The 144,179-nt window shown below is 42.8% G+C and overlaps 3 protein-coding genes across 10 annotated transcripts; all 3 read left to right on the plus strand.

Moving 5' to 3' along the window:
- Window positions 1-12,212: 12,212 nt before the first annotated feature.
- Window positions 12,213-37,268, plus strand: LOC308328502 (pleckstrin homology domain-containing family A member 1-like). Of its 5 annotated transcripts, XM_080782360.1 has the most exons (14): window positions 12,213-12,337; window positions 17,686-17,948; window positions 18,986-19,042; window positions 19,153-19,198; window positions 25,905-26,002; window positions 27,103-27,234; window positions 28,425-28,565; window positions 28,947-29,015; window positions 29,994-30,058; window positions 30,243-30,306; window positions 30,481-30,570; window positions 33,038-33,111; window positions 34,103-34,177; window positions 35,103-35,490. In XM_080782360.1, exons 2-14 carry the CDS (start codon window positions 17,808-17,810, stop codon window positions 35,335-35,337), a joined length of 1,287 nt encoding a protein of 428 aa, XP_080638486.1. In that variant the 5' UTR covers window positions 12,213-12,337; window positions 17,686-17,807; the 3' UTR covers window positions 35,338-35,490. The 5 variants fall into 5 exon arrangements, with proteins under 5 accessions (XP_080638486.1, XP_080638489.1, XP_080638490.1 ...); XM_080782363.1 differs by lacking the exon at window positions 34,103-34,177; XM_080782364.1 differs by lacking the exon at window positions 33,038-33,111 and having other exon boundaries at window positions 35,103-35,212.
- Window positions 37,269-42,338: 5,070 nt separating this feature from the next.
- On the plus strand, window positions 42,339-74,161 carry LOC308328113 (serine protease HTRA1A-like). The gene is made up of 9 exons (XM_080781824.1): window positions 42,339-43,005; window positions 52,085-52,184; window positions 53,495-53,699; window positions 69,151-69,345; window positions 69,429-69,461; window positions 69,590-69,704; window positions 71,015-71,072; window positions 71,526-71,621; window positions 73,463-74,161. Exons 1-9 carry the CDS (start codon window positions 42,543-42,545, stop codon window positions 73,629-73,631), a joined length of 1,434 nt encoding a protein of 477 aa, XP_080637950.1. The 5' UTR covers window positions 42,339-42,542; the 3' UTR covers window positions 73,632-74,161.
- A 3,375-nt stretch (window positions 74,162-77,536) lies between these two features.
- wapla (WAPL cohesin release factor a) lies at window positions 77,537-102,094 on the plus strand. Of its 4 annotated transcripts, none has more exons than XM_080782184.1 (20): window positions 77,537-77,673; window positions 78,899-79,267; window positions 80,793-81,576; window positions 82,048-82,358; window positions 83,489-83,610; window positions 84,687-84,782; window positions 85,438-85,599; window positions 86,306-86,442; window positions 89,275-89,386; window positions 90,095-90,325; window positions 91,050-91,161; window positions 91,965-92,062; window positions 92,242-92,318; window positions 93,079-93,257; window positions 94,501-94,616; window positions 94,762-94,989; window positions 95,373-95,607; window positions 95,785-95,873; window positions 98,082-98,177; window positions 98,993-102,094. In XM_080782184.1, the coding sequence occupies exons 2-20, from the start codon at window positions 78,925-78,927 to the stop codon at window positions 99,056-99,058; spliced, it is 3,594 nt and encodes a 1,197-aa protein (XP_080638310.1). In that variant the 5' UTR covers window positions 77,537-77,673; window positions 78,899-78,924; the 3' UTR covers window positions 99,059-102,094. The 4 variants fall into 4 exon arrangements, with proteins under 4 accessions (XP_080638310.1, XP_080638313.1, XP_080638311.1 ...); XM_080782187.1 differs by having other exon boundaries at window positions 83,489-83,592; XM_080782185.1 differs by lacking the exon at window positions 77,537-77,673 and adding an exon at window positions 78,225-78,337.
- Window positions 102,095-144,179: the final 42,085 nt, after the last annotated feature.

Genomic DNA, 144,179 nt, shown 5'->3' on the forward strand with positions numbered 1-144,179 from the left:
ATCAATAGGCTTTGGCCTCAATTCAGGAGATTTGAATAAAATATGATTTTACCGCCACAACACGACATTTGTTGTAATGCATGCATGGCGTTTGCTACAGATAGTAATCCAGAATCAATATTCAGAAAGACTTCTTCTAATGTCTACTTAAACTTCCCATAGGGAATGCTGACAGTACAACTGTATCCTGATGGTAAAACCTGATACATCCATTATCCATCCATCCATATTAAGTACATTACCTGTATATAGAGTATACATACATTTCCATGTCTATACATACATCACTGCCAAAACGGTTACTTTTCAGGAAATGGGAAAAAGGTGAACTTCCAATGCAGTTATTATTTCAGGGTGTTGTTAATACTTTTCATAGGTTAAATATAAAAGCCACAACAGACATAACCACTTTCAACCTGGAATTTAGGCATGTTGTTACATGTGAACATTTTCAAACATTTTGGCTACAGTTTCACGCAAAGTATAGTATAGTATTATGATCTACTTAACAGCGACGATATGCATTTTCCCATCTGCTGTCCATCCATCTGTGTGGTATCATCCCTAAGGTGACTATATGTAGTCATGTATTACTTTGATGATGTAGGACTCGGAGCTGTCATTTCTCGTACTGTTACTATGCTCGCCTGAAACCCGATCTCCTGTTGTTTGTTGTCTTCTATTTGGTAGGCTACTGCCATTATAAGCAGCAATCACCGCTAAAATGTTGCAAGTATGAATCAATAGCTGACATCCTGCCAGCCAGCCAGGGAGAGACAGCAGACAGATGAAGTAAAGCCAGGTTAAGGGAGTATAATCTGGGCCAGTAGCAGAACAGAGCAGCAACCTTAGGTTGCACACTTCACAAGGATAAACAGTGTGTGTGTGTGTGTGTGTGTGTGTGTGTGTGTGTGTGTGTGTGTGTGTGTGTGTGTGTGTGTGTGTGTGTGTGTGACACTATTATGACCTTATATAGTGACCTTATATAGTGTTAAGTTAACACACACACACACACACACACACACACACACACACACACACACACACACACACGCGTTAACTTAACACTATATAAGGTCATAATAGTGCAGACAAAACAAATCATCTATCCCTCTGCTGCAACAGCCTACAGCTAGTCTATCCGTCCTGTTTTGTCAGATATGCCACACTGCAATCAGTCATATTATTACTGCTGTGGAGATTCAACATGGGCATTGATTTTAAAGCATACTGCAAGCGCCATTGGTTTTTATGATGATGATGATTATGATGATAGCTATACTTTGGCACCCATCCAGCCGTTTCCCTCTGGTAAATGTTTGTACTGTTCGTGATCGCTGCTCAAAGGTTCAAAGGTTCTTTTTGGTGCATTTAAGTTGACACATTTATGCTGTCTTTGAGTTAACAGCACTCGATACAAGTCACTGGTAACCGTTTTCTTTTGGTCGAACATATGCAAGCAGGACATATACATTTAACACAGTCAAAACAAGATTGACCAGATGATAATCCAATTATATGTTTCCTATATCTGTAGACTGTTAAAACATGAAGATATTTGCCTCACTGACTAACTATGTATGTACAATACCTGGCATGTAGTATGGAACTATGGATATTTACACAGTTGCTACATACACCTGTCAAACCGTAAACGTGATGCTCTATCAGGTGAAAGTTTCATCGCAAAAGGAAATGTATTTGGAATTGTCAGCGCGTTTTGTTTGATTTAAAGGAGGACAACTGAACGAGAGTGGAAATGCTTTAGAGACACTTTTCACAGTAGCCATGTTGACCCCCCCCCCCATCATTACACCATGTATCTTTCCTCTCATGCACTCTAACTAGAGGCAATCACCTTTGTGTCAGTATTATAACAAACCTGTCCCATGTAAACAGATATTCTTGTGCACAATTATGAATCACTTTGGTTGAATAATCATATGCAAATATGGACATCCACTGTGACATTCCATTGCCTCTGCCCTGCTCAAACACGCATGGCCAGTTGGCCACACACACACACACACACACACACACGCACACACACACACACACACACACACACACACACACACACACACACACACACACACACACACACGTACGTATTCACATATGCATACAAACTGACAGATGCTGCTTTGACTTGTAAACGTTTCTCTCAAGAATATGCATTTGTGCAGACCACAACACACACACACACACACACACACACACACACACACACACACACACACACACACACACACACACACTTCCCAGAGGTCAAGGGAAATAGTTAATTTCTGTAAAGCCAAATTGTTAGACTAAAACACTAAATAACTGTAAAATGTATGCTTAATTATGCATGAAAGTCAATGGCTTCCAAGCATCCATCCATCCATCCATCCAGCCAATTTCAATTTATCTTGTATTCTAAAACCCGATTCAAAACAACCTGTGTGTGTGTGTGTGTGTGTGTGTGTGTGTGTGTGTGTGTGTGTGTGTGTGTGTGTGTGTGTGTGTGTGTGTGTGTGTGTGTGTGTGTGTGTGTGTGTGTGTGTGTGTGTGTGTGTGTGAGTGTGTGATACATGTATTACTGAGGAAGATCCCATTATATTTGTCACTGTCTAGATAAATGTTGGAGCATCAAACTAAAGTTGCAGGTTGTCTTTATTATTATATTTGTATTATTATTATGGACTGTATATTATGTTGATTGATTGGATTCCAATCAATTGGCATACATAATACAGTCCAGAATAATAATAATAATAATAATAATGTATTTTCTCTTAGTCATTCCCCGGATGCTCATGTGCCTTAATGTAGCCTAACTGTGGGCAGATTTACAAAACCCATAAATGCCTTCAAGTTAAGTAGGCTCGTCGCCGCCGCTCCATAACCACTGCAAGTATATCTTTAAAAACAATTGTGATCAGCTAAACCAGAACTTGTATTATACTGCATGAAAACGGTGATATTAAAGGCTTCATTAACCGTTATCTAGACAGTTACGACTACTACTACTACTACTACTACTAAGTACTTAAGTACTGTATAATATAGACAGTACTATATCAAATGTGTGCAATATTTTTGTTTCTTTTGTTGTTATGAAACTACAGTAGATGAAAACTAGACAAACCAGATCCAGGCTGTAATTTTACAACCAGAGATTAATTATCTTGATAAATAAAAACTCATTCAAATGATCTGTACCAACCAAATACAAGCTTGGCAAAAGAACATGCATAATAAGCTGTTAATTTGCAATGGTTAAAGGCGATGTGACACACAAAATGCAAGCAGGACTTTCATATTATAGTATTTAAAGCACGGTTTCATTTTCAGATTGGCCTTGACACAATTTTACTCAGTTTACAATTTAGGCTCCTATCCAATGCGATTTACAATGTATGAGGAGACAGACTAAGCGGCATGTACCCTATTCTGATTGATAGCACAGTAAAGATGTGTATGCTTTCAATGTCTAGCTACTGTAACCACAGCACAACACAGAGCCAGTTAGATAGATGCACATACAGTACGGGTAGCTACTGCACCCACAAGGAAAGAGGGAAGCAAGTGTAAATATTGTCTCTGTCACGTCTGTGTTGTAGCTTCTGATAACATAGAACCACAAATACTGACTGCGACAGAGAGAGAGAGAGAGAGAGAGAGAGACAGAGAGATCGAGAGATCGAGAGAAAGAGAGAAAGAGAGAGAACATGTTATGAAGGAGACACTCACCAGCATGTTCCATGGCTGGACCCAGAGAAAACTGTCAGCAATGTGAGCTGATCCGTCCCTTTTCCCGACACTCTCCCTCCCTCCCCACCTTCTCACTGTCTCGTCACTCTCCCTCTCTCTTGCTCATTTCCCTCCCTCTTGTACAGTCTCTCCTCATCGTCGTCTCCCTCCCTCCCTCTGTTTCACACCATCCCTCTCATCTCACCCCATCTCACCATCTATACACACTTATCCCCTGTGCAACCATCTTTCCATTAAAAGTTAATATTTGTTTCCACCTCTCTATCTCTCTCTCTCTCTCTCTCTCTCTCTCTCTCTCTCCCCCTCTTGGCTCTCATTTGCCCCTCCTGCTCCTAACTTCTCTGTTCGTGACGTAGGTGGGTCAATCATCTGCCTCACAGGGACCAACTAGGCAGAGGAGAGAAGAGATATACGTAGATGGGGAGTCAGAGTGAAGGAGGGAGAGATGGATAGCGACAAAGAGGGAAAGTAAGGGCAGCAGCATGGGGTCATAACATGTCAACAACTTGTTGTCAACGTCGTCGTCGTCGTCGTCAACGTCAACAACGTCAACGTCGTCGTCGTCAACGTCAACAATGTGTAAAAATGGCAGCTATATTGATAGCAACATGTGAACATACACATACAGTACACGTACACAGATACTCACAGATAGGCAGCCAGTCAGACAGACACATCAACTGACAACACACACACAGAGACAGGTTTTGCAGCTCTCTCATTCTTTCTCTCTATTTTAGAGTAGACACAACAAATCACACCAACATGTCTCTCTGTTCCTGAGATTTGACTGGCTTGATCTTTGACCTTTTCAACCCAACTTCTTTGGGGCAGCCTACTGATCATTCTCACCAAGTTATTTAGTTCACATTCAATTTCACAGTCAGATACACAAACAGATACAGATAAGTGATTACAATACCCTGTCATGCTTCATGCTTTGCTATGTCTGCAGAGAAATAACAATCACAGATCCCTCAAGTGGTCGGAGGAGGAGCCATCCATACAAAGTGAGTCATCTATATGCTAGACAAGGCTTCATAAGTATAGCAACATTGTGCAGTGCACAATGAGTCAGAATCTGTGCTCAATGTTCTATCCGCTGTTTAGCATTAACAGACACATGGACTGTCTCTCACAAATGTAAACGAGCACAATCGCATGCACATACGTGCATGCTCACACACACACACACACACACACACACACACACACACACACACACACACACACACACACACACACACACACCTTTATACGTCCCTTTAATGCCTTTATATATTCTTACCTCATTTAACACCTAATTTGTGACACGCTGTATAGCAATAATGAGTAGAGCAGTGTCAGGTCACAGCTCAAAGGCCGTAACAAAGGGGGGTTGTTCACAATGTAGCGAATATAGCAAAAGAGAGCTTTTTAAGGCAACGTTAAAGCAAGTAAACTGTATACCGAGCAGAATGACCACACAGACTATTGCCTATTATATCTATTGACAAGTATTATTCCATTTAAATGCTACAGTAGTTCCTCTACCTCCTTCTCCCTCTAAAGGAGTTGTTAATGTTGACTCCTTAATTATAACAAGCCAGGACACCTTTCAACACTTCAACATTGCTATGTTTTATGTGTTGCAGATGGTTAGCAGGCAGAACTGGTCTGGTCAACATTATCTCTCATCCTCTTGAGGCTAAAATAGCAGGGGGAAACGTTTGTGTTGTATATGTACACAAACGGTATACGGTATGTACAGTAACTCTCTCTCTCTCTCTCTCTCTCTCTCTCTCTCTCTCTCTCTCTCTCTTTCTCTCATATGTGGATATGATAAGGGACTCCTTCCCTCTTTCAGCCACTGTCTCTCAGATCAAAGTCCAAATTCAATTTCCATCAGAAGCATCCAACCTAAACACCATTGCGGATGCAATTGTGCGAGCACTATTATTAGAAACTGTGCGACATAATGACATGGGAAAACATCCTGTCTGTATGTTGCTGAGGTGTTCACATAGAAGTAAAGGCTTATATATTAACTGCAGAGTTACTTTGACACTGGGAGGGAGGAGGGGCAGGTGTGTGGGATGGAATTAATTGGCCACAAAAGAGCCACAAAATAGATTTATTTTGTCATAATCAGATTTGTGTTTATGTGCCGAACTTGTCATGACCAACCACCATTTTAACACACTTTTCACGTTGATTCCATTTCTTTGATATAAAAGCTTTTTTCTCCCATTGGCTGGCACGTCACAAGTGCTGTGCACCTTAAACAATAATAATCAAAACCTATAATCATTGTTAGTTAACATCTACTATATGTTCTAAGATTTTTGTACAGGATCTCCTCACTGGTCAGTAAGAAGAATACATCGAGGACTCTAGTAGGAGCAGTCATTGCATTAATACCACTAGACCTTTATGTGCCCGTCGGCCACCGGCCTACTTGAGAACGATGCAACTTGGGAACCTAATAATACCCGTTGTCAACTTGTCATAGCACCCGTTTTAACTGTCTGTCTGTGTCCCACATGGAGATCTCTGTATCGGCCTGTGTGTGAAGAGGGCAAACTGATTGACTGTGAAAAGTGAACTGGTTAAGTAATCAATTGTCAGGTGTGGGGTTGCCATGGCAATCAATTGGCTGAGGCAGAGGCTGGAAATTGCAAAGGTGAGGGGACTTGGTCTCATTAGGCCCACTGGCAGAGCCTGACCAGAGCCTTTTGTAGTGATTCTGGACAACCGTGGGTCCGACCGACTTGATACTGGGCACTGCACTCCCTGCGGGGGTATGGAACGAATGTGGGGCGGTGGGGCTAACGGTTCTCGAGTTACGTGCATTACAACCGTACACACGCACGCACACACACGCATGCATACAGAGATGTGGCGCATTTATAGTTAGATTCTTCACATTCTTAAACATAATTTGCTTTTGACTTTGCTTCTGTTCCATTGCAAACACTGTCACTTACTGTATATTGGCTATGCAGCACAAACGTTAAGCAGCGCTCTGCCAATAAGTTAAGTCAAGGAGTCGGGTTGGCCAATCATCTGTGCGTGCGTGTGTGTGCGCTTCTTGGTTATTCCATTCATCTAAAAAGCAATGGATAGACTCATTATCAGAATATAATCGATAGTTGCAGCTGCTGCTCTACTTTAATTTGCCTCCTCGCCCACTGTTGTTCATTCCCATGGCCTTCTTCTCTCAACGTGTCTTCTCATGTCTTTTCTCCATTTGTTTCTTTTTCCATCCTGTCCTCTCTTCTCATTCGTTCTCTCCTTCTCCTCCTCCTCTTCTTGCCTCTCTCCTCTGCCTATGTAATTACATGACTAATATAGCAGTTGTTGTCAGGAGGACAACAACGGAGCATAGCTATGGACATTGAAGAGTCAAGACCATGAACCTACACATTATCCCAAACACACATTGCACAAGCTGAACTGAACCTGAAGTTCAGTAACTGTTGTTAGAAACTGTTGAACTGTTGAACTTGAATCAGTAGGCCTACATGAATTTGAATATCTGGGACTATGGGAATTATAATTAACCCATGATTCTCTTTTAAAATCAAAGTAAAAGTTGTGAATATGGTGACAAATCCAATTTGGCTATTACGTTTTATTAGTATGACCACACACACGCAGCAATATTGTCTATGAAAGTCATGATTGTCTCTCATATTACATTCTTTTTGAGCAACCTACAATATCGATACATAACCAGCCCTGAAGGTTCAAGGTTGTGCTTTAATGTTACATATTGTGTACAGGTACATACTGTACCGTACATATTGTGTGTGTACCAGAGAACAGGCTTGACCCCACTGTCAAGCGTCATCAAGCTCACAAGATGGATGTGGATTGGTCACGTGTGCAGAATGGACCCAAGTGCCATCCCAAGGGTAGCTATGAGATGGACACCTCCAGGGAAGAGAAAAAGAGGCAGGCCCAAAGAGACCTGGAGAAGATCTGTGGAGAAAGAGATGAAAGAACTCGGATGGACCTGGGGCCAAGTGCAGCACTGGGCAGTAGACAGACAGCATTGGCGTTCATTGGTGAAGACCTTATGTGCTATCCAGCACGAAGAGGATTACGTAAGTAAGTAAACATATTGAGTGTAGTGTCATTGGCTGTTTGCAGGCTGTATCATGTGATGTATGCGGTGATTGATGATTTGATATGCTTCTACAAACCTGTGAAATGTGCCTTTTAATGTTAATTAATTGTTTATTTTAATCTTTTAATGACTTTAGATATAGCCTACGATTCTTATGGAAACGGACCTGAGTTTCAACTGTACTTGGATTTATTTAGTTTTGAGTCTACACCAAATCTCTTTGCAAAAAATAGCCAATCTACAAGTTCATAACGTGTCGAGAATATCTGTCCACAGAGAAACGCCATTATTAGACCCTGGTTTGTGTTTACTGTAGTGTAGCCTATTGCCTATCTACCTGAATTGTCGGTGTATGCAATTCATTGAATTCAGCCATGGTCTCAGCTTTTCTGAGATAATTTGTAACTTTTTAAGTTTAATACTATAGACTAGTACTCTCTCAAAGTAAAAAACAAACACTGATTTTACTATGTGTAAATTGCAGCACCCAGCTGGATGCTCTTGCTACTGTAATAGAAGACCTCAGTGGTGCCGACAGCTTGTGCTTCATGTGAGTTGTGACTAAATCAGATCCCTAGCATTTTAGACAATTAGGATTCCAATCTCATGTCCTATCTCTTAATTACATACCATTATGGAACTGCAGTGTACAGCAAAGGCCTGAGCATTCATTTAACCCTGAGTGTACTTGTTTAAAAGATTCCTAGCTAAATTAACACAACTGGATGGTGTGTGTGTGTGTGTGTGTGTGTGTGTGTGTGTGTGTGTGTGTGTGTGTGTGTGTGTGTGTGTGTGTGTGTGTGTGTGTGTGTGTGTGTGTGTGCGCGCGTGCACACACACACACACACACACACACACACACACACACACACACACACACACACACACACACACACACACTTGTGTGCATGTGTGCCAAGTGCAGGGTCTTTATATTATAATTATGGTCTGCTAGCTCCCCCTGGTGCTTTATTTATGAAATTATGTTTGCTGTTGACGACTAACTGAATTGAGCACACTGGGTTTTTTGTGTGTATTGGCACAGCGGATTGTATTTAATAAATACCCTTTGTTTAGCGTTTTTCAATTTAATTTTTTTCACAGAATCAAAGGGTTTATGGCCATGACTCACCAGGCTCCTGGATGGATTGATTCTAGGCTTAAAATTATTGATATAAATATTTTTGCTAATCTCTATGGGAAAAATGAATGGCCGATTATTCAGTGAGTCCAGAAAACCACGTACAGGAGCAGGAGCCCCTGTACGCATGTATGTACGCATCCTGAATGCATGTATATAGACAATATTTTAGGCCAATAAAAAAATATTATTTACCAAATTTCCCACTTTAAACAAAAGAAGCCTGTCGGCTGCCGGACTATATCACTGTTAGGTGAAAAGCCTGGCTGGTGACTCCATGCGTATCTGAGGCCTGCTGTCAGCAGGGCACAGGTCAATGACAGGGACTGCAGTGCAGTACATGATATTTTGATGACTAAATTGGGTAGAAAATTGCTAAAGAAATTTCAAATATAAAAACACAGGTCTTTGATTTTAAGCGCTCGCTAAAACCGACCATTCAGGGCTGGTGAAATACTGTAATGACTAGGACCAGCAACATGATATGCTATCCAACTTAAAATCTAGAGTAAACCACTACACTGCCATTTCCCGTCATTACAATATGAACACAGAGAGATTGCTGTTGCAATTAAAGATAAACATAGAGCTGGGAACCGCTCAGACAATTAAGAGTGGGAAGTTTGGGAACACTTTTCATTTTTGCATATTGCTATGAGACATATGTCAGCATGTGGACTTATGGAAGAACAGATAGATTCTATCAGTAAGACTTTGACGTGATTCTGACAGTGGTGTTGAGGGGATACACAGCAGGGTGAGAGAGACAATTGAATTGACAAAAGCACTGGGAGAGAAAAGGGTCCAGGGGATCTTAGTATAATCTGATTGACAGGAGGAATTGACTTTAAAGAAACACGTTTTTGTTTCTGAACAAATCATTTTTCTAATATTCTAGCCCACAAAATAAATCAGGACTGATGCGGTCCGAAAATTGAAGCATTGTCCTTGGGCTAGAATATTAGAAAAATGAACCAATATTTGATATTTGTTCAGAAAAGAACATCAAAAAACAGAAAAAAAGTGTTTCTTTAAAGTCAATTCCGATCGCCTGACCGAAAAGCTGGTTATGGTGGTTTCAATCACTAAGATGTACAGTAGCCAGTAGCCTAGTTCAGGTTTTAGGTATAGGTACAGTGATGGTGTGACATTGCTGAAGGAAGTGACACCCACTCTGTGGTTTACACAGTATATATGTCCTAGTTTTCTCAGCAGCAAATAAACCATAAACCTTTATGTATTAGATGAAATATAATAGGCAATAGCTTACCTGACTGTGCACGTCGGAGTCTGCAGAGGATTCTGGAGCGGAAACCAGATGAGTCACTGTGGGATCGAACCCTTGGATGTGGCCACACCAGAGGGAAATGCCTCAATTCAGGATAACTATCCACCTCCTCCTCATCCATCGCGGCTTTTGTCTGTAGATACTGTACTACAGTATGTGTGTCGTGACTCGTTATGAGGAGGTGGAACTGTGGTAAAAAGTTGAACAGAAGTCACTCACTGCACCTCCCCTTTTTACTTCCGTTGGTCTCTAGATAGAATTTTGTTGTGGGTTGATGCATTTGTTGTGATATAAACAGATGTGTGCCACACAGTGGGGCTACTGGTCTGTGCAAGGAACAAATTCATACTATCTATGATGTTGAAATGTAACTGTAGACCTTTTAAAGATTTCATCTCACATTATTTTGATCATGGATAAAGTATCTATTGAATTTCTGTTTCATGTAGCCTGGACATTTTGCACCTACATGAGTAGGGCTACTGCCTACAGATTTGTGAGAGGCCTCAGTCTAAACAACAAACAAATAACCACCGATAGGGGGCACCACAGATGCTACAAATGTCACTGTTTGTTGCAGAAATGTGATGACAATTTGACATTCCCACAGATTTGCCTGGCTGTACTTGCACATACTGCTGGTATGGTCAGCCACTTTTCAGCTGTGTAGCCTATGTCTCATGATCCTAAATGTGTCAGTTTCATGTTCAAATTGACATGTGTAGCCAACTAGCCATAATAACAATGACATTACGGAGCATAGTTACTCCCTCTTGTGAAGGACTTGCAAAGGAATGTTGGGCAGGGAACACTTACAACACTTTCATTTGAAATTGCAATGTTATTTCAAATTGCAAACATATTTCACTCAAGGAATTAACAATCAGACTATGTGTAGAGACATTTGAATAATAGAAATCAAAGAATAGAAAGACGGACAGGGAGGTAAACAATCAATAGTCATGTATGAGAGAGACAGGGGTACATATTGATGATGCATGATGATGATGATCACATGACAGTGATGACACACTAGCTACTCAGATGGCAGTAGGGTACATATTGTACCCAACCATTTTAAATACTGTAGATGGGCAAAAACTCTGCATGCCAATCTCTCTCTCTCTTTCTCTCAATTCACTTCACTTCATTTTAATTAAATTCAAAGGGGCTTTACTGGCGTGAGAAACAAATATGATTGACAAAGCAAAAGTGGAACAAAACAGTCAAAACGAAATACTAGCAGCAGGCCAGGCAGCAGTTATTCAGAGAGAGGGGGGTGAGACAGACAGAGACGGGTGGCAGAGGGAGAGTGGTGAGGATGAGAGAGAGAATGAGAGAATGTAACACAGCTCTGTTCTGTTTACATCTTTATTTTATTCTTGTTTATATTCAATAATATGTATTTCAGGGCTTGACATTAACATTTTGAGGCACTTATCCTTCGGACAAGTACATTTCCCATTCACTTGTCCGGGCACAAAAGTCACTTGTCCAGACCACGAGCACACAAATATATTTTAATTCAACTAACTGTAAATTGGTGGTATACATGTTTGAATATTAGATGAATAATTAATAGCCCTAGATTAGAATGTCTATGATCCTTTCATGTATTCCAAACACAGCCATCCAGACTGACCTCGTCGGCATTTAAACTTGTAGCACTGCATGTGCACCCACCCAATAATGAATTAGGAGCACCTGGCCACTGTGGCAAGATTTATTACTTGTCCTAGACAAGCGGACAAGCCTAATGTCAAGCCCTGTATTTGTACATGCATTGTTTTATCTTGATTGTTTTGTTCCACTTTTGCTTTGTATACAAACCACAAACGTATGTTTTATGCTCATGCCAATAAAGCTCCTTTGAATTGAAAATCGAGATAGAGAGAGAGGCACTGGCACTGTGTCTGCCACCACTGGCACTCACTCACAGTCTCACACTCAGATAATATATAGTGGATCAGGAGTGGAGATGGGCTGAGGCACAGGGAGACTCAGCAACACAAACCAAACCATCGATCGAGAAGACAACGGGGTAAGTTGGTTGGAAACGCATACATAAATGATCTCGTTCTGTTTGAGGCATTAGGATACATTCAATGGTCAAAATAACAACTCACTTTGTCAACGATCGACGAGCTAGTAGATAGCTTTGGTTTGTAGCTAGGACAAAACTTGTCTACCAGGCAGATGCAGGCAGGTTAGCTTAATGCTAACCAGGTGGCCATGTTTGTAACGTTCACTACAGTGCAACAAGCACAACGTTAGACATTAGATATATTCAGAATTTCTGACTGACAAGTCCATTGTTATTGAGCTTTCATTTCTTTGGTTGGAACATTAAGTAGAGCTGGTAAACGTGGAGTGCAGGCTATAGCGTAAGCTAGGTGTTTAAGCTAAAGCTAACCCTGGTACAGTACCAATTTAGTCCGATGAACGACCAAATGGTTCTGTACGATGGCTGAAGTAAAGCTATTTGATGCTGCTAACAGTGTTGTGTTGTCTGTGTGTGTGTCTCGTTTGATAATCTTTCGTGTTGCCCTGATATTAACGTTACTAACTACGGTAGTCTACTGGAAAATACTAACGTTAGCCAAGTTATCCAGTGGGTCATTTGGAAGTTTGAATTTATAACGTTATAAATAGTATTAGTGTCGACTTTGGGAGCAAATTGTCGTGTCTTAATTCGTAGGGATTTCTTAATGTGTAATAAACCTACTGTACCATGGTGCTGCCTTACAAGACAGTATCAGGCCTCATTGTGAAACGTGACTGTCACTGTACTACACACTGCAGAACACCCCTAAACCTACAGGCCTGGCTGGTTTGCACATCTATGAGCCAGAAATTGTCCAGAAGGGTCTTGAACTGACAGACCTGAAGAAGTCCTGCCTGCTCTCCAGGCTGGAGTTGATCCTTTCTGGTCTGGGCAGATATGCGGCTGTTTGAATTAATTATTGAGCTCACAGAATCAGACTAAAAAAAACTCTGAAAGTATACGAATAGTTCAATTTCTTTACATTTGTACATTTTCAGTTATGACGTTAACACTGAGAATTTTCCTGTGCCAGGTTGAGGTATAACCTAGTGCCTTTCTTATTTGTCACAAATCTGTTTATGTGTAATGTGGTAGCTTTGGCATGACATAGATGTGCATTGATAAATAAGTTAAACAGACTTTAAGTCAGAGGTTAGCTTAGTCAGATTTGGTCGCTAGAAGAACAAATGTGTTTGTGTTGGTTGAGGGAGTGAAGGAGAGAGATTCCATGCCAGGAGCAGCATGACGGGGCTTGTCACTATGAGGGCCTCCCTCACAGTAAACTCGCTTACCTAGGGGCGCCTGCCTGGTGACGTCACGTTGTCTGTTTGGTAATGTAGGCATAAGTGGTCAGAAGGTGCACGCACATCCCAGGCTAATTCAACAGGTGCTCGAACAAAAGGAACAAACTGCAAAAGAAAGAATAAGTCTGCACACCGTTTTGAAAGCTCCCAAAAAACGTTTGTTTACCAAGGCGGGAAAAAAACGCAACGTTTTGGCCTCCCAATAGACCTGACGAAGGCCACAGAGGCCGAAACGTTGTGTGTTTTTTCTCCCCCGTCTTGGTAAATAACGTTTTTGGGGAGCTTTCAAAGCGGTGTGCAGACTTATTCTTTCTTTTGCGTAATGTAGGCACGGAGGAAGGAATATGGTGGAGATGAATAAAGTAGACACAATGTGGACTTTCGTGTTGGCTATTTCAAAACTTAGATACTAGTAACCAGTAATGTAAATACATACTCAATGTAATGGGTCCCAGCTCTCCAGGGACATTTTATGAGTCGTACTTCAACAATGTTGGAGTACAGTACTGTACTGATACAGTAATTTAGTGAGTCACAGGATGTAGGCTATTTTGCATCACTGCGATGGATACCTACTGTATGTATGCGTATATCTTTTCTACGTCCGAGCAAAGCCCCGCCTGCCTCTGATTGGCCAACCGACACTGCCGGCCTTACCAGAGTTTCCTCCAAGGTGGAAGATACATGCTGGATAGTCTGCCGCGAGGTTACTCCGTGGTGGGAAATGAATACATTTTAAAAAAGTATGAGAATGACAGATTGGCACGCGCAACAGTAACTTTTATTTTTGTGGAAGAGGCAAACTAATATTGTTTATTCCGTTGGCCTGTTTTATTTGTATACATTTGTAAACTTGAAACATTATTGTACTGTAAAAAGGTCTCTTTTCCCTTGATCTCTATCTTTTTTAGTGTAATAGTATTGGTTTACTATAATAAAATTAGATTGATATACGATAATCAACAGTTCAACACTAACACTTTAATTTAGAACACAGCCAAATCAAATCATAGTACATACGTGTTCAATCAATTATTCAATCAAAGCAAACGGCACAAACGATGTTAGTTTGCCTCTTCTACAAAAATTAAAGTTACAAGTTACTGTCGTGTGTTGCCATTCTCTTGTACTTGTACTGGTGTATTATTTCCCACCACAGAGTAGCCTTGCATCTCGGAGGACAGGCAAGATGGGCAGTGTCGGTAGGCCAATCAGAGGCAGGCGGGGCCTTACTATGTCTATGCTCGGACGTAGAATAGATATATGTAAATGTATACCTTTATTGATCCTGAAGGATAATCAGGTGTCGTACAAGTAGTGAGCTAAGAATAATTAGGTTCTTCTTTACTTCGCTAGCCATCTACAACTTTCTGTTGTAGATTATCTTGTAGATGATTTGTACTCTCTTCCTGCTTTCACACTATTTTGTCCCTCCCTCGCTTGGCTCCAGTGTGGAAAGTTAACGCCAGTATAAACCAGCCAAATACTTCTGGCTGGTAAGCTAACACTGCCATCACTTTTTCAAGGGGCTGCTGACACCAACCATCATTTGGAAGTTTGGCTGCCTGGTTAATAATGAGTGTAACTAGATAAATTGAAATTGTAGTCCAGACAGTAAAATTGCCATATTCATGTGTGGTGGTGGTGGTAGCAGATGAAGCTGGATATGAGTGAAATCTGTGTATCCCATTGCCAAGCCAAAACCCGGCTGAGAGACACGTGCAGGGAGCAGGTAATGCATGGAGCGAGCACTCATTTTGCTTCATGTGATACCCTATTCTGTCCCGTGTCCACCACAGCTTGCCAAATTGGATGGCGCGTTTGGCGATGCATGAGGGCGAGGCTATCGGCTGCTCAGCGTGGGCACTCGATTGACTAATGGCTCGCTCAGATTTGCTCACTCGTTTGTTCTCAAGTGAATTAAAAAGTCATGCATTTGTTGTAAATCTTGCACATACCAGGATGTTGAGTGAACCAAAAGAATGTGGCTTGGGCGCTTGGCAATGACATATATGTGAGTGGAATGGACTTTAATCTAAGGAAGCAAATCTAATACTAGTACAGTGTCAGTATTTTATCTGTTTACAGAGGTCACATTGGCAGACAGACACAGGTCCATAAATGAAGAAACATGAGCATCCATCCACTGTGGTGTTGTCCTGCTCTCCCACACCACCACCCCTTTTGTACTGTTTATGACCTGCTCTGCTCTGTGTGACCAAAGGGTCGTTGTGTGATGGTGGACAAAGCTTTCCTTCAATCTGGAAAGAGTGAGAGTTTCTGGAGCTGTGTTTGAGTTAGGAATAGGAAGACAGCTCCTAGTCAGTGAGCGCTACATGCCCTCTTCTGACCTTCTCTTCAGCCTGACCTTTAACCTGCTGCAGTGCTCTCACAGTCTGTCCAACTGTCTTCTGCTGCTCACGTAGCATTGGAACATCAGGCTGTTCATTCCATTCCCTCTCTTCTGCACATACACAATCTTGTCTGTCATGGAATAGCTGCAATAGCATCTGCTAAATCAAAGGGTTTGAGTAGACATTTGTTGGGCGCAGGACTTGATGCGACATGTCATTGCGTTAGCCTGTCTATTATTTTTACACAAGACTGTGGCGAAAAGATGTCTATAAAATAAATTGGCCTTACTACATTGAAACCCTGCACAATAATATTCTCAGTGTTATTTCATCCATAGTGAGAGTGTAGTACAATTGGATGATTGGTCCATGCATTTTTAGTTACATTTTTGTACACTCAAGCATTTCATTAACAGGATTTTTACTGTCTAGGCTTCAGTGTAGCTCTAGGGTCTAGGCATCTAGATTTGGTTGTTCATCAGCAAAGGAACACCATATAAGGATTAAGGAACTCTGGTACAAAATGACCAAATGCTACCAAGCCACCTCTCAGACTCGCATAATTGTTTGTTTAGCGGACTGGTCACAAAGTCAACTTTGATACTGTTGCTGCTTCTTTGAATACCCGACCCGTGTGCATATAAATGTGTATGTGCTCATTTGTATCTCATATTATGGGACGACTTGGGAAGATACAGGCCTACAGTGACTCTCTCAGGCCTGAGTCGATCCACAACAAGCAGGCCTTTTGTCCCGGCTTTGCCCCCTTCCCTCCCACACAAGGCTGATAATGTCCTGGAGAAAAAGAGAGTCTTTATCTTTCTTTTTCCGAAGTGTAATTTTTTTTAGACTGACTTCAAAATGACAACCGCTGAAACAGGGCTGATGTAACAGTATGCTCACAACAATGTTGCTACTCCCACCCACGCTGGTTTCACATTGAGAGAGATTCTCACACACAACCTATACACACACACATTAATCATTTACTATTATATGGATTTCCAGTGAGTAACTGCTCTGTAAGGTGTGTGTATTGTCGCTTCTCAGCAGGTTAAATATTGCCCAGTCCCTGCCAGCCATCTCCTCTGCGCATGTTTTCGCTTCGTGTGAAACACGGCTCAGCTTGTGTGTGTGTGTGTATATATGTGTGTGTGTGTGTGTGTGTGTGTGTGTGTGTGTGTGTATATATATATATATATATATATATATATATATATATATATATTCATTTAAAAACAATCTCTCTCTTTCTAGGCCACGCTCAAGTTGCTCTCAGCTGTGGAGGAGGGAGGGGGATGGTGGGGGCTGGCCAGAGGCTCGCCAAATAGGATGAGAGTGAGCGGAAAGAGGGAGGAGATAGCAGACAGAACGGTGTAAGAGAGAGGAGAACAAAAAAGGGAGGGAGGGTAGAGGCGATGTTGGAGAGAGGGGGAGAAGACAGAAGAGCTGCAGACAGAGTAGGCGATATAAAGGGCTAAAGGCGGGGTTGTGGTTTGTGTCACATGATCGCCTGCCAAGCCGTGCTGTGGTGAGCTCCAGGTGGCAAGAGAGACCGGAGAGGGGTAGAGAAAGAGGGTGGGAGGAAGCTGGCAGAGCTCGCCACAACGAACACTGAAACTCCTCATTTCCTCGCGCTCTCCTCACACCCACACCCCTCTCCACTTTCTTCTCTCTTTCCCTCCAGGATTTTGTCCCGATCCCTGCTGCCGTCCACTTCCCCATCGCCATCACCACTGCTCCCACCCCCCTCACCCGGATCCTCTCCAGTCCCGGCCCCAGCGGGCCAGGGAATGTCCCGGTGTCGAGATGCCTTACGTGGATCGGCAGAACCGCATCTGTGGCTTCCTGGACATCGAGGAGAATGAGAGCAGTGGCAAGTTCCTGCGGCGCTACTTCATCCTGGACACTCAGCAGGGCAGCCTTGTCTGGTTCATGGACAACCCACAGGTAAGACAGCAGCATGGCTGGTGTTAGCTTAGCCCGTAGCAATCTGCACAGAGTCTCTGCAGGGTAACAGCAGGGGCTAATGGGTAGCTTAGTTGTTAAAAAGTGATCTTGGCTGGAAACCCGCAGGTAATTACACACTGGCTGATGTTTGCTTACTTGCCAGTGACCTGAGTGGGCACTACACAGGTAACGACAGAGGGCTAAAGTTAGCTTAGCGGTCTGGTGTCTTGGCTGTCTGCAATCGGTAAAGCGTAGCCTCATGCATGCTGGCCCACGGAGGGAGAAAAGTCAAGTAACCAGCAATAATTTGTTTGAAATTTGACAGCAGACAACGCAGGTACAGAAATGGGACTCTGGCGAGCATGTTCTAGTTAATAGCAGTTATTTGATAAAGTGAGCTGCCTCATTGACAATCAGGATAGTAAGCGCTTCTGGTAAAGTTAAATACTTTGATCCAAAGCGTTCTGGGTAGTTTACAAACCTATGCACATATCTAGTCAGTTACACAAGTTTGCTCTGAGACTGTGATGTGAGGATGCAGCACTCACTCACTCACTCTCACACTCTCACACACACACACACACACACACACACACACACACAATTCAATCAACTGCCTTGCTCCTTTGTTTGAATATGTATAGCACATTATTCAGAGTAAAGATGTCTTATTTGTCAGTGTTCTGCTACAGTACATGACTTGTTCATAAATCATGTAGGACAGGCGATATATTGAATAATTCAGTCCTGTTCTTTTTATAGCTCTACAAAAAAATCTGAAAATTTAATGACATTGAATTTAGATCTAGTTCCGAGCTATGGAAAGACTCATTCAGTCGCATTTATGTGAGTATATACACATACACATACAGTATGTACATAGCCACAAAATGCTATTCAGCGTTTCCTTTGCCCTTCCACCACACAATTCAAGTGTTTCATTCCAGAGAAAAAACTCTTAATGCCAAATTGTGATTCCTTTTAAAATTTCAATGGGCATGCAATAGTTTGGTTTAATAGTCTTTTCGTGCCCATAGAACCTGCCTGTCGGAACGGACTGCGTCGGCTCCCTTAAGCTCACCTACATCTCAAAGGTAAGCCCTGCTCCTGCAGCTTTTGGAAGGCGATGTTTGTAAACATGACATTCGTGGTGTTTAAGTATTCTATGGCTGATGAGCACACGTCTCCTCCCGTTTCCTTGTAGGTCAGCGATGCCACGAAGCAGAGGCCTAAGGCAGAGTTCTGCTTCGGTAAGAACACACACAATTAATGTTCAAAAACACGGAGCATGTCAGTGTGTCACTGTAGCCTTTGGGAGGAATGCACACTGTCCTTGTCTCACCCCTCAATTTCAGCCTAGAGTGACATTCCACACATTTTCACCGCTCCGTCGATCAGGTAGCCAGCTGTTTAGGTAACACTGACTTTATGGGTGGTTGTCAATAATGGTTAAGCTTTTTATTTATTTAAAACACAGTTAAAAATGCATCCAGAATGTCATGATAAACAGACCCGGGACCCAAGTGTCCATGATAAAACATAGATCCAAGTTGTCTGAACAAGGAAGGGAATGTAACTTGAAGTGTCTGCAAACGGATGGCTCTGTGACCTCACAAGGCCAGCTGCTGTGCAAGGTTTAGGGGCCAGTGGTAGATTATTATTTCTTTGTTCAAACGTAAATTTTCACAATCAACGATTCGTTTGTTAGTTTCTTTCTCTTTCTTTTTCCCCATATTAAATATAGGTTTGAATATAGACTATTGGTTGACAGCCCTGTACAACACCCATGCACAACTAAGTAATGTATAACTCCGGCTTAAAGTCATTCATACCGTGACCTCCAGCCCTGTGTTGTGTGCCTGTGCAGTCTCGACAAATGGAACGGAGAATGTTGCATAAACAAGAGCCATCAACCCATAGCATTGGGAGGTTATTGAGGCACAAACCTTCACCCCCCCTGTTATTGTTTACCAGCAACCAGTGCGTGTGCGCGCTGCCCTGACTATGTGTGAATTTGTGTGGGCTCGCATGTTGAGATTTCCACAGGATGCAGACATCCTAATCGGAACCCAATTCAGAAAAGTAGGAGAGGATATTTTTAAACCTTGGCTTGCGTGCCACATGTTAAACTGATCGCTACAACCTCCCTGCAGTGACTTAGAAGGAATGGTACTGGTCATTTTCAGGGAAAGTATTATGGGACGTCATCTGACCGAAATGAAACTCTCTGAATGGCAGGTTGTGAATCATGAATGTGTGCGGACATGTTTGCCAGCCAGCATGCAGATATGTGCATAATGTTTCCAAGACAAACCAAGTCATGTGTTTTTGTGATTCACCTGTGCCTGACGCAACTGCACACATAGTTTGTGTTCACCAGTGTTGGACACTTGAGTACTAGCCTCGATACCCAGGCTTTCATTTTGTCTGTGCGAAGGCGAGAGGAGTGGCCAGGGCTGACGGACAGATCGGTGAGATCCAATCAGGGCGTGCGCAAATCTCAGCCGCGACCCACCCCTATAGACCAGAAACTTAACACGTTAGCTCATGCTACTTGAGTACTGACTGAGTACATTATTTTATACTTAAGTATGAGTATTATTTTGCAAGCATGTGACTTTAATTGCATTTCTAGGAAGGGACATAAACTTACAAGAATATATTGTGAACTAGATTAAGTGCCCCTTGGGAGACAGGTCTCCACCAGGGCAGGTCAGGTTGTGGCCTCCTGGTGGAGGTATGGTATGGCCAATGTGAAAAGGGTGCCATTTGTTCTTACGCCTTTGATGGCAATTGGATGATTTGAGGCATTTTGTTCCAAAAATGTGTTTTTCAAAAACTGTTGGTTGTGCTATAACAGGCCAATGTGAAAAGGGTGGGATATATTCCTCAGCTTAGTAGGAAAGTGTGTGTGAAAGATTTCACGTAAATTGCACGCTGCGTTCATGCTTTTTGTTCAAAATGGGCCAATCCTGCAAACTTTGAAAGACAATGTTAGCCAATAGACCTTGCGGTAAGTCCCAACCCCTACTATCAACAATCCTCCACTGAGGACCGTGTTATGTCGGCGTTTTTCCGAAGAGGAATAGAAGTATTCATATCAACAACATCCATACTATAATAACGCCATGGTGAAACGTTGCTGTTAGGCGTCCTGCAACAGTGCTTCATAGGTACCAAGAACGTTCAGGGCATTTTCTTTTTATTCCTTTTCCCGTGGGTGACATGCACATGTCAATGTTTACAATATGGAGGTGGAGGAGGCAGCAGCAGCGGTGGCGTCACTCGCTCACCCTCCCTGCTACTAAATCATACTATTAATGATGCCGGAGATTTTCTTAGTTTTAAGGGTAACTGTTGTATAATTGCAATATTACACTCGGTGTGGTTTAACGTGATTATGGCCACTTCAGTGATGCTTGCGGAACTCGACTACGTCTCGTTCCTGACGGCATCACTGTCGTGCCAATAATCCCGTTAAACCACACCCTCTCGTGTAATATTGCAATTATACAACAGTTACCCTTAAAACAAAAAAAAAAAACATATTTTTTTAATGACGGATGTAGTCACTACGACCACAAATATCCCAATAAACTAGCTATAGCCTAGCCACTGAGTTTGCTGCGCTCTTGGAAAACAGAGCAGCTGAATTCTTTGTTTTGATTAGGTGTGGAGTGGTGCTCATTTGAACCACGACTGTTTCAACCAATCAGATTGCCTCCTCGAAACGACTTGTTGTATAATAGCTGGTAACGGACACACGGATGGACGGTGTGCAAAACATACTCTCTCCCCATGCCTTCGGCCTGGTGATCTTCAAGCTCACACCATGGCGCGCTGTGAGCTTGTAGATCGGCTAATTTCAAATTATTTTATATTTTAAAATGTTATAAGTCTTTTCAATACAGCAATTCATTGATTGTCTTGTCCACTTTTGATGTTTACAGAATGTAGAGGCATTGTAAGACATGTTTTTGTAATATGTCCCTTTTTTAACTTTAATTTAACAAAGTACATCATTACATTTGCAATACATCATGTTTCTAATCCTCCACCGCACTTCAGCGAATCACCTGGAGTTACTTTTACTCTGTACAGTTTACCCCCCCCCCCCCCAGTATTATACGTGTGAGGTGAGCCTAACTTTTATAGTCTTAGTAGGCTAACGGGTACATTCTCCTTATTGGTCCTCTCTGAATGAGATGGAGAGAACGAGGAGGGCATGAGAGAGTGAGGCTTTGCATGTGTCCCAAGAGCTGGTGCAGACAGAGTTGCATGCACGCACACACTCTGAGGGAACTAGAAAGAATTATCTCCATTGTGTCACAAAGTTTGAGCTATTTGCAGCTCGTTTCACCCTGACTTACCAGTCAAGCTTTAATGTAATTTATCTTCGTGCAGTGGAGGAGAGAGACAGAGAGGGACTTTGGGGTTTGGACGATGGGTCAAGAGAGGGGGATGGATGAAAGGATGTAGACTAGAGAGAGGAGGAGAGGCATAAGCGATGCTTTCAGTGCCTAAATCACTGATTCATAGCTAATCGGGGGTTGACCCAAAAACTTCTTTGTGATTGATAATGGTGTGTGTCGGGGTTTGTGCGAGGGGGAGAGAGAGAGCATGTGTGCACTGTGCACAGGCCAACTTTCACAACTGGTATGTAATAGTGCCCTGGAAAGACAGGCTATGTGCTATTATCCTTAATCACTTAAGCCCTATTTTATATTATTAAAAAAACTTGGCCTGTATTGACATTACCAAAACAGGCACGCCAGGCTGAAAGTGGTTAAACGGTCTTTGCCCTTATGGTGTTAATGGGTGAGTGTCGTAAGCTGCGGGCTGATATTGCCTCCAGCTAGGTCATCCAGTGTAAGTGAGGGCAGTATTAGTGCAGGGAGAGAGTTTGCTCCCAGGCTTCTCTCTCACTTTCCAGTTCCACTTGTCCATGGTTAATGGAGCCGTGATCTCAATACGCCCCATCCTATTAGCTACACCAGGCGGATGGTCAGACAGCCCGCGTATGCAGTAGTAGTCGGCCAACTCTGAAATCTGCAGCGCACAGAGCACATGGGCAACAAGCGCTCATCACTCGAGTTTGGTTCCGTTTATCAGAAAAGATGAACTGACGGTGGTGCAGTCGCTAGCGCAGTCACCTCACAGCTAGAAGGTCCCGGGTTCAATTCCCACCAGGGACGCTGTATGTCATAATACATAGGTGGGGTTGGCGAAAGGGACTTTCTGTGTGGAGTTTGCATATTCTTATGAGAGGAGATGACGTTTGCACACCGGTCTTGATCTCCAAACCTTTTATTAACACATTCTGTACAAAACACGTCTGGAAACGTCATAAGGATCAGAAACGAGTAATACCTTAGACGTCTGTGGACGTCCTAGCGACGTCCAAACGACGCGGGGCGAGATAATAATAATCAGAATTATTCCTATTTTTTTTTTTGGCATTTCGCTTTTCGCTTGCCGTATGCTAACGCTCTGTGCAAGTATTAGCTTGTCATTGACTCCCATGTTAGCGCGGCGGAAAGAATGACTCGTATCTCCTCATCCAGGGCGCTCTCCGTGGTGATGAATGGATCGATATGCTGGCGCTGCATTTCTGCTCCTCATCCGTCTCTCCCGCAAAATATGAACGCTTTTTGGAGTTTATATAAATATATTAAGATGATCGGGGATTATGAGCTCACTTTGTCAAGTCAACTTTTTTAAGAAAGTATTTCCGGTTCTTGGCTTTCAGAGTAAATGCGATCAGACTACTCTGGCACTATAGCGGCCTTTATTTTGATGCACGTTGGCGTACTCAATGTGTTAAATTGAAGAAAAACAACGTTCCAACCCATTCGGGTCTTCGTCAGGTGTTTGCATATTCTCCCTGTGTCCCCTAGGGTTGAAATAACGTGTTCCTTTCACACACTACATCCTACCGGGGAAACCTCTCCCCTGTCAGGTGATAAGAAGCGGCCTGCTCACTCCTCATGCATTGAAGGAAGCATGAGCTCAGTTTGGGGCTCTGCCTAGGTTGTCAGAGGCAACAGCTTAGGCAACTGGTACCGGGTGAAAAATGGGATAAAAAAAATAGGAAAGAGGAAAAAAGAAAACTCCTCCAGAGAATTGGGTCCTTTGTTATCACCACTACATCTCCACTAAATTGTTGTATTGTTGGAAACATGGCAAATCTAGGTGCAAAAATGCTAGGTATGGGACATTATATTCACTAGTCCTTACCCGTTCTGAATATATGAACAGCAAATCATGTTCAGTGTGCGATGTAATAGATCACATTACTGATGGGGGGGGAATTGTTTACAGATGGTCTTGGGAAGTTGTGTTGGGCACAAAAGTATAGGCTAATTAAATGCTGTAGTACAATCATAAGTACACCATTGATGTGTGATGTAAATATGGTGGTGATATTCTGCCTATAAATGGAAGTTATTGAATATTTTCAAGTTCGGTGTTGCACTTTGTAGACGGTCCCTAACCGCTCACCGTCTGCTGCCCATGGGGATATAAGCTATTAAACGGTGAACGCGGAGGTTGGTTTTTTGGGCTTCAAAGCAAGTTGTAGTTTGTTCTTTATATAATCAGGATAAGAATTTGATGTTTTGTGTGATTTAGGAACGTGTCGTTGTCATTGCATCTGTCTGTATGTATTTTGTCATTGTGGTGTTCCGACGGCACGGGATCTGTCTTCCCCAAAGTCTCCATTTGGCCACCCCGAGACCCCGACAGATAAGCATTCCGTTGTGATCGTGCTGTTCAGTGTGTCACGCAGCCACGCTGCGTGCACGCAGGGCTGTAACCTGTCGTCAGTGTCCAGGCTTTCAGCGTGCATGTAGCCCATGTGTATGGCACGGCGAAGGAGGTGGTTGAGGAGGGGGCGGACAGTGTGGTCTCGAAACAGTGTGTGTGTGTGTTCACGTTAACATGCCTCCGTCCAACTGTCGGAGCTTTCAGGTGCCTGTGCCACGCAACCCGGCCGCGATGCTTCCCCAAAGAAGAAGTTATGTCGACTGACGCAAGAGTAGCTGTACTATGGGTCCGAGTTGTTTTCCTCGTGTGGGTCTGATACATAGGTCTGATGCCTGCCTGGGGGTGGTGTGAAAAAGGGGAAGTGCGTTGGAGAATGCAAGGGGAATGTTGCGCCGGAAACTGTGTCCCAGTATTAATCTGTGTCCGTCCAAACATGCATTTCACTGGTGACACTGGTGACACGTGATTTGCGGGGAGTGATGGGTGCGGTTGGATTATTTCATATAAATGGGTATATGTAATATGCATATGAATATGAATACAAAGTAGTGGTTGAGGTGTGGACAGGCTAGCTGTTGTTGTTGTTCATGGTGAGATGTGTGCAAACGGTGTGGTTTAGTAGGAGAAGAAGGCCAAAGGATGCAACACACACACACACACACACACACACACACGCGGCGCCAGATTGTATAGGGCACTCTTTGTTGTGTTGCGGCGGTAGCTAGAGGAAGCATGCCAGTGGGATAACGGTGAGAACGGTGGCCTGTGATGCAGGTGTCGCTAAGGGGCGGAGGTGTGTGAGGGTGCGAGGTTAATTCACTAATAAATTCATTATTAATCATTAATGTGTCAAATCGAAAAAAGGGCTTCGTTAAGACCTCCATATTCATATGGTCAATGCCTGTGGGAGTGATTGGTGTAGGCAATGAGGAGATACGGCGGTGTTTCTGACACACACACAGACATTGTTAGAATTATAGTATGATGATGATGATGATGTCAAAATGTAATAATCTTCTTATATTGACTGAACCATTGCTGACAAGTGTAAATGGATACAGGAAAGTAAATGGATACAGGAGTGAATATGTAGATAAAATGCTGCTGTTCTACATTACGGCACTTGTATTTTCTTTTTTTCTTCCACTGGTGATGACGCTCACTCTTATTGTTTGTGCTCATGTCATGCAGTCATCAATGCAGGGATGAGGAAGTTCTTCCTGCAAGCCAACGACCAGCAGGACCTGGTAGACTGGGTCAACGCACTCAACAAAGCAACCAAGATCACTGTGAGAGAGAGACGAACACACACACGCACACACACACACACACACACACACACACACACACACACACACACACACACACACACACACACACACACACACACGGGTATCCGGAAAACTTGCCAGTTTACCAACTCGTCGCGATTTAGTGCATTTTAGTTTTTACTTCACCTTAATTTAAATTGCATTGAATTGAGAGAGAGGGGGGATAGTTGTTTAGAGTTAACACTAGAGAAAGTAGGAATGCTAAAAGTTTCAATTAGTAAACAATTCCTGAAATGGTAGGCCTACTTATCATTGGTATTCACATACTCGCCTTTTTATCATCATCTAGCTGACCATTTCATTGCACAAAATAATTTGATCACTTTGGAAATGAACTATAACATCTGTGAGTTTGACATACTGATGAAGACAGCATGTTAGCATAACGATTAAGACATTGATGAAGAATTTTCGCCGTGGCGACTTGGTAAACTGTGGAGTTCTCCAGTATTACTCTCACACACACACACAATACGCACAGCACACCTAATGCATACAAAAGCATGCACACAGAAATGCACAGCGCACATAAACACATGCATGCATACAGACTTGTACACAGAAGCATGCACTACAAAGTACAAATGCATGCAGAATAACATGACTCATCTTAACACTCTCATCCACACAAAACACTTTCCTTTTGTTCTCTTGTGGTTTGAGCTTAGGTTGAATGCTTTTGGAGCAGCCATTATTTAATTTCTATTATACACAAATAAGTGAGTGGACCGTTGAGCCATCAGATAGTGAGTCAGAGCATGACTAACAGGATGCCTTGTATTGTTGTTGAATGTTGCCCCGGTTTGCGGGAAAGAGGAGTATTTCCACTGTGCTCTATGCGTCCTACCACGCAGGCCTCTCAGGAAATGGCTACCAGAGAGGGTTGTGAAATGAACAGGCCCGTCAAGTTCAGTCCGTACAGCGACAGAATGGTGTGAATGTGAACCCAGTTGAGACACACTGAATGTCTCATTTCTGCGTCATACCTGTGCTATGACGGGAAACCTTGTAAGGGCCTGAATATTTGGTTGAATTGCTGTGTGTGTTCTTCCCCACAGGTCCCAAAGACATGTGACAGCCAGCAGAATGCAGAGAACCAGAAAGCCTCGCTGGATGTCGCAGGGCCCAAGAAACAGGTCTCCTACAAGACGGAGATCATAGGAGGTGTCCCAATCATTACTCAAACGCAGGTAAATGGAATACATTTCTGCACATACTGCCATACATGCCTAACCTGACGCTGCCAGATCCAAGAAGCTTGCTACACAAATTTGTTTCACAGCTTATATACATGCCATCAACCAGTCAACAAAATGAACTATAGGATACATGTACACTAGTAGAGATTAAACCATGAATCGATTGACAAAATAAATAATTAAACATTTCAAAATATACATGCTTGACTCGGTTCCATATCATAATTTATCAAGAGCATTTACCATAATTTTTGTACTACACCAATGTAGACAAATAGAAGAGCTCTGATCGATCAGCCAACGGATAAACCGATCTTTTATATCATTTAAGTAGTCAATCAGATTATATAGTCGCTTTGCATCTTTGTGACAGGCCTAAACATTCTCCCCTTCCTCCCCATACACGGAGGAACTGTTTTGTCGTGGGGTTTGACATAATAGTTTTGGAATATTCAAATTCTCCCTGTACTCACAAGATCGGTATAGGCCGATCCTGAGGAAAGATACCCGTGATCGGGATCTGTCCCAAAAAACCTGATCTGAGCAAAAATACCTACCGGTATCTTTTAATTGACAAAATCTGTCTGGGCGCCGTCCAACCGACTGTGACTGTCGTGTGTCTCCCAGGTGACCCAGGGGTAAGCAGTGCCATGTGTTAATTTGGTCAGACCAACGGTTTCTGATAACCAAAAGAACTTGTATATGTGTCTGATTGTCTTGATTGTCTGATTGGACCTATGGAGACTGCACCATCTCTCTGTGTTTGGTCCGGGGGATGTCATCAGTTGTTTTTTTGTCAAATATGTTTTTATTGAACAGATAAATTATTACAAACATTATGATATGAAATACTTTTTTTATGAAACAAAATGAAAGAAAAGATAAAGACAAAAAAGATAAAGAAATCCCTTAACCCTCCCACCCATACTGCTCAGTGACATTGCATACTATGATGTCATCAGTTTGTGATGACATCAGAATTTCCATATTTAGTTGGGATGTATAGTGGGTAACATAATGGGTACTCTGACAGCAAAGTACATTTAGAAATGGGTATTGCATAAAAGTGCGGGGCATAATTCCTGAGTAGGCTGAGGTGCCCGGACCACGCTACCGTAGCCTTCCGGGCCGATTTTGTACAAACTTGATGTTTGCGTCTAACTGCACAACTCCCCCTCCAGCATGAAGGGGGCGACGGTGCAGAGGGGACAGAGCGCGAGGCCCTGCGCCGCTCCCACAGCCAGCTGCCCTACTTCCTGGGAAGACCGTCTCAGGAGCAGACAGTCATCAAATCTGGCTACTGCGTCAAGCAGGGAGCGGTGGTGAGTTCTGTTCAGGATCATTCATAAGACATAATACCGCATTTTTACCTTGTTCTGGAAACAAGCTATGGTCATACTACTACTGTACTCGGGTGGCTATGCTTGGCCAACACCATGAAATTAGGCCCCTGGCTCTGTTGGGGAAAGCCCCTGTGGGCTGGCCAAAGAAAGAAATCCAGTAGAAATGAATTAGACAGGGGGATTTGCTGGTGTCCTCCTCATTACGAAATACTCAGCAAGAGAAAATTGTACCACATTTTTAGAAACCTTCAATCATGCTAAGTCAATTAAGATACATTTTGCTTACAACAAATCCAATGTCTATTTTCATCTTTGCCAGCCAAAATTGTCAATACTAACATTTTGTTTCTGTCTCCCCAGATGAGGAACTGGAAGAGGCGATATTTCCTGCTGGAAGAAAATGCAATGAGTTATTTCAAATCAGATCTGGTAATTCACTTTTGTCATGATTTTGGGAGGACTTCAATACAACAGCGTGCAATGGTGGCAACAAGTGGCTTTGATTCCGCCCGCACAGCCTTAAGCCAGGAGAAACAGCACAAACACACACTCTCCCAAGTCCCAACATGTTACAGCCCTACACCATGGAATTTGGAACCTCCACTTCTTATGTCCTAGCTTGTCCTCACACACACACACACACACACACACACACACACACACACACACACACACACACACACACACACACACACACACACACACACACACACACAGTCACAGTCACACACACACACACACACACACACACACACACACACACACACACACACACACACACACACACAACAGCTAGCTGCTCTACTCCTGTCTGCATTTGGGCCAGTCCTTATTCGACACCATCTGCCTGGTTATCAGCAAGGCCATCAACTTTCGACTCTGTAGTGTCTCTCTAGCTGTGCTACTGGCTAGAAGTTCTAATTACCAGATGAGTAGTTACTAGTTAAAGTTATCTTGTGAGCCCTAATTAAGCAGGACCACTGTACTGTGATGTGTACCTTAAGTCAATAAATTGTTGTCAATGATGTTGCTGCCTATTTATGAGGGGCACTAGCCCCTCCTATGGCCAGCTTTGTGGGTCTGTGTGAACACAAACATTGGCTTGTGATTGGCTGATCACCTCATAGCGATTTGATTGGCTGAGAAAGTAAAAGTGAGGGCAGAAAAGTGATTGGCTGGGATGACTTGTGATTATTTGATTGGCTGAGCACGGAATTAAAATGTTTCAGTTGCGAAATATGCCAGACTCCCGTTTCTCATATTAGTTTTCCTTTCCTTTCCTTTTTTGCATTCTCACATGTACAGCATTATTGATAAAAGCACATTGTTCATGCAGTCAGTTTCTTCATGGACTCTTTAAATATGCACTGCGATGCTATTATTTGTGTTTTCTCTTTTTGTCTTCAGGAGAAGGAACCGCTGCGAATGATCCCACTCAAGGAAGTGCACAAAGTCCAGGAGTGCAAACAGAGGTGTTCTAACAAGTCCCAGCATTCACCTGATCTTACAAGAAAGAGAAAAAAAAACTCTCCACAAAGATTTACTGTCTGAAGAAATGTAGCCTTTGTCTTTTCTTGTTAAAGTGTAGCTCAGGTGTATTTTCTGACATGGTTGTAATGGGATTTTGTTTTTGTTTCCCCCCCTCGGTTGTTGTAGTGACATCATGATGAGGGACAACCTGTTTGAAGTGGTCACCACGTCAAGGACCTTCTATATACAGGTAGAATGTCCATTCTGAAGGCAACATGCATGTTGTTAGGCATCACAGTGCTGGGAAAACTCTATATTGTTTATACTCCCTTCTTTTCCTTAATGCTCTCTCTCTCTTTTCTTTTTGTCCCTTCTCACTCACTCAACACCCACCCAAACTATCTCTTTGTCCCATGTGGTTCAGGCGGACAGTCCAGAGGAGATGCACAGCTGGATCAAAGCTGTGTCGGGGGCTATCGTGGCCCAGCGGGGCCCTGGCAGGTCTGCTGCTACGGTATGTGTCTGGCACTTCACTACACTACAATACCCATGTCCACTAGAAGCATAACAGACTACAATACCCATGTCCACTAGAAGCATAACAGACTTGGACTCGACTCACGAAGTCTTGAGACTGATTCAGGAGCCTGGACTAATTCCTTACTTGACTTGGACTCACACATGCGTGCATAAGGGGAGACTTGTATCACCTCACCAACAATGGCCAAAACATTGTTGCCTGTAAAATGACAGTGTTTTGGCAATAAAAACTAAACGGCAGAGCAGAGCTGTGTGCAGACTTCCTATCTTTTTACACTGATACTCGCTGCATGACCTCGGGTGCAATGACTTGAAATGACCTTATTCTCGAACACAATTGTGGACCAAATTAGTCAGTCCAAATAAGGGTACCAGTTATGTATAGGTGATGCTGTATGAATTGGGTGTTGGTCCCTTGCCATTTTGGGTATTCAGCATAATCAGCAAGACAGAGTGAGTCCGATAATGATGTGAAATATTTGACTGGAAGAAGAGGGTTTTTTTTAGACTGGCTATAAATCTCCAAAAAGGAAGTGGTGTCATTGTTGCCTTGCATGACAGGCACGGTTATATTTATTGGCAGCAAGAATAAGTCATTCATTATAATCTGTTAACTACATGAAAATGGCAAATATACGGACTCCCAACCATTCACAACATGTTGTGAGCTTGTAGATGGCAAAGATATTCGTGTAGAGGGGGAAAAGGGAGACGACCAAGACAAGTATAGACCCTTGAGGTAACCATGGTCGAAGAGGTTAATCAATTTTGTTCTTACAAGCATCCTATGGTACAACATGCACAAGGATATGTCTAAAATCTACTATCTACTATCCAGTCCATGTAGTAATTTATTTTTATAGTACAGACTTATAAGGTGTTAAACAGGCATTTAAGCAACCAAGCAATTTCAAATATTAAAGAAAATAAAAAGAAACTGCACTGACCAGTGCTTTATAGAACTGCACAACTCCTGCACCACTAGCTCACTTTTAAGTCAATACATTACACACTTTTTGAGACCAATTCATTGCCAAGATAGCTTTTTTTCATCTGGATATTTGTTAAATTCTGACGATCGGGTTTGGGTTAGACAGAACATGTGTTTTTCACTTTTTTTTAATTAAATCTTATTCATAATCGAAAGTAAACCCAAGACTGACCTACTATATGTGTTGGTCCACTTCTATCAAGTCTTTTTACGAATGGGTGAAGTTTGAGTAGAATGAAATGAAATTAAGTAATGAAATGTCACTGGCTTAAATGGCCTGTCATTTTGTGTCTGCCCCGCTTCCTATGGGAGTCGACCCCGATTTGCTTGTTTAAATCTGTTTGATCAGTGCGTCTAGTTGCTGTCTCCTCAAATTATTTTGTCAATTATTTCTCCCCTTCAATAGTACCAATTGGTATTGTATAAAATATGGTATATCAACAGAAGAATATTGCATTGTTTGGGCAACTGCTGCCAGCATGGTTCGCTCAGTGTTATTGAAGGGGAGAAATAATCAACCAAAATAACGTTTCTGAACTTTTTGTGAGGAGTTAATTCATAAAACATCAATCATGTACAGTATGTTATACAATATACGTATGTCAATGGCAGTCATTGTACATGGCAACAGACAAAAGGTGGCTCCATTTGTGGTATGTTTAGTCCAGATCAAAAGGATGTTCTAGCAAGCACAACTCTGTTGCAAACTCACATAAAAAAATGACTGTTTCAAATGCAGATAAAAAAATAACTTTAGAAATAATCATGAGATTATCCTATTTGTGACTCAAATCTGGGATTTTAGACGTCACACGTTGTTTGTGGATTTGTTTTAAAACTTGAACCGTGTGACTTCAACAACCCGCGTCTGCACTCCATGATCGGGGGTCTAACTAGGGGAGCAACTGCATGCTCGGGTTCCCTCTCCTCCATCCTCCCCCCCCCCCCCCCCCCCCCCTTCTTTTTGGTACCAACTCTCTTCTGTTGTCTCGGTTTCTAGCCTCAGGAAACGGCTTGTGGTCGTTTCTCCGTCTGTGCTGCGATAAGTTGGTGCAGCCCAAACTACTACTGCCTTATGTCCTAACCTTCCCAGGTTCCTAATGTTCAGAGCCACTCAACCTGCATACACACACAGGAAGCTAAGCATTCATGTAGAATGCAGGGCACAGGTAAAGCCAGATACACAGTATTGACTGCAGAGGGTATGTTGTCCTCCATGGTTAGGTAGTAACCTGTACCTACTTTACTGCTCTGTGTTTCTTTACCTTGGACTCTTTTTTATTTTTTCTCACTCCCACCCCCCCCCCCCCCCCCCCCCAACTATTTTCTCATCCCTTTCCCTCTCAGTCTTATTCTTTTTTTTATCTTTCCTTCCTTTCTTCTGTCATTCTCTTCCCTGTGGGCGGACGGCCCCTCTGCTCTAATCCAGCTTTGCACTGTGTTGTTGCAGATGCGGCAGACCAGACGGCTGTCGAACCCCTGTATACAGAGGTATACGTCCCGAATCGGGGAGTGCAGCAGCACGTACGTCCTAAAGCCCCACCCCCAACCTTGCCCTTTATAAAAAACTAAAAAGCTCGCCCTTTATTATTATTATTATTATTTTATTTATACTTTGTTTCCACTCACTTGGCTGGCCGTTTATATTTAATTTTTTTGTTAAGTTTTGTTTTGTTTTAGACAGCACAGGGAGAGTGGGTTGGATCGCTTTATCCCTTCCCAGTCCCAACACTCCTTTCCTAAGAAAAGAAACCCTCTATACGGCTGCAAAGAACCCAACAATCCCTTCCTTCACCCCTCTCTCCTCTCCTCGCTGCTCCTCTTGCCCACTGTTCTCTTTCTCCTTTTCGCTACAGCTCTTTTTAATTCCACACTTTTCTACACTTCTGGATATGAAGTGCAGTTCCTGCTCCATTCCATGCTGCGCCCTCACAGCCAGCTCTGGGCCAGGTTACGCTTTTAATATCACCGTTAAGCATAATTTCATATACCAGTGAGGTGCGTTTGATTCGACTTCTCCCTCACATGCCAAAAGGAGCATGGCGAAGGGAAATTAAGCGCACCTCGAGCCTCTCTAATGCATGAAAGCGTTTCGACGCACATTATTGCCCGTGCACTGATGTGAGTTGCTGAACAGAGCTTTCTAACGGTCATGTAACCACTGGAAGGACCTTCTGCAGTCATTGGCTCCAACCGGCTCCTCATAGCTTATTTCACCTCAGCCCTCTTTCCATTACTGAGAAGACAGTTCTACATATGAGCCTGTAATATGATCACGCACGCACACACAGGCGTGCACGGTATGCAAGTGGCAAACATGCGCACAACGGGCAGACACTGCACTGGCTACTTGGACATCCCCGGCCGTGGAAATCTGTTGCACACACCCCCCTCCTCCCTCTCCCTATTTCCAGTTCTCACTTTCTGTATCACTTGGTGTTTGTGTCTTTCACTCTCTCTATCTTTCTTTGTTTCTTATTCCTCCTTCACGGCCCTGTTCTTTCCATCTCTGCAGTTTGCTGCAGCTGTGTACCTGTCTTAGATGTGTGACATCCTGCTTGTCTCTCCTCCTCCCTCCTGTCCGCTGCCTGTATGTCGACTCTTCTCTCACCCCTCTCTCACTCACTCACACACACACTCACACACTCACACTCACACTCACACTCACACACACACACACACACACATCGAAACAATAACCCTGCTCCGCTCCTCTACCCTTCTCCTTTACTAAAAACACTAAAACTGCAATGCAGAAATGGTGAAGTTTTAACGGTCTTGAAATACTGACTTAACTAATACTGTAACCACATCTGGGGGGTTCAAACATGTCAATCCTGTTGAGCACAGTGCCATTCTTCCACGCATTTGGAAGAACCCTTACTAGCACACACTTACCTGTTACATGTTTTGCAGCAAACTTGATGCCTTGTTGTCCTCACTCATCTCTCTCAAACTGCTCAGTGGCTAATCCCTTTTTTCCCCTTTTATTTAATTTTATGCATTTCCGATCTCTGCTGCCCCCCCCACCCCCCATCTCATCTTGTCTTTCAGAGAGTGAAATCTGACAGTGACAAGCTGTGAAAAAACAAGGCCTGCAAACAACTGACCACCGCTTCCTAAGACACTTCTCTCTTCTTCTGCTATCCTCTGCCACTACCAAGCTATAATCTACTTCCTGCTGCTGTTAATACTATTACTACTTTGCTACTTCTACTACTGCTACTATTACTACTACTACTACTACAACTACCACCACCAGTCTATCGTGGCTCCTTTCTTCAGCATCTACTACTGAAACTACCTACTACTTTGAAAACTCAACTCTACTACAGCTGCGTCAGGCTCCACACTGCAGCTCTGGTGCTAAACTGAGTCTGTAACTATCTCTCGCTCTTTGAAAAAAATAAACAAAACCTGCTCGTCTAACAGATCATGTATTTTTATTTTGTCTCACCGTTTGTCTAATATCTCCCTTTTCTCTTTTTCCATCCCTCTCACTCCCTCCACCTCAGGAACACGGTGGCCGCTCCTCCCCTTCCACATTTTACCGCAGCCCAGCGGGGCCCCCCGCCCCTCGCTCGCCCATATCTGCCGTGCCACCCGGTTACCCAGAGCGGGGGCCTGCTCTCGCGGGCAGCACATGCCCGCAGCCTGGCGTGGGACAGCGAGCACTTCATGAGCCTGCTGCCACGGCCCAGTCACAACCCAGCGCGCCTGTCTCTGCAGGAGACGCGCCTGGCGAAGTGAGCTGCGAGCCGCCGTTGTTCACCGCCGCCCCCGTCACAGCCACCGACTTGGAGTCACCATGGCGCCGGCGCAGCAGCTATGAGCCTTGTGCTCTGCAAACGACCCTGAACCTGGAGGATGCCGACCTGCCGGTGAGCCAGGTCTGACCAGCAGTTTGTAGTTCCCTCGCCTTCCTCACGTAATTTCTACTTAAAAATTGTTTAAAAATACTCTCTGGCCTGGCCTGGACTGGCATGGCGCAGGTAGAACCTTACGTAGACCACAAGGAAAAACACTATGTGTTAGGAAAGCACTGGCACTGGATTTCAAGCCAAAGCTGATGGCGGACCGAGTGTACGACTAGACTAGAACACTAATCCGAGATGTTCTCTCTGCAAGATCCCGTTAGTGTGAGCCAAACAGCGGGGGCCGGCATTGAACTTAACTGGTTGTGTGCGCCAAAGACAACCTGCTATTCACCCAGCCCCTCTCCACCTGCCTGCCCTTGTATTAAAATGTATTTTATTTATTTACCCATAGTCAACGTTGTCCGAGAAGGGGGAAAATGTAATGACACGTTAGTTTGCTTGTGGCTATTAAAATGCAATGAGAGAACTTTATTTTAACCTGCATAACCAGCTGGCTTAAGTGCACAAAGATTTGCTCGACAATATTTGTGGGGCCCGGTATTTCTACGAACCATTTTGTGCCAAGTAAATAAGGGAGCTTTTAAAGGGTGCAAGCTACTTCCTATTCCTAATGACTGAAAAGAGTACTTGAATCCAAGACTCTATGTTCACCGCTTCTCTAATCGCTGTACTAATATCCAAATCTGTGCGGTGCTTTCATACGCTCAGTCATTTTAATTGTAGTACTCTGGACTTGGTGTGATGCATTTTAGGCAAATTTCCAAAATCCCAAATCTAGTCTAAGACTAAATCTGTTTCATGTCTTGTATTTCAAAGTCACCGCTAGGTCATGGTTTGCGTTTTAGAACCGACTTTATGTGAAACTGTCTCTGTGACCATATATGCAGCCACAATGACTTGGTGTACAGAGTGTTATTCCATTGTCACTGACATACACATTGAGGAACGGTACCACTGACTTCGTCAGCTTTTTTACTTTAATTAATTTAATGTCGCCTTATGTGTACTTTAATCGGGTAAAATTCAACAATTCTTAGTAAACTGTGCAGATGCCTTGTGCTATATATATATATATATATATATATATATATATACTGTATATATATAATCATAATGTGCATTCATTTAAGTAGCAGTTCTAGTATAGAATCAATTCACACTTAAAAAAAAAAAAACAGCCACATATGAATACATATACACACAATGGAACCCGATCCAACAGCCATGCATTGACAAGAAACCGGCGTGACATTTGCCTGTGCATACACTTTACATCTTAATTATTCAGCCGACTGGACGCGTACATTACCTTCAATCCACACCATTCTCTAATAGAAGCTTGGCAAATAGGCACACATGAAGTCCTCAAACAACTTAAATGTTTTAAATGGTTATGGGTTTAACTTAAAAACAAAGATTAGCTCAGATACTTGTCCCTTGCATGATACAATTTTAACAATGTCCAGGGATTGGCTTTCTGTTGCAAGAGTGTGTGTGTTGTAGATATATTATGTTGGTGTGCTCTTAGATGTTTCCTGGCATTGTTCTTTACCTGTGTTGCCAAATTAAGGTTACCCCAATAGTAGGCTACTGCTAAATGGACTTAATTTAAAAAATAAATCCTAACCGTAGTCCTGCTAAGTAATAATAACTAGCCATTAATAAAGTGCCTGCTTCATGTCAGCCCCGTACCACACAAAAAGCCAAGCTATTTCACCCTTTTTCTGTCTTGTGTAATTGGTTTGAATTGTCTTTATTTATTATGTGGATGACTTGGAAAATAATAAACACATTGTGAATGTGCTTAGGGGTTTTACTGATGAGTTTTTAATCTCTCCGGAGCACAAGAAAAATAGAATAGAAATTGGACTCACTAGTCCTTAACGTTCGAATATATGAACACAATTATGTACAGTGCGAGTAGTTAATTAGATTGAATAGCTTGTATTGATGTACTGTATGAATTTTGAGCCGACTGATGTAATTCTTTTGCAATTAATTTTCGTAATTATTTTTTCTACCAGGCCGAAGGCATGGGGAGAGAGTATGTTTTGCACTCCGTCCGTCCGTGTGAGTCCGTCCGTCCGTTACCAGCTAATCTCCGGCACCGTTAACCCGGTCGATGCCAAATTTTGCACACACTCCCTGGATGGCAACGATGAACCTCTGCCCAAAGTTTTCCAGAACGGCCTGTTATAGCGCCACCAGGAGGTCGACTTTTACTCCTCCAGATTCTGTCAAAAAATCCCGCAAATCGTTACACCATCTCTGTCACACTAATATTTTAAATTCCATCCTAATTGGCTAACATTGGCCTTCAAAGTTTGCAGGATTGGCCCGTTTTGAACAAAAAGCCTGAAATCATGAACGCAGCGTGCAATTTATGTGTATCCACCCTTTTCACATTGGCCTTTTATAGTGACACCAACAGGTAGATTTTTGCAAAACACATTTGCCTCAATGTGTTTTGCCTCAAATCATCCAAGGAATAAGAATAAATGGCACCCTTTTCAGATTGGCCTATTATAGCGCCACCAGGAGGCCAGGCCCTGACCTGCCCTGGTGGAGACCTATCTAGTTTATGAACCTCTCCAAGTTTAGTAAATATAGCTTTTACGATCTCCAAGTAAAATAATACTTTAATTGGGAGTCTTCGGTCTTCCCATTAAAGTGAATGGAGAAATGTAATAACTAGTGTAATAATACATTGAGATGACCTGCATAATGGAAATTCATATCAACTGGGCAAGCCAGTGATGAGCGGAGGCGTGGGTGACATTGTCTTAATTATATGTAAAATGTAAGATAGAATTCAAGGAGTTGGCCTACAGTCTATTTGCTCTAGCACTCAGCAAAGCTTACACTGCCCTCTTGTGGGAAGAATTGGGATATTTATATTTAGATAGCATTTTTATTTCAACAGATGCGAATCGGGTGCAGGCAAGGCATGGGCATATTGCCTTTCACCAATACATCAATTATTTATAAACTAAACGTTGACATGCACAAACATCCAACGGACAAATAATTGAGGACCATGTAATCAAACGCAAAAGGACAAACAATTGCCTAGACATTGCCTAGACATTTGGTTTGTATTGAATTGGTGGTTTGCTGCAAAAAGCTGACACTGATTTGGTGCAGAAAATAGAAACTGAAAAAATATACTGCCTTTGGTGGGAAAATCTGTTTTTTGTCATTTCTGGAAAGTTTGCTTTTAGAAGAGGTGGACATGAAAGTAATTAAAGGGTCAACATTGACTTTGCGTGCATGCGTCTGTTTGCAACATGTAGCCTCAGATGCTGTGATATTCCTCATAGATGCCTCAGATGTTTGGTGTACAGATCACTGTAGCCTCATGCTGATCATTTAGTTTATTTGAAAAGTCTCAACACATGTTAAAACAATTTGATATAAATAAATTATATGGATAAATTCCAGTTTATCTCCCATTGTGGTCCTCATACGCACACCATTTAAATACATCTTATAACATATGATATATATTTGTTATCCTTATAACTCTGCTCGTATTTTGGAACCTTGGCCAATAGCCAAGGCCTTGTTAAATGCTTGAATGTTTGTTGTATATTGGAAGTCACCTTGACTGACACTTCCAGCCTATTCTTCCATTGGGTAGCCCCAATGTACACGAATCCCTGGGGTCCCTGTTTGACCCTTAAATTTGAGAAGAGACACATCTGCAACACTGGCTCTCTGGTGTAGCCTACGTGTATTGAGTGACCAGTTTATAATAACTTTTTATTTATTTTCCATTTTCCAAATCTTGTGGACCATGGTCAGTCTTGCCAAGTTGACCCTGTGTCTTGCCACGGGAAGCCAATTTAGGGCCCGAAGCGGGATGTGATAAATTGATGCTGTGATCTTCTCTAGGCTACAGAACAGGCTCTCTCAGATGCTGCGATAGAGGCTGTAGTGTACACTAACAATACAGATCATATGATGTATAACCTCATTTTATGCTGTGATATAGGCCTATAGTCGGCCGACACTCCGACAGAGCACTGTAGTCTCATAGAGGCTCTATGGGCACTGTTTAGGTTTGTAAAATTACAGTTTGGTCTGGATTCATTCAAAGCATAACGATTTTAGTCTGTTGGACTGGGGAACTCGCTCACTCTCAGATAACTCGTGAGTCGTGCCTACTGTATATCTTCCCAGAGTTCTATTGGGGTTAGGGTGGTTGGGGCTGGGGTGGTAGCTCCCTGGGAACATAGACCCCCATACAATATGCAGACTTTCTCTTAGATCACAGAGACCTCAGTCTTGTCCGTCCATGGTTTGGTCTCGGTTTGAGAGTGGGTGTTCCTTATGAGATGAGGTCCTTTTAATCTTTATTTTCCCATCGTTCTTTGACTATACTGTTTACTGTGCCCTCAGACAGACTCCTGCCTTGGGCACCGTCTGTACTCGTGTGGCGTCTCATTCAAATTGCATGGCGCGCGCACACGCAGACTCCCCAGCGTCGCCTATGTGCACCACACACCCCAGGAGGCCTGCTCTTCATCCCCTTAAATTCCCTCCTCCATTTCCCGACGCTGTGCAGGAGCAGAGGAACTTGAGAAGAAGTGGTCTCTTCCATCGAGTCACCTCATTAAAACTAAGAGCCATTAAAAAGACCCCCGAGTCCATAATAAGCGAACACATTGTGTTGTATTAGGTCTAGCTCTTTATGACAGCGATGCTTTGGCCCTCTGTTTACTGGACTCTTTACGACCCACCACAGACATCTTAAGTCTTAACAGCGATGTTTTGTTTTCTCCCTATACGTAGGCTACTACTTGCCAGTGGTGGAAAGTAACTAAGTACATTTACATTTACTTTAAGTACAATTTTGAGGTATTTTTATTGTACTTGAGTATTTCTCATTTCCAATACTTTTAGTTCTACTCCACTAAATCTCCGTGGCAAATATTGTACTTTTACTCCACTACATTATTTGAAAACTTGAGTTACTATAGTTACTTTGTAGATTTGGATTATTAGCTATTACAAAACATGTATACATTAACCACTTCAGCCCTATACACATTTCAGTCATTTGAAAATAGCCGATCTACAAGCTCACAATGTGTTGCATATTTAAACATTTGAAAACTACTTGAAATGGGACATTCTGCATAATGACTGATTATAGGCTACTTTCTACTTTTGGTACATTTTTATACCAATACTTTTAAACATTTTAATAGATTAACTATAGCTCGTAGCTCTCGAGAAAACAAGTTTGTTTTAGAGTATTATATTCATCTCATCTGTGTTCAAACAAATGTTTCTGATTACTTCTATTAATAGGCCTATTACACCTAAGTTTGGACACAGATGTTTCCAGGTTTTTTAATGACTTTTGAGAGCATTCGAGGAATGCAATGTTTCAATTTACAGTTTACATACAGTAATCCTCTCTCTGTCCTGCTTTAGGCATGATGCCAAAATAGTGCAGGGTGTAATGCATATAGTTTTAGTTTATAAAACATTTGGGCGGGGTGTCTCCATATCCCCCGTGTGTGTTTTATGATTTTGCCTAATTAAGTGCCTGGTAACAATTACATTGTGCATTTAAGAGGTGTAGGCCTGGCAAAGAAAACGCTTTAAAATAACTGGAAATAGATAATAGCTCTTTTTCCTAACCAGATAGTTTACTTAAGTAAACTATATAGCCTATCAGAATCGTACGTGTTGGATTTTCAGCCTGAGAAATGAGGAACTCTCCAGGATTGTCAAAATGTGGAAAATGTTAACAAAGCAACCTTTTTAGGGGTCCAAATAATACACCCCTGCACACATAGGTTCCATCCTGGAGGCTAATCTTTCCGGTGATAAAATGGCCACCAACATAATCAAAAAAGTCAACCAAAGAACAAGATTCCTTTACAGGATCTCCTCACTGGTCAACAAAAACACCTTGAAGACCTTAACAGGAGCCCTCGTACAAGGTTTCTTTGACTATGCATGCACCTCCTGGTACCACAGCACCTCAAAGGCCCTTAAAACTATGCTCCAGACTTCCCAAAACAAACTGGTCAGGCTCCTACTTGGCCTCACCCCTGCCCACTTTGACAGGCTGGAATGGCTTATGGTCGACGACAGAGTACAGTATCTTGCAATGGGTCTGGTCCACAAGATTTGATACACCACCAAGATACCCATGTACCTGTCTAGATACTTACTATGTACCTGTCTAAGATTCCTTAATGTTAACGAAGTCCACACCCACAACACCAGAGTGCAACGAACCATGTACAACCCAGATTCTGCACAAACAAGGGACTAAATTATTTTCGCTCCTATGCCACCAAAATGTGGAACGCCCTACCAACAGTCATTAAGACATCTCAAAGGGCACCTATGGAGGCTGCAATTTGAAACTGTCCCCCGTAAAATCTGAATCCCCCCACCGCCCACCCCTTTTTCCCCTCACTGTATATGTTTCTTTTCCCTTTTTACCTCCTTTATGATGAATTCCTGTTCTATTCTTTGACTATATAGAAGTGTATTTGTAAATGTTTTGATGAATTGAACAAGGTGGACCCTCTTGTAAACAAGTGTAATGCTTAATTGGGTCGTCCACTCACAGTTAACAGTCTTTGTATTGAGTTTGTGCTTGAAATGTATAGCCTACTGTAATTCTGCAAACTGTTAAATATTTCAATCAATCAATCAATCAATCAATGACGTAACCGGTGACCGCCTAGAAAGTGTGCCGATGGGTCACCGTCATCTCATGTGTGCAGACTGCACAGTCTGCACTACTAGTAGTACTTGACGACTATATGTGCTACTAGACTGGAGGGAGGCTTTTATAATTGCAGAGCCAGCGAAAAAAAAAGAAGAAAAGGAAAAAAAGAAAAACGCCACAGTCGCGTCATGGTGCGCAGTGGCCAGCTGAGCTGAAGCGACTGATTTACTCCCCAAACTACTGAGCTCTCAGCCTCTCACTCACATACCCATAACACTGCAGCCTATAGGCCTAAAGAAGGACTGGGACATTTTGTATAATTTGTTTTATTTTATTTCCCTTTTAGGAACTTAATGTACGTATATTAAACTTGAACGATGTTTTGGTCACTGTTGTGCGTAACCGCCGCCCTCGCGTCCATCGTGCCAGCAGACGCGCAGATTGCCAACAGGTATTCTATCGGATGTCCTGCGCGATGTGACAAGTCCATGTGTCCCCGGCTGCCCACGGACTGCCCGGCGGGACAGGGGCCGGACGCATGCAGTTGCTGCACAGTGTGCGCGGCAGGAGAGGGCGAGACGTGCGGCGCAAGTGGGAAGCCTGGAGACCCGCTATGCGGAGAGGAACTGGAGTGCTCCGTCTCGGGTGGCGTGGGATACTCCATTTCGGTCAGGAGGAGAAGCAAGAGCGGGGTCTGCGTGTGTAAAGCCACCGATCCCGTCTGCGGCAGCGATGGAGTGTCATACCGCAACATCTGCGAGCTCAAGAGAGTCAGCAGCCGGGCGCAGAAACTCCAGCAGCCACCTGTTCTATTCATTCAGCGAGGAGCTTGTGGAAAAGGTAAAAAATATTACTTTTACACAATAAACTTATGTTAGTTTAAGTCTTCAGACTGATAGTGTATCCTACAAATAGAAACAAAGTGTCCATTTTGGTTCCATCTGTACACTTAAAAAGCTACAAATTGATTTTAACACGAATTAATTAACTTTGTAGAATCCTTCACTGGAAAATTAAGCGAGTTCAAAACGTAACTTGTTGTTGGATTCAATTTCTCTCGTGCACGTTCCTTCCACAAATGTCCCTTTGGGATTTACGTCCTTACCGGGTGTCTAGTGAAGGGGCTTAAGGACACAGATGTCATACAGCTGCATCCACTGATACAAACCCCCATGTGTCTTAGAAAACAAAGAACACTATTGAAATGTGTTGTTTCCTTCTCGTGTTATTCGTGCATGACAATTATGCAAAACCAGAAAGCAATTTCAACGTTGCTTGGTTAAACAAAGTTATGAACTCAACTTTGGTTTTGGAGCTTGATGTAGCCTCAGCCCACTCTATAATTCATTGTATGACGGAGTCGAGACATTCGTCTGCGAAGTATATAGGCTACATTGGGAATTTACAGATTAGTTCTGCTGCATGGTATGTTTAGTCCACATCCACAGCAATGCAGTCACGTGGCTATAGTGGCAATCCTCTTAATTGCTTAAAAATGCAATCTAAAATCTACTTCAGTGGTTTGGTATAGGCCAATCTAATGGCCACAACATTCATTAAGTTTTGAAATGTATACCACATAAAACCTATCCATAATAAAGTTTACTTGAGTTGGCACTTGGCTCTACATGGCCTGCTCTTCCCCCCTCTACACCAAATATCTCTACATGGCCTGCTCTTCCCCCCTCTACACCAAATATCTCTACCTGGCCTGCTCTTCCCCCCTCTACACCAAATATCTCTACATGGCCTGCTCTTTCCCCCTCTACACCAAATATCTCTACATGGCCTGCTCTTCCCCCCTCAAATATCTTTGCCAAAAATAGACCGTTCAAACACACATATGAGCTTGTAGATTGCTATTTTTGGTGAATGTTTCCCCAGAATAGGGATGTCAAATGAAAACAATGTTACCACAATCAGTGGAGCTTAACAATAAACAGACCATCATTCCATTTCAGATATGCTTTGTGTATGAAATAGTACAGCCCAGTCAAGAATGCATGCTGTGTACTATATCAGTGAGTCATTTGTCATCACTAATGCTGTATGCTTGTATAGTATGACTTAGAAAGTACACAGGAGATATTCTGGAATGGAAAACCGTGAAATTGAAGTTCACCATCGGCACATGGTGGAATATAGATGGCTTCATCCTGCATCTGTTGTTTGTGTGTGTTGTTGTTTGTGAGTGCATTGTTGTACATGTGCACAAGCACACCTTTGCGTGTAATACCGTGTATTATGCAAATGTATGTGTTATGTTTATGTCCATATTGTGTGTTTTAATATTGCAAAAGTGGGATTTACTTTAAAACCTCCCTGAAGGAACTTATAGAAACTAACTGATGGAGTGAGGTATCTCTCCCCCCCCCCTCCTCCTCTCTCTCTCGCTCTCTCTCTTTGCTTATTCTTGCTTTGTGGACCGGAGGGGACCGCATCACTCATGATTCACAGCCGACAGCCATGTGAGGGAATACCTGGCTGCTGTTCAAACACACACACACACACACACACACACACACACACACACACACACACACACACACACACACACACACACATACTAGCACAGTATAAAATACAGGAACAGCAGGAGCCAGTTGATAAACCCCAACGTTAGTATAGTAGTAAGTAGCCTTGCCGAGCCATGGGGCCCATAGGGCCTATCTCCTGCCTCTGTAGTGTGAGGCAGCTTGATGTACAAGTACACCCCCTGGACATGACGCTAGTATGTTGCAGGGACTTACTCCCAATCCAACCCTTGATGCTGAGTGTCAAGCAGGGAGGCACTGTCTCTCATTTTTAGAGTCTTTGGTATGACCCGGCCGGGGATCGAACCCCGATCTCCCAGTCTCAGGGCAGACACTCTAACCACAAGTCCACTGACCTGGTTCACAATGTTGGTATAACCCACATTTATTCTGTGACGTTTCCCATATTATGTTGTAGAGAAATAATCTTCCAAAGATGAAGGAATGACAAAGTTCTTCAGGGTGAAGTATTGAGAATCTATTAAGAAGATTCAGCAGAGAAACAATATACAGAGAGTGAGGAACAGGTCTCCTTCCTCAACACCATTCTCAGACAGTCCTTATGGTCTTGTTTTAACAGAGATGCTCTACTGAATGTCCATATACGGATCTGCGCTAAACATAAGGGCGACACACAAATAAGTATACCTTTGCTGACAGCGTGGAGGAGTCAAGTCAGCTGTTAGATTGACAGCTGCATGAATTAGACTGAGCACATTGGTGAGCAAAGAGACTTAATGGAAGGAAGACAAATACACAATAATGCATATATTTGACACTGTAGTTGGCATTCTAATTGTGTGTAATGACGCATTGCCAAAATCTATCTTTGTCTCCACTGTGGAACAACAGAGGCCATCTTCTCATTTGTTAGTCATTGCAATAGGTCAGCTCATGCCTAAATAGCTAACTGTGTGAGCACCTGAGATATAACAACACTGCAACAGTGAGGTGAGCAATCTTCTGCCTGCTATTGTTTTTCGGCAAGAATCGTCATCAGTGCCAACGATTGTCCAGGGTCATCGAACCGTTATTCAATTCAAGGTATGATTCAGCTAATAGAGTCTGCCATAGTCTAGTACAGGGGTTCTCAACGTTTTTGGCTGGGGACCCCAGAAAATGATTTGGCCCCCCCTCCCCACCACCAATACAAATTGACCGCTACAATAACCCCTGGTCTAGTACGTGTCAGTAAACTGGCGGTCTCTCTACTTTGGATTGGTCATTCAAGTGTGTATGTCTTGAAGACTCTTGATGAGTTGAGTTCATAGGACCACAATACAATGGAAACAAGCCCCTGTAGGGCTATTTGTGCTATCCTTTTAGCATAGCTTGTTAAATGGTACCTGCCGTATTGTTTGCAAAGTATTAATAAGTCTCAAATCCATTGGTTATTGATTTTGTTTTTGTTTGCTATTAATCCTCTCTTATAATTCTCAACGTATTGCTTGTAGATGCTATAGTCCTGGCGTAGTTGTTGTACCCCCCCCCCCCGGTTATAATTTAAAGACGTTATAATCCTGGTTTAGCTGTCAGCATCAGACAGGAGAACTGCAGCCAGAGTACATGAGGCCCCTCAGGGCCTCGCTCACAACTTGTGACCTGGGCCCGTGTTAAGAAAACACACGCCGTTCCACTTTGCATGATGTCATTCTGCATCTGGCCTGTGAAGTTGTTGAATACGCAAGTTGTTGGATTTGGAGAGGAAATGTGGGTCCGTTTCTGCTTCTGCCTTTGGGGTCATGTTCATGTTTTTCAAGAAACAAATTAATTTTGTATACAAAAGTGGCACGGTATGGCAGTAGAAATAAATTGAATAGAATCTCAAAGGAGGTTGATCTTTGGTAACAATTTAGGATGTTGAGCATTTAGGCATGTAATCCATGTACAGGAAGATCCAGCAGAATGCATGGATGGATGACATGGATCCCAGTCATACTGGATGACTGGGATTGGTCTTTATGGTTTTTATATTGGCAGGCTCTGCTCAGGCATGAATATGGGCCTTCTGTGACTCTACTTACAGACAGTATAGTGACTTTTAATACGCTGAGTATGCACATTCTTTCCCCTTGACTTGTCTTTACCACCATCAATATTAGATTTTTTTTGCATGGTTTCTGCTCCTATTTCTGCCTGTCATGTCTGTGTCCTGGTTTTCTTTCTTTCTTTTTTTCTTTCTTCTCTGTCTCTGTATATTCTCCAAATATTTCCCCTTGCAGCCCGATAATTTCCCATAATTCCCATGCTGTTTTCCATCCACCATTGCCTGCCCATCTCTTCCTTCAGCTTCACGCTAAAGTCACAGGCTCTATTGTGGACCCCTCCCCTCTTTATTCCCACCATGGCACAGGAGAGGCGTGTTTGCTTCTCTTCCGTTCCCTGATCACACTGATAAGCCAGAGGCAAAACCTGCGCTATACTTCCACTCCGCTCTAGCCTCTCTACCCTCACTCCCCCTTTTCCTCTGTTGACATTTCAGTTAAGCCATCACTCTCGCCAGCTCAAACACTGTGCCACAATGAAACCTAATGAACTTTGTGTTGATGGTTGGATTTGTAATAAAAGCCTTCTGTGGCGGGCAGGTGGGAACTGGTTGTGGACGGTGGAGGACTGGTCAGGGGGTAGGGAGAGACACAGGCACACATTAAACTGTCTTTTACATTTTATTAGACAATGAATGTGTGTATGGAATTCTGAATAGGGTCATAATTAATCTCCTGTTCCTGCCGTATACATTTTCCGACATTAACAGCTGGTGTTCATGAACACTGTTGCACTCATCACAGTCATCAGTTAGCGTTTATAGACGTCAAGTGGTAATTAAAGTAGAAAATATGATACGGTAGGGAACAGGAGATGAATTATGATCCTTTTGGTACATTATACGCTCGACACCGACACATGGTGGAGCCTTGCTCATTAAATTGTATTTGGGTAGTATTACCAGCAGTAACAAATGTCCAAACTACATTATGTTCCTATCGTCATGATGGCCGAATCATCAGCGGTGAGAATTTGAAAGTGGGTTCAAATCAGTGTGGGTAACAGCAGGTGATGAAGAATTACAGTTGAACAACTTCGATTGAGCTGCTAGTGACGTTGCTTTAAAGTACAGCCGTTGTTTCAATAGAGACCTACAGTATGTATTTGTCATGCCGAAAAGAGTGAGACAGGCATCATGTAGGCTAAATGGATCATGACCCTGTTCTATAGTGCCATGGGGCTCACACACATCTATGAAGTTGCTGAAGATCTATTACTTTGCGGCCGAGCCAACGTCAATGACCTATTGGCAGGGATTCCATAATAGCTTTCTCACGGCTCTGTGACCGTGAATACCCAGCTCCATCTCCAGCTTGAGAAACTGTAGTTTCCATGAAAGGGTCAGTTGGGGGCAAAGAGGGCTTACGAGAGCTTACACTTTATCCGTGTGGCACTCAGCTGGGGTTTAACCCCACTCTTAAACTACAATTCCTTGATTCTGTTTTCTGCTGACAATAGCGATATTTGTCAGGGTGCGATCGCCAATTAAGGCCCTCTACGACTGGCAGTAGAAAAAGCAAAGCTTCAATGAGCAGAAGTGAAGGAGGATCTCACTGGATAGACCGGTCTGGTTTCTCTGAAAGCAAGGGGTGGGGGGCTTCGAGGAGGGGTATTAAGGAAGAGTTGCTTCCGCCCATAAAACGGGCAGAAGCCCACAAAAGCTGAGGAGGAGACAGGCTATTGAGGCCGGGGTTGTGGGCAATGACACTTTCAGTGGAGGTCAGCATATGTAGACTGTGTGTGTGTGTGTGTGTGTGTGTGTGTGTGTGTGTGTGTGTGCGTGTGCGTGTGCGTGTGCGTGTGTGCTTGTGCGTGCGTGCGTGCGTGTATGTACTTCTACTCTCATAAGTTACAAATTGTCTTCACAAGGAAAGTAAAATGTCCTTTTTCAATGGTTCATTTTTACTGTTAGGAAAAAGTAGTAGAGTAAGAATTGGTTGAGCACAGGTTATCTCCCATCTCTAATACACTGCTGGAGTACAGATACAGGGAATATAGATCTTCTGGTGCTTCTCTGTGAAATAAAAAACTTTTGCCTTTGTTTTGAGTGGCAGTTTAAGAGCTTCTCTCTGCAGTCACTTTCCTATGGCTACCCCCCACCCCCTCCTTTCTCTGTCTCAATGCATGCCTTTCTCGGGTCACAGCACTCCTAACCAAGTTCATCTCAGTTTAACTGTCTCTTAAACTACCGTGTGTGCGCACGCATGTGTGCACACGCGTGTCTTTGCACCATCCTGTGTCCATCCTCTTGAAGTTTTTACTTTACTCAGTCAGAGTCCTGTATAGTAACCTACAGTATAGTTCACTGTATTTCAACAGACGGGCAGACATTTTAAAAGAGCTACCTGGTTCACCTTATCATACTGAGCCGCTTGTGACATGATGTCACCCTCCGTCAACCCATAACAGAAATAATTTAGTTGAAGCTGTACTTCATGAAAACCCTCTATCCACATTCCAGTGACACTCAGGATTTAACGGCTGAGGTCAAATTAGTCCGTTTTGATTCCACGACCTCGACCGTCAACCTTTTCCAGCCTCAGTCCAAGTTTCTCATTATGAGCGAATCTGTCACAGTCCATAAAGCCGCTGAATAAAATCCCGGCTGGTCCCTTTACCTTGTAGATTGAGTTGCTGAACTGGGTGACATCTGTTTTTTGTGGTTTCACAGAGGCGTCACCACTTGGCCCAAATCAGCAATCATTATTTTTTGCTCTGCTGTGATGGTAATGTGTGAGTGTGTGGAAACAAATGAACTGAGCGTGTGCACAAGTTGTGCGTGTGTGTTCAAGTGTGTTTGCATAATTCATACAATGTGTGTTTTTATGTGTGTACAACTGTGGCTAGAGGGGGTGTATGTGTGTGTGTGTGTGTGTGTGTGTGTGTGTGTGTGTGTGTGTGTGTGTGCTTGCATACTTGCATGTGTGCTTACTAGCTTGCATGTGTGTGCAAGCCAGGGTGTGCGTGTCTCTGTGCTTGCTTGCTCACGTGTGCATGTGTGTGTGTGACCAGAGCCGGCGCTCATCATAACACAGACAAGTGAAGGAGACAGTTGTTTGGAGGATGACCCATGCAGACGCTCCAGAAACAACAGCATCCCTGGACACTGGGCCCTGCTGCCAACCCTATCGCACTGACCAGGACCTCTGGAGCGTGAAGCTAGCCCAGGGGAAATGACTACACAGTTTCCATTGGATATATATATATATATATATATATATATATATATATATATATATATATACGGCTGTAGAGCAACGATGGAAATTGAAGATCCTTGCCCCACTCGGCTATGCAATACCCGTTGTACCCGTGTCAGAGTACCCGTTCCACCCATCTGTCTGTGTCCCTTTCATGCCCATTCATGGAGATTTCTGTATCTGTCCCTTTATTCCTATATATGGAGTACTGTGTCAGGCATGCCCGAATATGGAGTGTTGTGATGTCAGAACAGGCCAGCTCCATATATGGACCCTGGGCAGGGGCCCTGTGAGGGCCTGGCCAGAGGTTTTCTGTGGCGGTTCTGGACAACCGTGTGTCCGACCGTCTCGCCCCCGGGCACTGCAGTCCTTGTGGGGGTGTGGAATGTGTGTGTTAAATTTGAAGGCGGTGGGCTAACGGTTCTCAAGTTACGTGCATTACAGCCGTACACACGTACGTACAGACAGACAGACAGACGTACAGAGTGCATTCATAGATAGATATTATTACGCACGCATGCGCACACACACACACACACACACACACACACATGCACCTTTTTTGCAGGTGTGGCTGGCTATGTGACTATGAGTAGCAGTAGGGGCAAAAGTGGCGCTGTTGTGCCAGAAACAGAGAGAGAGAGATAGTGCTGCACTGTTGCCTAGTGCTATTTACAGAGAGAGAGAGAGAGAGAGAGAGAGGCAGGGGGAGAGGGGAGTTGCACCACTCAGTTCACAACTTCACACAGGTGTGATTTTTATTCTAACCAGAGCAGAATTAAAAAATACTTTGCATCTAAGTCTTTATGTCTTGCATCATTTATTTTTGGAGTGCAGCTGTTACCACTTGTGGGTGATTATTTTTCAGTTGGTTCTGCTTCTGTAGCTGAGCACCCACCGCTTAAGAAGCATTCAGAGGAAGCAAACCTGCTCTATATCTAGATCTAATTGTACTGGCTTGATATCATTTAAGTGCGATGTCCTTAGCTAGATATAGGCTGACAGACAGACAGACGGACAGATTTATTGACAGCTACACAAAATTCATCGTTCGAGACAGACTTGTCCCAGAGCACATGCAGAATACCAAGATCTTTCCCCCCTGCGGCATGAGAAATGTTTTGAGGATTCCATACTACTGTATAATTTAGTTCCATCCAGTACAGCAAGACAGCGCTCATTCCACGCTTGTGTTAGTTTAACTGTGCTCCAAGCGGAATGTCTCCTGTCCTTGTTCTTACCCCTTCACTGTAATCAATGATATCTTGAGGGCGCCTCTGACAAATGCTTCACAAATTTCAGGCGCGTGGGTGGGGTGGAGGGGTAATGGATGAAAATTGTCACTGGTTGAGACAAAATTGTCTGAGGCCCTTGACAAAATTAGGGTTTTATTGTGGAAAGACAAAGCATGCATGGACGGCGAGTTTTGGAAGTCCTAATTCATGGTTTGGGTTAAAGGGAGGGTTTTAGTGCTCACTTTGAGTGGGATTTAATTACCTGGTGAACCAGTCAATGTTTCCTGAATTACCCCGCTGCTGCGGATGGATACGATGGTGGGACAGGTCATCCAGTGATTCAGCCTGTTGCACGCACACACGCACACACGCACACACACAGACATGAACAGCATATGCCTTGAGATGGTTTGTGTTCACATTTGCAAGGCCAAAATTGAGTTGTGGACATAAGATCATTTTAGGAAATATACCCTGTGGCTGTTCCTCATACATTTAGGGTTATAATTTGGGTTATTGTCAAGGTTATAGGGTGAGGTTGTTATGAGTGTATATGCAAAGGTTAGGGTTTTGTGGAATGAACAGCCAGTGGGTGGTACCCAGGAATGAAAAGGTTAAAGAGTGCACTGAACTTTCAAGTTGCAAAAGAGTGTGTGTGTGTGTGTGTGTGTGTGTGTGTGTGTGTGTGTGTGTTCTTCTCCCTGTCCAGTTGTGAAAAAGACTAGTTTCATGGACAGAGTTTCTATTTTCACACTACTGTCTGTTACTGTTAGATCATGCACTATTCCACTGCTTTTTCAGTTTGTTTTTAGTCTTCCGTTCTGACATCCTGTGTGTGTGTGTGTGTGTGTGTGTGTGTGTGTGTGTGTGTGTGTGTGTGTGTGTGTGTGTGTTACCATTCCAGCCCAAGACAACCCAGACAGCCCGAGACACAAATACAACTTCATTGCAGACGTGGTGGAGAGAATTGGTCCTGCCGTGGTTCACATTGAACTCTACCGCAAGTAAGGTCATGCACCTGTGTCTGTCTGCAGTGCGTGTGTGTGTGTGTGTGTGTGTGTGTGTGTGTGTGTGTGTGTGTGTGTGTGTGTGTCGTTAAGAGACATACCAGAATTTATGACCGCACCTGCGTGCGTAACCAGACCACACTCGTCAGGAGAGCACCTTACTCTCTGCTTCCCTCTTTCAACACATCTTCTTCTTTCTCATTATCCGACCCTCTCTTATGCTCTTTCATCTGCAGCTTATTCGTACCACATGTTTTTCCTCTCCTTTGTCCTCTCCTCTCTGTCTATCAGCACGGTCTGTCTGTATGGTGTACACAGTAAAAGCCTCAGTGTCACTTTAACCCGGTGAAATTACAAAATGTCAACTAAATTGATGCATGAAGGTCATGTCCAAGCAAGACCTGGAAAGGCTTATACACACCGTTGTTTCCTGTAGACAGCTCCTGCTGCCAGATGATGACTTGGACATATATGACCAAATTACACCATTCCTAAAATTCCATTCCACTCATTCCTGAATGAGAAAAAGTGTTACCTGTCTACAAATATCCCGCTGTGGTTCCGGGTCCAACAACATATGTGAAATGCTTGCGCCATTTTATCACCCCTCTAGGACCCTTAGGACAACTGGAACTGGCTACATTTGAGTTACAATGGTTGCATTAACATTGAGGATTTTACTGTGTATTCCATTTTCATGTGGGGGTAATGCATACTATAGTATACTATATTATTATTACCATACATGTGCAGTAGTATCGTAGGAGGTATGGCATAGTTTCTAAATCTCAAAACATAGTCAGTTACATATGTTACAGATGACCTGACCTCTGGATGATGTTATTTGTTTGACCGTATATATTGTTTTTGAGTAATCCAATCCAAAGTACCGAAAGTAATCAAATGACATGATGTATTATGTTAATGATTACAAGTGCATGCATGTTAATTGGTAATCTGTTACCAATTAAAAACGTAATTTGCCAACCCTTTATATTGTAGTGCATTATCTATCTATATATTATACAATTCTTAACCCATTTTGAGCGGGAACCCCTTTTGGTGTTACATGCATTATGTTATAATTTAGCTATTGAAAAATAGCAGATCTACAAGCTCATAGGTCTACGAGCTTGTAGGTCTGCTATTTTTGAAAAATCGTAAAAATGCGGCGCAAATCTTTGAGTATATATTATTTCAAAGTGAATGTTTTTAATCCTCTCTGTTGATTGTTCGTCCTGCTCCCAGTGAATGTTTTTAATTCTTTCTCTCTGCTCCTCTCTGTTGATTGTTCGTCCTGCTCCCAGGATGGCGTACTCCAAGCGGGAGGTGGCCGTGGCCAGCGGCTCAGGCTTCATGGTGTCAGAGGACGGACAGATCGTGACCAACGCTCACGTGGTCGCCAACAAGCACCGCGTGAAGGTGGAGCTGAAGAGCGGCGCCATGTACGACGCCAAGATCAAAGATGTGGACGAGAAGTCGGACATCGCCCTCATCAAGATCGATGCTCCGGTCAGTCAGTCCCAGACTTTACACAGCAAAATCTCTGAGAGTTACAAATGTATAAATTAACAGTATAAAGGCCCTATCTTGCTTTATCTTTTATGCTTAAACCTTTTTGGCATTTTACTATTTTGATAAAATATTTCAAATAGCTGACCTATATACTCACAACGTGTCTATGGCTGCAGATCGTCAGTTTTCACTATTTTAACATGTTTTTCAAAATGACGCAGGTCCCAATAGAGCCCGAACAATAGCAGATTTTTTTGGTGGATCCTAGACTATACCGATTAATTATGTTTTGGTCGATATTTAAAGAAAATCAGATAGACTCATAGACCAGACTATTTTATTTAACCACTGAAGCCCTATTCAAAAATGTAAAAAAATAGTAGATTTACAAGCTTGCAGCATGTTGCGATGCAACACATTGTGAGCTTGTAGATCTTTGAACATTTTTTAAAACCTTTGATGTTCGCCTATAATGACATGTCCAAAATAGAAAGTGTCGTGACACGACGGCTGCATAATAGCCAATAACGATGACATGAACAAGTGAAATTATGGCCTATATATCGGCCAAACCGATATCCGTCTGGCTCCAGTCTCAAGCCATATGGTTGGAAAGCTGTCACCATTGCAATTATGTCTTGTGGGTGCTAAGTGGAGATGCCGCAAGCTGCTTTGCACAACAAAACATTAATGGAATAGCTACACGTGCCTAGGTGTGAAAGAGATCAACTCATGTATTAATTGGTTTTGAGTCAAACCAATATACAACTTCTTGTGGTTCTAATGACTGTAGGGAAAACGATTAGCAAAAAACTCAACTTGCAAGAATAAGATGAAAAGGTCCAGCATTAGCAGCTGTTTAAGAGAACATTTTGGAGCCAATTTTGGTATCTTGTATATCGTGGGTTGGTTTTTCATATTGATAAAGTGTGACGTCTGTTAGCGAAAAGCAGTTTCACAAAATGTGCAGTATATGTCCTCACTTTACAGTGAAAGCATTTTCGAGGTATAGGAAAATAACTACTGTACAGAATGGCAGTCCAACATTGGACCCACGTCGCTCTGGGCTTCTATAAATATTATGCTTCAATCGTTTCGAATGGAAACTGCATGGATTGTGAATACTTCAGGAGGCATTAATTGCAGGATAGAGGTGGATGGTGGTGGCTTCGAACACAGAGCCCTCTCGTGTCGGCGACTGCTCTAACTGATGCTGTGCCTACAAGCGTTGGCGAGAGTGACATTGAGAGTGGCTGAACACCCACGCCTCAGATTAACTTCTAACCACTGGCTGCTGCCGGGAACCAAGGAACAGCCATGTTGGGGTGGGCTCATTTCCTTCTCTGTCCTACTGTACTTTCTTCGCTTTCCCTCTGTTCTTTCTTCCTTCATTTTCCCTTCTCTCTTTTCGCTTCATTTCCTCTGGTTTTCGACCTCAAAAACCACAGAAACATATCACACATATGGTTGTGATATATGTCCCCACACTCTTTTGACTTTGACCAACTGGCACATTCTAAACATTTGGTTGAGAACCAATGCTATAGAAAGGTGTGAGTCTCAACACTAAAGTCAAAGGTGTCTTAATTCAGCTCTGCATGCTAGTGTATCAGAGCAAGAAGTACAAAACAAATATGTTAAGTTGCTGTTATGCAACTCTCCAATAAAATCTTTGTGAGTTATAGGCAAGAGTGTAGGCTACATGTGTTGGCATGAAAGGTGTCTGACAAATACACCCTGCCCTGCAGGCGTGATTCATCAGAGTGTCAGACCTCTGCCAGTGCCAGAAGGATCCAGCTGACCATGGTAAACAAAACAGTGTGTTTGGCTTTTGGAACCTTCCTGTTGACGCTCAGAGACACAACACAAGATCAGAGGACTGAAAATAGTAAATCACTTCTACGATGCTGCGCAGAAAACACGATTACTTATTAGTACCGACAGATGAATACTTGTACCCTGCTGAATTTAGAAGAACGTTTTCAAAGAGACAGATGTTGCTCGTTAATGGCAGAGAGGCAGGCTTGTTTTTGTGTTCACTGATGCAAAACTTCACTGATGTGAAACTTATCTCTGTCTGTCTGTCTGTCTGTCTGTCTGTCTGTCTGTCTGTCTGTCTGTCTGTCTGTCTGTCTATATTACCTGTCTGAATGTCAAAATGATTTGTGATTCTCACATCAGTGATCCCTTTCAAATGTTAACAAGTCAGTTAGCAGAATGAATGTAGTAGGCCTAGAAATAAAATGTGATATATGATTGTGCACGCATGCTCACTGTCATCTGTCTGGAGAACTGGGGGATGGTTACTTCTATCTAGTCATCTACAGATCTGTCTGTCTGTCTGTCTGTCTCTTTCTTTATTTCTGTGCCAGGGAGATAGTCATGAATCATAGCCAACCATCATGACAGTCATGTACGAAGGAATGCCTGGCTGTCGTTCAAAGCCAGGGGCTGTGGCGTAGGACTCGAAGCAGAGTCGCAGAGTGCATGGCAGGACTCGTTCTCATGGCTGAGCAACACAGCTGAATAGATTCTCTTGACAGTGACACGATGCTAGTTGAGGAGAAATCCTTTTTCTGTTTTTAGTTTTTCAGCTCTGTACAGTGTAAGCTATTCCCACACAGCATAAGTGCTGACAAGAGTATTGAGAGTAGCTCTGTATTTGTTGAGTACAGAACAACAAAGTTGGCGGAGCCATTGATGACTATTCATTTTGAGTCTTTCTTTCTTCCTTGTTTGCATCAAACACGCTGAGAACGGACGGCTCAACGGCAGTCTGTGACAGGCACCGTGGTACTGATAGGATAGTATCAAACACTGTGAGAATCATTTCTGTTGTGACAAATAACCCCCTCCTTTTATGACACAAAAGGGCAGATGATCTGTAACACTCCCATTGTAAAATGTTTGTTTGGGCAATAGTAGCATAAGTGTGATATTTACCTGATTTTCCACAATAATTACTTCTTATTCCTCTACTATATGAGGAAAGGTAGTGGATATAGTCATCCTGTCATTGACAGGTATTCTACTTTGGTGCACAATGCATTCAGCATCTGTAAGTACCTTACGTTGTAAGTACAAAAACCGCTAACACCACCACCACCAGGCGTTGGTGGTTTTGGTGGTTATGGTTTTGACGCAGGTCCAAAGGCTGTTTGAGATCCTAGTCATCGTGTCTATTAGGAACAGGCCCCTGGTTCCATGCCCCACCCCCTGAAGAGCTCCGTTCCCTTGGGAAGGGCCTCATGACTCAAATGGTACTGGCGCGTGTGTGTGTGTGTGTGTGTGTGTGTGTGTGTGTGTGTGTGTGTGTGTGTGTGTGTGTGTGTGTGTGTGTGTGTGTGTGTGTGTGTGTGTGTGTGTGTGTGTGTGTGTGTGTGTGTGTGTGTGTGTGTGTGTGTGTGTGTGTGTGTGTGTGTGTGTGTGTGTGTGTGTGTGTGACTGCGACTGCGACTGCGTGCGTGTGTGTGTGTGTTATTTTCACACTACTGTTACTGTTATATCATGCACTATTCCACTGCTTTTTCAGTTTGTTTTTAGTCTTCTGTTCTGACATCCTGTGTGTGTGTGCGTGTGTGAGAGAGAGAAGGCATCTATGTGTGTGACGTGAGAGAGAGATAGAGAGAGAGCAGACGTGTGTGTGTGCGTGCGTGCGTGCGTGCGTGCGTGCGTGCGTGCGTGCAAGTGCGATAATTGTTGGCTGGTGAGAATCAATGCATGTTAAATTAGAGGATGGCGTGAGAGAGAGAGATAATGAGAGGCCGACATGGATAGTGAAAGTTGCCATTTCTGATGTGAAGCAGGAGGGAAAATACAGTCATCAAAACCTGCAGCCCCAGGGCATCTGGTCTCTCTACTTAACACAAAACATTTAAGCTTTGAAACGTTTCCACTCTATACTGTAAAAACAGTTTCTATGAGTGAAGACTTACTGCACAGTAACATGATCCTCAGTGTTAATTTAACTGAGAGCATACACAAATGTAATCATTTGGTCACATGTTTTACGCTCTCAGAGTTAAAAAAGTATGACTCTCAGACTTACAAAAGCATGAGGCTTTTACTGTTTTAACGTTGATTCACTCTTAATAAGTCAAGTTCTCTCATTAAAAGAGAAAAGGTGGACCAAGAGGAGAAGGCACATCTAATACCACAGCTACACAGACCCTACCGGTCCATTTTTACACTCTCAGTTAAATTACTATTCTGTATCTTTTTGTGTACAAAAAAAAGGTCCAGTGACAAACCATCAACGAACAGCTCCTTAGAGAACAAAATGAGTGCTGAAATGAGAGATGATACCAAGGATGATTGTCGTTTTCCGGTTTAGAAATAACGGCACCATTACCATGTAGGAAATTGTTGTATTCCTGTTCCTCTGCGGGAAGAGTGACTATTTCAGCCTCGCCCTAAAGGACTTAGTTATGCATATCTGAGCTCTAACCTCTAAAGCTCAATTGGATTCAAAGGTCCGACTCCAACCAACCTTCACATGAGTGACAAACACAGACTCCAGACTGTATATTGTTACAGGCTTGTGGACCTGAGTTTGTTTTTCTTGTTAAGAGCACTGGGAGAAAGGTTTTCACATTTCACAAATACCGTAAGCCATTTTGTCAGTTTGTATGCCATAGGAATACCATATGCGAATTCATAAATTCCTCATCTGCCCTACCCACCCCCATTTCTCTCCCCTCTCTCCCTCCACGCCCTCCCCTTCTATTTGTCTCAAATTTGTCTCCATTCATGCCTCGTGGGGTACAGTACATTAGAAACTAGGTCACTACCGTCCGTTAGCGCGGCCAGCCAGCCAGCCAGCCAGGGGCCTGGGGATAATCAATAATCAATTGCATATGTTCACGACCGAGAACCTTGACATTTTACTTTTTTTCCTGTATATGCCCGGTTCCTCCTTTTTTCTCCTGTCTCTGGTCCTCCGTGTGTGAGAATGTGGAGTTTATTGGTGGCGGGCCCGGGACGTTTCCCTGGGCTGTGGTCTACCCCACCATGCCTCTGGGGAACACATTACTCCGTCTACAGCAGCTGGAACTTCAGAGGAGAAGGAAAGGGGAAAATGTGCTGCACTCTCCCAATCCCTGAGAGAGAGAGAGAGAGAGAGAGAGAGAGAGAGAGAGAGAGAGAGAGAGAGAGAGGAAGACAGAGTTGTGGGAGAAGAGGAGTTCAGAGAGAATGAGAAGTGAACGAGAGGGGTGAAAGCGGTGTGTGTGTGTGTGTGTGTGTGTGTGTGTGTGTGTGTGTGTGTGTGTGTGTGTGTGTGTGTGAGAGAGAGAGAGATAGATGTGGTCAAGGCCTGGAAAATGTCTCCATATGTCTAGAAAGCAGTCTAATAACTAATTTATTCTGTTGAAAATGGTTTATTTTCAGCAAGCGGTGTAAATTATGTAAATTATGCTGCCGTGAACTAATGAGCTAATAATTGCACAACTGTGATGTGGCAGTGATATGATAAAGACACAGCGGTAGGGCTCAGTGATATGATAAAGACACAGCGGTAGGGCTCAGTGATATGATAAAGACACAGCAGTAGGGCTCAGGTTTGAGAGCCTGATCATTTACACCGTTCTAGTCATAATGTACAGCTCAGCAACATTCACCTCAAGCCAGGGATTCAATCTGACTTGCCAGCACTCAGTGCATTGGGAGTGCTCGAACACATAACCATGGGCCTTACTAATATTCAAGACTGTATGGTCTTTCTTGATTGAATAATTGTAATGCCCATGGATATGTGTTGGACACCAGAACATGCCAAAAGGCAGTCTGGGCGAGTGAGTTAGAGTTAGATATTTCAGGTGTTGCCGGATAGAAATCACACTATGTGGTGCAGTATTCGTCAGTAGTTGAATGCATGGTTATACAATTATATTTGTCATGAAAAATTAGACTTAAAAAATGGTATTGCACTTGTTATTAAATATCTTGCGTCGACTTGGAAGCACTTATATCCACTTTAAAGCTCTCACATTGCCTTGGCAGCAATCACTTTGGATCGGAATGAGGTACTTTGAGTGTTCTTTTAAAGCCATTCCAGATCATTTCATTGCCTGTCACACAGTGCAGTAACCTTGGGTTAAGGCAGAGTGGAAACTCTGTTTACACTGCGGCTTAAAGAAATCATTATGCTGTATGTTTTTAAACCTATTTCATCACCCAAAGTAGCACATTAAGCCTCAAATACAGGTATGGCACTGTGCAAATATAACTTTAATCTATGAACCATTTATTTACTTAATGTCAGTTTGACTACTCCAGCAGTGTGGCAGTAAAATCTGAGCTTGTGTTTCCCATCTGTTACAATGAAACCGTTTATCCCTGCATTAGCCATTAGCTAACGTTAAGTCTCACTGCTGTCTGACAGACCAGTCCCTCTGGATATCTGGCCTCATGCTGGTTTGGCTAGGGCTATTATTGGACTCTGTATGTGTCTCTGTGCCTGCTGCATGCCCGAGAGTGTCCAGATCATGTGTTTTTGCATATTGGTTTATTTTTTTGGTTTATTAAAGGTATATTCAGTGATTTCACTTAATTCAAATATCACTTCTTGTTTTGTTTTGTAGTGATAATCCTCCCTACTATAGAGTGTGCTGACCATGTAAGGAGTTCCTCCCTGTCCCCAGTTAACCCCTGGGGGTCAAAAAACCTTAAGTTTAGTTTTTGGCTAGGTGGCCCAGCCTTCATCCAATCAGGATAGAGAGGGGCCTTCCACCAATCATGATCGAGCGCGGGCGGGCGGGCCTCGGTGTGTGTTCTGTTGGCCTGTCGCGTGTCCCCCCCACTGTAGTGTGTGCATGTGCACATCGTGTTACCGGGGTGGACCGGGGGGGGGGGGGTTCCAAGTCACCCAAATCACTGAATGCTCCTGAATGCTCAAATCTGTAGTCCCATAATGGGTAAAGGCAAGGGGTCATGAATACAGAATGACTATAAAACCATGAACAGGTATTCAGATGATTCAATTTACATATGTATGTTTTTGTGTTCACTAGAAGGACAGTGCGTGTGTGCTTGTATGCACTTATGTGTCTTGATGGGAATTGTTTTCGTGTGTGTTTGTTGTGTGGGGAGGACTACTGTAGGAACATGCATGGGGCATGTGTGTGTGTGAGCACGAGCTCACGTGTGAGAAGATGCAGCGGAAATGCTCCATTGCCGGTGGAAAGACGCTGCATGGCGTCCTTCAGAGACAGGCAGAAGGGAAACGAATCACATCCTCCTCCCTCTGCCCCATGCTCTCTCCATCAGCCCTCCATGTATGTAACTGAAATGATTCCCATGTCTGTGGATGCAGCGAGTTGGGAAGACAGCCAAAGAAAGCCTGCTGAGTGTCCCTCCTCCATCGGGTACTGCTAAGCATTGGTCCCTTTGGATCCACGTATGAAGATGTGTTCCAAGCTGGTTCAGCAGAAGGCAGCCCGGCGGCATTGGCGGTTCTCGTCCTCTTAACATGCCAAGAAAAGATGAATGCAAATTTATAAAGACACTGTAAGGTATATTCAGTGATTTCACTTAATTCAAATATTATTATTATTATTATTATTATATTACTACTATAGAGTGTGCTGACCATATAAGGAGTTCCTCCCTGTCCCCAGTTAACACCTGGGGTCAAAAAAACGTGGGTTTCGTTTCGTGGCCCAGCCATCATCCAATTAGGATAGAGAGGGGCCTTTCTCCAATCATGATCGAGTGGGGGCGGGCCTTGGTACACGTGCTGTTGGCCTGTTGCGTGTCCCCCCCACTGTAGAAGAGCGTGTGCACATTTTGTTACCCGGGCGGACCGGGGGGGGTTTTCCAAATCACCCAAAGCTCACTGAATGCTCCTTTTAACAAGAATATTTCACTGTTATTGTGAGATATTATTTATGCAAAAACTAGATCATAGTGTTTATGTACCACAAGGCTGATAAGAAGACCCCAGGGAGATTGTAGATGTTTATTGTGGTTTTGTAGCAAACAAATGTTTGTGTTTTGGTGTGGGAGGGAGGAGCAATTTCTGTCACAGAGCCCCACATACACTACAGATATGTTCCTGTATTTGAACAGTCCGAAGGGCTTCCGTAGAAGTTCTTTGTACCATTTTTGTGAAATGGAGTACACACCTGCAGGTAACCCCCCTTCCCCACTTAGATAAAGCATGTAGGTGGGTGCAACAAATACTGTACAGACTGAGACTACAGAGTGTAAAAATAGATTTCAAGTGAACACAGCAAGGATTTTGCTGTTCTGATGGCAGGCCCCCTTGACTTCAACAAAGAGAGGCTGGAGGCCACACTGGACCGCCCCTGGTAAGGTTGCGGCAGAAGCAGAAGAAAACCCAAACACCCACACAACATGACCACATCTCCTGTCATCACTGTGTGACCCATGGACTTCAAAGAAGCCGACCTACCCACACCCCAGATGCCCTCCAGTCTTGCCCCTGGCTCACTGTAAAAGCGCCGTTGCCTTGAGGGAAACGCACAGACGCAACTCACACATGTGTTTGCTCTTAGACATCCCAAGTCCTCCAACAACAACACATGGAAGCCATATTGGTTTCCGTACCAATGTCAATAAGGATATGGTGACCCCATTGCGGTTGGAATATTTAGATGTTACCTTACCTAAATGATCTGTCGTTGCAGTGAAACGTCAGCTTCTTTGCTCGCAGTGGCTTTGATTAGTGCCCACTTCCGTGAAGCAGTTTGTTCGTGTGTATCGCTTTTCCGAATGTATATTTACTTTAGAGTGCAGCTGTATGAGTTAGTGCTGTGAAGTCACTGTTGAAACATCTATGTATATGAATGGTATGTCTCTGTTTTCATAGTCTGCTTTTATTTCACACAAAATTGCATGCTACAGTGTTAGACACACTTGCACACACACATACACTATTTAGTCAAAGAGAGAGAGGGACACGAGCGCGCGCACACACACACACACACACACACACACACAGTCACACACACACACACACACACACACACACACACACACAGTCACACACACACACACACACACACACACACACACACACACACACACACACACACACACACACAGAGTTACAAAGACAGATTCACACATAACACACATTCACACACAAAAGCAGGTGCACGCATATGCTATACATACACACACACACAAAACCCATGTCTCCCATCCCTCAGCCTGATCCCTAGAGCTGATGTTAAGTGATGTGGACATGCTCAATCCTGTCTCACTTTATCTACTGTAGCCAATCCTTCAGGGCAGAAGTTCACAAGTTATAGCACCTTCTCTCTCTCTCTCTCTCTCTCTCTCTCTCTCTCTCTCTCTCTCTCTCACTGACACACACACACACACACACACACACACACACACACACACACACACACACACACACACACACACTAGTAGGCTCTATACTGTAGTGTACATATGAATTTGGCATGTTAGTTTTTATGATATCACATTCCCGGCACTGACGTCCCCTGTGGGAGACAGTTGCAGGAGAGGCCAAATGATTACAGTTCTCACTCTGTGTGTGTTGAAATCTTGTGCTTGTATAGTTAACTAATACCAGGTGTATGGGTCTTAATTTATAGAGTAGACTTTTCAGGGGATCATACCAAGACAACCCATTGTTACGGGCATGTGTGTGCAGTACGTGCATATGCGTTCTGTGCCTCAGAAATTAATAGTTCACCATCACAGTTTGAGTGCTGCCGAGTTTGCACCTGGACTTGAGGTAATAAAGCAGTAGTTAGTGTAATGGCTTTTAAACGAGCTTCCAAACGACCAAGGCCGTAACATTAAACAATGGCAGACTGCTATGGCAACTCCTTGAGGGCATTCTCTGTCCGCCTGTGTGCTTCTCCTTGGCCTTAAGTTCATTAAAGGACTGCTCCGTGAGTGCTAGTTTTTCTCTTTTAGAGATTTGTTTGTAAAGTTATTTTCCTGACCTTGCACCCGGTAAGAATGCTCAGAGAGATTAAGACGAGATGGGGTCATGCTTGCTTCCTTGATGTAAAGAAGCTTCTCCTCGGCATGCCTGCTTATCTGTATATCTCTCAGTCTCTTTGCCCGCTATCCTGGTGACGTGTGTGACAAAATCTCTCTGTGCAGCAGATTTTTATCACAGAGCTATAGCTCTGTGATAAAAACAACAACATAAAAAGCAAATTCCAGAGCTCACGTACCTGTTTTTCTGAAAGGCATGTGGGCAAAGTTGTTTACTCCTTCCTCCTTAAATGAGGTGGACCACTTCTCTTATCTAAACAAGGCTAGGTGAAAGCTAGCACATGGCTGCACCAAGGGATGGGCAAGAATACATAAAAATGATTGTTACAAAATACTGTACAGATATAAAAAAAAAAGAAGAAAATACAAATACCAGTGCCAATTTATGTATTTGACATGACTACGTATTTTGTATCTGTATAAAATGTATAAAAGATTGACAATACACTACAATACACAAATCTCTAATCTCTACAATGTTGATAAAAATGTTCTAATATCAATGTCAGAATATTAACAGTAGCAGATAGTAGCAGTAGCTACTATTTGCCATTTACAGTGCTTCTAGACTAGAACACTGTTTCTTAAACAGTGGGTCGAGACCCACATTTGGGTCACGGACCAATTTTTTTTGGTTACGAGTAAATATCTCAATTTTCCAATACATTTAAAAAATATATACATATTTCAAAAGATAAAAAAGGGTTTAAACAAAAAGAGTCACAACTTTACGTCAATTAAAATAAATTCCAATATTTTTCTAAAGTATTTCATAAATAATAAATAATTTTGAATAATTTCCATGAATAAATAAAAGAAAGCTTTAAGAAGAAGTGAAAATTTGAGCTTGCAGATCTACGATTTTCACTAGTTTGGGTCACGGGGAAACATCTAATTCCTCTTTTGGATCTTGAGCTAAAAGGTTTGGGAACCAAAGAGCAGAAAGGGTTTTGGTGTTTGACTCAGGCCACTCGGCCAACCTCAGTGCGACCCTCCTTGTTTTGACTTAAATTATATTTAAGTCCAAATTTATTTGGACAATGCACCAGTGGTCAGAGCAGGGCGGTATAGAGATAAGATTAGATTAGATTAGATGAAGCAAAAATGATCACCTGCAGCTGAATGGGACATGGGACAGTATAGCTTAATTCTATAGCTAAGTAATATAAGGAGGAGACTCAGGATACAGGCATGGTACACAGCAAGAAGTTTTATTGTTGCTGAGGAGCCACATACAGTACATGTACTGTATATTGCTTCAGGTAGTGTGACAGGATGGTTCTCCGATGTGGCTGTCCTTAGTTGTCCGGACTGAGGTTATAGCCCTAATACATTGGTTCCCAACCTTTTTATACTGAAGTACCACCTCAGAAAAGATTTGTCTCTCCAAGTACCACCATAATAACTGATCAAATACAGGAGCGTAGACCTGCCCTTTTTGTTCCATTCCTAAGCCAATAATGCTGCTGCTCTGACAAAAAAGTCGAATCACTAATCAGCACAACTGATGATATTTCTAATGTGATTAATCCGTTCTCAAATCTTCTATTAACAACTAGGTGTGTTGTCCGTGTCATACTCATTTCAGCACAGCTGGAGAGCTTATTACAACCAATTGCTTGGCTCCTCTGAGTACCACCAGAGGGGGGCTCAAGTACTGGTACCAGTACCAGTGGTTGGGAACCTCTGCCCTAATACACCACAGACCGCCCCTATAGAATATATGCGTGCGTCTATCCCTCTTCCATAGGCTTCTGTATACGTGTGCCTGTTGGCACTTGGCACAGAGCTGGACAAAGGGCTTTGTCCGTTCTTTGGTCATGTGTGTGTGTTCAAGCATACATGCATGTGCGTGCACGGGCACATTTGGTGCAAATGTGCACGTTGTCTGCTGTCTGGGATTAAATGAATTGTATATAAATGAGTAGCTTGAAACCAGCCATAACCAGTTTCAACCAGTATAGCAGTGTGCAATGATAACGGATCAATATAATAGGCCCTATTGCAGTGTGTGACACATATGGATATTTGTGCATCAGACATACAATATAAAACATCCGATATATAAATACATACAAGATATACCCTGATATAAATTTCCTATAACAGGAATGCAGAGAAAAAGTCCAATAAATATGAAATATCCACAAACACACAGAACATCAAGATTATCTGACTCTACAAAAGTTTTTTACAGGAATGACCATCCTATCGTGAGATGCCTTCACCCAGTGTTAAACTCATTCGTTTTGCATGCTCAAGCCTTTTTTTCCTATGACTTGCATCTGTGGTGTTTGCTTCCCCTCTCTCACCTCTTAAGTTAAGTGTGGCCTGCGTTGTCTGGTGAAATGTTTGATGTGTTCAGACGACAGACCATCCTCCTAAATAGAGGAGTGAGTCACTCCTGAGGTCTGGGGACTGGGGAGACAGATTCACATTGCAGGATTATTTTCCACATGTCCCTCCACATGTGAGTGATATCTGGAGCGGTTGTCCACATTTTTTTTTTTTTTAAGAAACGTCCATCAGTCCTACAGTTTGTTTATTGTTTAGTCACCTAGCCTTTCCTCTTCACCTTTGTCAGTTGACCTATAGGTTGTATTATGGCATTAAAAAAAGTTTTTGTAATTTTTTAAGGTTTTCTGAGCTCAATTGCACCCAAAAAATCCAGTAGATGTTCTGTGGTCTGGGGTTTTCTGGCTCAAACAAGTGCTCTGATTTTCCTGCTGTCTGTGATGTATGAGCCAGCAAATCCCATACTGTATATGTCAATGGGATTTGCCAGCAGATGTCACTGTTTTCACTGTTTTGCCTGTTTTCATTGCAGCCTTTTGAGGCTTCCGAACCCCAGAGAAAACTCCAGACCACAAGTTCAGGTTTTTTGGGTGTAATTGAGGTCATAAAACCTAAAAGAAAAACGAAAAAATTAATGTCATGAAACCTTTAACTAACCTGTACATTCTTAGGCAGTTAGGGAGTATGGAGGTTGTTGTTTTTTTGTGAGATGAGCATAATATTGCATATTGCATATGTATTCTGGATGGATGGATGGGTGGGTGGATGGCTAGGTGTGGTTACTGTTGTAGTAGATATAGAGAGAAATTAGAGAGAGCGACATGCAGTTAATGAAGATAGATGGACGTGAGGTGAGGACTGTGCACAATATGCACATGCAGAGCCTAGCTCTCACTGGGTCTAGTTTTCATTTCTGAAACATCTATCCATTCCACCAAGCTACCTGGCTGTCACTGATATATCTGTAACACTGTCACTTCTGTTCTGTTCACCTTCACTGTGGCTGACAGCAGTTCCTTGCCACTGACTCACATCCACCTGACGTTTCAGCTGTGTGTTACTTCCTCTCTCCATCTGGTTATGTTCTTATCTCACACAGAGGGGGAGACTTTGGGGGGATTTGCAGACTCCCGTGTCAGGGGTGTGTGTGTGTGTGTGTGTTTGTGTGTGTGTGCGTGCGTGCGTGCTACCGTGCGTGCGTGCTACTGTGCGTGCGTGAGTGTGTGTGTGTGTGTGTGTGTGTGTGTGTGTGTGTGTGTGTGTGTGTGTGTGTGTTTGTTTGTATGCAGCTGAGCTCCATATTCTTTACTCTCTTATGTGGTTCCAAATATCCCCACGAGAATAGAAAAAGGAAATCCTGGACCTTTACTAGGCAACTGTGTGTGTGTGTGTGTGTGTGTGTGTGTGTGTGTGTGTGTGTGTGTGTGTGTGTGTGTGTGTGTGTGTTTCTGCACATGGTCATGCAGTTAAGGAGTGCTTACGTGGGTGTGTGTGTGTGTGTGTGTGTGTGTGTGTGTGTGTGTGTGTGTGTGTGTGTGTGTGTGTGTGTGTGTGTGTGTGAGAGAGAGAGGGGTATATGGTGATTATATGCAGCTGAAATCCCTCCTCAATTACTGGCTATCACAATCTTTGTTGTCTTCTAAAAATAACTTCAGGATCAAGACTGCTTCTGTCTACACCAAGCTCTAAAGTCTAACCCAATCAGGACTGTTTAATAAGAATTGCATTTGTGTTTGTGTATGTTATTCGTTATATACGCCTATGGAACAGCCTCCCCATGGACTTGAGAGTGCCGCAGACTGTGGAATCTTTTAAAACAGGCCTGAAAACGTTTTTCGTGTTCAACTTTTTTGATAACCCTGTTTTTAACCTTCTATGATTGATGATATGTTTTTAACCATGTAGCACATTATTATTTATTTATTATTATTATTTATTTAGAGATAGACATGTCATATAATGTTTGCTTGTCCACAAATATATATGTTCTTTTAGAAGATTTTAGATGTTTAGACTGATGCTTGATGTTTCCTGGTATCCTGTAGTTACTTCATACCACTTGTTTTATTTTACTCTATTTACTTACTTAAGTTACATTGTCATTTGTTGACTAGAGTAGAGTTCATTTACTTTTGATCTTGCACTTTGTAAGTTGCTCTAGGTAAGAGTGTCTGCTAAATATCTGAGGTTGTGAGTTAGTACACATAGCTCTCTCATAGATACTTTTGTCTTGCTTCTCGTTGCCAGCTCATCTTACTGTCTCAATTCACCTCACAGCCTCCCCCCTCAGTCCTATTTATATCTTTGGGTAAACAAAATGGATACAGGAATGGGTCGGACGCGTCAGGTCCCTCTTCTGAGATTGTGCATGCTTGTTGTCGGGGGCGTCGGGTGCAGTTTATAGTTTACAGGCCGCACACATGCAAGGCCCCGCGTGATGTGACGACGCGTGGGCCCTGACTGCGGGCAGCACAGCCGAGATGATTCCCTCCAGAAACAGAAACCTTCACCACGAATGGATAAATATATCCTTTCTCTGTATGTCTGGGCGAGCCGTCAGTAGCTTGGTTTCCACTACATTAACTAGGTTAAGCCAGCCGTTCTTAGTCATGATTTACCGTACTTGTAATGTTGGGAAAACGTCAGTTTTCCAACATCTGTGGGTTTTATTTTTTGTGAACGTACAGCTGCCAACATAACTGAATGCTTATGTGATTCACTAGCTTGGCTGCAGTTCTAAACAAACAAATATGCATGTGATGGTCTTTATTTTGCATTTTGAGTTCTTACAAATGACAGATCTTACTTGACTCAGCTGTGGAATAGTGACAATTGCATTTCTGTATGGGAGTTGCCACGTGGCACTGTGTAGGTTCAGGTTGTACCACTCATAGAAAAGCCTATCGTTGGCATTGGCAGAGTTATATAACTACAGTTCTATGTGTTCTGGATGAAGAAATAGAACTGTAGACTCTTAACAACTGACCTCTGCGGTCAACTGTAAACCGAGTTAATATCTTGGCATAAAGATCTAAAGGGATTATACATGAAGTATACTTTCTTTTTTCCTTTTTTTAATTTGAAGCAATACATCTTTAGAATGTGTTCCAGCTAAATGTGTCCCCATTGTGCTTCCTCTTGTGCCCAGATCAAGCTTCCTGTGCTGATGCTGGGCCGTTCGGCAGACCTGAGACCAGGGGAGTTTGTTGTTGCCATTGGCAGCCCGTTCTCCCTCCAGAACACAGTGACCACGGGGATAGTCAGCACCACGCAGCGAGGGGGCAAGGAGCTGGGCCTGCGCAACTCAGACATGGACTACATCCAGACGGACGCCATCATCAATGTATGTGAATATGAGGGTTCAGAGCATATCGTTCACCAACACAATATTCAATGCATTCACATTGTGTCTGCTTTCTTTTATAGTATGGAAACTCTGGAGGGCCGTTGGTCAATCTGGTAAGAGACATATTTTATTTAATTGCCAGTCAAGGAAGCATTTTTAACGGTAACTAAAAATCAGTGATCATAATTTTTAACCCCTCTTTGAGGTAGCATACCAGACATTAAGTTGAGTTGTCTTTCAGGATGGCGACGTGATTGGGATTAACACGTTGAAAGTGACGGCAGGCATCTCATTCGCCATCCCCTCGGACAAGATCCGTCAGTTCCTGGCAGAGTCCTACGAACGGCTGTCCAGAGGTATAAGAGCTGTCATCCTTCATGGTTTATTGAGTTTTTGGTTATTTTTTCCTTTTCCAGAAAGGCCCTTCTTCACGTTCACAGGGAGGGGGGGGGGGTGATACCGCTGATATTATGCGCTATTTGCAAGCCATTAGGGTAAGAAAGAAATGGCTTCCATGTGAATATGGACTATAAGGATCTTTACCTGGCATGACCTCAAATGATTCCAACATATGTCTAGTTATACTGTCTTTGTTTCATTTTTACTGCTGCCGCTTACCCCTGCACCTGGCCAGGACTTTGAGGTGGTTTCACATACTTCTTTGATTTGGGGTTTGTGATGTTGAAATTGTAAAATTCTTGGATAGATTATAAAATGAGCGGAAAACAAGGCTATCAAATTCTGTGATGGGACACAGCAGGGTATGATAGTAAAGTATGTGCAATATCCGAACATGTACGCACGCACGCACGCACGCACACACACACACACACACACACACACACACACACACACACACACACACACACACACACACACTTTGAGTGTGTACATGGAGAGAAAGTGCCCAGGGCATGATTTCAGCATTCTGAAACAATTCTCCTATATGGTCGATTGTGTTGGGTTATTCACTCTACAGTAACACAAACTGCTCCACAGTTACTGTATAAGTCTATTGAGTGATCCAAAGTCATATTTCTTTCCCCCTAATGTGGTACTACAAAAACTCCCCTGTTGAATTTTATGGAGGACTAATGTATGGTCTAGCAACCCAAAACTACTCTGTCTACAAGACTCTTTTCATAGAGCTCTATTGTGTGCAGGGCAGTCGTAATCCCTTACTGTATGTATATGGATTCAATAGAATGATACCGTTATTAAGACTGTGGAAGGTGAGGGACCAAGTGGAATAGTTACAATCCAGGACTTATTTAAATGTAGGGTATGGAATTTGTTTTATACCTCTACTGTATATTCTGTTAGTAATCATTACTATTTCTCCAGCTCTTTAGTAAACAGAAAATACATTTTCAGGTTGGATACCAATTTTATCTTATTGGGAGAGTGAACTCATATACAGGATACTGTATACAGGATAAATAAGAAAATATAAATGGTTTTAGAAAATGTCATGATGATGAATGAGTACAACGGATGGCTTTTTGTGTTATCCTTTTTTCTCCTTTTTATATACGGTATATTATAGATATGGTATCTTTTTATCCTTTTACTGTACTGCCCTACCGTTTTCAAATGTGTAAATGAACTAATCAATCAATCAATCAATCAATAAATAAATACTTATTTTATTTGTGTCCATTACTAGCGGGGACTGGATCTAAAAAGAAGTACATTGGTGTGAGGATGATGACTCTCACTCCAGCGTAAGTTGCACAATGCACACTTTGTCACTCCACCATTTTGTAATATAGAGTTGTTATTATTATTATTATTTGCTTACTCGGACACCATGCAAGTTGGGAACGATGCAAGTCGGGAATACATGCCCACCCGTTGTACAATACTAAGACTAATATTATAATGTAGTAGTCTGACATATTGAAGTCTCAGGCTTCTCTCACAAGCTGCCACTTACTGTATATTGGTGATTGGTGACGCAAAGCTCAGCCAATTAGTGAAGCCCACGGGTTCAGGTTACTGCTGAAGTCACACATAAAACTCTTTCATCATCTCTGATCTTTAATGGACTATTAACATTTGACAGTACTGACCTATTTGCTTTTATTGGTGGCTGGAATGGCCATACCATCTGCTTGGCCATACCATCCTTCATAGTACCCCACCACCCACTGACCATTCCCCTGTCTCTGTCTTAGGTTAGCCAAAGAGCTGAAGAGTCGACACAGAGACTTCCCTGACGTCACATCTGGAGCCTACGTAATGGAGGTCATTGCCAAGACGCCAGCTGCAGTGTAAGAACAACTTTTCTGCACGTATCGGTCAAAAGGCGCACGTACAAATTAATATAAACTTAACTTGGTCAGAAGGTTGCAGAGTTCTGTGGAATGTAGCGACAGGTTACCGCTCACTCGTCCTGGGCCACGGGATATTGTGTTTGGCACTTTGCGCTGTACACATTGAATTTATAAATATACAAGACACTCACTCAACGCCCCTACTCGGCACTGTTCTCCGGTGCGCACTCACACGGCATATGCTCATATATTTCACGGTCTTTTGTTCCAGTAGTTCCGTCATCTCTTGTGTGTGTGCACTTCATGCACACACAGAAATATACACACACATTTGCACAGGTTTATACAACCGTCTTAGCAAAACAAAAGTTCACCCACAATCCCAGGCCCCCCCAATGCAATCAACCACCACCACAACTCCAGCAGAGTGTGGCTAGAGAGATGCCGAGCTCAGCTATTTCCTCCAGCCCTCATACAGGGAGGCAACTAGCTTCTCTGTGGTTTTCCTGGGCCTACTGTACTTACCCAGCCCTTGTGAGCATGGTCTCCAAGTCTGGACTCTACAAGTCACTATGACATTTCTCTGGTTCCCTTTACATTGTGTTGCCTGAGATGTTCTTTTGATCTCATGCTGTTAGGCTATTATGTTAGTACTGGCCCTTGCGAGTACAGCTTGGCCCAACCGTAGAAAAGAGGGTCCTGTGTCCCACTGGAGGTGTGGGCATTAGTCATGCTTGCCTAATAAATGACACATAGTTGGTGAGCGCTATGAAGAGAATGTGGAACTGTGGTCGTGTTAAAGGAGAGCAACGCAGGAAAAGGTGTGGTGGCCTCATTTAGCATGTGTCTGTGATTAAGTACTTGTTGTGTTTGGAGTCAGGCTTTGATATCACTTCTGGTAACCGGCCTTAGTCCTGCTGTGATGTAGACTTTACTAGCCTTCTATTTTGAGTGTGTCTTTGCTCAGTGAGTCTTGTATGTTTTCCAGCATGCCCTTTCTCTGCTCTCATTGAGTCATAATTGTGGTCAGTTTCCACCAAATCTTCTCTCTCTCTCTCTCTCTCTCTCTCTCTCTCTCCCCCCCTCTCTTTCATATGAATGTATTCAGATCTGTTTTTGATTAAAAGGAGGCCACACAATGCTTACACTGAATATTGACACATTCCTATATTTATTCCCTACACTGAAGAGTCCTGAATGTTATAATATGTTCTGAATGTGTACACATGTATGGGCCATATATGAACGTTCTATTTGTACACTCTCAGAGTTAGGTAAATGAACACTGATCATTTTCTTTTTTGAAGAACTATAGTTAAATAAAGTGCAAATAATATTTGCACTTTGACAGCTAGAAACACACAAGAAATGTTTTATTTGTTTTATTATCCAACCTTTTAGTTTTAATACAATGAACGACATGTAAAACTTCAATGATGTAACGAACATCTGATAGATTGCTTTCCATTTATGCAGGTGACTGTATGTCAAATGGTTAATGTCAAATATTTGTAATTGTGAAACAGTCTGCCTTGAGTCCATATTTAACATAATGCAATGTGTAAGGCAAATTTTTAAGTTGAAAATGTATTGAGGTGGATGTAATAATCTTAGAAAGAAAAAGTCCAATTCATGCCTTTAATATGTGATTTGAATGTGTTTAAGCCATACTAACTGTACAATATTAAAATGTGTTATTTTAACTTTAACAGTGTACAAATTGAACCAGTCCGTTTAGTTCCATTTGTACGCTCTCAAAATTAAATTAACATTGAGGATTTGACTCTGCATGCTGTTTCTTATTAACTCATGATTCTTTGCCCTTGCCTCCCTTCCAGTGGCGGCCTAAAAGAGCATGATGTCATCATATCCATGAATGGTCAGAGGATATCTTCAGCGACAGACGTCAGCAACACAATAAAAAGTGGTGGCACACTCCGAGTGGTGGTGCGCCGGGGGAACGAGGACGCCATTCTCACCATCATCCCCATGGAGATTGACCCTTGACCGTACCCCAAATAGGACGCATTTGCGGGAGTTATTTTGTTTTTCTCATCACCAATGGACGTTGTAAGGGCGTGGCTGTGTGGAGTAGGGGGTACGGTGCTCTAATGTGACTCCCAACCCGATGCCATGATCCGTGGCCCTGCTACCAATGGTGCCGTGCATCCAGTAAAGTTCTGGCTTTGCCTTGAAAGAAATGACTGTACAGGTACTCTATTGCAGAGTTGAAGTTTCTAATCAATGTGTATTTACGTTTTATTCTCATATGGCTTGATCAAAGCTATACTACTGTTTACCGATTAACATAGAAAGACGGTTATTGGCATAATGTTCCCATTTAACTTTTGTTTTGAGTTGTGTTGAGTTTTGGTGAGGCCTGTCCTGTGTCCCGTGTTAAAATAACCAAAAAAGCACATCTGATTTGTATAATATTTTTTATTCCCCTTTTTATTTCAAGTACTGTAGTTTTTCATGTGTTTTGATGACTACGTGTTCTGTACTGAGAACCAAATAAAGGTGTTTCTTTTGATTTACATGCACTCTTTACTTTTCTCATCTCCCATCATCACTCTCTCACATAGTCACATACACACAGAGGGGTACATGTCAACACAAACATACTGTGCTTACATGTAACGACACATATATGCACATAATGCAAAGGTCACTATGCACTTTCTCGCTCGCACGCACACAGTACACACGCATGCACGCACACACACACACACACACACACACACACACACACACACACACACACAAACACAAACAAACAGAAATTGACTGCACCGAGGATGATATTAAATATTTGAATATTTGCTTTGCATGTGCATAGTATTTGCTTAACCATGCTCACACACAAGTACACAGCCACTAGGGGGACATAAAGTCAATTGGGATCTGGTTTGAATTAGTTGTTATTGCCTTCATACGGGTTTGATAGTGGCCTGGTGTGCTTGTTGGACCAGAGGCCCTACAGGCTGACCTCAGAGACAGGAAAACGGGCCAAACGCTGATCCAGGATATGGAGGCCACAGACGAGGGCCTTCCATGAACACACAATGAAGTCTCAGTCCAGGATTATGTCGATCATATACATTTGGAAGAAATTGACAATGATTTTGGAAGACTTGGATATACTTCTTCTTCTTCTAAACTTTGAATGGCCTCATTGTTTAGGCCCCAAATTTAGAAAAGGTCTCTAATCCCATGTTTTGTTGTCCAATGCTGCTACCCTTAATCTAACATTTGAATTACAGTGTTACGGGGCCTTGAGTTACCGCTGGGCGCTGGCCATTCATTCTCAGTCTCCTACTCATTTCCATACATCACATGATAGTTGTATAATAGCATATAGTTTCCTGCCACTGTGCTAAATAGCCCACAGGCATGCATTATAATCACACATTGACTACATACAGCAGCCCTACCAGACATGAACATCATTATTTTGTCTTCTGTCAACAGAACATGATCACATAAGTACTGTATATTTAACTTACAAATATGTATACCTTTCCTCTCAAAGTCAATCAAAGGTCTTATATACAGTACAATCTTCCTTCCATCTCACACTGAAAACTGCAGAGATATTTTACTGCTACTGCCACCTCATGGTTCTTCTCCCACATTGCAGACTGACACCTCTACACTGTAAAACCCTGAGTCCTTATTTAACTCTGAGGCCCCTTTTCCACTGGGGTTGAACAGTTTCAGTTATTTCTTCCCCTAATAATATTGAACCAGTTCAGAGTGTTTCCACTGAAAATGAATTGGTTCAGAACCCTAAAAGTTGGAACAAAAAAGAACGGAACCATGCAGTTCTAGAACCAGTTATTTTGGTGGAAAAGGTGCCTGAGACTGAGAGTACACAAATGGGTTACATTTGTACACTCTCAGAGTTACACAACGGAGAAATACATTCTACGAGAGTTACACATTCTACGAAATATGATAAAAATGATATGATGGGAACGATGCACAAAAAAAACGAATTTCACCCACCTCTTTACTTCTGTAAACCTGTGATGTGACGCTGACACTGATGATTGTGCTGCTTTGCTTCACATAGGCCTATATTAAAAGGAGGTATTCTTATGAAGGATAGGGGAAAGCAAACTGATGCAAACACACACACACACACACACACACACACACACACACACACACACACACACACACACACACACACACACACACACACACACACACACACACACGTGATGTTGTTCTTCAGTGTGAGAGTACTTGTGTAGCAGTGGATTCAGCTGTAAAGCCCAAAGTGTTCCCATTAATGAAATCATAGCAGCCAGAGTGCCAAGCCCTGGGCCCTAACCATCAGTCATCTTCTAGGGCATGACAGGATTACTTCATCGCCCCTAAGTCTTGGATTCACCATCTCTCTGTGAGCCCAATTAATACTGATGCAGTATGTGTTTTATGTGTGCATATATTATAGGCTGACAAGATGGATTGCATTGTGTTTCAACATGAAGGTTGGAAATCTTGGAATGCTTCTCATAGTAGGATACCAATAGAATACCAATATAAAACCATTTGCAAAGCTTTACCCATCTGTTATTATTCGCTGATGTCCTGCAAGCATATCAACTATATTCTGAGTTGATTGTAAGAAAGACACACTTACATTATGGCCATTATAGAAATGTCAACAATTGATATAACTTGGAATCCAAAAAGAATGCAGCCAGTCTCAAATGTTGCATTGCCTTGTACTGACTGAAGGGAATTAATAGGCCTGTCTTCCTTTCCTATTTGAATACATTTACAAATACAATTAGAAATACAAATACAGCTGCCCAACAGAAATACAGGGGCCAATTTAAGCAGCCAAGGAATGCAATATGCAATATGCCAGTAGAAACAAAATATGTAGATTGAACAGAAAGAAGCCCATGCAATTAACAAAAGTTTGCTAGTTTTAGTACTTCATCTAATCATCATCTAATTAGGCTTATGCAATTTATCACCATAGCGACATGGATGAGTCAGGATGACTCAAAGCGGAACCTTGAATGAGTATGTTTACTAGTATAGGCCTAGGCTATGAGTAATGGGCTGGCCAGCCATTTCAATGTTGATACAGTAGGAAGTTGGAACTACTACTGTATGTACATATATAATGACAACATCTGTCCCCCGGAGCAGTGCCAATAGTTATTGATGACCTGACATAGTGTCCTCTGTTTAGACTGTTTTACATCCTACACTAGCTCAATGGCTCTGGTGTGGGCCTGGCTGTGACCCCCCCTTCCCTTTTTTATTTAATTCCCAAACAGTTATGTCACTTGATATTGCCAAGAAGCATTGTGGTGCAGCTTGATTGCCATCAAATAACTTAACAGTTGAACTTGGATTCTGCAACTGTAGTAATTTCTGGGGTTTGAGGGGACAGTTTATGACACACACACACACACACACACACACACACACACACACACACACACACACACACACACACACACACACACACACACACACACACACACACAGTGGGGAAAGATTAAAGAAAGGATTTTTTTTTTTAAACATAACTTTTGCGCGCCGGGGTTGCGCACTGAATGGCCTTAAGTTATCTATAAGTTGAGCTGAGATCTCATGTATTTACCGGTAATTGTATTTTCAGTGCGCGACACCGCCGGCGCCGCACTACGGTGCTGGCTTCCCCTGGCACAAGTTCAAGTCGAGAGCACAACCATAGCGCAACACAGTCCTCTACTGCCCCCTATCGTCTGTTTTGGTTTGAAATTTGCGCCCACTCACAGTCAAGTTTACTGACGCACCTCGTCGAAATCGCTTAGCACAGGGAAACATCCCTCTCGCCGATTGGCCGGTTCACGTCTTGCAGAACGACGCTAAAAGGTCTTGGCAGCAAAGGAAGAGGGAGGGGAAATTTTAATGGCCGCCGGTGGCACTACAAAATACAAAAAGTACGCATTATTGGCAGAATTTAGACTACGCTGACCAGGAATGCATTTACGGCACACCGCTTCATCCACTGGCGTTCTTTGTGGACCACACTCTGGTCAGTAAAGTGTTTGTAGTGGCGTTTTTACAGGTTACTGAACGGACTTTATCCGCTTGATTCGTATCGCGAGCAGGACTGAAGCGCACAGGCCTAGCCGGTAGTTACAGGCTCGAGCAAAGGCAGTAAGGCACCAGGGTCACGACAGCAGCGTCACAAACAATCGGAAGGTTTTAAGCCTGTCGTTTTTTTGTACTTCTCTACAAAATTCAGACATAATTTCAACTCAGTTATTACAGAAAGAACATTACCAACACACACACATAAATATATATATATTTAGAAAGCACAATGCCACATGACTAAACCACATCACAATTGACAACCATAAATTGTTTGTTTTGTACTTTTTTGTTTTTATTTGGCCGCCTATATTATTTCAGACTGAAATTTCAGAGAGTCTAAAACATTGACGGTTGGGGGGGGGGGGTGGTGGTGGATATAATCATAGATATGAATATAATGGAATCAATCAAAAATAGTAAAGTTTCGTATTCTATTTTGAATCACTTCCGCATGACATCACTTTTGCATCCTTGGTATATGTTGAATGATTCTAGCTAGTAACGTTAGAGAAACAGGCGGTTGTTCATCCGAGTTGAGGTGTGTTGTTGTTGCTGCTCATAGCCTTTTTGTTTTAGATTTCAGTCTTCATGCACCACCGGTTAGTACATATATTAACTCGCTGAATTGTGGTTTGCACACTGAAGTGTTTCTACTGGTTGGTGTTGTAGTTGCTGTGAAATGTGATCCAGCGTTAACTGTAGCCTAGCCGTGTCCGGGCTAACGGCTTCATATGAGCGGAACTTTACAGTCAACAGACAGAAGGCCTATGCTAGAGTTAGCTAATAACCGGGTTAGTTAGCAAGTGTTGTGTAGCGTTGGCAAGCGTCAAACTTTAAGTTAAAGCTAGCTCAAGTTGGTTTACTCGGTGGTTTTTCTGCCCCGGCGGATAACGCTGTCTGATAACTAGGTCATGATTTCTGAATTGACATGCTATCAGTTTGGCAAGCGAATGTTGGCTAACAACACTCATTGAGCTAGCTAGCAGCTTGTACACACTCATCCTTTCAGCAGCGGTTGTAATCGCTTTAGTGGTCATTTTCGTTTCTAGAACGAGATCTTGGTAACATTGTGTTATGTTAATTGATGGTTGTCCTCCTTGCAAGCTAGCCTATAACATAAAGTAAACTTATGCTTTACGATTCTTTCCCTCTGATCGCAGGGAATATGTAACTTAAAGCCACTACCATGACATCCAGATTCAGTAAGACGTACAGCCGCAAAGGAGGAGAGGCCAACTCTAAATTTGACGAGGTCTTCTCCAACAAAAAGCCCACCCTGAGCACCAAATGGGGGGAGACCACCTACAAGGCTCAGCTGGGAGCAAAGAGGCCCCAGCTGAAACCTGACGTTCCCGAGCTTCCCAAGAGGCCCAGACTGGACGACAGTGATAGTGATGACCCGTTTGGGTTTGACAGTGACGAGGAGTCCAAAACGGTCACCTCTCATAGTGTGCCCCAGTCGAAGGCAGACGAGGGAAGTGCCATCAGGACTGCTTCAATCCCGGCTCCACCACAGGTCACAGCCACAAGTAAGTAGTCTAGGCAAAAAACGAATCATTATGATGTTTACCTTTTCTGATTCGCTATCTGCTACCCTAAAACATGATCGTCAGGTCTTATTGTTAAGATAAAAATGTACAGTATTTTGTTAAAATGTCGTTTTTATGTGGGCACCCCCACCAGTTCATTAAGTTTGCCTGGTGGATGGTGATCCACCTGAACTTAAGGCGCACCCACAGCTGTAGTTGTATGATAAAGGGGTAGGGGTTAGGGTAGGGGCTGATAATGTGATGTCACTATATTACTGTTTTTTTCATTGGCATGTTTGACTGTCAAGGGTTCAGCCTCCAGGAAGAAACCTTGAATACAAAGGGAATACATAATTGCACATACAAATGACTCCAGGTCAAAACATACATACACAAAGAAAGTACAAAGGTGTAAAGTGCATCTATATAATTTAGCAGTGTTTTTTAAGGGCGATACAGATTTGTAACTGAGGTGCAGTATTGCTTTCAAATAATACAGGATACGCTGTCAAGTGCACTAGCTAGACCATTGGTTCACAACCTTTTTATACTGAAGTACCAATAAAATATTTGTCTCTCCACATACCTCCATAATAACTGATGTATTCCTGCCCCTTTTGTTCACTAATCAGGGGGGGGGGGGCCTGATTAGCCAACTTTTGTCGTGACAAATCATGACAATAAACACAATGTTTTGGGCCAAACAGGTTACAACACTTCTTTTTGTTGTTTTTCTTCTTTGTAATTATTTGTTTGGTCCAAAATATTGTGTTTGTTGTCATGATTTGTCACGACTCGAGTTGGCTTCGTATGATGCTTAAAAGGTCTTTAAATAAATACATTTTGAAATGTCTATGGGAAATATGCATTGGGAATTATTTCCTGGGCCTGGCGTCGTCATGAAAGGGGGCGGGACTGCGACGCTCTATACATGGTCACAGCAGGTTTGGTTGTCGAGTAACCGTCGATTTTTTTAGATTGTACTAGGAAATTACGGACCATCTCTTGGTAAAATAGCCTTTTGGGGGAAGAGTACCGTAGCTGTTTAGTGATTACAATAAATAAGGAGGATTTGTTCTCTAAAAAGAATGAAGCTTTACATAGAAATGAATAAACATAGAGAGAGGTAACATAGAGAATTTTGCAATTTAAGATAATGGTTTTGAGATCACATAAGCAATTGTGGTTCCCTTGAGTGTTTACCATTGGAGGATGGCAGAAGGCAGACCCACCATTTGCTATTTTCTGTTTATTAAAGAGCTGGAGAAATGACTGAACACGCGTATTTACTTTCAGCATTTGCTTTAAGAATTTAACAAAACGTTTTGTTTTAACCAAAAAATATCACATACCCTACTTTTTTAACAATTACAATTTTACAGCTACTACAGTTTGAAGAAGCTGCCGAAGTAGTTTGATGTGAAAGCGGTTGAATTCCTTTCCCAGTTCATAATGGTCATCTGTGTAGCATTCAGTGTACTATTTGATAACCATGTAATTCTTTTCGATAACCATCCACCCACAGATAAGCAAACGTCTGTACAGAAAGTTGTAAAGGACAGCCAGACATCGTACAGAAGCACACCTGACATCAACTTGAAACCGACAACAATGATCTCCTATAATTCAAAGACAACCGCCTCGGATGACTGGAACTCAGTGAGGACCCAGCGACTGTCCTCTGCTCTCAGTATGGACTCCAGTATCCTGGGTAAAGACGCTAATATGGAGCCTGGTGGTAGCAGGGACTTCCAGTCCTCCTCGTACGCCCAGGATGGACTCTACAGAGAAGATCTGAAAATCGCAGAGCAGGAGCTTCCAGCAGAATCTCCCGCTGAGCCTCCCGTGGACGCCGTCCCTGCTTCCCCCTTCACCCTCAGGACCTCCAACTGCAGGAAGTACAGGCGTCCTGGTCGGCCCAACGAAGCCGAAGACACAGCAGACAGCAACAGCCAGCCCCCCGGAGTTGTATCCGCAAAAGCCAACAGTGTCTCGGCTGCTGGTGCAAGTAATACTATTGCCAACGTCAGCAACACGGCAGCCAAGCCAGCTGCAGCAGCCAAGCCAGCTACAGCAGCAAAGCCAGCTACAGCAGCAAAGCCAGCCCCAGCACCGGCTGTCAAGGGGAGGGGCAGGGTGCGGGACTACACAGTTTTGCACCCGTCCTGTCTGTCGGTATGCAATGTCACCATCCAGGACTCCATGGAGCGCACCATGGACGACCTGGCCGCCCCGGCTGCCCCCACGGACCTTGGAACGGCGGGCCAGATGAAGAAGAAGTCGGATGCTCCACAGCCCAAAACTTCGCGGTAAATGGCACATAGTCTCTCTCTTCTTTGTCTTGTTGTTTTGTAAACTAATCTGCTTTAAGGCTTTTGGTCACACGACACTCAGCCTTTCTGTAATATTGAGGTATATGCTGTATTGATAAAGTATTTCGTACATAGTCATCATCTTCACAAAAGTATTTGTTCTTTTCCCATTCTCCCATTTCTTTCAATTACATCTAACATTTTAGAATGGAGCCCCCTTTTCTGCAGTTTATTTTTCCCCCATCCCCAGCAAATCTGTGACTTTGAATATTATGATATATTGAGGTGTGCAGTGAAGTCCACCCACCGCCACTGGAGCAGTTTGTTTATTTGATGGTGGTTCATATGCTGCACGTGCCTCCTCTCTCGGTGTCTCCCCTGTGCCTGATTGACTGGCTCATCCCTCCCTGCAGAGTCAATAAACCCCCCAACCCCCCCCCCCCCACACCTGTGTGTCTCCTCTATCAGGTTCCGGCCCACCCAAAGCAAGACCAAGAAGGAGACCAAGCTAGATTTCTTTGGCTTCGAGGACAAGGAGGACCACGACGGAGAGGAGGGGTCGGAGGGCGGGGCAGCTGGTGGTGGCAGCAGTAGCTACAAAATCAAGTACTTTGGTTTTGACGACCTGAGCGAGAGCGACAGCGACGATGAGAGCAGCCAGGCCAAGGAGAAGAAGAAGGCCAAGAAGGAGGCAGCGGCGGCGCTGGCTGCTCTGAGCAGCAGCGTGGACAGCCCCCAGACCAGCGACTCTCAGGACAGCCAGACCAGCAGCAACACAGGTGTGCAGCTTTCCCTGCCACGTAGCCACGATCCGCATGACGCGTAGCACGAGTAAACCATACCTAGGCATTTACCATAGATTTCGGCTTTATTACAAAATTGTACTGTCACATTATGGTCTAAATCAGAAACGATATTCCACGATTATGAAAGTAAATGTTAGTCACGGCAAACAAATTGAAGCGCTCTTTCATGCTGCTGCTGGTATCAACAATTTATTTACAGTGGCAGTTACAGTAGGTTCTGGTATCACATACTTCAAATGTCTATCTACTTCCTTTAAGTAGACTAAAAAATAATACTAGTGTTGACTAATTATTACTTATTTTGAAATGGGAAGTCCATTTCTGTTTAAAATGAAACCAAGCTGTCATGATGCTGGTCGAAATAAAATGGATAAAACTTTGGCCAAATTAAAACCATGCTCCTGTGACTTAAACACTATGCACACTTTGCCTCATTTCATCTGGCTTATGTTGGCTAAAGTAATGTTTGCGGTAGAGGAAAGACACCCGCGCAGAGCTGTAGCTCCAATAAAACACTCGCCCATGGTCTGTATCTTCTGTATTCTCTTTACTTATATTTATTTTTCCTTGCACCATCGACTGGAAAGCTCTTTGGATACAGTAGTGTTGGTGCTCAGAACTGTAGTCCTGCAATCTCATGGATTTTCGTCAATTAAAATAAGCGGTCAGCTCAGCTGTCATATGTTCTCTTAATGTAACGGATTCATGGCTTTTAAATGTGCAAAAAAGGGCAGTTCTAGTTAACTATGTAATGTGCAATAAATCAGCTGTTAACTTGACTGTTATCACGCGTAACCCGATTTTAACTGAAAGATTTTAAAATGTAAAATAATCGGTCACAACGCTGCGTTTTTCCAAGTAATGAGGATATGACTGCATACAAGACAGACATGGATAATACTCTGAGAGCTGTGTTGTGGTTTGCTGCTGTTGATCAAATTGTCAATCGGTCAACAGGTCAAGTATTCTCTGCTGATTTGGAATTCTTTTCTCACATAAAGGAATGTGTGAAAACAATTTCCATGTATTTAAGGCTAGTAAGTAATTGATGAAAAAAGTAATTTGAGGCCAATATAATAAATGACACTGTGGTTCCTGTACAGATGGGTTTGACTTTGCTGATGACTGCAACCAGGGCCGCTCAGGGAAGCCTAATGATAAATCCAAGGACGCTGGAACCAAAAAGATCTTCAGTGGACCCAAAAAGGTCTGGGGCCTTGCCAGGGTTTGTGATTTGTCTGTCTGTCCTCACTGCCCCTTTATGAGGCATCAGGAATGTTTTTTTCTTTTTGTCTTGTTTTTCCTAACAGTAATTGCTATTGTGAGTGTTTTGTAATTACACAGCCTTGCTGTTGAACAGGCAGTCATGTCTGGTTGTTATCTCAGGGTCAGGCTGCATGACTCACCCTTGATATTAGTGTTAGTTGGTGTAATGTCATCATTTGTCCCATATCACCATCTTGTGCGATGTCCTTGAGTTGCTTGTAAACCATTCCACAATTATCCTTTATCCCTGCATTCTTTAGGTTTTTATTTATTTTGTTTTTGCATACATCTGTGGATATGTGTTTTGTACAAGACATGTAATTTCCAAGAAATATTTTGCTTCGTCACCACAGCCCAGCACTATGGCTGTCGAGCCTGTCTCTTGATGAAGTACTAGACATACAGTATTTATGGGTTCTCAAGCTGCGTGTCCACAGCAGACTTCAGGGTATGCTTGGGGCCTTTCCACAGACTACAGAGTGCGTAAGAGCACAGCACTTTGCCTTTACAGAGTATAAAGTGTGGATTCTGTTAAATTTAATGAACACTCCAGATTCTGAGATTGTTCTGTCTGTGCCACAGACGACCTCGAATGAAAAACAAAGCTGGCAGCAGCATGTGTTTTGAATGTTTATGTTCAATCTGTTCAACTAAACAGATGATTGTCATTATTAAATCCCACAGATCTCTTAAAACACTTGATAAGCTCTGTTATAAAAAGGGTATTCCAAAGCGATCCGAAGGAATGAGCGCAGATTTTCAAAGTAATGCAAGCTGAAGTCTGGGCTTGCTTGTGGATAACTAATAAGCACCAGCTTGTGCTATTACACCAACCTTGTGTGAGACCGACCTTCTAATCGGTTATGTAGGACTCGGCTTTCCCCTTGCACTAACCTAAATGCGATCTAGATGTTGTTAAATGTCGCACCAGTGTGGTAATACTGTAGGTTAAGTCTTCTCTTCTAGTCTGGTTTGTCATTCCCATTTTTGACTTTAGCAAACACTCACTCATGTAAAATCTCTCATGTCTCCCAGTCTCCTGCTAAGGCTTCATACAATGCTCGCCACTGGAACCAACCTGAGCTTGAAGAGATGCCTCCGCCTGCCCTGCCTCGCACTCACACTGCTCCGGTAATTCTCATGATTCCATTTGTGTTTTTCTTCCGCCTTCATATACAGAGACTTTGCTTACGACAGGAGTTATTACATTATTTCCACTTAGAAATTGCTCTATAAATCGGGTGGGGTCGCCAAAAATGGCCACCATAAAATGTGTTCCTGCCATAAAAAAGTTTGAGAACCCCTTATTTAAATAAATGATAATATATATATATAGTGTAATATATAATTAAACTTCAAATATATTAAATGAACATTTAACTTTAATTATACAAAGAGAGAAGTACTGCCGTAGCAGACAACCCGCAGAACTCCAGGTTCAAACAAAATCCTTATAGGTTCAAGGCTCGGAAATATAAGTTGAGATGAAGAAAATGCCAGCACTCATTATATGTCCTTTTACATGATTTTATTTAAAACATACGCGTTTCGGCCTGTCTGGCCGTCCTCAGCGTTTAATTATACAACAAACATGCGAACATAACTTTATTTAACCTTAAGTTCTACTCAAAAACAAGTGTTAAAAATCCTGACACATTGGCTCATTGGTTCCGGCACATTGCCGGTACCGATGTTAAATATATTCTAGCTGATATGTCGGTGGGGCTCTAACTCTTTGTTCGTCTTAGCATATTGTGAGGCTTTTGTTCCTCCCCCTCTTCCTCAGGCCAGTCTGTCGAGCAGCAGTAAGGACAGCAACTCCCACAAAGACGACGGCCTGTTCAAAGCACCCCCGCCGCCGCCCAAAGTCACCAAGTCGGAGACCCTCCCCACGCGACTCAACCAGGACATCATCACTGCACTCAAATGCAGAAAGGAGCACAAAGAGGTGAGCATGCTGTATGGCAGATGTTGTTTGTTCGAGCACGTGCTGCATCTTTTATTAAGCCATCTTTACCACAGTCGAATGACAAAGTTTTGCGACTGTCTGTGGTTTTCAGTACTTTTGTTTGCATGCTGCTACAAATGAATCCCTTCCACACCCCCTGCCTGTTCGAGCTGCTGTTACCCATTTCATACAAGGTCCAGCTCGCCAAAATTCATTTGAATCGCAGTGTGGGCTGGAGGTTGCAGTGAGGAGTGTGGCGTTTCGTTTAAGCTCTCTCGCCGTGCATGGTATTGGCAGATGGGCGTGTTGGCTCCAGATCAGGCCGTTAGCCGCAGAGTCCCTGAGGCAGTAGTTCTGCATCTACGATGTTGCTGCAAATAGGGGGTTTCTAAACCTCGGGTACTCTTCTGATGTGCTGAGCGCGTACACATACAGGCTCACGCACACAGGCTCACGCACACACACTGCTGATCAGGCCGTAGCTCTCGAGGCTACCCTGATATTGATGACGGCCGTATTACCTCAGTCAGCCGATGCTGCTAATGGAACCTGATAGGGCAGAACTGCTCCGCAATCCAAGATGTTGTCTCATGCTGTGTTCATGCAGGCAGATGAGCTTGCATGCGTGCGTTGGGTCCATCTCTGGACAATGGACATTTACTATAGCTGTGCAATCAAATCTGTCAAATGCCCCTTCACTTCCCAGCTATACACAGTGGTGCAGCATGTGAAACACTTCAATGACGTGGTAGAGTTTGGTGAGAACCAGGAGTTCACGGACGACTTTGAATACCTGGAGACGGGGCTGAAGAGCACCCAACCACTCAACACAAGATGCCTTAGGTAAGAGATGCTGTTCAAATGCATTTTTGCCCATTCCTGTGATTCATCCTTAATCTTTACCCATCCTAACTGTTTAGAGCACATAGCGCTATGTGCTGCTAACACCACACACTGTTTACTTTGATCAGTTTCTACCCTTAGCTACGACTTGACTATTATTCCGTGTGGGAAATTTGGTATATACCGTAAATCCTCTTTTAGTAGCCTGGGCTTTCATTTGTCTCAACTGTATTTGATACCAGGCTTTTATTGGAAGGAGGCAGCCTATATTTGTACTTTTCAAACGGATCATAATGAATAAAACCATTTATTGAAATCAAGTCCTCATGAAATATTAAACATTGCAGTTGCAGATGCTCACTGGTCATTTTAACTTTATTTTAATAATAATTGCCTATGGTGGTAAATACCATAATATCAACACATCAATTTAACTTGTGCAAAAGTATATATAACTTCAACTGAGAGACTACCACAGTACTGTGGTCCATCCTATTTATTGCATATTCAAATATCTATTCAAATATCTGTCTGCTATGTAGGCCTACAGTTAGGCCTACTAATAACAGTCAATTACTGCGGCAAAAAAAATATGGTAGGCTATTTCCTAACAAGAGCAGAAAACGAGGGTAGTGTTGGCAACAAGCTAGGGCGGGCTGGGCAATTCTTTTTCCCAAGGAGCCAAATGAGTTCCAGGAAGTGGAAGCCCCATGCATTCTCCCATCGGCACTTTTAATATCATTTATTTAAAGACTGTTACGCCGCGGACAAATCCAATTCGGATCGTGACGAATCATGACAATGAACACAATATTTTGGGACGATCAAATCATTAGAAAGAAGAAAAGAAAGTCAGGAGACAACACTATTTGTTTTATGTTTCGTCTTATAAATTATTTGATCGGCCCAAAATATTGTGTTCATTGTCAAGACAGACAGAAAGACAGACAGACATGATCTGCTAGGTCTCATTGCGAACGCAGTGAGCACTTACTATGAGACCTAGCAGATCGTGTCTGTCTGTGTGTCTGTCCCGCTATCCAAATATGGAGTGTGTTGCATCAGCAATCACTCAGCTCCATATATGGGCACAAAAGGGGCCAGGTCCACTCAGCTCCATATATGGGCACAAAAGGGGCCAGGTCCACATATACAGTAACAGCGGGACAGACAGACAGACATGATCTGCAGGGTCTCAGCTGCGTTCGCTTCCCGCGTTTGCGCGTCTTACTGGTAGTAAGTGCTCACTGCGTTCGCAATAAATATATATATATACCAAAGCCTGTTGACTGCCGGACTATATCGGACTTTATCTTTCTTCTTTAAATATTTATCTCTCTGACACTTCATCTGTTGTGGGTAGATTATGTAGTTTTACTGTTAATCTTCGGATATTTCATTTATATATTTCTAATAATTTCACTAAACGGCCACAGCATACAGTATGTGCTTTCAGTCTGCTCCCATGTTGCCACCGGCAGCTTGTGGGTATTTCAGCTAGTATGGGATGGGAGTGTCTGCCTGGGGTACTTGTCTCCTTTGATAAATTGACTTAATAATCTTTGTAAATACTCAACTCTATGGACAAACCTGCTTAACAAGAACCGAACTGTTTTTTGTAGCTAAATGATTCTGAGGGGGTTTCTGTCAGTGTATGTCCTCTAGTATAGGCGGCAGAGACGAAAGAACAAACGTGTTTTTGTGTGCGCGCGTGTCACTGAAGGTTTTTCCTTTAAGCCCTAACCGCACCAAAGCGTCACCACGCAACTTATTGGGTCGAGTTAGCACTAAAACCGTCTTGACCCTTTGGTGTGGTTTGGGCCGTTGAATCACTAGGGTCAACGTGGGTCAATGTGCAACAAGACATATTGCACTGCACAGGGACCGTCGACTCTTGACCCTTTGGTGTGATTTAGGGCTTTAGTTAGAGAGTCTAGAGACAAGGAGAAAGCATCAGTAGAACACACTGCTAGTACAGATGAGCAACAAGAATCATAATATGTACTTGTTTAGCCTATTGAAAATGTATTTGAAATGGACAACAATGACCACTAGTCCAGGCACTCGGGGACGTGGGGATTTCAGCATACTGATTCTAGGGGTGTGTAATATTGGCATATTAATAATGAGGGCTTGATTCTACAGGCAGTTTCTATGTTGAGAAAATTACTTGACCACTTATTGAACCAAGATGATGTTTCTGAGCAATTAAATTGCACCATGGGATATTTGGGTTTTTTATTTCTTTGTTGACACTGTATTTTAGTTGATAAACTGCTTGACCATAACTACGGTATATTGATAAAAGATTTGCAGAAAACATTAGTTTTTACACATACAATAGCTTAGGTATTAATAAAGAAAGATTGCCATTTGCCTTTTGCTGGCAAGGCTGTGGCTGGCTAAAGCCACTTCATTGTCATACAACCGTGTCGTGCACCTAAAATAGATGATCTACAAACTTGCAAAGCATCGTGGGTGCGAATGAAGCATGGCAGTAGCCAGTAGGCTTGTCTCTAAATCTGTTTCTATCTGCTAACAACTTCATAATGCTGGGGTTTTTTCTTTACATGCATAATTGATCAACTACAACTACAGTTGGCATTTCCTAGTTTTACACAATTGAGGCCACGCTCTTGAGACATCACTTACTGCTATTTACCTAAACATGATAAATTGTGTCGTTGACAATTTGCCACAGATTGAGTTAAAAGCTTTTAACCGTGCTTGTCAAGGTGGGGGATCCCTAGTTCAAATATGATTATTTTGTCCGGTTGTCGCCTGAAAAGCTTGTGGTTTTAATCCATTGTCACCATCTTCTCCTTCCCCCAGTATAATCAGCTTGGCCACACGGTGCGCCATGCCCAGCTTCAGAATGCATCTGCGAGCCAGAGGGAAGGTGGCACAAGTTTTCAAGATGCTCAGTGACGCTCCACAGCACCCGGTCAGTAATCCTTTGAAACTGTTCTCTCTAGTAGGCCTCTGGTGCTCTCCATCACAGTGTACATTACCAAAAGGACCTGATGGAGTTTCTGAAAGAACACAGCGACAGATGGTGGAAGTGCTTGCCAGGATTCCAATGAGTTCTGTTATTTATTCATTCTTGTTCATTATATTTAGATGAAATGGGATTATTCTCCCATAATGTTGTTGAATGTGGACGACTTTTTCCACATCGCAAGTGTACATCTGTCCAATCCATTAACGCATTTTGGGCGGGAACCCCTTTTGGTGTTGTGCTTTAGCTATTGAAAAATAGCAGATCTACAAGCTCATAGCGCGCCACCGAGTGGCGCGCTACGAGCTTGTAGGTCTGCTATTTTTTTTAAATCGAAGAACGACTGACATAGAAACATAGCTTTTTCAGAAAACTGTCAGGATGTAGACAATTTTTTAATCTGATCTCAGCTCAAAATGGGTTAAATTAACCCATATAGACTGGGAAACTTCATACGTAACTACCTTTCAATCCGGGAACTGCTTTTGGGGTTGTTGTTGCTGCTATGTACAGTGTATATACTAGCAACATACATTTCTTTGTAATGTTTTAGGGAAAAAACCTGGGTCAGGATTTAGAAGAAGGCGTTTTTATAATCGGCCTCAGGTCTAAATGGGTTAAAACCTTTTCACTCACGCTCACATGTATCTGTAGAACCTGGCGTTGTGCACCGCCGCCCTGATGTACATCCTGAGTCGGGACCGTCTGAACATGGACCTGGACCGGGCCTGTCTGGAGCTCATGATCCACCTTCTGGAAGTGGAGCAGGACCACTCGGTGCACCAGGACCAACTCACTCCCAAGGAGGTGGGCAAGGTCAAGGAGAAGATACGGAAGCTTTGTGAGACGGTACACAACAAGCACCTGGACCTTGAAAACATCACGGTGAGGGAAAAACGTTACGTGATCTTGACCTTTACTGTCTACTGTTGCGGTATATGCGGTTGCTGTACTCATCGGCCCAACCCCAGCCCTAATAATTTGATCTGTGAAATTTGTTCTAAGGCCAGATTAGTTCCGTCATTTAAAAAGAATAAGATTCAACCAAACCCTTGAAATTGTTCTGAGATCCTATTGATTCCGAGATATTATAGAACCGACCTGGTGCATGTCCGAGAACCTGGCATACGTGAATGGTTGGGTATTGTGTAGAAAAAGAATAAGTAATTTAGCTATTAACATGCCATATCACTAGATTACAATGGACTACTCCATAATGGAATGTTAATCCTATAATAAGTGATCCTGTCCTCCTTTAAATTAAAATGTATGTTAAATGGATTAGTTTCAGTAGCCTACGTTTTCTAGTCTTCTTGGATCCTAGGAGATCCAAACCCTTGGTAATGGAATTGGATGCAACCAAGATGGTAATGAACCCATAATCTATGGATTTCGGATATTATTTCAAGTTTCTGGTTTGGGTGAACCCTGAACACTGGTTCTTCTCATTTCTTTAATTCCCAAGAAATTACCATATGGAATGCTAAATATGACATTCAAATATTGAAGCTTCAAGATGCTTAAATTGCCTGTTTGAGGGCATAGGATGGTGCTGTGGATACTTCCTGTCTTAAGTTTGGTGGTAATGTTGATGATGTTTATGTTTTAGTCGTGCCACTTGGCAATGGAGACGTTGCTCTCTCTGACCTCCAAGAGAGCTGGCGACTGGTTCAAAGAGGAACTCCGGCTACTGGGAGGCCTGGACCACATTGTAGACAAAGGTGGGTATGCGTGTGAGGATTTTATTTTTTACTTTTATATACCAGGGGACGCTGGCTGAGCACAAGTGCTCTTTTTCATGCTTCATATTATTCAAACGGATACACAATGATAGTTGTGTGTGTGAAAAGGGATAATTTCTGCTTTCGCCGATAGTCTTAAAAGAGTTCGGCACAAGCATTTTTTTTTTGTTTGCATCAGTTGCGTTGTAGCCAATGCATGCCGAGGCATAAATCCTGTTGCTTTCCAATGTTGTCTTGCAACATGACAACATGGTGTGTAGTTCGGTTTACTTGCGTTGGAGTGGTTGTTTCACTGAAAGAACTACAAGCTAAATGCCTGCCATGTGGGGTCAACCGCGGCGCTTCTTTCCTGTTGGTTGAGGCCCAGTCACTGTTTTTATCATGTCCCCATGAGGCAAATATCTTTTTGGAAGGACATTATTGAGTACTGACTTCTTTCTTTTTGTTGAATTCTATGATTCAGACACATTGATGTCAAAATGTCACACGGAGAGGCCCCACTCCCTTGTTCCTAAATTAATAAAATTGAAGTGAACAAGATGCTGACACTTCTGAAGTGTATGTGTGACTGGAATGACTTTACTTGTGGGCAGGAGTTTTCTCCGGCAACACAGACATAGTGCCATTTCTGCATGTTCTATGTAAAACCATTGAATCCTACCGCACAATCCTCACTGGGGCATTTATTTTCATGGTGATCTTTTTATGTGGGCGATGTATTTCTCATCTGTAAGTACCTGTCATTTTGCATTGTAATTTTCTGTCTCTTGTGTCGTAAATAGTAAAAGAGTGTGTGGAGAACATGAGCCAAGAAGATGACAAGGAGAGTCTGGTGGCCTCCTTATGGGGCGCAGAGAGGTGTCTGAGAGTGCTCGAGAGTGTAAGTAACTGCACTGTGAAGGTGGCGTTTTCACTGCCCGAAGAACAAATTAATGCAAAGTGACCATAAATAAATAAATAGCAGAGTTTAGACTCAAAGACTAGAATGCCAATGACGTACTTTTTCTTCCCTGGTCTCTGTACCTAATCATTGTACACTGATGTCCTCACTGCCAACAGGTGACTGTTCAGAACCCGGAGAACCAGGGCTATCTGATCGCCTACAAAGACTCCCAACTCATTGTGTCCTCGGCTAGGTGAGAACCACTCAAGCCAGCATACATACAGAAGACGGATGGAAGTCTGAATATTGTTATTCAATATGGGTGTGCAAAATGGCCCCTGTCATCCAGTCTCCACAACAGACCCCAGCAGCCCTCATAGCATAGAGCGGACCCCTTAAGCATATCACTTTTAACTTTATTTGTTGTGGTCTAAAGTGTTTTTATTATTATTTAAAGAAAATTCATGAATGAAATTATGTTTGGGGTGAGCGACGGTGTTTGGCACAACTGCCAATCACAGCACATGCGTGTCTTTTCAGAGACTTGGCAAAACAAATATCAGCATAACGTCTGTTTAGCAGACAATGGTGGGTCAACCAAGGCATGGATGAAGATAGTCCATCTTATCGGCTCTGGGCATGGGTCTCACGTCTGTATCTAACAAGGCCCTCACGTTACCTCCTGGGAGGGGGGGGGGGGGGGTGTGGGGGGGGGGGGGGGGGGTAGCGTAGCCTGATCTTGTTACTATGATAATCCAACCTCTGCTCTGTCTCCCCCAATCTCCTCCATCTCCCTTCATGCGCTTTGTCTCAATCGCCCTCCTGTCTTCGTTCCGGCCCTCCATCTCATCCCCCTCACTCATTCAATCTCCTGTATTTCTTTTCTTTCTCCTCCCTCACTCTCCATCATCCCTACCCTTGATCTCCCCACCACCGTGACTCTTTCAATTACCCTCCCTGTACCTTCTCTCACCCTCCGTCTCCGTGTTTCTGTCCGTCTTGTCTGTTTCCAGAGGCTTGCGGCACTGTGAGGACATGATCCAACGCTACAGCAGGGAGCTCAATAACAGCTCCGTGTCATTGACCACGGGCACGGCGCTGCCTCACTGCAGCCCCAGCAATGTGGGCAAGGCCGTAGAGGACTGCATGAGGGCCATCATAGGAGTCCTACTCAACCTCACTCACGACAACGGTATGTTGTCACGAGCATTTACACTGTTCGCTAAACCTGTGCCACTGTTGACAAATGAGGTGGTTGTTTTTCTGATGTTTTTCCTGAAAAATACACCCAGCGTGCAGGGTCCTTAATAGCATTTTACATTATCTGTAAAATGCTATTAACAGTGAGTAAGTCATGCCATGGTAGGTACTACATGTATGTATTGTGCAATATTTAGTACAACTAAACTAAAGAGGGGTGATCCATCTCTCTTCCCTTACAATCTGATGATACAATTTACAATTACAATTTATAATTTAGGCATTTAGCAGACGCTCTTAATCCAAAGCGATGATGGTTGCATAGTAGCGACTGCAAAGCAAAATATGACACATAACGATTATTGTATCAAGAACAAAACATATGGCTTCAATATTCATTATTATGACCTATTTGAGTTCAAAAGAGTACTGTGCCTTCTAGACTGACACATGTGTAGCTATTCTTTATTCAAATGTATGCAGTCAGAATAAGCCTAAAGACTTTAATACATTTTAATTTAGTTTGTCTTTTATTTGAATAGCAGCTAATCAAATGACATTTTGAATTAATTATATATTTTGTTAGTTAGAACATAAAGTTAAAACCTAAAATATATTTAGCTAAATAAGTGTCATAATCTGATTAATCGTTTAAATCGGCAAATGAATCGATTATGAAAATAATAGTTAGTTGCAGCCCTAATTTCTATGAGCTTCTAGCACCGAGCATTGTGTTTCAGCACTCTCTGCCTCCAGTGCCTTGGGGAGAAAACGGGTTAACTTTTGGGATAGGAGTGCTGCTTATCAATGCCAATTTACTATGCAGAGGGTTGGAGACACAAGCCTCTCGCAATGCATGTGCATTGTAGCACTCTGGACATGATATTCAAAGTGCTTTGTCCCTAAAGAAAAACTGGATACAACCCCTTGGGTTGCATTTCATGGCAGCCTTTTTTTGTTTATTAGTTTTGCTTTGCCTCTAGCCTATGGTATTCTCTAGTGTAAGTGAACATTTATTTTTAATAACCTTATGACATTTAGGGGGTGAAAACAAGCTGCTATTGGTTAGTTTTTTTTTGGAAACCTTTACAATACTTGTATTGGGTATACAAAAAGTGAATGCTTCAATTTGAGTAATAATTAAGCAATTTTCAGTTGGTCTCTTTCAGGTCATTTGTAATTTAACTTATTATGATGTAAATAAACTAATGCTCGAGGTTTGTTTCTGTCTGCAGAATGGGGAAGCACCAAGACGGGTGAACAGGACCTGCTGATTGTAACGGCTCTCAACTGTGTCCTGCTGGTACCACGCTACATTCCCCCGGAGCAGCGCTTCGACGTGCGAGTTCTGGTAAGAAGCTCACTGCAGATTACCTCCTGGAAAGAGCGTCGGCATAGTGATTAATAGAACACGGCAACAAAGACGGCTGAAAGGTTATCCTATTTGCATTTTTCCTCACTCTTTATCCCTCTCTGTACCTCATCCTTTGCTCCAGGGCTTGGGCCTGCTTATTAATCTGGTGGAGTACAGTGCCAGGAACCGGCACTATCTGGTGGACATGGACTACATCGCCACAGACAGCTGTCTAGAAGACAGTCTAGTGCTGCCCTCTGAACCCACAACGCCTGGGGCAGGAGAGTCAGCACCACTGTGCCCAGCTGAAACCCAAGGAGACATGACTGACAAGCCCAGGTCCTCCGGAGCTCTGGCTGCCTTGGTGAAGGTAGGTAGCTGTGCCTGTGCCTGTAATCATAATTTTCTTCAACAGCTGTAATGTTTTCTATTAATGCTGAAAGAATCAAACTTGTCTCACTTGTCCTTGACAGTCTACTACTTTGCAATGTGTCCTTACAGACGATATGTGGTGAATGCTTTAATGTATGTTGACCGCAGTCTGTCAGGATAGTTTGAAGTTGAACGTCTTGATATGCAGCTGTGAAACTGTAAAATACTAATGTGTAGTACTCATTAGTATTACTCCCCAAGCTGGTTTTTGACCTCGCTTACAGGGACACTCATCCCATTGAATTATTAATAAAAGAGGCACCCACATTAGTCGAGGCCAGTTTCTGAACGTGTGCGGTGTCTGCCTCCGTCTCTTCCAAGCACTTACTGGAGAGGGAGCAGGCCGCCATCCTGGCCGAATCAAAAACTGATGACCTGATTTGCGAGGCACCCAAGCCGGCACTGGACAAGAGTGGAGAGTGGCAGGAATCAACGTCCGGGGAGATCCAATGGGTGCAGGCAGAGCCAGTAGAGACTGATCAGACTGACCAGAATGAGAAGAAAGTCGAGGAGGAGAAGAAGGAGGAGGAGGATGAGGAGTTGGACCTGAATAAAGGTAGGAGGATGATAACTCTCATTGATTTATTTTATTTCTTTCTGTTGTGAGATGCATAATGAGAATGATAAACTTGACATTTAATAACTTATAACCATCCCTCTCCCCTGAGAATATACTAAAAACAAAATATTACTCAATAGAACCCTGAAAGTAACTTTAAATATTTTTCTGTAGCTCTACAGCACGCTGGCAAGCACATGGAAGACAGCATCGTAGCCTCCTACACTGCTCTGCTGTTGGGCTGCCTCTGTCAGGGTAGCCAGGTAAGGTCACACACAGCCACATAAACCCATAGTAAAGAAATCTCAGATTTTCCTCCGTAATGTTTGTGTTAGGACAAAATAGCCGATTTGCTTGTATGATGTAAATTCTGCATTCATTGTCAATGGGAATTTAATCTTCTGGCTAGAGCAAAATAGCCGATTTGCTCGTCTACAAATTACGTAAATTCTCCATTCATTTAATGTTTGTGTTAGGACAAAAATCTACAATATAGGAGGGGCTTGCACCTGAACATTGCACCTCGTTTGTAGTCTGAGAAAGACTGTAAAGTTATATGATGTTTTAAGGTGACTAATTAACGATATAAAATAAAATACCATTTGGTATTATTGAAGGGGAGAAATAATGACTAATGTTTCTTAACTTTTTTTGAGTTAATGACTAAATGTAATAATTAAAATGCAGGAAGCTACTGTTAACCATGATGTAAACATAATTCTAAAACCTTGAACTTGTATGCTGAAATTGAGATAACAATGCCACACAGTGTGTGATGCTCCTGTTTCGCCTATCTGCACCATCAGTTTGGAAAAGAGTAGGTTATAAAGGGTAAAGTCAGTCCACCAAGCCCTCTGAGGAAGGGCTGCGGCCCGGGACGTTAACACTTCAGTAAAATAAATATTTGGGAGCATTAAATGGTGTGCGGAGTTCTTTCTTTTCTCACCAAGCCCTCTTCCTCATGAACAATATGTCTCTTTCATCTGATAATTAAAATAAAAGTTTGCTATCAGGGCTCGAAATTAACTTTTTTACTTGGTAGCACTGGTGCTCCCAATTTCAAAATTAAGGAGCACCAGAAAAAAATTAGGAGCACCCACCAAAATCTAAGGAGCACTAATATGTAATCGATTTTTTACATTCATAAAAACAATAATATAACGTGTGGTTTACAAATAACATAAAATGACTAAAGTATAAAAATACATGCCAGAATTTAAAATGTAGTGTCCAGACTTTCTGTCCCTCATCCATCCATCTCTTCAAAGAGGCCGAGGCATCAAACATCTCCAGTTGAGAACCCTCTAGTCTACACTGATTCCAGCCAGTCACATCACCCGTTTTATTTTTCTTTGTTTTGTGTTTTTCACCTTCATAGCCTATTTAGATCATATAATTAGAATTTCTAATATAAAATAATTTCTATGTAAAACATGGTATTTATAGCTATGCCTACTCACTATGCCTACCACTTCAGTGCTGGAAAATTACTCTAATGTTATACTTAAGTAAAAGTAGCAATACTGCTGCTATGTAGAAACCAGGTAGAAACACTTACAAGTCTGCTATTCTCTCTCCCTCCCTCTCTCTCATTCCCTACCTCTCTCTCATTCCCTCTCTCTCTCTCTTGCAAGCGCGCGAGCGCACGCACACGCACACACACACACACACACACACACACACACACACACACACACGCCGGTCCGCCTCCTCCTCTTTTACATTCACAATCACAGAGTCCGTAGCGTACCGCTCCGGTCTTTTCTGAATCGCTGCCTTGAAATAATGTACTTTCTGACACATAGTGAAGTTGCGAGCCGAGGGGCTCTGGAATGTGAGCGATGCAGCGCTCAACGTTGTCCCGTACCGTTGTGTCAAAGAGTAGTTAACTACACACGTTGGTTTGTTAGCATCAAGTGCTAGTGCAGCTAGCAGACAGGAGTCTGCAGTGGACTAGGATAGAGATGCTGCGGCTCAGAGCGCCCGTTTTTCGAGAATTGATCGTTGTAGCCAGGCGCACCACAGTAATTATTTGTAGTAGCACTGGTGCTCCCAAATATATTTTTAGGTCGCAAAGGTTAAAATTCAGGCGCATTTGCGACCAAAATGGTCGCTATTTCGAGCCCTGGCTATGCTGCGATGGTTTTGCCATTGCCAAGTTTACGTACACGTGAATGAGTGGTCAGGAGAACTATTTCACTGACAGCCCATAAATTACCTGCCACTGCCAGATTTGTTTCCTTTCAAGTAGTCCCAGAATATTTATCTCTACTATGATTACATCCCCGACTGCTCCTGATCACAAAACACCTCGCTGCAAAAAATCCATACTTGGTGCAATATCACTTACTGAACTGAGCAGGTGCAAAAGGAATTGTGACAGTGCTAAACACCGACGATTAAATGTGTGCCTTTGTTCGTCTGTGTTTCTCTGTTTCTCATCGGTCTCCCCAATCTCCTTTTTTTCCCAGGTAAATGTCACTACTGTGAGAGAGCACCTGCCTAAAGGAGATTTCTCCATTATGACGGAAATGCTGAAAAAGTTCTTGAACTTCATGAACCTCACTGTGAGTATTATCTTCCTGTTGTCGTCATATCACTACATGCCATCTGACAGAAGATGTGTTTCAACACTTCAATGTATTCAGCTTTAGCCTTATCAGTTTCAACAGGAACAATCTTTACATGTACGCCTACTATTGCCTAGATTGCAGGCAAGTAATTCAACTCGGAATCGCCGTACCTCACTGGAATCTCTATATGGGAACATCTTTACCTTTTTGTTTAAAAACACCAAGCCTTTTAAACTCTTCCTAGATCAAATGTTGCAAACCCATCTTACTTCAATTTTCAGCCCTTCACAGACATGTATAACGTGTGTGATGTGCAAATACTATTCTACAGACGAGGAAAGCTTTGATACCCTTTTACTTCTGTTAGGAAAGGGTTGAGGAAGTGTACAGTGTCAACTGGTTTAAAGAGCAATTGGGAAGTTGGCCAAAGCTTCTGAGCTCTAGCCCTTTTTAAATGTCACCATTTGCTATATCGTTGCCAAAGAAGTATATTGAGTGTGACAGAAGCGAAATAAAAAGCGCTTTAAGGGCATGCATGCACACATGCGCTGAGGTAGTGCTTATTAAGTGGAGGATTTTCTATGGAGAATCCAATATCACTCGTCAGTTCACTGCCTGCCAACCTTAACAAACATAAACGTATAACAGCAAGTCAACAACATCAGTAAAAACCTTACCCTACTTTTAATACAACACAAAACCTATTTCTAGAAGTGGGCAGCCAAAGGCGCCCCCCCCCCCCCACACACACCATCTAAAGTTTGGGCAGCTTAACAGTTTGTCTTTTCTTCTTTGTCCTGCATGCACAGTGTTCGGTGGGCACCACAGGACAGAAGTCTATCTCTCGGGTCATCGATTACCTGGAGCACCTTTAACAGGCCGTGTGATGGTTAACTCGTGCTATCTCAACACCACAAGGGGTGGGGGTGGTTCGGCAAAACGTGTCCACTTGACCACATAAGCGGTCATGAGTCTCCACTGTGTCTTTGACCTCTTCCCCCTCTGATCATCACTCAAACCGGTGTTCACTGCTGGGTGTGTGTGTGTGTGTGTGTGTGTGTGTGTGTATATGCACATATACTCGCACACACTCGTTACTACAAATGTCCTAGCAGCACCCAGAGCACAGCCTGAACCAAAGTTATGATAGCCAACATGGAGACACAGTCTGCTCCATTAAAAATAAAAAACACATGGAGTCAAACGACCCCACCCCAATTAGAGTCGTCCTCAGGTTACCAGGAATCAGGCAGAGGATGAGGGGGGGAGGGGGGACTGGACCAGAGACAGAATATGGGGAGTCCCTAGCCACCTTGGCTTCAACACGGTGATTGGCCTCATTATTTGAGGTAAAGCCTGGTCTCTACAAACATTTGGACTGCCAGACACCTGTGTGCAGCAACAACAACCCCCAGTCGGAGTGTGATTCCTGAAATTGGAATTCATTGCAATGGATCATTGCATTTTTTATCTCTCCGTGTCCACATTTGAAGCCAAGGGTGAAATCATTGATTAACATGAAATGACAACACAAATCATTTTCATAGAAGTAAGAATGATGTCTCTATGTTAACATGCGTGAGGAACAATTTGAATGCATAAATCTATTTACCTACACATTTGCTATTGGCTCGAGATGGTTGCAGATAAGGGAAAGAACGTAAGCTTTGATTTTACTATGCTCTGATGATTGTGCCCATTGTCTTGCTAAGCTGTGTGAGGTAGTGAGTCAAAAGACAGGTATCCTCTGATCATTAGATATTTTATTTTCCTAAGAGGCATGTTATTTTCCCTTTTCCTAATGCAATGGTTTTAAAGGAATCAGCAGGTCTGTGTTATATCAAGTCTATATTTTATTGACTGATAATGGCACTTGAAAATGCTGTTATGATTTTATGAATGTTTGACTCTTTGCCCATTATTAATTTTAAATGGCTTTCTGAATAAATTCCCATAAATTTGACACAATGTAATTATACTTTTTAAGCTTTTCCTTTTGTACAAAGGATGTAATAGATTACTCAAGTCATTGAGGTTTGTGTTTCCCTTTGAATTATAGCAATGAAGTTTTTATTTTATTTTTCTTCCTCCTTTGTGGGTTTTAGCTATTTAATTTTAATGTTTTCGCTTCCTTTGTAAATGCAACGTCTTTAACTGATGTAATATGCCACTCCTCCCTGAAGATTTCACATTCACCTTTTAATAATACGTACATACAATTCCGTGTGAGAACGTGGCTGGACAAGAGCTGTGTAATTGGTGTGGACTGTAATCTACACAGCACAGCATAACTCGCTGCATTGGAATGTCTCCAATCTATCGCGCCGTGACTGACGCCTCGTCATGAGTCTCATGACATGTATGTTTAAGGCTATCTATCGCTCTGTGACTGACGCCTCGTCATGACCATGTATGTTTAGGGCTATCTATCGCTCTGACTAACGCCTCGTCATGACAGTGTATGTTTAGGGCTGTCTATCGCTCTGTGACTGACGCCTCGTCATGACCATGTATGTTTAGGGCTATCTATCGCTCTGTGACACGCCTCGTCATGCCCATGTATGTTTAGGGCTATCTATCGCTCTGTGACGCGCCTCGTCATGACCATGTATGTTTAGGGCTATCTATCGCTCTGTGACACGCCTCGTCATGACCATGTATGTTTAGGGCTATCTATCGCTCTGTGACACGCCTCGTCATGCCCATGTATGTTTAGGGCTATCTATCGCTCTGTGACACGCCTCGTCATGCCCATGTATGTTTAGGGCTATCTATCGCTCTGTGACACGCCTCGTCATGCCCATGTATGTTTAGGGCTATCTATCGCTCTGTGACACGCCTCGTCATGACCATGTATGTTTAGGGCTATCTATCGCTCTGTGACACGCCTCGTCATGACCATGTATGTTTAGGGCTATCTATCGCTCTGTGACACGCCTCGTCATGACCATGTATGTTTAGGGCTATCTATCGCTCTGTGACACGCCTCGTCATGCCCATGTATGTTTAGGGCTATCTATCGCTCTGTGACACGCCTCGTCATGCCCATGTATGTTTAGGGCTGTCACCATTACAAATTTTGACGAGTAATTACATTAACATAACATAACATTAATTTGGAACATATTAATAAAGAATACATTTCTGTTTGCCTGGTAATCAAAAAATGCACAGGGCAGATATAACTGAAATATACTAAAAGACATTATTTTTATACTTAAAAGTTAAAATAGCAGAAATAGCTGATCTACAAGCTTGCAAGCTTGTAGATCAGCTATTCTGTATGAAAATATTTCAACATGGAAACGATTATGACAAATAATTGCGATTAGTTCAAATACTTGCGATTAGACAATTATGTAATAATTGTGACAGGCCTATAGCCTATGTTCAGCCACTCCCAACCTTGACCTTTTACCTTCTCCCCTGTCAGACACACACTTAAAGCTCCCATTCAATTAAGCTGTACCCTTTTCAAACTTGTCTGTCCTCTGAGTCCTGTTCTGTGTCCCCTGTACGATCACTGATTGAATGACAGCCATACCTGATTAATATAAGCATTGTTTGTTTTTTTTGTTTTTGGGTAGTGCTGCAGTAAACATACAGCTGTATGTGTTAACTGTAAATGAATTTACCGTTGCAAAATCTGGTCTCGGATGGAAATTTTAGAATGTGTATATACTCCTGTACATATTACGGACATTTAAAAATGCTTAGACTACTTTTTTCCCGAAGCTGATATTTTTTTATTTTTTATTTTTCTGAGTTGTCATTGGAAAAAGAGAAAAACAAACCTGCAGGGAGAGGAAAAAAAAGTTTGTACCAGTTTCAAGGACTTTGTCTTTGGTTGTGTAAATAGCTATCTCAGAAAAAAAAAAAGGAAAAAAAAAGTTGCTACTTTGAGTACACTCCCCTGTGTCTCTGTCTCTTCTATGGTTTGAAAAGTGGGAATGACTTCACTCTGGTTTCCAGAGTGGTTGTCTGGCCTTTTGTGTATTCAATGCTGTTGGATGTAAACACTTCAAAAAATGTTGTTTGGTCTTGTATTGGCATTCATGTTGTAAGCAACAGCCGTAGACTGCTTAGCTTGACTGTATTCCATCTTGTATTTTCAAGCCTCTTCTCCCTTGAGTGCGTACATGAGTGAAAGATGTCGCCACACCTCCCTGTTTGTTTACTCCCATTCCTGGCAAACTTGCAGGATGCACTCGGAGGCAAAGTGAGCCTTGACTGCACTTGTGATGTCTGTGACAGTCTGATGCAGCCCATCGGCTTGACTGACTGTGCATAATGGAAATCTATGTCGATGCCACTGTTTTTTAAGCAAATAAAGTGCCCCGGAGACTGGCACAACGTATTTGGCAGCCATCAAGCACAACAGTTGTGAGGGGCACGGTGGCACAGTTGGTAGTGCTGTCGCCTCACAGCTAGAAGGTCCTGGGTTCGATTCCCGCTCGGGGCGCTGTGGGTGCTGGTGGCGTGTTTCCTCCTCCTCCATGTCATCAGTGCCCGAAGGCGGGGTTGGCGAAAGGGCCTTTCTGTGAGGAGTTTGCATGTTCTCCCCATGTCCCCTAGGGTAGGTACCCTCACAAAAACATGCAGTAATCCTCGTCTCTAAACTGCCTCCCCCTGGCCAGCCGGGGCGCCTGATGGAGGGGAAAGGAACTGGTTGGAATAACGTGTTCCTTCCACGCGCTACGGCCAACCAGGGAAACTCCCCCCTGTCAGGTGTAAAGGAGCAACTTGGACACTCAAGCATGAAGGAAGCATGAGTTAAGTCCGTTGCTCTCCCCATGTCCATGGGGACTAGGTTGGCGGAGGGTGTGTAGAGCCCAGGATCACATTAGATGATTGGCACAGGGGTGAAAAATGGGTTACAAAATCGTGGGATAAAATATATATATTTAAAAAAACAGTTGTGCCAACACGGACGCACAAACGTGTTTGAAATGATTAGAACCTGACTATGTTGAATGAACCCAATGTTGTCTTCCATTGCTGCCCAACATGCAGATTGCCATACATGCAGTTATCAAATTCACTATTTGACCAGCGATCCCTCTTATCTCATGCACCCAAAATCTGACCAGACATTTCCCTGTATAGCTTAAAAATCTGTAAATCTTTACTTTGATCCCTTGTCCTCTTAATTTCACCTCTCTCCTGTTTCCCCTACTTTCCTCTTTAAAAGAAGAAAACAAAAGTGCCAACTTTGCTCCAAGGTCCCCAGCCAGATGCATAGTTAATTAACAATTGTTACTCCAAGGACGAATGAAAGTCATTTCGGTCATCCATGGCATGGAAAAGTTTAAAAAAAAAACACTGTGGGCAAGAGATTGTGGACTCAAAATGTAACGACCTTACATTTAACTCACTACTAGCATCTACTGTGGTAGATATCAGACAGACCATTAGGTCATTTTGTTTGTTTCAAAGAGCAGCCTAATGGTGTCTTCCCGCTCATTAGCCATGCACAGACAGGATGTTGGGGAGCCTTTTCACCACTAGGTGGTGTTAGCACACAGGCCCTGGCCATTTACCTCTGAGTGAAAGTGGTAGAAATTGAACCCAACAGATGTTTGTGTACTTGTAAACACTCAAGCTTCATCAGTGGTGCTGCTCACCGTTTTCCCCTTAAGCTGTTATAACTCAGCTGTCCTTGGAGAAACGCCCCCCACCTTCACTAAAGCAACAACACACACTCACTGGAGAATTGTACTGAAACATTCATGAAGCAGGTCAATAGTTTTGTTGTTTCTGCTGACCATCACCAACCCCATTCTGAGAGCTTAAAGCGGTGCAAAAAACTAACACGAGAGTACCCTCCCAACTAATTTTGATACAGACTTAAATTCGAGAGCTTACGGTAAACCTGAGTCTTGGGAACTGGAATTATAACCAACACAAGAACAAAAGCTCAAACTGAAGCCTCCGTCCTGCAGGCTGGCAGCCGTCGATCTTGTACAAAGCTTGGATTATTTAGTGTTTACCTCATAGCTGTCTGTACAGAATTGGAGCGACTGGTTGCTTTTATAGAATTATAGTAGATAAAATATGTTAATTATTCCATTCTTTAATCCCCTCCAATTATGTAATTAGGTCTGTGTAGCCTCACTAAATCTGTCTGACAATGGCAGACTTCAAAATAATGCTCTACTGGGAGAATGTGTGCATGACTAAAAAGCAAGTTGATGTTTAGGTGCTGCGTTACCAGCTCAGAGGCCTTCTGGTTAGTGTCCACCTTGAAAGCCTGGGTATCGAGGCTAGTGTCCACCCTGAGATTGGGATTTCGGGATTCAATCTCCAACTGAGTTTTACCAAAGATGATATTAATGGCACCCAATGCCTCCCTGCTTGGCATTTGGCTTCAAGGGTTGGATTGTTACATTGTACGTCGGGGTACTATGTCCCATGTGACGTACTATGGTCATGTCAGGGGATGTACTACAATACTACATCATACTTTAAATTGAAGATGTGCTCCTGACCTGAGCTATGGGTCACGGAGGCTAATTACTTACTATAAGCTGCACTATGTAACTTGCGTGTTCTGCCCCGTATTTGAACCCGGGTCTCCTGAGCAACTTGCAGAAATGTTTACCACTGAGCTAATAAAGCCTGCCTGCTTGCTCTGGGGAGGAGTTGAGTTTTAACCTTCAGCTCAAGATTTGTGTCAAACCAGGAACATGATCATGTCAAAGGTTTTGTCCAACCTAGACCTAACAGGATAAATTATTCAAGAGAAGAGCAGGGGGACCAAATACAACCACCCCAATTGTATAAGTTATATTAATACTCTATCGTAGGCCTACTGTAGCATAATAGACATGGCATACTGATATCAATATTTGAGACTTTCATATTTAGATTGGACAAAATACCATTTATTCACAAGAGAAATTACAATGGAGCTTTAAGGCCCGTTCATGTAACTGTAATAACTAATTATATCGTTCACCATTTAAATTGTCTTCATTATTGTTGTTGTGATGACTTTGCCATCCACTTGAGTTATATTTTGTTGTTGTGGTGAAGTGCCTTTTAAAGGTGCAGTGAAACCTTTTGTTGAAACAAAGGCTTTTGTTAAAATGTTAAAGCTCGATATTTTGATAATAGTTTCTTTCATCTCCCCATCTCTTTAATAAACAGAAAATGTACATATTCACCAATTTCATCCAATCAGGAGCGTGAACCTATTCATCAGCTTCAATTTTATAGTGCTTTAATTAAAGATACTTACTCAATATTGATTGAAATAAGTGGTTACCATTTTCTGTCATGCCTCTGCAGTCTTATAATTTAAAATATAGGCGACACATTCAGTTATTAGTTTATTTACTTCAATTAAAGTGTCTACAGCATTCAATAGTAGTTTTATTATATTTTCAGGAGTTAGGAAATATCTACTGTTGACTTTCCACGTGTACTTTGAATGAGTGATGTTGTGTACGCTTTTACAATTAGCCATCTAGGTCTCGTCATCGATGGCACCCCCAAGTTCAAATTCCCACTTCTTAGTTGCTGAGTGTTGGTTTGATTGGTTATCATGATTGCCATTGATTGCTTGTTTTGTTTTCACAGTCTGCATATTGATTAGGTATTTTTCAATGGGTAGGTCTCTTATTATCTTGGCTTGGCCGAATGGCTGGAGATTATGTTTTTTCTTTTGTCTGTGTTTCTGTCCACGTCAATTTCACTGGTTGGTGCAGAACCATGATTTATTTATGAGGAGTCATGTGACAATGAACGTCAAACAACTTATTGATATCCCATATCACTTGGCTGTGATTGGCTTCCATAATTTGTGGATTGGAATATGGGCCAAACTAGGTATGTTATAATGTGTATCACTGAGAGGACCCGTGGGAGTGCACTGTGCAGTCAGCAGTGGCAAATGGAAAGTTGTTTGGATCAGTGGTTGTCCATGCACATATCTTGCTGATGTCATCAATATGACGTTATAGTCCTGACATTATAGACTAGCCTGCAAGTACGGCAATGGGTTCATAACTGAAGGGGATTGCGTTCTGCAACACATAACATCATAATCTGGCCTCCAATTACTAATGGATACTTCACTAAGTACTCTACAATGAGTATTGCGAACATGAGGGCCATGTGTTCACTTCTAAACAGCCATCACCCTAGTTTTAAAAAAAGCGTCATCATGAATGCAGTATCTACTTGACGCCAAATGTAATTGGATGTTGCCTATCAGTTCAAAAGCGCTTTCACTTCGGACCAATAAGGGGCACCACAAATGTCCTCCTTCCTAGATCCAGATGGCTGCCACCCACAACGTGCATCAGGACAACCACACTGCAATTTCTCTAAATTGTTTAGTTTGCATTACTTTCATCGACTGACTGAGCAGCTGTTTACCCCACTTTGGCTGGCTGTTCCAACTATTGCAGGCTGCTGTAATTCACATTCCCAGCCTGAGTTGTGTTCCCAGTCTGGCCCTGTATGAAACATAATTGACACTGAGAATTGTGACAATCAGCATCCTTTATCATAGCCTTCCTCCCATTGTATTGTGCCTTTGTTTCCATACAATGGCATAACAATGTCACCACACAGACAATGTAGGGAGGTAGGGGTGTGCCATGATGCACAGTGCATCATTGCTTAGTGCCTGATCTTGGCAAGCTGAAATATGAACTGTGGTGTACATACTTTAAGTTGATTATAGACCACATTTGACTGGTGTAATCAAATGGTGAAAATGGATATCCATGACTGCAAAGGTAGAACCAAGCTACTTGGATGAATCCAAAACCGTCCAAAATTAGCCTCAGGATTCTTGACTTCAGTAATGAAATAGCCTTTGTCATTTAACATGGTAGTTAATATCTGCATTCACTCCACTTAATTACTCAATTTTCCTTCCAGTGTAAGTTATTTTGGTTACCAACATGCGGTCTTGTTTGCTTTCACTCAAACCCTTTTCTCTTTTGTTTCTATTTCTCATATTTTGTTCTGTCATGCTCTCGTCTTGCACTGATGTATTCTACTCTTATTTGGCCTGGCTGGTTGTGTTTTCTGAGATCTGAGTGATTATCTGCCAGACTGAACCTTTTGATGGCCTGCCAGTGTGACTATTGGAGGAACCCCATGTGGCTTCAGTGCCTTTAGAAAGACAAGCATGAGATACCCGAATACATGCTTTATTTTGGAGCTCAGAGACCCCTACTTTCCTATCTAATCGTCCCTGTGATATATCCCATGGTGACAATATTCAGCTTAGCTTAGCTCTTGGGAGCACGGTGCTGAGAGATGACAAAGCAAAAGAGGCTTCACAGCTGAAGTAATTTGAAAACAGCTTTTCATTGGTTTATGCATTAGCAGTATCTCATGCAAAGATTCTATAGCATTGTAGAACAGCTATAGCATTATGGAGACATTTCCTTAGAGCAGAGAGATATCATATGAAACCACTTAAGCGCCAATGTAGATTGTACAAAAGATTGCCAAAGATGTACAAAAATTAATAAAGAATAAAAAAACGGAACACAAAAGCACAGCACAGAAGCAGAAATGGTTGTTCGGGAAACTCAAGCTGTGTGGGGTTTGTCTTTAGAGGAGGTTGTAAAACAGACCGCAAAGACATTGTATTTGCATTATCTTGCATATTTGAGTAATTCAAAGGCAATTAATATTAATAATGTTATTCTGAATGGGGGGGGGGGGGGGGATAGCACACCAGGGGTTTGAACATTCTAAGATCCCAATCAAGTACAAACATTCAATATCACAGGCATGGTTGCTGCCTCCAACATAGGGGAGCCGGGCTTCCTGCGGGGTTGATGTTAAATCTAAGCTCATTATCTGGTTTTTACAGTAGCATCGAAAAAGGCATTGTTTCTTAAGTACACTATCAGAAGCGTGGTACACAAAAGCGCACACAGTTTGTGGACATAGACAAGCTACGCCTTGCTTTGGGAGAGTCTAGTTGTGCTCACGCATTTACAGGACAAGGACATGACTTGGCAAGGGGAGAACATATGGGAAAATACATTTGGCAGTAAATTAGACTGATATTTGTGATTATCCTGCATTATAAAATAATAAAACTATTGAGATTTTTATTTGCTACAAAATGTAATTCAATTTGCTATGTATTATTGAGGGCAAAGTCAACATAAAAGTCATTTCGGATTGAAAATGACCGTGACATTGACTGAACTTGAATTGCTTCAGTCATCTCAGAAATCAACTCAGCACCCCAGAAAACCTATACTTTGATAGCAGAATCATCCAAATTGGCCCATTAGATGCCATATGTACCAATTTTTATATCAGCTATAAGGGCTGAAAACCAAGTAACGCCAGCTACCTTTTTTTTTTCTAAATTTTTATCCCACGATTTTGTAACCCAGTTTTTCTTTTCACCCAGTGCCAATTATCTAAGTAATCCTGGGCGCTACACTTCCTCTGCCAACCTGGGGGGGCAGCGGACTGACCTTATGCCTCCTTCTATGCATGAGGAGTCCAAGCTGCTTCTTTTCACCTGACCGAGGGGAATTTCCCCGGCCGGACGTAGCGCGTGGAAGGGACACGTTATTCCGACCAGTTCCTTTCCCCTCCATCAGGCTGGCCAGGGAGAGGTAGTTTTAGAGACCAGGATTACGGCATGTTTTTGTGAGGGTATCTACCCTAGGGGACACGGGGAGAACATGCAAACTCCACACAGAAAGGCCCTATCGCCAACCCCCGCCTAGGGTATGGGCACTGATGACGCGGAGGAGGGAACACGCCGCCAGTGCCCACAGCGTCCCCAGCGGGAATCGAACCCAGGACCTTCTAGCTGTGAGGCGACAGCACTACCAACTGTGCCACCATGCCCCCTCCCAGTTACTATTTTGAGATTGCTATCGTACATTTTCATACACTACAGACATATAGCAATACAAAAATCATATGCAATCTTTGTCCCTTTTAGTGGTACCAAAAAGAGGCCTCTGGCCCAAGGACTATGGGGAGAGAGTATGTTTTGCACTCCGTCTTTGACTGTGTGCGTCCGTCTGTTACCAGCTAACCTCTGGCCTGTTATAGCGCCACCAGGAGGCCAACTTTTGTAAAAGGGTTTCCTACTAGGCTGAGGAATATATCATACATGTTTTGCAAAATATATTTTGCAAAACACATTTTTGGAACAAAATGCCTCAAATCATCCAATTGCCATCCAAGGCATAAGAAGAAATGTCACCCTTTTCACATTGGTCTATTATAGCGCCAACAGAAGGCCACAACCTGACCTGGCCTACTGGAGACCCTTTATCTAGTTTGCATTTGAACTGGTTATCTTTTTTCGTTGACTGTTGTGGCTTGGTGTGCGCGAGTACGTGTGTGTGTCACCTATGGTCACACAGCAGATGAGATGTGCATGCATACTGCAATATGAAAGGACATCAAAACATAGGGTTAGTTAATTTGGATTCAGGAAACATTGGAAACAGTAGAAAACAACACAACTAGTTCAGTTTAGCGTGCTGGGGTGGAAATTGTTTTTTTTGTACAATTGCCTCAGACAAAGGAATAGCATACATTGATTTGGGACTTCAGCTGCTTTATTTGTTTTTGTTTTTGCCTGAATAGATTCTGAGAATTTCTACACACTGAGCTTCAGAACGCCTGCCAATCTAGCCAAGTTCTTAGAATCTCACAAACTCATTTGAGGCGTTTTTAATAGGCTACTGGCATGCAGTGCCGTCTCCAGGCACAGATCAGCAGGGGGCATACTTTTTTTCCCAAAGGGGGCACTTTATTTTTCAAACCCCACTATGTATAACACATACTCGCCTATTAACACAGTGATGGGTTGAAAAAAGGCTACAAGTAGGCTACAATTATGCAGCAGCACCAACAACAAACAAATACAATTATGTTGAGCATTATAATGTCTTCTGCATATATTACCTTGTATTTCTATTAACTATTAAATTAATTTGAACATGTATATATTTATAATAATCATGAAGATCTTATAGATTTAACATTTGTAAAACATACTGGAATATTGGTAGGGTACTACTGGCCAATCTGGACTGGAGGGGCACAAAATCTAATCTCCTGGCATGTTGCATTATTCTGGGCTCTTTTGGTGTCAGCTGATGGATACTACAGTACCAGTAAATTCCCTTTGAGAGCTTCAACAGTTGACGGACAAGGCGAGTTCAGTTTTCAGACCGATATCTCATTGTATTTTATTACGCCCTAGGTTTACCGACCTGCCTCTTACATACGTAGTACTAGCACAACATTCCCCTCTGTATGGCTGTGTGTGGGCCCAGTATTGTGGCTTAATTCAAATTCCTGAACATCTCTGAAAACCTTGCCTGTTCTTCTTTCCCCTCACAGCCCCAGTTAAACCTACAGACAGGTGAACAGCTGGGAATAGAGCTGATTACACTGGGGAAATGTGAGTTTACTTTTTGTGTTAAAGTAAGGGGTATTAATTGTATGCTTAAGATAATGTTCTGAATTGTAAATGTTACCATACATTGCTCACAAACCTTTATAGACCATTTCTCATATCTCATTTGTAGCTCATTATGAGAAAGTCTTAGACTTTTTCCTGGTTTTATCCTCGTAGCAGTTTTTGCATTGGCCTTTACTTTGCGGTCTTCATCAGATTCCAGCACCGCATAGGTCCAAACATTAGTCGTTCTGTGTACTAGCCTAATAAAAGGCTCAAAATGTTCTCTCCTCCTTCTGCATTGTCCTTGTTCCTGTGATGCACCGGACCAGCCGTTCCAGGCTTGAGGCGCATTGGTAGACTCTCATTTGTTATGAATCAATATAAGTCAGTAAGTTTCTCACCTAAAATGTTAGCAAAAACTATTTTGTACTACTGGTATGTTCAATAGAGATTGCTTCCAGACTGCTATTGCTCTTTTGTTTAGTTTAGTTTTTTATTCCGTATATCATATATTCACATTATCGTATAACTTATTATCATTTACATGTATAGATTACATCAGTTTGACATCTCTGCTCTAGTGCTGCCACTGGTCAAGATTCACACACAAAGGTTATCAAAAAACGAATAGACTAATTGCCATGAAACTTGCTAGTGCATGCCTTCTCCCTGGACGATAACACCTACTGATTTTGTTGACCCTTGGCCTTTCCTTAGGCCAAACTTGCCAATTGCACTCAAGGTATCTCAAACACGAATCGTCACGTTGCCACTCAAACTTGCTGAGTGCATTCGTGCTTCCTGGAAGATGACCCTAACTATACTCTAGCGTCATTTTCACACAAGTTGTACTGTCTTATCTATCTTATAAGCAGATTCTAGGATGAACCCTACTGATTTTGGTGATTATATGGCTTTCCTTCCAGTTGGCCACCTTTTGGCCAATTTACAGTTGGGTTGGGTGTGAGGAGTGATTTTGGAGAATAATAATTCTCATTGCAAAGTTTAACCTACAGAATAGCCTGCCACAAAAAGTACCATGTCGAGGATGGCCAGGTTCCATGTAGAAGCTGCTGTCAGACATGTAACTGATTGAACCCTTGAACCATGTAGCTTTGAGTGGTTTTCAAGTTATTTTAGTGTGGAGGGAATCTTAAATCAATAACTCACATCACATAACATGTCACGGCAAGGCATCTGAAATGAAACATGCAACGCGTACTTGACACATCATGACATAAGTTGAATAGAATCTAGAAACAGTCAGACAAGTAGTTTGACAAGTTAACAACTGTACAACCAAACTGGCGTTATGTGCCCTTCCACACATAGCCGGCTATTTTTATAAACGTAGGTTGTTATACGCGTTTTTGGCCCATAAAAACAACAGTGTAGATTTTAAAAAAACACAACCCTGTGTGGAAAAGATAAACTGAGGTTTTGGTTGTCTCTGCCAGATACTGCTAGCTAAAGTAAAGTATTCTGGGGTTTGAATAGAGCACAGAAGTCCTGACGTGACTCGCTCATCCCCTGGTTCCCCAGAAGTATTTTCTCTATGGAGAATTACATTGGGTTTCTTAAAAGCGTTGTGGTCCAAAAATAAACAAGGCGATGTCTCTGCGATATTGTCGGGGTGCATGGTGTCTATGTATCGTTTACGATAGTTAGTCATATTTGATACAATATGACGATTTTTTTTTACTAATTTGGCGGCAGTCAAATTAGCGATATTTCTCAGTCAGTTGATTCTTCATATCCATATGAGTAAAACCGACAGGATAATTTGTTTGTTTATTTTTAACATATACAGTTCTTACTGGCGCAATATAAGTAAAGTCTATGCGAATTCAGAATGGGGGGGAAAAACGGCACTCGGGTACGATGTGTAAATTACGTCAGACTTCGGTGCTCTACCTACAACAGATGATGGGCCCATTGAGAGAACTGATGAAACCACAAAGATCTTTCAGATCAAGTAGAGGAAGTTGGAATGATGTCACCGTTGGGATGAACAGCGGAGCTGAGAATAAATGTTATTTATTTTTTCAAGAATATCAACTTTTAAAGTAGTGTAGCATATCCCCACCCGATCAAGGTAAGCGAATATAATAGAAGCTGACACTCGATTGTTGTACCTATTGAAATAAGAGGTGAGGCATCTGGGCATAGAAAGAGTTTTTTATACAGAGGTTGCGAGTCTTAAAATGGCTTTTCTATGCATGACTAAAAATATTTGCATGGTGAATCCTAAACAACAATGTGTGACTCCCTAGTGCTTGCTAAGCTCTTGGTTGTATTAAATGCGCTTGGTAAAATATGGAAAGTTCACTTGGAGTTTCCCGCATTTCTGTCTGGTCCAATTTACGTCCTTCCTTCAGGCGCAGCCAGACCTGAGACACAGCATTGCCTCTTGCACAAAGGAATTAGCCATAGGGGAGAAGAATGCACTTTATTTTCCTCATAACTCTTGCTTTTATTCCTGTCTTTCTGTCTTTCTGTCTGTATTCTCAGTCATTCGCTTACTGACACTGTGCCCTTCTGCCTCGTTCTTAGTTCTTAGTGTTTACACAGACTCTACGTCTGTTTACACTAACAGACGTAGACTGCTGAAATAGAAGCTTCCTGTTAAAAGAGTACAGTAGTTCACCCAAATAAATCCTTATTTTCTTTCAATTATGCACCCTACGAAGTCTTGAATTCATGGAGATTTTTTTGTTTTTGTCTCATTCCTAAGTCAATAACTTGATGACCGATGGAGTCTCCGGTAGAATGCCATGAGACATTTTGAGTGGCATCTCACCATTCATTGATTATAAAAAAGTATGACCCGTCTGAACTCAGTGGTGCTGTTGGGATGTCGGACTATTGGAATGGTGGGACTGTTGGTTGTCGGAATATTGGCTGTCGGACTATAGAGCGTCGTAGTCCCGCCCCATACGAGGACCCAGGAAATAATTTCCTGTTCATTTTCCTCATAGACTTTTCAAAAAGTATTTATTTAAAGACGGTCTCATCATGCACCTGTGCATGTGCTACACCATAGTACACCAGTGCAAGCAGAGGAAAACTACAGCTGAGCCAGTCATAATAGAACTTCTGAACACAATATACCGGTGCCAGATTTCACATAACTTGAGTCACTCAAAGGAGGCTGGAGTCATTCAAGGACTTCAAAGTGTACTTTTTAAATTTCAAATCAGCATGAGTGTGTCGATTGTCAGCAACTGGGGCGAACAGTGTGAGTCAGGGGGTGTTCTAGTAGAATCCACATCAACTTTACTCCATCCCCTAGGCTTCCTCCATGCAACGCCTTCTCATACACTATTAATAGAACACGCTCTTCTATTTTAATTACCCTATCCATCAGAGCAGTGACGGCCTATCAGCACAGCAATCAGCTTAGGGATCACGTACCTCTGGGGCGTCTATAGCTGCATGGCATTGGCCAGCGGTGCACCCTGGGAGGATGCTGCTTCTAATTTTAGGCTGTCGGGAGAGGCAACAGTGACAGTGTGTTGTGGCCTGGTGTGCCAGTTTGGAGGTGAGGCACAGCAATAATACACCTGGCCAATGGATGGTGCTCTGACCCCAGGAAATCAGGTCCCTGTAGTTTTGCTGCATCATGGAATAAAAATTAAAAAAAGAATAAGCTAGAGCGAATTGGGTTTTAAATATGAGTCGGTACCAGGGGAACTATTATTCATGAAGGCCTTCCATTTGGCACAGCAGTCGGTTCATTAGTCCCTTTTAACGAGACAGAAACAGAAAATGCACTATAGCCTATTTCATGAGTATCACTAATCAAGCGGCTAATTTCCCCAAAGTTTGCCATAATAACTTCCTGATCCAAATGGAAAATTGAATCCGATCACTGTTGTTTCCTGGGAGTGGAATTTAATGGGGTTTACTGTAAACTAAAGACTTCCCTTTATGTCGAGATCTCAAGGTGCCTGACATGTTTCAATCCGCAAAACCACTTGACATGGAGGCCAACGTTAATCACTAAGAAAGAACCCTGCGCGTGTAATTCAGCAGAGTCTCCCAGTGAGCCATGCTGCTGGTGTAAAAGATTAATTCACTTCAAGGGATCTGAAGCAATACAATCAAGTGAACACAGATTATTGTAAAGATAGTTTTCCCACCATGGCCCATTATTTTTGAAAGTGTAATCCCGGCCAGTGGCCACAAAGCCTGTATAACAAGTAGGATTTGACAACAAATCTGAACAATCTATAGAGTAGTTGTGGCCCACTGGAAGTGTGTGGTGTCTGAATCTGCCTATAGACAAATTCAGAGACGGGTCTCAAGATCGCAGCTTACGTATTTCCTGTAGGCGGAGACGACATAGCTGCTTTAAATGCCTAGTATGAGGTATAAAGTACAGCAGACTTGTGTTCATAAAACAGAAAGATTGGGTATTGGGTAAGACTGACGTTATGTATATTTCAGGACCTTTCACTGCTTCGTTTCAACCATTACTCTATGGCTCTGGTCTCAGCCACCGCGGTGGATATATTTGACATTCAGTTTTTTTACTACTACTGTTGGAGCAGCCATAAACTACACAGGTTCATCCCGATGTTCTGGGCATCTTTGTAATGTTAGTGTTAGTAAAAAGCAGGTAAAAGAGTAACTGACATCAGTCACTCTACCATTCACTGTAGTAGAAGAGGCTGTGGGTTTACCCCACAGCTATGTCGGCTCCGCCTACAGGAAATATTTAAGCTGTGACCATGAGACCAGTTTCTGAATTCGTCTATAGTCTTGTGTTTCCAGATGATTGGACTGGATATGAACGCCTATATCGAGAAAACACTGACCTGTATAGTCTAATATCTGCCTGTATTTTAATATTTAACTTTGTTTGGAGTGTTTCTAGGCATCAACCTTTGGGCAAGCCTCCTAGTACGTGCACCAAAAGGTGCACGTACTAGGAGGCTAGGAGAGTCTACCATCACAGCTCGCCCCTCCGCGCACACACACGCACGCACGCACGCGCGCGCACACGGCAGTTGCATCTTGTTGTGCATTCTAGCCCTGATTATAGCACCTGGTGCAAGTTGAGGTCATGGGATGTTGAGTATATTATTGATCCACCATGCAGTGTTAATAATGCATTTTCCTTGTTGCCATGGAATCAGAAAAGCTAAAGAAAAAAAGAAAAGTAAACTTGATTACTATGGAGAAGTGGATAGTTACGGTTGGCAAACTTTTAATTCTCACACATTCATATCATCCCATCACTCCCCCCTCACTAATTCTCAATTTGTATGATTCCTCTCTCGCTGTCTCTTTGTATTCCTCTGCTCTGCTCTGCTCTGGAGCTCTCTCAGTATGCCTATCACAACACTGCTTGTGGTATCTAGTCCATACCTGAAGCCAGAACAAAGAAAGGGGGGGGGGGGGATCCTCTTCAACCTGGTCTTCAGCCATGCATGCTCTTTGAAATGCAATGTGCAAAACAAAAGAAATCGAGCATGAAAGGAGAAAAAAAAGAATTCTTTTTCATGTTGATAGTTCAGAGGCAGTGATTGTAATTTCCAGCCACTGGTAAACTGGGATTTGATTGCAAAGAAGAAGGCACTCTCGAGTCCGTTGTATTTGATATATAGTAGAGAGAATCAGGTTTGCTGTGATCAAGATGCTTTGGAGTCAAATCAAACATGCCAACTCCAACCTTTTGTCATGAAATTCATAGGGATGCTCAGGAGTCAGGACCCTTTGATTCAGGGATTTTATAGTCTCACTATAGAGCAATTATTTGCTTACAAACATTGGGACTGGGCGCACGGGTGACCGTTTCATGTAATCAATTCCCAAAAGATCTCCAAACCTGTTGATTTAGGGAGCGCTGGTTTCAGTTCATTCAACCTCCTCTCATGTGTTGGCTAGTGAGATGCACTCTAGGAGACATATATACTTCAAAGCACAACAGTATTGTTTCGGTCGTCACCTCATCACCAAATACTGGAGTATGAATAAGCCTTAAGACTCCCTTGATTGATTAGTCGACTAATCAAGGTCAGCCCTAGTTCATCATAGCTATATGAAGTGCTGAATTAATGCAATGGTAAAATTATGTGAAAATGTACTTTGCAAAAGAGTTCTTTGTTCAGGCTGGCACCCCTTCATTCCATTTGTAACACTTTTCATTTAATTTAATTATTCTAAAGGGAATATTTCTCTACAATTATAAATGGTCTTGGCAACAGTCATGTGCATGAGGTTGAAACAAATGGTCAAAATTCTGGTCTGTTTCTTCTTTGTACACAATTATGGCAACGTTAGAGCCACTGTATTCCAAATATGTGGTTAATTATATTTTTGCAACACCATTGGTCTGTCTGTCTGTCTGTCTGTCTGTCTGTGAGCAGCTAATACCGGGCACTGCCAGTCCAATCGGCGTGAAACGTTGCATGCACACTCACTCCCAGTAGGTCAAACTACCACTACACATCTATCTTCAAATCTGTTTCATGATTGCCATATAACAGGCTGCTTCATGTTTTGGGCTATAACTCTTGAATTGTAGGTCTTACAATCAAAACTTATGACTGTAAGAACACTGCCACATACAGTATGTGTGAATAAATGTATTTCCTGAATAGGCCTACAGTAGTATTGAAATAAAATTAAATATAACATAAGGTAATATATTGGTTAAAATATGGTTGAATATTTAACAAATGTTTTGTTTTGTGTAGTTGAATATGGTCATGAATTTTTTTGTTGACAAGTTTTGCTCATAGGGGGAGATGTGGGAAAAGCATGTTAGCAATAGTTCCAGGAAGTGAGGTACCAGGAACAGCTATATAAGTACAGGAAGTGAGGCAGCCGGGGGTTCCATTTTAGGTATAAAAAAAGAGTGTTTGGTGGTTTGTCAACCAAGGCCAAGGCCAATACTAAACCATAATCAGAAAATGATAAACCACAGAGTAGTGGGGTGGCTGGGGAATAGGGATGGAAAACGTTGAGATCTGAAGATGAAATGTTTTGTCAAGGACATTTCTGAGGGTTTAGCTATATATCAATTCAGAGCTTTTGGACAAAGGGGAACCTGCTGTGGCCTCCTGACTTGAAGTTTGGGTGAGCAATGCTTTGCCTTTTTATTTGTTGAATTTATGGGTAACTGGATTTTTGGAAAATAGAAGATCTACAATTTATGGTATGATTACTTTTGTATTACTTTTGGGATAACTTTTTGATTTGTAACTTTACACATTGGAGACATTTAAAGGAACTTTGTGGCGGACTTGTTTTGAAATCTTGATTCTTAATTTAAATATTATTATTTTGTTTGATCCAGTCAGATAAAGTTATTACATTTCAAAAGGAACAGTTTTGTGTTTTCTTGTTGGTCTGCAATACAGTTTGGTTACAGTATAAATAATTACTGTACAGGACCTTTATTTCTTTACTATAATGGAGGTTTGCATTTCATTTTATAGTAAAAACTGAAAACATCCGCTTTATTCGTGCACTGGTTTCCAGACTGCCTCGGATATCTCTGTCAACACACTCACAAATGCATCATTTGCAAGTCTGATGTAAACACTGGAGGCCTACGCATTGCCTGTGTGAATTGTAAATAAAAGATTCGTATAGAGAAATCCAATTGAAATGCTCTCATGTCATTGGCATATTTCAAATACATTTTAGCTGCTGGTGACGGCTGAGAGAGTAGGTTGTTCAGATAACTGCTTTGTGTTGCTACTGGTTTTGAATGCACATGAGGGGATAGCAAAGCTTGGAGAAGCAGCCAGCCATATCCCTCTCCTAAAATGTCTGTTTGTTTTGCTTCCCATTCCCCCCACCACCTCCACCTCCCTCAGATCATCTCAGGCTGCCAAAATGAAAGGGGCACGGCAATCTCTGGGCTCATTGGCTGCAGGGCCTGAGGGGTTTCGTGGTAAAAGTCTAAGCACGTATTAGCTCTGCGGTGTTGGCTGACCCAGGCCACTCCGCCGTCATCTCATGCCTACTCAGAGGGCCTCGTGGCGGAGTGTGTGGGCAAGGCGCCTGGCCCCTCGAGACCAGCATCCATGGAACACTCAGAGCTGGCAGGCTGTCAGGCAGCCCAGGTATGTAAGCACAAGGTGTCTGGAAGACTGCCAAACTGCACTGAAGAGGGATCCGTTTGGCTCTGTCAGCATCTCTTTTCCATTTAGTTTGACCACGTTTCTGCATGTGTGAACTTCTCTTCCTCTTTAGGTTGTCTTCCTGTGTATCCATCTCTTCCCTCAACGTTCCCAAATTTTCCCCCTCTCTGTCCCCCTCCCGCTTTCCTTCTCTGCTTCCCCCTGATGATCAGTTCTCCTCATGCGTAATTAATAAGTCCCTGATCCACTTCTTGCCTTCCCTCCTTCCGACTCACACCCCCTCTTCATCTACCTCTTCTTCTGCTTCCTCTTCAATCCAAACCCCAGTTTGTGTAAGTCTCTCCACTTCCCTCAGTAACCCTCCTCTCAGCCCACCCCCTACTCCAAGTGTTGTGCCGTTTCCTGGCCTAATTAGGACTCCCTGTAGGTTTTGGTTACACAGCATAAAGTTTACTGCGAGCAGTTCAGCTGTGGGTTTCTGGGTCATGCAAGGGGGGATGAATTATATCTGCTCACATGGTGAGACCTTTGTCACATTGATTTTTGGTTTTCTGTCTGCAGAAAAGTGTTCCAACTTCAAAAGCTGCAGCCCTGAGCACCAAGAAATGCAAATGTCATCACCAGCATCCTGTGCCTGGGAGAGAGAGCCATAATAATTGTATTCAAGTGCGTGTGTGTGCCCTGCCACTGATTGCCTGTCACCATATCCAAGGTAAGATGTTTACGAGTTAATGAGAACGCTTACAGTAGGCTACACTGGTGTTATTGAGCATTGTGTTATTATTATTTTTTATTGGACACCTTTTTGTTTGTGGATTACTGGCAGGCAGCAGGGGTAAAGCACAGTGAAATTAATTTGAGAAAGAAAAAAAGACCAACACTCATCTCATCAAAAGGGATCAGAACATGCTGTGACCACTGAGTGGCATAATTAAAGAACCCCCAGTGAATGGGCCACCTGATGTGCAGACAGGTTTCTGACAACTGCTCAGGAAGCAAAGGGTCTTAACAAAGTGGACTAGCTATGAGAAGCAAATATATTTTTCATGGCAGGGACATGCTCCAACCTCAGTGTTTAATGAAAGCCCTGGGTCCATCCCTGTGTCCGAGCACCGAAGTAGCATATTGTCACCAGTAAGTGTCACTGTTGTGCAGAATGTCACTGTTGTGCAGAATGTCACTGTTGTGCAGCCTAACACACAGACAGAGGCCAGGGAGGAGAGCCAGTACAGTACAGTACAGTACAGTACAGTACAGTACAAATTCAACTTTAAAACAAAAAAATCTGACCCGTCTGAAGTGAGTTTTACTGTACTGTACTGTACTGTACTGTACTGTACTGTACTGTACAGCACCACTCACTTCAGACGGGTCTGATTTTGTTTTAAAGTTGAATTTCATATGACCTTAAACGACGTTACACTTTACTTGGTAATGTCTACAAATATGCAACAAGAACTTACATTAGTGCAAGTAACCGTGTGAGCAAAACAAGCATGGTTATTTCAGATACAGTTTTTGTTTTATATATTTATTTTTTTAATTTATTCCATGTCCCTGTTCTGGGCTCTGACAGCCACAGGGGAAAAAAACACTATCTAAGCATTGAGCCCCAGGCTGAGTCATCCCTAGCGCCAACACCCACTTCAGGCTGTTGATGGAGATCTACAGGAAGTTGAATGACTCGTTGATTTGCAAGTGGGTGTAGACAGTTTGTGGGCGATGCAATTTGACCCACCTCTTTTCAGTGGTGGGTTACAGCTACAGTAGCTGGGTTTGCTTGTTGTTTAGTGTGTTGTGTGTTGTGTTGAGTAGTGTTGAAAGCAGTGCTGAAATCCACTATTCTGACAAATACAAATATTTCATTAATTTATGACTGTGGCCCTAATGCTGACTGTTTGTGAGACTGTGGTTAATTGTGGTTGTATGCCTACACAGCTGTAGTCGGCACCTCACCAACACAAGGTGTGCATTCTGTTTTGCCTTCCTTCGTACAGCACAACAGCTGATTTGAATTGGAGATCAAACTGAGCTGAGGAGGGGGAGTAAGCGCTGGAAGGAAAATGTGTTGAAGGGAATTGTTCAGTCCCTACTCGGCACAGGAGGGGATATTTTGTGGCTATTAATTCTCTCTTGAATGCACCGTGGATTGATCAGTCATTTGCTTGTAATGAGGAGGATTTGGAATGGGGAGTGACATTGCTTGTGTGAACATTGGGAGTTGTCAGAGGCTGACTGCTGTTTAGGGCAACCATTGACTTTGCCGCTAGCTTACATGCTGTTGAATATTTCCCCCAAAGCAATATTAGTCTGTACTCTGTATCAGCCCACTGAGCCCAGCAACAGTCCAACCCTACACAGGCAATAGTTTCTTATTCAGCTGTGCCGTGGATCTTGGTTCCCAGCAGTTGCCAGGCCTGTTATTTTTACCACAAACTTCTGCCACCCCTGCAATAGCGATTGTTCAATGCTAGATTATTAGTAACTGTTGCAATTCGCCATAGACTTGGATGACATTCCCATTCATACCATAGAAGTGGCACACATACAGTATAGACATACTGATGATGATGTTGATAAAACATAATAGGAATACGATGACACTATGGTGGAATGCTGTTGTAGGGGACCTGCAACAGTGATTCCAGAGCGGTTGGATGGGGCATATTTTTCATTACTCTCCCCAACTAAAAACGGCGCTGACAAATATAGTCTGTGGCTGTGTTGTCAAACACACATATTGTTTCCACAAACAGAAAGTTTTGGATTCCAGGATCCAGTGCACACAAATACTCCAGCTGACTGTTGCGTTCGCACCCTGATTAACCCAATTTGTGGACGTCTCCAGACGTCCTATAGGAATTATCCCATGGTGTGCCCAAGACGTCTGTACAAATCTTAGGGGGAAATCGGATGGGCACCCCACATTGCTATTGCTATTGCTCAAAAATCTTTGCTTAGGAGCCAGGGTTTCTCTGCTTTGCCTGCAAATTGGCTGCAATATGCATAGTTCAAATAAATACAGTGGATTTGTTTTTACGTCAGGATACCCCATCCAGGACAGGCTTCAGAATCAGAGAGATTTAATGACTCGGATCTGAATCTATTCGATTTGGCCCATTCCGACCGCATGCCCTTGCTGACGACGACCCTAGGCAGGGTTCTAACCCACAACCTTCCGCATGAAAGGCATATGCTCGGAGTCTAACAACTACACTAGGGTGGCCCTAGTTCAAATAAATAGTGTCATTTTGAAATGTACTGTAGGTGCTCCAAATTACTTTGATGCCAGTGTGCAGGTCTGTGAGGCTTGAAGGAACTTTTTGGAGTTTAGAAGCCCTAAAGCTATGTTCTGTCTGAGCCATATGATTATTTTTAAATGGGATTTTGTACAGTCAAAGGTCCATCTCTGGTCCAGTAATCCTTTCAGTATGTCACCTACTGTACATGTATATTGTGCAGTGGGTTTTCTCACAAATCTGCACATGCAATTGTAATTGTACACACAAGTCCCCAATTGCATCTTTTAAAGCATGGTCCAGATGCAGCTTGTGGTTAAGAAGTGAATATATACATACCTGTTGAAGGGCAGTTACTGCAAAAGCTCTTGTACACCTACATCTTTCTCGACGCTTCGACACACTGTAACACATTGTTCCCACATTGAGTGACTTAGAATCGTTGCTGTGCTAAGCAAGCCCTGCATTGTAAGCTCTGTAATGACTACATTTATAAGTCGTATACTGCAGAGGATCCCAATCACTGGTACATGTCCCTTGGACCAGTGCCGGTCCACGGGACATGTGTTCCACGTTTTCCTGGCCGTGCGTAAATCTATATCCTTCCGTCAGCCATTGTCATGTCAGCGTGGAGCCAGAAACGCAGAATATTGGGGGGAAAAAACAACACAGTGACAATGAATGATTTTAGACCAGTGGCACTGACCTGAGTGGCAATGAAGTGCATGGAAAAGCAGGTTCTACAGTCTGTGAACCCCCTACAGTTTTTCTACCGCAAAAATAGGTCTGTGGACGACGAGGTGGCACTGCCACTGGCACTTCATTCCACACTAGAACACCTGGACAAAAGCAAGACATATGCATTTATGCTCTTTCTGGATTACAGCTTGGCTTTTATATTACAATACGGCCTGAAATTGGAAAACCTTGGTGTATCAACACCCACCTGCAACTGGATATTGGACTTCCTAATAGACAGGCCACAAGTGGTGAGGATGGGAAGTAAGACCTCAGCCGAGCTCACAGTTAGTACTGGAACACCCCAGGGCTGCTGCTTACAGTAAGTCCTAGACTCTACTCCCTGCACACGCATGACTGCGTTTCCACCCAGAAGAGTAACATCATAATAAAGTACGCCGAAAACACTGTTGCTACAGTGAAAAAAGCACAGCAGCGGCTGTACTTTATTAGGATGCTGAAGAAGGCCGGACTTGGTCCTCGGCCCCTTACCCTGGCCTAGAAGAGGTCTCGTTGAAAGCATCCTCACCAGCGGAAGGAAACACTACCCAAGCTGAGAGGAAATCATTGCAAAGAGTTGTCAAAAGTGCGGAGAGAATTATTAGATTAAATCTCCCTGCCATGGACACAATCTACACATAGCGCTGTAGGAGGAGAGCACAGAGCATCCTTAAGGATCCACACCATCCTGCTCACTCTCTGTTCGTGTGGAGGGACTCAGGACACAACCTGAGACACCACCGGCCAGAGAGCATCTCCATGACAACACGCTTTCTCCTGCTACGGTGCGACTATAGTAGCCCAGGACATTAGGGACGGAAATCAATATGATAGATGAACTGAATCAAGAAAGATGAATTGTATTATGCAGATTTTAGGCAGATTTATGAAGCACTTTATTTGATACATGAACTGAATATGCATTGTTTTTAGGTAGACTATGAAGCACTTATTTATTCTAGGATTGTATTTTCTGTTTCTTTTCTCACCTGACCCTCCCTTTTTTTAATGCTGACCCTGGGAGCTGCACTCCAAGATTTCCTATGCACCATGGCAAATAAAGTCTATTCTATTCGATATAGTCATTCTCAAATGTACCAATAAGCCGCCCTGAGGGCAGAGGTCACGTGCACGCATCCGCCTGGGTGACGGCCGACTACTGGCGCTTTGGCATGGGGGCCAGCTCCACATATGGAATGAGGTCAGATGTACTGTAGAGTTGCTGGCCAATATTGATGACATCATGGATCTCCATCTTTGACGATGTCATGTGATGTCACGTGATGTCACGAGGCATGACCATATATGGAGGCATGGGGTGACGGACGGACGGACGGACAGACTGACTGACGTGAAATGCACGTTTTTCTCGACCGATCGAAGAAACAATATGTTCTTTTGTGGCATTAACGGTCAGTGGAAGTGCTCCTAGGCTACAAATCCAGTATGAATATTTAATCGGTGCCCACTTGGGTTGGAGAGGGAAATTAATGCAATAATATTTCTTGGTTGACAGGGCAGGGAGAGATGAGGAATAGGTGTGGCTGTCTTACAATAGGTCAGATTTCGGTAGGTCTGATTTTTCATGTTATTCACCAAACCCCACGGTAAACTACCTTGTGAATAATGCAGCGCCTTTGGTTGAAATACAGCCTTGGGCATTTCTTGCTTCCAGCATGAGTATCTTGGGAATTTGCATTTCAGCCAGTTATTTTGAGTGGAATTGTGGCGCAGAGTGGAATAAACAAGTGTTTGTGTACTCTATAAGGGTTTTACAGTTTTTCCTTAAATACAGATCTGTTATGATAAGGCATTGCTTCGGTAGCAGGCAACATGTTGCTACACGACACACAACATGAGGTTTTTAGAAGTACACAGATAAAGTCATGATTTATGACTATATATATATATATATATATATATATATATTAAATTCATATTGAGGCAAACAGAAAAAACGCATGCATGCGCGCGCACACGCACACACACGCGCACACACACGCACGCACAAGCACACACACACACACACACACACACACACACACACACTCTCTATTCTGCATTATGCTGGCCATTTGTGGTCAGGTGTTGTTTCTTTTTTCAATAGCACACTTCTGATTCAATTAAGAACATGCTCTCAGCACTTCCTCAGAATTCAGGAGAGATTTCCGCTGAGCATCTCGACCTCTCGACCTAATCACCAGATCTAAAACTCAAGCAGAGCTACGGGCCCCACTGAAAGGGATAACACCCCCCCCCCCCCCACACACACTGCAGCTTCCTCTGCCCCCCACATGCCAGGATACAATTACCACTGCCTGCCTCTGCTGTCTCAATAGCACTACTTGCAGCCATTGCACTCATTTTCCATTCGTATTTGCATAATATCAATTTGGTTTGTAATGTCCTAGTAGGGGAAAGTGTCTGCAAGTTTGCATAAGCAGGAGTGTGGGGGGGGGGGGGGGGGGGGGGTTCACAGGCCGTTAATGCAAAGCTGTGAGGTATAAACTCGCATCTGCAAACAGTACTATACTGCGGTAACGTGGTGGGTGAAGGACAGAGTAGATTCCCACCAAACTGTTTTGTGTGTGCACTGTGCATTTCCAACTGTGGGGGAGAGGGACCTCATACGAGACTAGCGAGTTGTTGATGAATGTAATCATAGGTAGGTCAAACCGGCCTGTGTGCAGAGCGAGCGGAAGCTCACTGTGTTTCCTTGGATAAATAATCATATTGTGCACTGCTGGACCTGCTGGTACACTTAGTACTCTGTTGGCTGCTGAAGAGGAGCGCCAGAGAGAGACAGAGACAGACGGGAAGGAACAATGAAGAAAAGGGTCCAAAATAGAAGTAAGAAGAGATTCACACCTCCCCCGACAGGCTTTGACAGTGAGCCAGATGAATATAAATAAACCTTCTGAGAGTACGATTGGTGATTTAAGATTACTAGATGACGGAAGCATCTGGAGCAATGTATAGAACATCAGATCATTTGGGCTATTTTATCTAGATAGATGGACTATGCACAACTGGTTACAGTGGGAGAGACGAGAGGCAGTGATTGCCTTTGATTTCCTCTGCACCCCCCCCTCCCCTACTCTATATTGGGTATCTCTGTGTACTGAGCCGGGTATTTGGATCTGCAGATGAAAAGTACCCCATGGGAATAACCCCTAGAGGAGGAATAATGAAGGGAGCAGAGTGTGACTGATCCATGTCCTCAAACACACACACGAACGTGTGCACACTCGCGAGCGCGCGCACACACACACACACACAAGCCAAGTGGGGGCCCTGATCTTATCCCCCATGGAAAAGCTTGTCTCCTCGCCCGATCAACGATCCGACTCCCATTCGAATACATCGCATGAAAGCCAGTTATGGCAGAACATCATCCATTTCACAGTTTACGGGGAAGGTGATTGTTTCAATGTCTCCGTCACATTATCCACATGGCCGAGATCCATAAAGCAGGTGACTGAGTTTAACACCTGTGCCCTAAGCAGTATAAGCAGCGTCCTGTCAAAGTGCATATAACCGCCGACATTGACATTTTATGGCAATAATGCATGCAGGCTAATGTGGATTGCTATGGGAGTGGTGCATTGTAAGCATTTAGAAGTAGCATTCTTCTTTCAGGTACTCCAGTCATGGGTATTGGGTTATATGACCTCATCTTCACCTGAATCTTTGCTATGCCACTGTGCGCCACTATCGATGCAAAATAACACACTTTTCCTATAAAGCACCAGGCAGGTTTGAATGACACACTCCAATATGTTAAACAGACATTTGTAGCGGCTTACTGATGCACAAGTTCCAATTGAGGCTGTGATTACTTGCGCTAATTATGTAAATAGTAGCACGATGTTTCTGCATCTCAATATGAGACTTCCGATGGGGTAAATCGGTTATGGTATAGTGTGTCTGTGCACATACTTGTGAGCTGGTTTGGTAATAATATAAAATGGTATTATGCACATAATGATGGCTGTTTTCAAAAGGACGATAATCAGCATTACTACAGTATTCTTTTGGCCTTGACCTATAGCTAAATATCTCCTCCATCTTTGTTACGTAACGTCAGGCAGAATGAGTATATCCTGTATACAGTGTCTTCTTGCTGTGCACCAGGCAGGATGATTGTATAATGTATACTTTTATTAATAATTGTTTGAGGGTGTGATTATTGTGATATTCTTTTGTACTACTAGAGGGCAGGTGAAACATGACCATATATACATTTGATTCTGTGTGAATATTATATTGAAAACCAAAAATGGGTATTTATTCATTAAATGTATCAAACATTTATTTTTACATCAAATGTTTTATGGTCATGATTCACCAGTAACCAGATTCACCAATAAATTATATCAATATTTTCTGAAATCTTTATGGGGTTTCTATCTGTTGCACCACACTGCTATTCCCTACTGTCTCTGCGTCCTGAATTCCCCCCGTTGGATTTTGGTGACCTTTCGTCTAGCATCATCAATTGTCACTTTCACACAAGACATTCTTAAAATCTAATTGGTGGATTAACATTAAACTTGTGGAGTGCACAGCACTCATGCTCTCCGGAGGATGAACCTGAACCATTTGAGTCGCCCCATGAAGTTTCCTCCCGCGACACCCTCAAGATAAAATTATTCTTTGCACACACTATCTCCCAATCTGATTGAAGGAGGACCTCTACAGATTTTGAGGACCCCAATTGGCCCCTCGGAGAGGCATACATGAGTACAATATCAAGGCAGAGGCGAGTCAAAAATCACTCACTTATTCCCTACTCTGTCCCTACCCCAATATAAGTAGTTCTGTAGGGAACTACTGTATTAGCCTGGCTAATAAGCCAGACCGAATCAGCCGTTGGCAAAAAAAATTGCCTGCCGGCAGTGTTGTGTGATATTAGTCTGGCTTATTAGCCAAGCTACTGTATATGTGCCCTTAAATAAGGCCAGACCAGCAAGTAATTGGCTTTACATGTTGCCTGTTTTTAGGTCTAGTAGTGGCAGGTTATTTCTTTAGCGGGATCTGTTACTGAAATGAATATTTATATATATATATATATATATATATATATGCAAAACAGTACAGTAGTTTATCAATAATGTTCAGGAATGCCAAGCAGTGTACCATGCTGTTTATGGATGGATCTCTTTGATGTGCTGCAGCACACTAGAAACGTGACTTTACATACTATTGCCTGTTTTTAGGTCTAGTGGTCTAAAGAATCTTAAATATAAAAAAAACATATAGATGAAATCATGGAATGTAGCCACACCTTTGTACTTTTGGAGCATTTTTGAGGTGCAAGCCCCCATTTTTTTTTTATAGAGAACACATAAAAAAATGTAAAAGTTCAATACACGATGCTATACTGTATATGTATGTAGTAGGGTTTGCAATGGTGCCCATTAGTTTTACCCTACTTTTCATGCTTTGTGGGTTATACAATTCATGATTTAACTATATTATAGGGTATAATAATTATCATTACAAAATGCTGTAATCACTATATAGAGCACTATGTAGTGAGTAGAGCGTGCATGATTTCAGACACAGCCCAAGGCTTTTATAGCCTTATTTATACCGTCATCAATCTGGTGCCTCCCCTCGCAAGTTCCTTTTACTCTAAGCTGCTTTTGAACAACACAATTTCCAATCTAAGTGGTGATGATGATGACAAACACACGTGAACGCCCCAGAGTTAGTTAAACTGAGCGTGGGACTCGACTGCTGGAGGCCACAGACTCTCCTCTCCGCCCGCTGATGTTTATAGGGTATGGCGAAGACCCAGCCAGTCGGCACACAGTGGCAGTGGAAGAAAATGTCATCATGGCTGGCCTTGGGGGTGAAGAAAGACATACAGAGCACATAAATCCCTCATGCAGGGTTGACTTCATAGAGCAAATGGGAACGTCTGAAGACAAAGATGACACAAAAGACTTGCTGATCAAATCCCAGAGGCTGCTTGACACTGCAGCGATGGAATATGAGTCCTCAGAAGGACAACGTCTGCTTCAGGGTGTATGGACTTCCACAGCGCTGCGTAATTGTGTTCAACATCAGAAGGGTCTGTAAATGGAGAACGAGAACACCATTCGAAACCGAATTGAACATGGTAGCCCTTTGAGTTCAATAATGGAGTGAAGTGGCACCCTGTTCTATTTGGTTCCTCAAGCTAGGTGGCAATTATAAATGAAAGGAGTTGACTTTATTCAACTGATCCTCAAGGGACATTTTACTATCAGACTGTGATACAGACAAGCAGGGCGGAGTTCTGCTTGAACAACGGTTGCTTTCCTGCCATGCTGCCATTTATCCACCAGTTTGGATTAATATGAATATGCCTTTGTTTAGATATGCAAAAGAAATGATTGAGATTCCGAAAATCTGCAACATTGGTGAAAGTCTGTTGTGGGAGAAATGTTAATATTACGGGGAGAAACGGATGGGGCCATGAAAATGATTGACAGTCACCTTCCTTCTAACCTGATTACAGTCTGTAAACTGACAGCGCACACACACCCACAGACACTAGTGTATTAGATGGCCAACGTTTGAGCTGCTGCAGCTTGTGTTTCATACGTATGTTACATACACCCTTCCTAATGGACACTGCAAGTGGGAATGAGAATTCCCACTTGATGAATTATGCATTAAGTTTGATGTGTAAACATACAGTCCCCTTCTCTCTCTCAGACTGCCTGTCTGTCTGTACTGTACACGTAAACATACACGCACGTGTACACACACACACACACACACACACACACACACACACACACACACACACACACACACACACACACTCACATTGTATATAAGGCTACCTTTAATTCAAGGTAGAACTATTCCTCATCGCTGTTATCTGTTCCCACTCTGGCACCTCCAAATCCACCTGGGAAATCTAAATGATGTACACTCAACCTGATCATCTGCTTTGCAAGCAGGTTGTCATGATTGTGTTAGTGGTCTGTCATTATGCAGATAACTCTTCTTTATAATACTCTATGGAGATTTCAAGCAAACTGCTGTAAAGGGGGAATTCCAAAGGGAACCCAGTGTGTGAAGTGTCCCCATTTGATGTTCTTGACTATACAGTAATCATGGGTATGAGCCCACATGAGCTGTGGTCTGATATTGATGATGATACAGTATGTTGAGGACAATTTCACTGTGCACACTTTCCACTCTCTCATCCTTGGCACTCTGAGTCTGAATCCATTCACAAACAGACTGAGCTTGGCTTTTTTACATGCGTGACACCAGCCCACAACGTATAATTCAGGCTTTTTATGGGCTGAATGGCTTGTGACAAATTTCGTCTTTGCGATGTAGAGAAACCCACATGTACACAAATGTGCAGATCGGCAGTCATCCGTGTGAGTGCCGTGAACACTCATTCACCTGGCTGCATGCACTCACACAACTCGAGTAAACATGCACGCACACATCCCCACACAAAATGTGCACACAGCACTCGCATGCAGTCCAGTCACACGCACACAATTGCCTACAATGTAGGCAAATTTGAGCATGCACATAGGCCTACATGTAGGCCCTACATGTAGGCCTATGTGCATGCTCAAATTCACATCACTCACACACAGTAACACGCACACACTTTACGTCGGTGTACACAAACCACACACACATGCATTCACATGAAGTGGAGATGAGGTGAGGCAAGATTAGAAGACAGCAGTGTCCCGCTGGGGACGCTGTGGGCGCTGGCGACGTGTCCTCTCCTCCGCCTCATCAGTGCCCATACCCGAGGCGTGGTTGGCCTTTCTGTGTGTTTGCATGAGTTTGCATGTTCTCCCCATGTCCCCTAGGGTAGGTACCCTCACAAAAACATGCAGTAATCCTGGTCTCTAAACTGCCTCAGCCTGGCCAGCCAGGGTGCCTGACGGAGGGGAATGGAACTGGTTGGAATAACGTGTTCCTTCCACGCGCTACGTCCAACCCGGGAAACTCCCCCCTGTCAGGTGTAAAGGAGCAACTTGGACACTCATGCATGAAGGAAGCATGAGTTAAAGTCCGTTGCTCTCCCCAGGTTGGCGGAGGGTGTGTATAGAGCCCAGGATCACATTAGATAATTGACACAGGGGTGAAAAATGGGTTACAAAATCGTGGGATAAAAATTATAATACAAAAAAAGAAGACCGCAGTGTGCACAGAGTAATGACAGGAGGTGGCAGTCTATACTCTAGTCATATACGCTACACAATTTGAGTGATGGGTGCTTCACAAGACAGGAGGCTCTCTGTAGAGAACTCGTTAATGCTGAAAGCCTCCTCCATGTACTCATTAGTGGAGATGCACATGGATGTATATTATAAGATTGGACCTTTTATTGATCCCCAGAATGAGATTCAGGTGTCATAGCAGCATGCAATAGCATTGAGAATGAAACGGGTTAAAGGAGAGTCAAGAACCGAACCAAAATTAAATGAGAACTAGAACTGCACTCTGTCGAGTGCATACTTGCTTGTTTACTTACTAGTGCGCAAGCAGAGCGCACAAGTACTTTCGACCGCTACAAACTGTCAAATCTGATCTGGTGCCAGATTACATAACTGTATACATAGGAGCATTACCTTTAACACTAAAACATATCGTCATTACGTCACCATCGAAAACCAATTACACTCTGGCATTGGGTCCTTTAATCCACATCTTTATTACGTCATCATTGAGAGTTAGTTATTAGCGGTATAGCCTACTGTGGTTACTTTGCGCCGTATGCACCGTCCCAGCATTTTCGATGTGTATGGACCGCCCCAGCATTTTCGATGCGTATGCACCGTCCCAGCAAATTACGTAATGACTAGTTGTGCCTGATAAAACCAATGGTTTTCGATGGTGGTGACGTAATGACGATATGTTTTAGTGTCGGGAGGATTAAAGGTAATGCTATGTATATTACGTCACCATCGAAAACCAATTACACTCTGGCATTGGGTCCTTCAATCCACATCTGTATTACGTCATAATTGAGAGCTAGTTATACCAGCTACAGTTATACCAGTGCCGGGTGGATTAAAGGAACTGCCTCTATGTATATGTAATTAAATTACCGTACATATACATAGGCAGTTAAAGATAATGCTGCTATGTGTACATGTATGTAATCTGGCAGACTGGCATCACTGCCGTATCAGGCACAAGTATTCATTACGTCATTTGCTGGGACGGTGCATACGCATCAAAAGTGCTGGGACGGTGCATTCGCATCAAAAGTGCTGGGACGGTGCGTACGGGCCCTGGGTCGAAACTAGTACTTGCGCGGTCTGTTTGCGCAAGTAATGAAGATAAAAAATAATATGACATTGAGCTGCTGGCCCAAGGCATCTGTCAAAGTTTGGCAATGCACATCCTATTAGTTCATGTGCATGTGCGCCAGAGTCCAAGCAGGAATCGGTAGTAAAAAAAAGAAAAAGGACAGGTCTTGCAAAGTTTTGAACGGGGTCAAGCTTGGTTATGGAGCCTATAGTGGCTACTGGCAAAATGGACTGGCCAATGCCCTTTGCGTACTGAGGAGGGATAGGTCTGTGGCTAAACCTGCTCCTCACCACCTTCGGTTCACCTTCAGCCCCCCGCCAACCCCCCCCCTCCCAACATACCACTGCAAAGTAGAGGACACTGGCTGCTACAGACTGGTAGAACATCGCAGCAGCCTCCTTCCAAGAACAACTTGTTCTGCCCCTTCCTCATAGAGCAGTGCATGTTCTCAAACTTTGTTGGGTTCAGTTGATTTATTTATTTTTGGCTTTTTCTGCCTTTATTGATAGGATGAAAGTAGTCTGACAGCCAGGAAATGGGGAGAGAGATGGGAGGAAGACACACAGCATTTGCCTTTGGTTACACACCGGAATTCTGATGCATCGCCATTCCGACGTGCCGCATTACTAACCCTGTCCCTGACCCTAACCGTAAGTGGAAGCCACGTAGTCGGAATGGCGGTGTGTCAGAATGCTACTCTGTCCCCACCCTCTTCACCCGACTAGTGTGAACAACATTTTGCTTCGAAAACGGCAAGATATAACCTTAGCTACGTATAGTACCCTAAGAATGAATAGTAACCCATTTTTTTAATAATATGAGCTAGTGCTGCTATTCTAGCAGTTGTCTTTCATTTGGTTTAACACAACAGTTCCACACAAAGTTTTACAATATTTTTATCGTTAACCAGTTCTGTCCTATATTTTATTCATCGGCTATTTCAAAACGGATAGCTTTCAGGTTGTTTATAATCACAGCAGCTTCAGAGAGTTCAGTTGAGGACTAGAGGGTAATCAAAAGCAGTATCCGTAGGCTATGCTCAGGGCTGGCTCATGTATATAATAATATAGGCCACATATAGGTTATGCCTAGGGCGGCAGATTGCCCAGGGCGGCAGTTGGGGGGGGAAAAACGTAGTCCCAATACTTGATTCTGATTGGCTGGTTACCGCCACTTGACCGGTGTTAATTTCACCGATAACCCACACCTTCAATCACTTTATATCATTCGCAGCTGATTCCGCATCTCTGTAGCTGTACTGGGGAAGGGGAGCGCTTGATTTCCTTACAAACCCATGCCGTGCGGGTGTCTAAGCACCGCCCAGCTCATGACTGTGGGGCCATGGTCATTTTTCTGCTTTCTACACATTATGAAACTACAGAATGTAAGCTTTCATGATGTATTGTTGTTCTCGTTACTTATTTCTCTCAGGCACCCTGTGATTTATTTTTTATACCTTTTAGAGTAGCCAATCATCCCCCCCCCTCCCCCCTTTTTTTTATCCCCAATTGAATTCTTATGCCACTCACATTCAGTTGTTCTGCCTTTATTGATAGGATGAAAGTAGTCTGATAGGAAATGGGGAGAGAGATGGGGGGAAGACACACGGCAAAGGCCGTCTGATCCCGATGGCCTTTGCCTTTGGTTACACACCGGAATTGCGATGCATCGCCAAATCAATGATGGTTTGACGGCTGTGGAAACACAGAGTACAGTTTATCAATTATGTTCAGGAATGTGTTCAGCATGTGTACCATATGTATCATACACCAGAATACCGTATATTACACACCCCCCCCCTTCAAATAAATCTCTGTGTATCTGATGGTCTGAGGTTGGCAGGTATGTATGCTGGGCATTTGTGGGTGTTTTTGATGTGCTGCTGCACACTAGAAACGTGACCAGACATACAGTAACGTCTTTAGGCAACTATTGCAATATGTTTCAGTCCACCCATCTCCAGTCCCATGTTCATTGCTTTAATGCATTCATTGTATGCTTTTAAAATTAGAATAATTCTTTGAGAAAAAGCCGCAAATCTCAAGTAATTTCACTCCCTGTTTCCACAAATAGGCAATCCCAATTTAGACAGTAGCCTCACGATTATGATCTGTTCTTCTCAATAGCAGCTTTATGGCTTTCTGAAAGCTTAGCCACTGAAGATGAACTCTCTTTAAACTTATCCCATTTAACCTTGCAGTTTAGATGGGCCAAGTAGTTTGCATTTTTGTTGTGTTGTAAACCCTGGAAAAACATTTTCCCTTTACTAATTTATGCATGTGTGTGCGTGCAGCGTGCGTGTGTGCGTGCATGCGTGCGTGCGTGCGTACACACCTATATAATAGGTCATTGTTGTGAACCATGGATGGAACAAGAAGGTTATTGGCTCCGGTCTCTTATGGAGGCAGTAAACATCACCTGTAGCAGATATATGGTGTTGGTGGGAGTAATGCAATAATTTTGTCAGGCCTCAGGGGAGATAGAGGCACTGTCTCACTCAGGCCATGCAGGCTGTATAGGCTTTATTATGTGGCATATGGAAGGGGAAACGTATGCAGTATGCACGGTCTGGCACCCATCGTTAGCCCTGTCTACTGTGCTGGCGGCCATGTTGCTTTGGCAGAGATGGATGGCACTTTCTGGAATAATACAGCTCACAGTCTGCCAGAACAAGGGACTGCAACCCGGCAGCACATGTGGCTTCTCACTGTCCGTATCCATGCATTTAAAGTCATGTTTGGTTAAGGACAGCCCGGCAGCACATGTGGCTTCTCACTGTCTGTATCCATGCAACCCGGCAGCACATGTGGCTTCTCACTGTCCGTATCCATGCATTTAAAGTCATGTTTGGTTAAGGACAGTGGGATGTCCATTTCCCCTTTGTTGTATTTAAGATGCTACAGTATGCATTATGCAGTAGAGCCCGTCCAATGCCATATTTTGTGGGACTGATCCCAATTTTGGAGAGTCCTAGCCCTATAGCCCCCCCGATTTGTTATGAATTTCAAATGTATTTGAATTTGGTCCGAGAGGCAGTCTATCCCTGCTACAATGCGCTGCTAGACCCCATGGAGGTGGAGTGGCACACCTATATCATCAGACAGGATGCTACCAGTACCAGTACTTATACTGCATGACTTGCTGCACCCAAGCTGTGCTAATCATGCGCTGCATGAGTTGGCGGTGCCTGGGATCAAATCCATGATTGTGGTCCAATGGCTATATCAATTGAGCTACCCGGACACCAACGAAGAATTGACTAGTAAACTAATGAATAATGCATAGCCACTTAAGCCATTAAAAAAATGTAATAAATGAATAAAACATCTACAAGCTTATACAATGCATTGCAATGCAAGGTGTTTGTACTAGATGCCATTATTAAAGTATTTGAAAATGTATGTTCACGTACAGTATAATGATTTGGACACATCGACTGCATAATTGCAGATAAAAATAAATAAAAAGAGAGACTTGATCCTAGGCCAGCAACGGTGCGTGGGGTTCTAAAGGAGAGTGCCTTAGCATAGAAACCTGATGTAATATTTGCATTTTCCATGTTTCCAGTCAGATTTGGTTAGCCTTCGTCTCCCACTGACTTCAATACCTCTATCTGTATGCGCACCAGTGAATTATTTCCCAACACTCTTTGTGGATGATGGACAAGCAAAATGGCATCTTGAATTAAAGGATCACAGGGGAGAGAATAAATCAACATGCATTAGAATTATGATTTTCAGACTGTAGAGAAGAAAACAGCAGTCAGTAGTCAGCTATACTGTACCGAACTGCTCAGGAATTTATCTTTGAGTTTGCAATTCTGAAATGATATAGATGTTTAATTGGAATATCTGCTTTAATGATCAACTCATTTCAATGCATCCTGTTTAGCTGTTTTGTACTGTATTGACTCTTAATGAAGACCATTACTTTATTGGCACAGATAGTTTGAGTAGTTGATCTATTCATATTTTCTTGCAGACATCTTTCATTTGTAACACTGCGCAAAAAACTTGGAATACGGATGTGTATATTACAGGAAACTCCTGTTAATCTTTCCAACAAACTCCCGAATTGTACCATCAAATCTGTATATTACCGTATATTACATGTATATGCCCGCTAAACTTGAGGTTTATGGGCAAAATACAGTTCCCGTAATTGCCCGTTAACGCAGTGTAATTTACACCAAAGGATGACCATGAAGTCAATAACAGATACTAGACCAGTGCCTGTCTGTAGGGCACCGAGTCGGTAACGATGGAAGTTGGATATCCATGCCCCACCCGGCTATGTAATACCCGTTGTACCCGTTCCACCCATCTGTCTGTGTCCCATATATGGAGATTTCTGTATCTGCCTATCTCCACTCATGAAACGAGGGACTCCCCGCCGCTTTCCAACCCCTCATCAAAACCTGTCTACCAATCATGATAACCGTGAGGATGAAACCCATCAAATCAAATCAAACTTTATTTATAAAGCACATTTGAAAACGACTGTCATCGACCAAGTGCTGTACAAGTCAAGAAAAAACATATAGCAACAGCAATACAATCATATAAAAACAATACATCAATGTCAAGTGGGTATAATAGGCATAAGGTAAGAGGTGCTCAAAATGAAAGGTTGGAAATTAAACTGGGTTGTGATTAAAAGCTAGGTCGAAAAAATGGGTTTTAAGCAGAGACTTAAAAGTCTCAATGGACTGGGCGGATCTGATGTAAAGAGGAAGGCTATTCCAGGGCCTAGGGGCAGCCACAGTAAAAGCACGGTCTCCCCTAGGGCTGTTTTGGGGGGTTTTGGGGGTTAGAAACCCATGGTTTGTGTTAAACATGTCTGTACATACAGTAGTGTTGCTCTTCAAGGCAATTAAGTGAGGGAAGTGTGAACCCATCACAAGATGTAGTCATTACATCTCTGCTTGAGTACGAGTTCTCATACTGATGAAGACCCATTCCATATACTGCTTGATGTGAAAAGAGATTGTAACGCAAATGGCCACAGGCATCACTTTTAAAAACATGAATCCATATTTTGAAGTTCAAAGTGAAGTTCAAAGTTTATTGCACACAGTGTTTACCCTTTGATCAGCCTCATGAAAATGGAGGTGAAGGAATTTTTTGTAATTTTCACTTGCACTTGCATTGAATGTGTAACCTTCAAATACCAGCAAGTCAACTGGAGTAAAATACAAGCGTGTTTTGCATTCCCTTCCAAGGAAATGGCTTGTTTAGGCAAAATTTACAACTGACTGTTGTACATTGCAATGTGTGGACTTTTATATTTTTTAATCATAATTTGTCTTTTTTGGTCCTGCCCTACATTTTGGAAGTACGTGTTCTATTTATTTTGTTAACTGTTTTATCGGTTAAATGTTTGCCGTGGTGCATAGGGAGTTAGTCAAGCATTACTAAAGGATAATTGCTTTGCTCTCATTTGTTGCCATATGCTGCACGCACACACACACACACACACACACACACACACACACACACACACACACACACACACACACACACACACACACACACACACACGTGCACACAAAGTTCAAAACATTGTACTGCAAAATGGTGTGTGTGGGACGCAATACAGAAAGTCGCTTTGCCTTGTTCAAATTTGGCGGAAAACTCTATTCTTTCTCAGATAATGAAGCATTGTCTCAGCAGGTAACAAATTCAATATTTCAGTAGGTTACCTATAGGCTCTGCATTTGACTCATCATTATTTTGTGATTTTCATAAAAAAAGACAAAAATAAATTGGGCACCTTGGGTCACTATTTTTAAAGTGTTGTGTGGGCACACAAAGCGTTGTTATTTTTGTCGTCTGTCTGTCTCTGTCTGTCTGTTGTAAAATGTATGTTTTTTTGTTTGTTTTAGTCTCCCTTTGGCTCATTTACTTTTTTGCCTGGAGAAGGGAATCAACATGAAAGACATGGTGTGTGTGTGTGTGTGTGTGTGTTCGTTCGACTTTCGTCCTCAATATTCACCCCTTTTCTAATTAGCAAGTTGCCTGATTATTGCATAATCGGTTTCGGCATAGGCATTCACTGGAACTTGGAAGCTGTTCTTTGCCCATAGCCCAGTACAGCTTAAACGCTGTTTGATCTCAGTGGAGATTGAATGAGGCCACTCCATGTGAGTCTTCTCTCCAAGTATTTCATTCATGCTTCAGGCTTTTTTTCATAGTCTACCAACCAACTAATCTTTCTTTGACATTCATGTACAGCACTTTGGTGTGCAGCTTCCCGCTGTGGCTACTTCACATCTTAAAGTCCTTATTCCCTTAAAACAACAGTGTGCCGCGTGCCACTTGGGTGGAAAGAAAATGTAGTCAAACATTAGACATAAATCGCTGGTTTTCTTTTCTCTCTGAAATGCTTGGTGGATGAGCAGCGGTTGTATGCATGTTAAGGCCTCTAATCCTGCCTAGGAGGCATCACACCATGGAGCAAGGCTCTGTATAGTCAGTGTATGTGGTGGACAAAGAAAGTACTCAACTCCAGTACTTTGTTTCAAATTATGAAAGTATAGATACTCTTGGTCAAATATAAAAATCTTTTGAAAACATTATGACACATTATGAGCATACATTTGGAAATGGTGCTATTCTGCTTAAGTTATTGCTAACCTGACTGGGAGCAAGTTATTCTTAGCTCCATCTCGAAAGTGATGGAAAAAATTGTCTATGAACAGGTTGAAAAGTATCTTGCCACAAAATAAATAATGGTTAGAGCTCTGAACTCTGTAGAATCTGTACCTGGCTCACTGATAACAAACTATCTTTACACATGGAAAAAACTGAATCAATTATGGTTAGAGTGGGTGACAATATTATCACACGAAAAGATAAAATTCCCCTCACTGTTTTCCCCCTTTTTCCCTCCTTTATGATGATTTCCTGCTTTTGGCTATAGAAGTGTATATTTGTACGTCTCTAAATGTTATGATGAATTGAAAACGGTGGACCCTCTTGTAAACAAGTGTAATGCTTTATGTCGTCCACTCACAGTTAACAGTTTTTGTATTGAGTTGTGCTTGAAATGTACTGTAATTCTGCAAACTGTTAATAAATACTTCAATCAATCAATCAATCAATCAATCAAAAAGACAAGGACTGGGGCTCAACGTGGGTCTTCCCAGACCCCACTTTGAGTACCACTGTAATAAAACATGGAGAAAAATCTGTCTGAATGTAGTATTATCCAGTTGAGATATAGGAGAGAAGAAACCTATTACACACAACAGACAAATTAATCCTCAAAATGTCAATGATGAGTTTAGTAGCTTGCTAACGCTACAGTTGGTGGATAGCTGGTGGGTGTTTTGTTGGGAGAATATTACAAAGGATATTACTGTATAGCATGGCAGAAGGGGGAGTATTTATGACAAATTCTGTCATCCACACTTTCTTTATCCTGATGATAAATATCCGGTGTGTCAGACCACTCATGACAAGCATGTTTATAGTAGTACAGTACCCAGCTCATATACTGCATAAAACGATCAGGAGTCGTCTCCCAACAGACACAGGCTCTGGGTAGCTGTCTGACTGCAATATCTCTTTCTCCTTAGAAGCGTTCATTATCTGCCTACAGTACAGTATACTGTTCTCTGTTCTCTCTATTGGTCTTCTTTAATGCATAGCCTACTTACAGTAAACCATTCAGTATCCAAGTACGATATGTGTAATATGATCACATGATCTGAGGCAGTGGTGGAAGTAACTAAGTACAGTTACTGGTGACCAACGGAGAGGCGGGTGACAGCCAGTCCCAGGTGCATCCATGCAATGTTTTTTGTTATACTTAAGTTACATTTTGAGATATTTGTACTAAGGCCTACTTTACTTGAGTATTTCGAATTTCCAATACTTTTACTTCTACTCCACTACATTTATTTGACAGCTTTAGATCTACAAGCTCACAATGCTTCGCTATGCACTGCACTGTGAGCTTGTAGATCTGCTATTTTCAAAAGATTTTGAAAACTTTAAATGAGACCTTCTGCATAAACAGTACTTCTACTTTTGGTACTTAAGTACATTTTGATATCAATACTTTTGTACTTTTACTTTTGAGTATTTCTGTATTGCAGAATTGATACTCGAGGTACAAAATGTCAGTACTTTTTCCACCACTGATCAGAGGAGCCATTTTGAGTTTCACCACATCACACTCGATATCAAATGATAATTGGGGGCACATTGAATCTTTCTGACCTTTTCAACTAGCTGTAATCAGCACCAGTGTTCCCAGGCATCACATTGCAACTTCATATATGCAAATGTTTTCTCTCCCTTTCTCCCAATTTAATCATGCAAATCCCTGAATTCCCCTACTGGTTCACCTGCCACTGGTTCACCTGCCAGTGAGGATCCTCCCCATGAGTACACAGAGCGTGTTGCATGGCAGCACAGCCTTCTCTTCACAGTTCAAGCCCAGGATGCAAAGCCTTGGTTTCTGCATGCGGTAATGGACAGGAACCCTGCCCTGCTGCACCACCTGAGTGCCAGCCATCACATATTTCTGAAAGAAAAAGTTCTCTCTCTCTCCCTGTCTGTCCTCACTGGCAAAGATGTACATGCCTGTGAAGTCTGATACAGAATTAGAACCACATGCTGTACTGTACATCTTCTTGCCCCAGGTGGGACACGTGAGGCCGGGAACAGGAGCCTGCGATAGTGCTGGATCAGCACGATGTCGCAGTGTCTTCGCTGGTGCTGCACCATCCATTGTTTCATGCGCTTCTCCTCAAGGTGTGCGACCTCGTTATGGCATGAGGACCGCCAACGTGGCCAATTTGCTGCAGCTATAACTCCGGGTCATTGTGGGGTTGACTTTGCACCTCTTTAGTGTCCCTTTCAGCTGATCTTTCTACCGCAGCTTTGACCACAGCGACCAGGAGCTGTACGCAAAGCACCCGAGGGGGCAAAAGACAGCCAGGCATCAGGACCTTAGACCTTATTCTGCAAGGGTTTTGGGGTGGGAGGAATGTCAAGCCTTCTTCAGCGATATGCGCATTATGAATTTAAAGTATACCAGAAGGACTTGGGAGTGCTGGCTATTCCTTACTTATGCTGGGATACATAGTTCACTCATTCCAGGAAGTAAACATCATTCGCAATGATTTATTGGAGCGCAGTTTCAGCATTTTTGAAAAATATATATAGGCCTACACAGTGTTTTACCCTGCCCTTTTTGAGTGGTGCAACCACTCCATTTCACAGCTATGTGGGTCCCTGGGTCTGTCTATCTGTCCCTGGGTCTATCTGTCTATCTGTCCCTGGGTCTATCTGTCTGTCTGTCCCTGGGTCTGTCTGTCTGTCACTGGGTCTGTCTGTCCCCCTGGGTCTGTCTGTCCAAGCAACGAAAAATAGCTTGGTTGGTAATTCTGTCATTTCCCCCGGGAACCCCCACATGGTAACTCTGTTATTTCTCGACCGTTTCGGACACGGGGCGGCTGGCCGGAACCAGGCCAGCCCCCTGGGCACGTTCCTGGTGTTCTGGATGTTCCGTGGACCCCCAGGCACCCCCCGGGGACCCCCACATGGTAACTCCGTAATTTCTCGACTGTTTTGAAAGTGGAGCGGCTCGACGGAACCGGGCCGGTTCCCTGTGGGTCTGAAACTTCTGCGGACCCCCCGGGGACCCCCACACAGAGTTGCATCACTCATTTCACACGGGTGTGATTTTTTTCTGCTTTCGTTGCGCTCAATGTTTTGTGTTTATTGTTGTGTGTGTGTGTGTGTGTGTGTGTGTGTGTGTGTGTGTGTGTGTGTGTGTGTGTGTGTGTGTGTGTGTGTGTGTGTGTGTGTGTGTGTGTGTGTGTGTGCGCGGGTCTCCCATGGAGCTTGCTGAGGGGGTTATTTCTCTGGGGTCCAGTTAGTAGGCGATCAATTTAGTGTATGTAAGTCCAATTATAAATTATTTATTTAAGTCCAATTAGAGCTATACATCAAATAGTCATCTCTGCCAGCCCCCCTCCCCCCTCTCTCTGTCTGTCTGTTTCTCTGTGAAACTACTCTCCGTTAGACCGACCGGTGTGAAACCTAGCAGGTATACACTCTCAGTAGGCCAATGAGGACACTCCACCCCAGGTATACACTCTCAGTAGGCCAATGAGGACACTCCACCCCAGGTATACACTCAGTAGGCCAATGAGGACACTCCACCCCAGGTATATACACTCTCAGTAGGCCAATGAGGACACTCCACCCCAAAAAATGTCATATCGGATCCTTATATTTTGGCCTATAGCCATAGGTTGTGCAATTAAAAGAATGTGAATTTACCCATTTCTTACTCAATATAACTCTAACTGAGACAGTACACATTATCTCTGAAATGTGATAAGCATGCCTCATTCCGGTTTTTCATGTTCCGTTCTGAATACAACAGAGCGAAATACAATTCTACACAAATGCTTCAAATGTTGCAGAAACATGCTTTTTCCACCAAAAATGCTCCAAATGGACTTTCATGTCTGGGGCAACACTAATGTGAAAACATATTTCATAGAAATGCTACTCCCTTCAGCTTCTTCATGTCCTGATGTGCAACCCTCACCTTACACAACCCTGGCTTAGCAACTATAGCGTGGTAGAAATATCTCTTATGAGTGCCCTTTCCTATAGTTTATTTTTCTATCTATCTGTGGACTCTAGTCTATTCCAGGACTGCTCTCATGTTGGAACACGTGGCCCTATACTGCACTGCAGAAATGCCCATAGTCCTGACATCTCATATAAGATTAAGAACTGTGTTTTCACTGAGGTTATATGATAACCGTGGTTATTTAACCAAAACATTTGCGATAGATACGCATGTGAGAACATCCCAATTGTTCTTATTTACAGAAAAATCCATACAATCACGAGGCCTGTACCCGTAAGGCCTCGGGCTCTTTGGGCGATGATGCGGGGCGCTCCCGTGCAAGGGCATAAAACCCTGCCGCGACTTCCGCTTCTCACCCTTTTCTTCTGCTCAAGCAAGTGAGAAGGGCCACCCGGCGTATCTATCGTAAATGTTTTGGTTAAATAACCACGGTTATCATATAACCTCCAGTTATTTGAACCATGTGAGACTATACACTCCCTTCGTCAGTGCCGGTTCTAGGCCTTTTGAGGCCCTAGGCAACATATTATACAGAGCCCAAAATGTTTATAAACAAATCACAAATGTTTATAAACAAATCACAAATGTTTATAAACAAATCACAAATGTTTATAAACAAATACCAAAATGTTTATAAACAAATCCCAAATCCCTTGGTCCTACCCCCCCGACCATGAGACTTACTACAGGTAAACTGGTAGTGGTCCTACCCCCCCCATGAGACTTACAAATCCCAAATGTTTATAAACAAATCCCAAATGTTTGTAAACAAATCCCAAATGTTTATAAACAAATCCCAAAATGTTTATAAATAAATCACAAATGTTTATAAACAAATCACAAATGTTTATAAACAAATACCAAAATGTTTATTAACAAATCCCAAATCCCTTGGTCCTACCCCCCCGACCGCCTTCGTTATCACTAAGAGCTCCATCCATGATACCGCCATCCATGATACCGCCCCAAGAGCGGTCCAGGGGGGCCCGGGGGCCAAGGTAGGTCCTCCTGGGGAGGTGCTGGTTCGGCAAGAGTGCTCTGTAGAGCCGCGGCTTGCCTGCGCCATGCTAGCTGTAGCCGAAGGTTTGTCGGACTTAGTCGATTTAGGCTTTGCGCCCAACTGAGTGTACACACTGCTCATCTGGGAGGAGGTGGTGTTAGCATTGTTTTGTAGATTGTGGCTGGGCCACGGGTCTAACGCAGGGTGGTCTGGTCTGGGAGACGCTGCTGCTCAACATCCTCGTCAAACGTTGTCATCGAATGAGGCTAGGGAATAGCTTCGAGCACGCCTCAGATGTTTCTTTTTAGCTATAGTTAACACTAGGGCAGTGGTGGCAGCAGTGGCAGTGGTGGCCGAACGGTTTGGTCTTGATATCGGAAGGTTGCTAGTTCGTATCCCCGGACCGTTACGTTCAAATTACCACCGCTGAAGTGCCCTTGAGCAAGGCATTGAACCCCTACCATGAAATGTTCTATGAGCAGGGCCTGGCTGTAAACAAGTTATTGAGCTTAGTCCAGTTACCCTGGGTAAACATAGTAACTTTGCTTTGCTTTGCTTTGCTTACTAGCGAGTGTTAACGTGGGT

This window comes from Protomyctophum bolini (genome assembly GCF_963924005.1).
Source record: "Protomyctophum bolini genome assembly, chromosome: 14".
NCBI classification, from domain to species: Eukaryota; Metazoa; Chordata; class Actinopteri; order Myctophiformes; family Myctophidae; genus Protomyctophum; species Protomyctophum bolini.

Excerpts from the sequence above, each read along its gene's own strand:
- LOC308328502 (XM_080782360.1), top strand. The coding sequence starts at position 17,808 with ATGCCTTACGTGGATCGGCAGAACCGCATCTGTGGCTTCCTGGACATC. Across the intron at positions 30,059-30,242 it reads GTCCAGGAGTGCAAACAGAG|TGACATCATGATGAGGGACA; the intron begins GTGTTCTAACAA and ends CGGTTGTTGTAG. Across the intron at positions 34,178-35,102 it reads CTCCCTCCTGTCCGCTGCCT|GAACACGGTGGCCGCTCCTC; the intron begins GTATGTCGACTC and ends CCTCCACCTCAG.
- LOC308328113 (XM_080781824.1), top strand. The coding sequence starts at position 42,543 with ATGTTTTGGTCACTGTTGTGCGTAACCGCCGCCCTCGCGTCCATCGTG. Across the intron at positions 43,006-52,084 it reads GCGAGGAGCTTGTGGAAAAG|CCCAAGACAACCCAGACAGC; the intron begins GTAAAAAATATT and ends TTACCATTCCAG. Across the intron at positions 52,185-53,494 it reads CACATTGAACTCTACCGCAA|GATGGCGTACTCCAAGCGGG; the intron begins GTAAGGTCATGC and ends TCCTGCTCCCAG.
- wapla (XM_080782184.1), top strand. The coding sequence starts at position 78,925 with ATGACATCCAGATTCAGTAAGACGTACAGCCGCAAAGGAGGAGAGGCC. Across the intron at positions 81,577-82,047 it reads CCACAGCCCAAAACTTCGCG|GTTCCGGCCCACCCAAAGCA; the intron begins GTAAATGGCACA and ends CTCCTCTATCAG. Across the intron at positions 83,611-84,686 it reads AGGTCTGGGGCCTTGCCAGG|TCTCCTGCTAAGGCTTCATA; the intron begins GTTTGTGATTTG and ends CATGTCTCCCAG.